The sequence below is a fragment of the Pecten maximus genome, chromosome 13 (assembly GCF_902652985.1).
Source record: "Pecten maximus chromosome 13, xPecMax1.1, whole genome shotgun sequence".
Classification (NCBI taxonomy): domain Eukaryota; kingdom Metazoa; phylum Mollusca; class Bivalvia; order Pectinida; family Pectinidae; genus Pecten; species Pecten maximus.
This window is the reverse complement of record NC_047027.1, coordinates 27,383,103-27,527,281: the sequence shown is the minus strand read 5'-3', so window position 1 is coordinate 27,527,281 and position 144,179 is coordinate 27,383,103. Positions and strand designations below refer to the sequence as shown.

The 144,179-nt window shown below is 35.3% G+C and overlaps 2 protein-coding genes and 1 long non-coding RNA gene across 3 annotated transcripts; 2 read left to right on the top strand and 1 right to left on the bottom strand.

The window, feature by feature from the left end:
• Positions 1-2,245: 2,245 nt before the first annotated feature.
• Positions 2,246-5,566, top strand: LOC117340598. The gene has a single exon (XM_033902362.1). It carries the CDS (start codon positions 2,246-2,248, stop codon positions 5,564-5,566), a length of 3,321 nt encoding a protein of 1,106 aa, XP_033758253.1.
• Positions 5,567-64,923: 59,357 nt separating this feature from the next.
• On the bottom strand, positions 64,924-113,040 carry LOC117340597 (nephrin-like). The gene is made up of 13 exons (XM_033902361.1): positions 112,896-113,040; positions 106,078-106,359; positions 104,927-105,253; positions 103,589-103,891; positions 102,871-103,008; positions 101,046-101,079; positions 76,733-76,749; positions 75,663-75,698; positions 73,487-73,696; positions 72,485-72,517; positions 67,603-67,647; positions 67,238-67,350; positions 64,924-65,194 (listed from the first exon to the last, which is right to left on the bottom strand). Exons 1-13 carry the CDS (start codon positions 113,038-113,040, stop codon positions 65,027-65,029), a joined length of 1,851 nt encoding a protein of 616 aa, XP_033758252.1. The 3' UTR covers positions 64,924-65,026.
• LOC117340317 lies at positions 82,272-87,730 on the top strand. Its single transcript, XR_004535433.1, has 2 exons — positions 82,272-82,462; positions 87,615-87,730. It is a non-coding gene; the product is annotated as an uncharacterized LOC117340317 (long non-coding RNA).
• Positions 113,041-144,179: the final 31,139 nt, after the last annotated feature.

The following is a 144,179-nucleotide window of genomic DNA, read 5'->3' as shown; positions in this document are numbered from 1 at the left end:
GCTTTTCTTTGGACATTTCTTCTGATAAGTCCTTTACATATTTCAACATAACAACTACAATGGATGCTCTTTCAATAAATACTTTGTTGCTGTTTCCTCCACAAATGAAAATAACACTTTTAGACCATGCTTCACAATATATTGTTTTTATAAAGGACAGTTATGATGGTGCATTTAAATCCTTTTCACAGTTTGAGAGCCAGTATATTTTAAGATTGCCCATATCCTTGCCCATCAATATGGATGTTTGGTATGATGATCCTGAAGCAGTGGAGTTTTTCTTTCATGAGGAAGCTAGTGACAAATTTTCAGTTTCGGAAGGTTGAGAGTACCATATATTATTGAAGTAACTGTATTCTACATATTTGTATATCAGTTTTACTTCTTGATTTGATTAACTATTTCTGTTGTCATGGAAGATCATAGCTACTGTAAACCCTTTTCTACTTTACCAAAGGTGCCATTATTAGATCATGATTATTGTTTTCAAACACATTTGGCAGACTGCACAGGACCTATATCCCACTGTGATCGTTCTGCTGCTGGTGAATATTTTGGTCTCGAAGAATATTTAGAGTTGAACATGTGTGATTTGAATGTTCATAAAGCAATTTCTCCCTTTGATGTTACATTAGAGACATGTGATAGATTTGCGCAGAACTCACTTGGAGATGGTAACTGTTACTTCAGATGCTTAAGTTTACATTTCTTCGGAATACAAGATTTCCATGCAAGTTTAAGAAACAGAGTTATGTCATTCATTGTTGAAAATGTGAATGCTTTTCATAATGATATTGTAAGTAATAATGGACATTTATCATTGAATCAGTATGTCTCTAACATGCTAAGCACTGCTGGACAAACTTCCTCGTGGGCATCTGAAATTGAAATTCAAGCTACTTGTACCATGCTACAGATCCCTATATATGTTTTGAGTAAATTTGGAAACCATGTTTGCTGGCAGAAGTTTGTTCCAAAGTTTCAACTTCCACACATGCCTTTTCATACAAGCCCATACATTACTTTATTAAACACAGGACATCATTACATGTTAGTAAGATCATCAATTTATCAGTGTAATTGTATGTGTGATCCACCGGCTTTGTCAGAGTGTCATGGGATTTCAAATAGTATTACATGTACAAGTCCTATAGAAATGAAGGACCCCATGAACAATACATCATTTGCACAGTTGTATACACCGGTTCGCAGGAATTCAACTTATACAAAGGGTCAAAAGAAGAAGAAAGATTCTGTTCAAACAATGGGCAGCAAATTTCTTAAAAATGTTACAGAGGGTCCAACAAATGTGTGTGTCTCATGTTCTAAGCTTTATTATTCAAGTAGTGTTAAACAATGTCAAATAAAAACATCTTGGTTTTCTATCTTGGAACATCTTCTTCCTAAAAATTTACAGGAAAAAATCACTCTCTGTACAAGATGTCTCAAATCTTTGAACCAAAATAAAATGCCACCACTTTGTTTGAATAATAACCTCAAGGTGCCTGATATTCCATCTGTGTTGAAAAACTTGAACATTGCTGAAAACAAAATGATATCTCTTGCACATACATATTTGAAAATGGTTGTTCTTCCTTATGGACAAAGAGCTATGAATGGCCAAGTCATTAATTTTCCCTATGATGTGCAGCAAGAAATAAGCTTTCTCACCAAGGCCTTGTACTTGTAAGAGTATCTAGCCAAAAAGAAAACACCATTCCAAAAGAATATATTGTTGATACCAACAAAGTAATTTGGGCATTGAGTTGGTTAAAGGAAAACAATACGTTGTATTCAAAAATTGAATTACCTGTGTTTACAAATTCTTTCAGTGTACCACCTGTTATATTTATTGATACCTTGCAAGAAAATGAATTGCAAGTAATATCAGGGAAAAATGAAAGTTTCATACCAGAGACATCTGTTGTTTCAAAAGATCCTGTATTGCCTAGTGTGGATTATCGTCAGTTTATTGATGACAGGAATTTGCCAGTTCATGAAATCAAAAAGATAGTATGTCCTCCAATTGATTTATACTCTGATTTGTACGTTGAACAAATGTCCTTCCCATCGTTGTTTCCCAATGGTTGTAATGGCCTACGTTCACACAGGAAACTGAAACTGGCAGTCCAATTTGTCCTATTTGTTTTGGGCTACCAATATGACAGAAAAAATTAAACTTTCTGATGGTATAAATATTGCAACACGGATAAGAGGTTCAAAGTCACAAAAAAGGAAATCAGCCATGACTGCTGGAGAAGTTCGGGGACATATTAGGAGAAACCCAGATTACCCAGAGCACTTCTATGGATTCATGAAAGGAATCAGGGGCTCTGCTGCTTACTGGAATGCTTCAAAACTAGATTTACTTGCTCTGATAAATGCTAAAGGTCCAATGACTTGGTTTTTAACATTAAGTGCAAATGACATGAACTGGGATGACTTGATGGTGGTTTTATGTCAACAGTTAAATTTGCCACATTCAAAAGAGGACATAGCTAAGTTGACTCGGCAACGGAAACGACAACTTATGGTAGAAAATCCAGTAACCACAGCAAGACACTTTTGTAGGCGGGTTCATCACATAATTCACTCTTTCATTTTGTCTGATGAACAACCATTGGGAAAAGTAACAGATTATTTTTGGAGAATAGAATTCCAAATGCGTGGATCTCCTCACTTGCATTCCCTTTGGTGGATTCAAGATGCTCCAGATTTGGACACAGATGAAGGACGACAGCAAGCACCAGCTTTTATTGATAAATATATTTCCACCAAAATTCCAGTAGATGATTTGTTGATGAAAAGAAGAGTTGATGCACTTCAGAAGCATTCTCATACCCGTTCATGTCAAAAGTATTTGAACAATAAGCAAGGATTTTGTCGTTTTGGATATCCTCAACCACTGTCAAGTCAAACAGTAATGAAAAATGCAATTGATATGAAGCGTAGCCCACATTGTTATACAATTAAGAGGCAGCCTGGTTCTGAAAACATAAACCCATACAATCCTGATTTGTTACGTGTATGGAATGCCAATATGGATATTCAACTGGTAGGAAGTGTTTATGGAGCGGCTAAGTATGTCTGTTCATATATTTGTAAGCCAGAGAGTGATGAGGTTTCAAAATGTGTGAGGGAAGCAGTTTCAAAGTTACCATCAAATTCCTCTACTATGAAGCAGCTTTCAACCATTGGAAATGTCTTTCTAACTCATCGTCAGCTCAGTGCTCAAGAGGCAGCTTTTAAAATGTGTGGTTTACCTCTTCGTGCTTCTTCAAAGTCCACTTTATTTATCAATGCTAGACCTCAGTATGAAAGAAGCAAACTTCTTAAGCCAAAAGCACGTTTGACCAATTTAGATGATGACAGTGAAGATATATTCTGTTCAAATGTATTCCATCGTTATAAGAATAGGCCTCTTAATGATGAGTTCAATAACATGACACTGGCTTCATTTGCAGCTTGGTATATTCCAACTAAAGAAAGAAAGATAAACTGCCATGAATTGCTTCATGGTTTAGGGTTCATTAAGAAAAGGGTGCACGAGTGTTTAGTCAGAACACCAAAGTTTTCTTTTGAACAAGATGGTGACAAATACTATTTTTCACTGTTGATGTTATATCTGCCATGGCGTTGTGAAGAAAACATTTTACAAGGATACTCTACAGCACAGGAAGCTTTCAAAAATTTACATTGTCTATTGCAATGCCCAAACAGCAACAGATATGCATTAGAAATTGAAAATGCTATCAAACAAATACAATCCTTGGAAGATCGTGTGATGCAAAATTACATTGCTCCTGCTGTTGCACTAAATATTGAAGCTCTTGATAATGACATACCACAGAGTGAAAACACAGTTATGGATGATCCAGATCAGGTCACTTTGTATGAAGAGCCATTGTTTACAGATGCGACTGGACACCAGGAAAATGAACAGCATTTGAATAATGTAATAACTGGTAATGCAGATGATGTTGAACTTAATCATATTGCTCTAACACGCTTGTCGGATGAGGAATACAAAGAGAAAATCAATAATTTAAATTCTCAGCAGTTTAAAGTTTTTCATATTATCTGTGATTATTTCCAAAAAGTTAAATCCTTTGATGATGGACAGGTAACAACTGCACCTGCACCTATTAGATTGTTTGTTAGTGGTTTTGGGGGGACTGGAAAATCGCATTTGATTCAACTTGTACGTGAAGCCATTGTTCGTTTTTCTCTTCACAAAGCGACAAATGATTCACCGCCTGTGATTGTTTTAGCCCCAACAGGGATGGCTGCATTCAATATTCAAGGATTAACAATTCATAATGCTTTGAATTTACCTGTACAGCATAGATCTTCTCCTAAATATATCCCTCTGAAGGGAGAACGTCTTGCTGAGATGAGGCATGCTTTCAGAAATACCACTACCGTCATCATCGATGAAATAAGTATGGTATCATACCAAACATTTCTGCATATTCACCAACGTTTGAACGATATCAAATGTGTACCAGATCATTGTTCCTTTGGAAACATGAATGTGATAACTTTAGGTGATTTTTACCAACTTCCACCAGTATCACCAGGAAAATTCGTCTTCATGGGAGAATCAGAATACATTCATAAATGGCGTGATCTGTTTACAATGGTAGAATTAACGGAAAACATGAGACAGAAAGAAGACAAACTTTATGCTGACATACTCTTTCGTATTAGAACAGCAACACATTCTGCTGAAGATGTTGAGAAACTATGTAGCAGGGTAACAACAGTCAACAGTGAAATAGATTGTCAGAGGGAGCCATTTGTAAATGCACTGCACTTGTATCCAACTCTAAAGAAGTGTGAAACTCACAATGAAAAAAGATTGAATACATTTAGTAACAAAACCACAATCTACAGGATTTCTGCTCAGCATGCAATCCATCATTCCAATCAGAATAGTTTGAAGAGATCTTTATCTATACCTGGCAATCTTATTCCTGAGGATGACAGAGAATGTGCTGGTTTATCTAAAGAAATAAGATTGTGTGTAGGTGCAACTGTTATGTTGTGTAGGAACATAAACACCAGTGATGGCATGGTAAATGGTGCGCGTGGAGTTGTGACTGGATTTGTATGGAAAAATGGAGAATTGCCGAAAAATGCTGACGATGGATTTATGCCACAAGAAGTGATGGTGAAATTCTTCGATCAAAAAGTTGGAAAGATTTCGAAAGTAGCAACAGGTAGAGAATCAATTTCAATTCAACCAATTACTGCTGAATTTTATGCAAAAGGAACCTTAAATACTATTCTGCTGAGAACTCAATTCCCATTATGTTTATCATGGGCTGCTACAATACACAAGGTTCAAGGTGTTACTTTGAAACATGCAGTTGTTGATATTGGAAGTGAAGTGTTTAGTTCTGGAATGGCATATGTTGCACTGAGTAGGGTGAAGAGTTTAAGTGGACTAGCTCTTCTTTTTCTGGATGATGACAAAATTGTATGTGACAAAAATGTTGATGATGAAATGAAAAGATTACGGATTGCATCCTTATCTTCTAACAAGGAGAAGTCAGAGGAGTAAATGTATTATTTGCACTTATTTTGCATGTGAATAGATTATCAATTATCAAGTTATATTCATCTACAATAAATCAAGCCTTCCTATAGTTGGTGTCTTGGGTTCGCCAACAATTACACATTTTATGTAGATACACAAAATAATTGATCAGGCTGAATTTGTCAACAGATGTTACCAAATGTATCCAATCAAGAAACTGTCAAATTGAAGTGTCAGTTTATAAAAATGTTTTCTATTACACCAGAAGTGCAATTTGTGACTTTGAACCTCTATTCAAATCGGTGTTACAAACAAGCATAAAGATGGTAGTTGGTGTCTTGCATATGCTTACTCCTTATATTATTAAAGTGCAGCAGATGAGTGAAGAACCACATCTACTAACACGTTTTTCTATTCAGTACTAGATACATCTTTCATGATGTTGAACCGGTTTATTCAATTGTGCATTTAATATCAAGCATTTATATCCTAGTTTGTGTCTTGTGTTCGCCAACTCCTAATATAAGTGCAGCAGATGAGTGAAGAACCACATCTACTAACACGTTTGCTATTTCAAACAAGTTTATATACACAGTGTGGGTCCTGTGTTTTCCGACTGAAAAGATAGATTTTTGTAATTTATGAATATGGAATATTTTCTTTCTGTAAATAGTTTGTTTCAGTATGATACATGTATATGGCTTATGAAACTGTATCTCTGCAGTTTCTGTAAATAGTTTTGATGGATCATTTATGCTATAACATGCACAGAAACACTTTCATGAGTAGGCCCGTGCTTATGAAAATGGATTTGCACATATGCTGTTTGGGATATATTGTTGCTAATGAAAGTTGCATTGGCTATAGCTATATATATAGTCCATTATGTAAATAGTTCTAGCTATTTGGACTTCAAGATTTCTGTATGCAAATATTGATAGTGCCATATGAAATGGATTTGTGCTGATAATTGTATATACAATATTGTTTCTTGTGGAAATTTTCTTTAATCCATTCTGTAAATAGTTATGATGGATTATACCTTATAGACTTTTTGCCAGTGGGTGTAGCTATTTGAACTTGATTTCTGTATGCAAATGGTAGTATTGCCTTATGCAATGGATTTGTGCTGATAAGTGTATATATAATATTGTTGCTAATGGAAATTAGCTTTAAACCATTCTGTGAATAGTTATGATGGATTATACCTTATAGACTTTTTTGCCAGTGGGTGTAGCTATTTGGATTTGATTTCTGTATGCAAATAGTAATATTGCCTTATGCAATGGATTTGTGCTGATAAGTGTATATATTATATTGTTGCTAATGGAAATTAGCTTTAATCCATTCTGTGAATAGTTATGATGGATTATACCTTATAGACTTTTTGCCAGTGGGTGTAGCTATTTGGATTTGATTTCTGTATGCAAATAGTAATATTGCCTTATGAAATGGATTTGTGCTGATAAGTGTATATATAATATTGTTGCTGATGGAAATTTGCTTTAATCCATTCTGTGAATAGTTATGATGGATTATACCTTATACACTTTTTGCCAGTGGGTGTAGCTATTTGGATTTGATTTCTGTATGCAAATAGTAGTATTGCCTTATGAAATGGATTTGTGCTGATAAGTGTATATATTATATTGTTGCTAATGGAAATTAGCTTTAATCCATTCTGTGAATAGTTATGATGGATTATACCTTATACACTTTTTGCCAGTAGGTGTAGCTGTTTGGATTTGATTTCTGTATCATGTATGCAGATATATAGTGATAGTGCCTTATAAAATGGATTTGTGCATATGCTGTTAAGGGATATGTAATACATGTATTGATAGATATTGTTACTAATGAAAATTTGCCTATATGCTAGTCCATTCTTAAATATATAGTTTTGCTAGTGAAAGTTTTATGATAGTAGATCTAGAAATGCATTTTCAATATTAATAGTTTTAATCAAATGGATTGATTCAATGGCTTAATGGTTGTGCTGATGACATTAGTTTGTGAGGAAAGGAGGAATTATTTATATTTACTTGCAAGAACTGCTTTCCATGAACCACAGCACCATGCAAGAATCCTTGATATTTAGTAAATGAAGGTAATACACAGTTTAGAACTTAAATACTTCTAAAGGGAGATAATTTGATGATTGACTACTTTCACTATTGATTACTTATTTTTAAAGGATAATGAATCCAATGAGAAATTTTGTATTATTTGAAATTAATATTTTTATCTTTAAACTATAATACACTTATATGCTTGCAACATTAAAAAAAATGAATACTTTGTATTTTGCAGATTCAACAAAAAAGAAAATTGACTAATTACAGGATGGACACGAAGAAGTCAGAGAATACGTGGGACACCAAAATTTGAATTGTGAATGGCATTAGTGATACATAAAACTACTAGACTACATGATTAACATGTCTTTGATTTTTTTTTTTTCTTAAGAATCTCTCCAGCAGCTTTGCTGCATTTTCTTGTTTCTTTCCATCCTAATGAAATGATCAAGAATCTTCATTGTAATATAATTTGCTGTTTATACCACTATACTAAATACTATGCAAGCCATGGCCCTGTATCATTGATTTCTTTAGTATCATGACAATTTAAGAGTAGTATTTAGTAAGTAACTACTAATCCATCATAGAAGATGGTTGTTGAAAAAGCATGAACAATGCATATCATTAAATATTTAAGCCACATTTTAAACTAAAAGCTGAATTTTGATCATTCGGAAATTTGATTAATTGTCAATGCCTATTACTGCACGCAGTACATCATAATGAAGTAAATCAATAGGTTAACATTGAAACCATGCACTTGTTTCATGGCAAGTTTTATGCAAGTAGATATCTTTAAAAAAAAAATACCCAATTCGCATACAACTGTATATAGTATAGTATACGTAATTTGTACATATTTTCAGGATGTCAGGCAGCTGTAGCCTCTGTAGATACACGGAACCAAACCCTTACTGCCCACAAGATCAAAGGTGTGACAAGTTTCAACAATATCTGTTTTGAAGATGACAGCATCAGATTTTTTAGATATTATAGAATTGGCGAGGGAAATGCAGTGCCATTAACTACTTTCCAAAACATGGGAAATTGTCAACAGGCCACCACAAGTATCCGGATAGAGGAAGATTTCAAAATACCTCAAAATTCCATGGGTAAAATTACACAACCTCAAACATCTGTACCACCTAGTACAAGCCCTTTAGTTAGTGATACATCTGAATGTGCAGCTGAGCCAGAGAACAGTAATGTGTTTTTTTTGTACTGAGCCAGGATGTGAGAAAATGTTTCAGACAACCAATGGTTTAGACAATCACCTATTTACAGGAAAACATGTATACAGTCTGCAAAAAAAGTCTACTTATGATGAAATCAGATTGAAGTGGGTTGAAAAATGCAATTCCCTTTTGAAAGATACATTACCAGCAAAGCCAGATGATGATGAACTAAAATTAAGCCTATGTCAGACAAATGAAACTATAGCAACTGTTTCAATTGGATGGGCAATGAAGAAGAACAGGAAGGCTGCTAGATATTCTGAGGCGATCAAAAAGTACCTAACAGATATATATGAGGAAGGGGAACAAACCAACATCAAGTCAAATGCTATAGATGTATCCAGAAAAATGAAATCCATTAGGGATTCCAATGGCCACTTGTTATTCAAGGCAACAGAGCGCCTACAACCTTCGCAAATTGCTGCATATTTCTCTAGGTTAACAGTACTTTCCCGGAAAAGAGGACAGGGAAAAGGCGAAAACATTGAGATAGATGATACCCAGCTGGATGCAGTTTTACAGGCATTAGAGGAGAAAGAGTTGAGAGACGAGATAGAGCACATGTAATTCATTAATACAAACGTGTGAGATGTAAGTTACACGACATGACATATGCTACCTGGTGTGAGATTATGAGATGTTAGTAATTTACATCATGTGAGATGTAAGACTTGGTTAAGTTACATGGTGTGAGATATGTTACCTGGTGTGAGATGTATGTTACATGATGCGAGATATGTTACCTGGTGTGAGATGTACATTACATGATGCGAGATATGTTACCTGGTGTGAGATGTACGTTACATGATGCGAGATATGTTACCTGGTGTGAGATGTACATTACATGATGCGAGATATGTTACCTGGTGTGAGATGTACGTTACATGATGCGAGATATGTTACCTGGTGTGAGATGTACGTTACATGATGCGAGATATGTTACCTGGTGTGAGATGTACGTTACATGATGCGAGATATGTTACCTGGTGTGAGATGTACGTTACATGATGCGAGATATGTTACCTGGTGTGAGATGTACATTACATGATGCGAGATATGTTACCTGGTGTGAGATGTACGTTACATGATGCGAGATATGTTACCTGGTGTGAGATGTACGTTACATGATGCGAGATATGTTACCTGGTGTGAGATGTACGTTACCTGGTGTGTAAATATATTAAAATACACAGCTCATTGATTTGCCTGATCATGGAACATACTCTAAAACAGCTTCTTCAAAAAGTATATTGGAGTACATTGTTTACACATGGTTGCCATAGTAACAGAGAACTAAACACCTCTCTTTCTTGTTAAATACATGCTCATGTACATAATGATAATGGTAGTGTTTGCTTTTATTTGTTGTTATGATGGTAATAGTAATTATATATATGTAACAAACATATTGCTTGAAAAGCACCATGCTTAATTTGAAAGATCATATTGAGTCAGTATTTTTCAAATGTTATATAAAATGCACATCTATGTGTTAATCATGATTAAAAATCAAGCATATATCTGAAAAATAACTAATTATTAATAAATAAGGTTAATCTGTCTCAAATACAATGACAATAAATTGATAATGGCCCTTTGATGTGATTAAACATATCAAAAAAAATTAACTATCCTTTTTATTTGTTTTATGTACCATTTACATATATATGGTTACCATAGCAACAATCACCATAAAACTCTTAGAATATTGTCTCTTGTATATCTTTAAGATTTGTATTCTGAATGGTAATCATAATCATATTATAAGCAAGGATGATTGAAAATTCTATCAAATTTTTAACATGCTATGCACTGTTGGCTTTGCCTACTAAATAACAATAGTGAAAACTCTGCCAAATGCCAATAAAAAAAATTCAAAATTTTGCAATTTTGAATGCTCTGTAAAAAATTTGTTTTTTAAAATCCCACGGGTGTTTTGCTATTTTCTTATTATTTGATATGCCCTCTTTCTAAATATATCAATAGTTTTTCTTTATTGATCTGGTTATTGATGATAAACTCATTTTAAAAAACTCTTCTTTTTTTTCATAAATGAACTTTGGAATTTTTGCATGTATTCCTATGCAGTTTCCATGGCAACCAATATTGTTTTTTTTCTAAGTTAGATATTTTGTTCAAAACTCTGTGTTGCACATATACACAAAACAATAAAATAATTGATCATATCATTACCGAAAGGAAAGAATTTTTATTTCAAATAATCACAGATTTTTGTTGCATTTTCATGCAAATTACCATGGAAATCTATATTCCATGGTTACCATGGCAACAAGCACATTTTCATAACATAAAAGGTGTTTTCTTCAATACATCTTAGTGATATACATATAGGATCTTAAAAAAAACTGAATCTGTGACATGTCATGAATCACCCCCTGCATGATTCTTAGGCAGACTGCTACTTAACTGTTCAACCCACTCACATTTTCTGTGACATCATTAATGCCTTCAGTCTCGTAAATGTTATAAATGAACCAACACGGTCTGGGCGGACAAGAAATACTCTACTTGACCCTATACTTTTATCTGATTCTCTTTCCAGTTCTATTTCTTCAACTGTTGCTATCGATAGGAATATTAGTGACCATGATGGCTGTATGACTAGCATCAAAGCACCCGGAATTATTTTTCCGAGTTACATACGTAAAGTTTGGATTTATAGAAGAGAAGACTTTTATCGTTTTAATAATCTGTTATCTGAGTATAATTGGGAAAATATGATTTCAAATTGCGATTCTGTAGATTTAGCTTGTGATCGTTTTACCGATTTATTTTTACAATTTGCTAATCAATGTATCCCCTCTAAAGAAGTTTCTATTAGACTTAATGATAAACCGTGGATGAATTCGGAAATAAGGAAAAATATCAGATTCCGTGATAGGTTATATAAAAAGGCCAAAACGACAAAACGCGATCCGGATATTAGGAAATATAAAGACCAGAGAAATAAAGTTAATAACATGAAAAAAAAATGCACGCTTAATTTTTTATGAAAATGTTCATGGTCTTATTGACGAGTATTATAGTTCGGATCCTAAATCTTACTGGCGACTTGTTAAACGTCTTATGAAATCCAATATGTCAACTGAACAGATTCCAACTCTTATAGATACTGATTCTAATTCTCTAGCCACTACAGACTCCGAGACAGCTAATCTATTAAATAAATACTTTTGTGGCATTACCAGTCTTGATGACAGTGAACATGTATTACCATTTTTCCCTCTAGAACTAATAATACATTAAGTAATATAATAGTTACACAAAGTGAAGTTAAAGTTTTAAAAATACTGAAACTCGGCAAGGCATCTGGCCATGATGGAATCAGCCACCATATGTTGAAATATACTGTTGAGTCTGTTTGTATACCATTAACATTGTTATTTAACTTATCCTTAATGTGTTTATCCAGATGTATGGAAAACTGCTAATGTTATGCCTCTATTCAAGAAAAATGATAGGTATTCTGTAACTAATTATAGACCAATTTCTCTTTTATCAACAGTAGGAAAAGTGTTCGAGAGAGTTGTGTACAAACATATGCATAATTTTATGTTAGAGAATTCATTGTTTTATCAGTATCAGTCGGGTTTCATGCCAGGTCGTTCCACTGTTTTTCAGTTAATTGAACTATACCACAAAATCTGTTTGGCCCTCGAAGAAAAAAAGCACACGTGCATGATATTTTGCGACATTTCCAAAGCTTTTGATCGTGTATGGCATCGGGGACTTATTACTAAGTTAAAATCATATGGTTTTACTGGTGAACTTATAAAATGGCTTGAAAATTATCTTTCAAATCGTAAGCAGAAAGTCTTTATAAACAATTCATTTTCATCTCTTAGTACGATTAAAGCAGGGGTGCCTCAAGGCTCGATTCTAGGACCTCTACTATTTCTGATATACTTAAATGATATAGCCGATTTTCTTGAATCAGTTTCTATACTCTTTACAGATGATACTTCTCTTTTAGTTTCCTCCCACTCCTGTCAAGAGATAGAGCAAATACTTAACAGAGATCTTGAAGTATTGAACACCTGGGCTAAAACATGGTTAGTTATGTTTAACCCTAATAAAACCGAAATGATTTTCATATCTAATTCAAACGAAATTGAAGCAGACCTTGATATTGTTTTTGATGGAATTTTGTAAATTTTACCGAGACTCACCGGCATCTTGGTGTATTAATCAGTTCATCTGCTAAATGGGGAGATCATGTTAATTCTATATGTAAGTCCGCTATGAAAAAGATCAATATGTTAAGGAAATTGAAATTCATATTAAAACGAGATGCTCTACTTAGAATTTACAAAACTTTTATTTTACCTATCTTAGAATACGCATGTGAACTTTGGGACGGATGTTCAATATCAGACTCTATAAAATTAGAATTAGTCCAACGTGAGGCAGCACGAATTATCACACTGGCTTACCATCATATGTAAATATTTCAGCTTTATACTCAGAAACGAGCCTTGAGACACTCTCTGAGAGACGAAAACGCAGAAAATTAAGTCTATTCTATAAAATGGATAGGAACTTACAGTTTAACTCCACATTATCTTAATTCTCTTCTTCCTCCAAATGTCGGCGATACTAACAACTACATCTTACGAACTAACAATAATTACAGAATTCCCCACTACAGACTCTCCCTTACTACCTCCTCCTTTATACCTTCATCTCTACACATGTGGAATGACCTGGATGAATCTACTAGATCATCTCCTTCGTTGACAACTTTAAAAAAAAGTATATCCTGGTCTGATGAAGATAAATACCTAACATTTTGTAATTTTGGTGACATAAAGACAAATATTATCCATACTAAATTACGACATAGATGCAGTGCATTGAATTATGATTTGTTCCGTGTAAATCTCACAAATAGTCCAGATTGTAGTTGTGGAAATCGTTGCGAGCGTGCCTATCGTTATTTCTTTGAATGTGAGAAGTATGTAAATTGCAGAGGCATTTTATTTGACAATTTAAGAAACTTAAATATTAATATAACATTGAATGCTTTATTGTATGGTAACAATCTGTATGCCGATAATGTAAATCTAAATATTTTCAGACATGTGCATTATTTTATAAAGTCCAGCAAAAGATTTTAAGATATGCATTCGTACATATACATTGTATATACTGTACATGTATATAATGTGTTATATTTCATTAATATTGTCTAGGCCAATAAATATTATATTGTATTAAGGAGAGGGCGTCAATAAGTTGACATAACTTGTGCCTTATCCTTTTGTTCTCTTAATTGACAATAAAATATGTTTAAGTTAAGTTAAGTTATAAAGGGATTCGCAACAAGCTCATTGGCAATCGGAACTCCTCCGGTATTGCCTGAAAAGCCCGAGGTCATCCGATTGTGGCAGTGTCAAGGTGGTAGAGAATTTGTGTATCCCGAGCCGAGCCCGAGCTTTTGACTCGAGCCCGAGCTTTGGATATTTTCGTTTTTCTCCTTCATTACTGAATGGATTAAAGTGTTTTTTTCTACCAAGATTTGATTTCATGTTTTAAATCAATCCGTGTAAGTGGATTTTCATGAAATGTATTTTAACGTCCAAAATACTCATTTTTCATTTTTTTTCAGGGGGAGGATTTGTGTAGCCTGCAATCAAGCGTGACTTTTCATGTTTTTTGCTAATTATTTCCGATACATGCTTTTATTTAGATATATTACTAGATACAAACAACAAGTAAACATAGCTGGTTTCAAACATATAAATTTCAACATATATTTAATGTGACTTGGTGTCAAATTTTGACATTTTTGTTACAGCGCCGACAATCAACGAAGAATTATTTGGAAATTTTTGACGAGAGAGTTTTAAAATATTGTGAGGGATCTTTCTCAACATGACTTTTGTTAACATTGCACCATTGAATACTTTCAGTTGTTCAATATTCATCATATCTCCTGCCATAGTATAAATATCTATAATTCACATACAGTGTATCTTAAAACAACATTAACTGTTATTGTTACAGTTATTACACATGCTTACTTATTTATTGATTATTAACAGGATTATTAAAATTAGGAATTCTTTAAAGATTTAAATAATTTGAAATGCAGGTTGAAAAGACAATATCAACATTCATGTTAAAACAAGGAAATAATAATTATTTATAGAAAATAACCCTATATTGATATTGGGAAGAAATGCATGTATATGGAAAATCAAATGGAGAAGTAGATCTGTCACATTTAGTAAAATGTAGAATTTCTACAATCTGAAGACATTGTTCAGTTTACTAACATTATGGTGGTTATAGTTAATCTTCAAATTAAAAAATATTCTTAAAGATCATAATAATATGGAATCTTTTGAACATGAATTTCTGAAATGAAAACAAAATACAGTATTTCAGAATATAATTGCAGTTTAAGATTAACAGTACATGTATTTGATATATCATAAAATACCTCAAAGTTAGATTCTGCAGTCATACCAGTTTAATGAAAAACTACAAGGGCTCATTTCTCATTTTTGCCCCCCCCCCTCTAACCAACCGATTTTAACTCGAAATCACCTACCGACAAATTCTGTTGTTGTCGTCTTCAAATGTAACAATGAAATAACTGAAGTAATTTTAAGTTGACAAAAAAAAAATGTTGAAACTTAACCATAATGGGTAGGGTGGTGATGTGTGTGTGTTATTGGAAATAAACACAGAATGCGTTTCAGCACGGATAACAAAATTAGATCAGTTTAAATCATTTTTTTTAAATAACATTAGACTGAATTTGAATCAGGAATATGATTTTATTAATGTGTCATTTGAAAAGATACATCCACTTATTTAGCTTGCATTCAATCTTAACTTTGTTTCATTTTTAACTGCATATCTGCATTTTGCATTGACCGCTACATTGACCATTCACATACTTCATCTTGACCTGTAACGCCACCTGTCGCGTAATATCCGGGGCCAAAACAAAATTAGACGGCTATGCCGAATAAATGTATACTATAGTCTAATTGGTATTATATTGCTATAACTAGTATATACTGGCTTCATATTTATTAACAAAAATCCATTGTGTTTGAGATTAGAAATTTCCAGATTTTTTGAGAAAAGAACAAACTTGCAGACAAGGTAAAATAGCATAATATCCTAATGAGGAACATAATTGTCAACACAACATTTATTATGTCATTTGGATATCAGGGGTGTTAATTTCAATAGGTGTTTGAAATTGAGTAAGAAATTGTATCATTCTGGGCCAAAATCACGATATTTTGCATTTTATTTCAGGTTTTTTGATGTGGTTGTCATGGTTTTCACAGGTCTAAAAAATATCTAAATAAAGTTTCCTTATTCTTCACCAGGCCTACTGGGTTGTATAGATTACAAATATATTACTTTTTTAAGGTAATTATGCAGGGTGAACTGGCTACGTTTACATATTTAAAACATGAGCCTTATTTTTCCAAACTGGGCAATTTTACATTACACTGCTACCACAACATTCAAACACTTAAATCCCACAATACTGTTCCAACATGCTATATACATTGTCTAAAAGGAATTGAGACTGCCTCTTGCGATGTGGCCATTGTATAGATGTTGGATAAGCTGCACATGGACGGATAATCTGCCTTACTGGATCTTCAATATGATTCCTTGTGGTGGTTAACTAATGACACTGGATCAACAATGAGCCTAAAAAACATGATGAATTAATTAATGAAACACAAAAATATTATATTCATATCATCTGATGGGTAATTATCAATTAGCATACATTAATTGCCATTCTCGTAACCAATCAACAATCAAGCACACATTGTCAAAGATATTTCTTTACTATAGACTTTAGTAAACTTGTGAATATTTTTCAAGTTTCAAGCTTCAAAAGCAGACTGTTTTCAAAGCATATAAGTTTCGCAGTGAGAAGTACAGAGAACAAGATTTTTTTTCTCGTCTAATTTTTAATTTATTTTAGCTATATATTCATTTCATAAAACTGAATGTTATGACTTATGTACAAACTCGGTAAAAATTTCAAACTTAAACCATGACGGCATTGTCGGCCGATATCCCTGGAAATTCTACCTATTTATTCGACTGTTAAACAGCCTACTGGGCCTCTCAAAATTATTTTATAAGTAGTGATGCAGTGGACTAGTCTATGGAAGTTGTTATATGGGATACTAAATACATTATAATTCGCTAGCAGCAGTATAAATAAAGGGTAGGTGTTTTTCGTTAACCAACCGTACCAATAACGAAGCTACTCCAACGAAGTTAGACAATATAATTATGACGGGCGCTGTCGGTTGGCGCGGACAAGTTCGAGGAAATAATATTCTTACACTGTTCTTTTTGTGACATTCAACAGGGTATTGCTGCTATACATACCTAGAAAACCGAACACAGATTTGAATCAGTTTTATACAAGGTGCGCTCCCCATCTTGTTTCGATTTATTTACATGCAGCAACGTGGTTTCCCGCACTGAAGAGCTCCAATAAATTACCGTAAATACGCGAATCAGTGCGCGCGTTGCGATAACAATTACAATATTTTGACTTAAGTTTAGACTCAGCTACGATTATGCTTAGCACGTTTCATGGTCCACTTAAGATTTCGGTCTTAGCTAAGTAAAATCTTAAGACTTAAGTCCAAGTTTAGTCTTAGACTTAAGTCTGCTTCATGGTCCCGGGGCCAGGTCTGCCCACAGGCGCCTGACTCGTTTTATAAAATGAAAACATATAGAGTACATCTCATTTATATGTACTCTATATGTTATTATTTTATAAAACGAGTCAGACACATGTGGTCTGCCGTAACTTACTATTTGTATGACCTGTATGTAAAACTTAGATGTAATATCATTGCAGATTCAAAAGTGGACAGTTGTGTGCAGTCGACACTTTAAAGAAGAAGATTTTCGGTGGACAGTGAACAGTAAGTGCTTAAAGTCGGATGCAGTACCATCTATATTTGAATGGACTCAACCAGGGATTGTAAGAAAAGCACCTACAACAAGGATTTTCAGGCCTCTGACTGAAAAGAAAAGTATTGATAACATGACATGTTCAACTGGTGGTATAGCTGACGACGACAATGAAACTTCCATTTAAAATTCTGCATCAAATGAACAGTAAGTATAGCTGTTATAAACATGAAAGCTTGATAAAATTCAGATTCTATACTATTTGTTGTTTTTTCCTACATTTTTTCAGGGCCTACATAAGTGTCTCAGATCATCCAGAACTACATTGCATTCTAGTTGAGAAACTTCATTCTACTTTTATAGTTTTATTTTCTGCCATGATTGGATAAAATTCATATACTGTATATGCAAGTCTAGATAGATAAAGTTACAAAACCATATTTAAGTTTTTAGATTTGTTTTATTTCCATTGTCCTTGGTTGGACATGTAGACTAGTCTACAAATAACAAGATGTCACATCATATTTAACATCGTAAACATTCTTGAATGCATTAGATTCACACTCTATCCCTCTCTTCATGGCAGCAGTTTGGACCCTTCTTGTCGACTGTAATCGTTCAGCTAATTTCGAACCATCTAAAATGTGAAGAAAGAAATGTCAAAACCATGTACATTGTTTTGAAAAAGTGTATGTAACAAATTTATGTATATGGTATACTTTCAAAATCCATAACAGATGAACAAATAAATGTTATGTAGTGGTACAAATTTGCATTGTTTGTATAATCTGATCACTACAAATGTGTAACCCCAGTAAGTTCGAGCCACAAAACACTGTTCCAATAGAGATATTTTCTCTTTATCTTAATCAATTGAGCATTAGACTGATTGTGCTGGATCTGCAGAAAAGGAAATGGTTTTAATATATATTATTAAAATCATACACTTTATTACATCCATTACAAAAGTATTAATTAAGGACAGGTTACCTCCTCGTCGTGCAACTTCCCCAGCATTTGAAGCTGTGATTCTTTGACTTCTGATTTTGTGCCATCTTGCGTCACTCGACTGTAGGCGGGTGCTTTCTTCTACTTCATGGCATAGAGGATATCTAACAGTGTTTTCAGTAATACCAAATATATTTCACGAGTGGGGCTAATATTTTGATATTTTTCACGAGTGCGCAGCACGAGTGAAAAATATCAAAATATTAGCCGCACGAGTGAAATATATTTGTAATTACTGAAGACATTGTTAAATATTCTGTTTATTACATTTTTTTATCAACGAAAAACCTACCGCGTATGCTAACTATGCCTACAGCGAAAGTTTGCATACAAACAAATGTAGTTCCCCCTGTCCAGGTGCTGACATATATGTCGGTCTTTCTGATTGGTCAATTATTGTGGTATTTTCTAATCATTAATTTGATTGGTCAAATCAGCAAAATGATATTTTTCACTAGTGATGAATATGATATTCTTCACTAGTGAAAAATATAACTTTTATAGAATGAATAATTTTTGATATTTCACTGGTAAAAATGTAATAAACTCTGTTTCATTGATTTTCAGTGAGTCCAGTAACTTGGTTTTGCTTTTCATTCAAAGCAATACTAACATGATTTGACATACAGTTTTTGACTGGCAAATCTGGAAAAGTATTCATGTCAACAAAATTAACAACATACTCAGTTGCCATTTTTTGTTGGTAACTAAGGATACTGCCTTTCTGTTGCTTCCCAAATTTTGTCTGCACCATTTCTGTGGTATTTTGAACAACAGTACTCACAAGAATGTTCATCTCCTTGAAGTTAGCTAAAACAACAGCAGCATTCTGCTAAAAGTCTACAGGGAGAGGGTTATAAAATGTTGACTTTATTCCTCTTGTTGTGCGATGAGGGTTCTCACGATCATACCCCTAAACAATGACATCATCCGCCTTATTCCCATGCAACTTTTCTCCTCTAGGAATGTGCCATGTTTGTGGGAGCGAAGTTTTGGCTACATCTGTAGGAATCAGTTTGAAGTTCGCTGTTTGTGGTATGCAATCTGGTATAAAAGTGCTGCTATATGTCTGGTCAATCATGTCAATGACTCTGTTGATGTGGAAAGAGTTGATATGACCAATACAGACACTTTGACACGATTGATCAGGCTACCAGGACACTGAATATGTTTGTGTGTGTTTGTATATTCTGTGTCGGTGTATGAGGATGTGTGTATGTTTGGTATGTTTGTCATTCTATTCATGATTATGAGCATGCATGATGAAGATGATGATCTGTTGATGGAGGATGATGACGATATATGATTGTTATTGCTGAGTATGATGATGATTATGATGATGATGTTTGTTTGAAGACAATGATGAAAATGTTGTTGAAAATGATTATGATGATTGTGATTATTGATGATGATGGTGATGTTTTGTTGAAGATGATGATGATGATGATGAAAAAATGATGAGATTATGATGAGATTTTGATGATTGCATGATGATGATTACTATGATGATAATTATGATGATTTGAATGGTGATTACCATGATGATGAAACTGATGATGATATTATGACAGGATTATAATGATAAGATTGTGATGTTTAGTATGATGATGAGAATATGATGTTGATGAAGATACTATGATAATGAGATGATTATGATATTATGATTATAATGTTGATTGTGATGATGATGAGATCATGATGACTGAATGATTATGAGATAATGATGATAATTAGTAAGATGATGATATTATGAAGATATGATGATGATGATGATGATGATGATGATGATGAAAGATATAATTTGTGATGGTGAAAATGATAGTATGAAAAACATACCGATTGGAATAGATGTATGTATGTGTGTGTGTGTGTGATTATTAATGTATCTATGTATTAAAAATGCCTTAAAAATTTAAAATTTAAAAAAAAGTACTGCTATATGCCCACAAGTACCACTCAATCCTATTGTGCAGGAACAACTTGCTTCTTTAACCTCACAACCAGCAAACAAAACCTGCAAATTAAGTTATTCTATAAATATAGTGGCTAAATATGTATTAATAGGACAGTTATTCATTTTGAATCTGATTGAATCCAAAGAATAGCAAGACTACATTACATTTATATTACAAATAGAAACACATGTATTCATGTAAAATTTTAATCATTAAAAAACGAAATTAAACTAAGAAATAAAATATTTAAAATTATGGATTAAAGTTTTGATTCAAAAGAAATTCCTTCAAAAAATCATTACATGTATATATTTGACGGCGAAGATGTGGTCAGTCATGACCTAGGACAACATACAGTTTTGGGTAAAAAGTCTCTCCGCACAACCTAATTCTACTCTAATTTCTTTGTATTTTCGATTTCTTTTTTCAATATGTTGTGTGGTAAAAATGAAATATCTAGACATCCTTTGAGCAGGATTTTTATTCATAATACCTGATATGTTGATAACAATTAAAACTAACATGATGACTTTACCAAAATATCATCAAAATGGCTTTCTAAAAATTCATATCATCAAATAACTTTGAATTTCTCAAATAAATGGCAACAGAAAACAATGAAAATGTAATCAAAATGGAATTTGAATTTCTTTTTGCAAACACATTTTTATTAAAAACAGCCAATCAACAAATCCAGGAATATCTTTTTTATAAAATTGCATATGTATATCGCAAAGTTAACAGCGGAAAGATTTCTGACCCGGCAGTAAGTTTTACGTCGTACAAATGATATGGACATGTATCATTGTTTTTCATGCTTTTGATTACTATAATAAGCTACTTTAAAATCATGTGGGCACTCGTTTTTCTTCTGGGACCGGTAACACTTCCCTGTGACCCTACAACCATTATTTTCTGGCCCTGGGTAGACTGAAATTAACATCAACAAAGACTTACACACGATATTCAATCGGCATCGTAAACGGGACACGCCCCCTTCCCGAATGCTGAAGTTTGACAGTTAACGTTCACTGAGGGCCCTAGACCGTTCAATTACGTTAAAAAAACGTTCTGTTTTATACAATCGTTGATTTATGACAATCTAGTGTTGATTCTTCAAATCAGTGTTCACCCCTCCCGGTACACTGTTCATTTGATATTCTAGCGATCATTCTTCAAGTGTCACCGTTCAGTAATCAGAAAGTATCTATTTTTCACGGACAGCGTTCTCGCGTGAAGGAACCGTGTATACCTCGCGGATGCTGTTCTGTTTGCAGGTCTACCGCTGAATATTGAATTCGAGTGTTCAGTCTTACGAAATCATTCAGTTCTCGCGAACCACCGTTCAGTTTTCGGCATACTGTTCAGTTTTGGCAACACCATAGAGTTTTCATGACCCACCATTCAGTTTTTCCGTCACTGAGCAGTTTAAAGTTTTGTTAGCCTCGGGCTAATCTATCGACCAGCAACGCCAGCACAGCCAGCCATACGCGCTGCCTCCTACTTTACCTGGACAGCAGTCATGCGTGACGACCTATCTCAGATCAGCGCCGAGGGAAAAGGGGTCATCTCGGCACGCCCGCTTTTCAGTGACGCTGCCATACCACAGGTAAAAATTATAACTGGGCTATGATTCTACAACTTCTGAAAATTACTCAAAATCATTGTTGTATACTCTTCACTATCTAATCGTATGACTTCACCTTTACCGTCATATTTCATGTACATCGATATACAATTATATATACACACATTATTTTGATTGCACATTGGCAATGCATGTGTCGTTTTCAAGATAGTAAAAACTTTGCAATTATTCATATTGGTCTTCAAATGATAATGTTAAATGCAAACAATGAACCCGCGATAGAAATAGAATGCATGAAATTGAATTATATGCGTAACAATCGTCCGTCTTACAGTATTCGCGCATGAAATGACTGATACCAGGCCTAATGAAATAACAATCAAACAGATAATCACAATCAAACAGATCACTGTGTATCGCCATACTACATAAGACATATCGTTCTATTCATTATTGTTTCTTCTCTTTTACAACAATCAGATAACTAATCAAACCGGTCGCATATGTTCAAAATACCTGGTGTGTAGCGAGCCGTGAACGGCTTCACCCTTCCACACGTTGACAAATAAACAGATTATGGGATTAACTGCCTGGACTAGGAGGTTGTTAAAAGTAATCTTTTGTTTACTAATTAGGGCATTGACAGGTCAGAATGGTGCCCATTGATCACTTTCTAGCAGCTGCCGATGTCACCGCTTTTGAGAGATTGTATTTTATTTTTTATTCACTTTAAGCCTTGCGGCCCACAGTATTACAGCAAAAACAAAATAATGTCATGTGCATGTACAATAAGGATATCAAAAACATATACAAAATGTTAAGTTTAATAGGAAAAAATAATCTACATTGTACAAGACAAGAATGAATTTTTTTTTTTTTTAAGCAAGTAATAGTTCGAACTCTGGCTGTTTATTACTGACACCATTTCGGATAGTTCGAACTTGTCATATGAAGAACCAGAGATTTGTATATCAGGTATATACGTCTCTGGAAGAACGTTAAGTAAGTTTTTTTTTCCAGTAAACTCCATTGAAAGCTCGCGACGACTCGACCACGATGACCGGCCCAGAAAAAATGCCAAGATTTAAATTTGATCAACAAGCACGTTTAGGTTATTAGATTGTATGCGTGATCATTAGAATGCGTCCGTGATTTAATATATGCCACATCTTTTAGCGTTAATTCAGGTTATTTTTACATTCCAAAATACACCACTCACGAGACAGCCGATTGCAAATTTAGACCCCGGCAATGTATAAATAACATGCAATATTTGTATTCGTGCGGTATGGCAACCGAAGAAATCGTACATGTATTTTCACATATAACTAGTGTTCATGATGATTATTTAATTGTGACTTGGACATCCCATAAGTATTGCCAATCAAGGTATTACCTGAAAACCTGCGACTTCACGCTAGGTAAGCAGGCCACGCGAGGTGTCGCTTGCCGTAAAGTTGAAAGGATCGGCTGCCCGAAGTGACGTGAAGAGCATTCATATCCAAGCAATTGAACGTGTACATTTAAAATTTTGTAAATTATTACTTGGATTAAAAAACAGTACTCCAAATTACATGATATATGGGGAGTTAGGTATTACCCCACTTGCAATATCAGTTAAAACAAGATTAATATCATATTGGTCACAGTTGACACATTCTAAAGATAGTAAATATAATATAACTTTATACAAACTCCTTTGTTACTGTCATCATATTGAAAATAGACCTGTTACATATGTCAGTTTTGTTAAATCTATACTTAACGAATGTGGAATGAGCTATTTATGGAATAATGGATTAGACATGTTATTAAGCTAAGAGTAAATGACCAGTACTTACAGAACTGGGAGAGTGATATTAATAACTCATCAAAATCTATATGTTATAGAATTTTTAAAAATAATTTTAATTTTGAAGATTATTTAGATATTTTAGATGATAAAGACAGGATCACTCTTTGTAAATTTCGAACAACTAATCATAAATTTATTGTTGAAACATGTAGATGGCAACAGATTGAATATACTGATAGAAAATGTCCACATTGCATTAGTCAACAGATTGGTGATGAATTTCATTACTTACTTGAATGTACAAAGTTAGCTACAGAAAGAAATTTGTATATAGACAAGTATTTTTGGTTACGACCGAATGTAATTAAATTTAATGAACTTATGAATGCTACAAATATAAAAACACTTAAAAAATTGTGTACATTTATAAGAATAATCAATAATATGATTTGTCCTCCTTAAAACAAGTTATGTATATTATGAAAGTGCTGTATATCTACAAACGAAAACTACACGAATAATGATTCTATATAATATTGTAAATATGTTCTCTCTATGCATTATGTTTGAAAAGAGAAATAAACCAATTTGAATTTGAATATCCAGTCAAAACAATCCACAGGTGTCTCAATCAGTGATGGATAAATTTGCAGGTATCAACTATATTTGGTAGATAATACGACTGGGCATATTTAAAAGCAGACATATTAATGTTACCAACATATATCGCCTATTGTTACAGTAGTGCTTTCGTAAACGCAACAGGTTATGTAGACTACTTTTGATGCATTAAATAGACCATTTATTACAATAACATAGTTATAGTTTCTGATTCAGATAAAAAATATAACCATGCAAAAATTATACTGTACAAATGTTTAACCAGGGACATATAATTTTCAACATATAACGGGCGGTTCCATCTTACAGATTTTCAATTATAACGGGCCGTATGCATGCATCATCTACTTAATATTCTTTTATAACGTGTCAAATGAAACAAGTATTATCTTATTAATTTTCTATTATAACGGGTCGTATAACAAGTTTCCGTAATTCCGGTCCGGGCTCCGTGCCGGATGTCGTTACTAGGCTCATCTCCACACATGTAAACAAAGTGGCGGATTTGAATTTCAGGGACGTGTAAAATCTGCTGAAATAGTGCAGGTAATCTTAGACCAATGCATTTATCATTTGTATCATAGTAAGAGAACATATCCATCTACATGTTTGCTTCATGGCGACTGATAGACAGCTGTCTATGACCGACGGCTCGCCCATTTTCGTCAAAACAAATGATGCGGTACATTGTCTTGAAAACACAGGTAACAGTTATTGTGCCGGGCCCCGATAGGGGATTATTTTGGTTACAAGAGGGGTTTGTAATTTATATACATATATTATATATTTATATAATACATTTCCTGTGCTGTGTTTAATATTTAAACAACTATAGCTAGTATTGCAAACCACAGCTTCGATAATAAGCGACTTTAATTTAGGACCGGAAAATGCGTTTATAATGATGCTTCTGATTATGTGATGTTTTAAATCTGACGTCAGTACAAAACACAGTCATTCTTAAAGTTTGATTTTTTTTATCAAATTTCCCGTTATCATAACAGATAATCGGAAGTATATGACAAGTGCAGACAAAGATGCACAAGTAAATTATTTTTGATTTTTGTAAAGTGAATTGGTCATTAAGTTTCTTCTAAAAAGATGTAATACATACAAGTCTACATTTTATGTGTGACTTTGACTTATGATACACCCATGGTTGCTTACAGAATTGTTTGGCATTTATTTAAAATTATACATTTATTCATAACTCGACCTGGAAAAGATAACAATTATAAACTCCAGATGTTAAGATTTTAAGGCTGAACATATAACCATAATGAAATTTTCTAATATTATTTCCTATCGTATAATTCCTTCTGGTTTTTACTAGCCTTAACACAGACATATTCAGATTATATATTGAATGATGTATATCTTGTGTTGACAAACTAGAAAGTGAAAGTACAGTTTTTGATTGAGCTGATCATGACACCCGGACGAGTTCCTTTTTTGAGAATTGTAAACTTTTTTTTTCAACAATTAAGGAATAATTAAGTTATGTGTATATTATCAATCACTTGTTGGCCTAAGATAGAAGGGCGTGAGGACTTCTACAATGAAGGGGAAACAAGACTACCTGGGGAAAACACATGTAGTTGAGCAGGTGACCCATACAATGTACCTTATCGCCTACATAAAAGTCAAAAGAGTTACCAGTGGAATTACCACAGTGTTGTCCAACCATCCAACAAGTTTATCAATATAACTACCTGGGTAACAGAAAAAAATAAAATTAGGAAAGGTTTCAGCTTACCGCAACACATACTATAAGACATTTTAGGGAACAAATGTCAGGGGTCTCATATCAGACACTTAAAATGCTGAAAATCTGGTGCTAGGACTTGGGGGGAAAAAGAAGAAGAAAAAAGAAAAAAGAAACAAACAAAAAAAAAAAAAAAAAAAAAAGATTTGGGGGAGGGGGGGGGGGGGGTATATTTTTACTTTTCATTTGATGGACTTGAAATATCTTTTGATGTCTATAGTTTTTACACTCATTTAAAGTCTTAATTTACTTTAATACTGAGTAATAAAAATGTATTATTTATTAACGGAGGGTTTGAAAAAAAATTTACATTTTCTTTAGAATTTAATCTATGGTATTGATTGTGTGATGACAAATACAAAAAGGTAAACTTTAATAACTTGACTTTCAATAATATCCAATATTTACAGTTTGTTGACTTTTTTTAGTTTTCTTTATGGGCTATTTCACTTATATTATAGGGATTAAATCCTTGTGGTGAGGTTCAAAATATATTAATCACACCTACATTGATGTACAGTACTGTATATGACTTGCAAGACAAACTTTCATGAAAGTACAGAAAAGTTGAGACTCACTCGTGCGGAATAAAGAATTGAAGTGCAAGTGGAAATAACATGCATATAACTGCCATTTACATGTATTTCGAATGCAGGTCTACAACATCCTTGATTAGTCTACTCGAACAACATTCAGTTTTTCACAAAACACATCTTCAAAATCAAGGAACCATATGTACCATTTGTCTACTGCTGGTATCTTTGTTAGCACACCTGGACCGAAGGTCCGATGAGCTTATGCCACGGCGTCCGTCCGTCGTCTGTCTGTCAACATTTGCTTCAAATCGCTACTAGTTAAAAAGTTTTTATTGGATTTTGACCAAATTTGGCCAGAAACATCCTTGGCAAAATGGGAACAGATTTTGCATAAATGGTGACTCTGACCCCTGAGGGGCCAAAGGGGCGGGGCTCAATAAGGGAAATAGAGGTATTTCCTTTAAATCGCTACTAGTCATAAAGTTATGAATGGATTTGAACCCAATTTGGTCAGAGATACCTGAGGGGGAAGAGGAACAGATTTTGCATAAATGGTGACTCTCGCCCTAAAGGGGCCAAAGGGGTGGGGCCCAATAGGGGAAATAAATGTAATTCATTTAAATCGCTACTTGTCATAAAGTTAAGTCAGAATCTATAAACAGTAACTGTAATGTCACATGCTTGTAATTTAGATATGCACTTACCAAAGGGTTTAACATTGCACTACAAATAAACACCCACATTTTTATCCCTCTACTGTTTTTCAAGTAATGTTCAGGTAACATTTATTGTTCTCCAGAACATACGCATGTTGATACAAATATATATATTTTTAGCTCACCTGGTCCGAAGGACATAGCTGGGCTTATGCGATACCGTGGGCCTGTGGGGTCCGTTGTACGCCCGTCGTCCGTTCGTCAACAATTGACTTATTTGACTTCTTCTTGATAACCGCTGATCAGAATTTCACCAAATTTGGTCAGAAGCATCCCTATGTATAAATGATGGGGCTCATATTTGCCAGGTAGCATCACTATGGGGTGGGGATTCAAAATTGTACAAATGATGGGGCCGGCCCCTGGGGACCTCTGCGGTGGGGCCAAATGAGGTCAATCGGGCTATATTGATATTAACGACTTCTTCTCTGAAACCAAGTAATTGATATCGCTCATATTTGCCTGGGAGCATCACTATGTGGTGGGGATTCAAAATTTTACAAATGATTGAGCCAAAAGGGATCAATTTGACTAAATTGACATTTTAAGAATTACAATAAAACCAATGTTCATGTACGTCCATATAAATGCTGACGATATATTGACATAGCAATACCAGTGACAATTAATATACTTAGCATAGATCTTGTTTCATATCTCATGAAACCAGGTGAGTGATACAGGCCCTCTGGACCTCTTGTTTTGATTTGAATGAATTATTGAAATCGATTATAAAATATATATTGTTAGATATATTGTTATCTAAGTTTTACATTGAAGCAGATATAGTGTATGATATATGCTTGATGGTACCAAGCAGTGTGGTATGTTAAACATGGTAAGAGTTAATTGTTGTTTGTCTTTTCGAGAGCAAAATGACTTTTTTCACTATTTGATCACATTAGAAATTATTGTCGGTCCAGCCTGACAGAACACAATTACTTTAGCCAGTGAGACAAATCCAAGCAAGAGGCGGAGTCAGTTAGGAGGTAGACCAGTAACTAACCAACTAGCTGTAGAGAGTATACATGTACACACTGGATATGTATCTGTTAAACACAAATTCACCTAGAATTATTTCTACAATAAATAATTAAAACTCTAGTGCAGTACATTGATAAACAATGTGTCTGGGTAACCATGAGAAGTGCTTTAGCTCCATCAATTTTGCATTAAAATAGCAGGAGAGGAAAAATACATGGACCATACTCGGGCTCGAACCCTGGACCTTCAAACTCTGGACGGACTCTCCAACTGTTTGAGCTACCTAGCCACCGGCGTTTAGCCTACATGTGTTGTTCCTCTGCAAATTATGATTTTTACCTGGGAGGTCCCAGGTTTCAAATAGAAAGAAGATGCACTGAAATAAATTTAATATAAGAAACTCTGTTACAGTTAAAATACACATTTGGTATAACTGAAATACAAAAACACAATTTGTCTACATTGTTCATGAAGAAATATGGAAACTGTTTGTCAACACCAGAGTACAAGTCAAACCTGCATGTAGATATTAATTTTACAAAAATGAAACTATTCCAAAAAAAGTTCAATAGCTCAATTAATTTAACACTGTGAGGTCATCACTTTTGGTAGCTATCTGGAACAGGCTGCCAGACAACCAATATCTCGGCAAAGACAAAATAATTATCTGTCCTATGCTAATTAGGCCTATATAAACGTCTTCATCTCTCCAAGCGCACAGTCCAGACACGAGCTACCAGCCTTGGCAGGAATGGTATAACATTTGGCGTAAATGATGTTCTATATTCGGCTATCATATGTCGTACGACCCGAGACATCAGAAAAAAATGTCTTTATTTTGTTGTCCGTGTGAAGGGATGTAGTAGAACCAATAACGTCAATACATCAACCAATGTCTCAATATTTATCGACTTCTGATACCTCTCCTGCGACGATCAGCGTGGATGTCATCAGCATAGCCACCACCTCGATTTTCAAGAGCGCAGGCTGTATTACCTGCAATTTTTATTTCATTATTATCCTCAAAGTCCAGCTCAAACCTTCCTATGGTAAATTCGATATGATTGATGTCTTTATTTCAGGTTCCAGACCCTTTTATTTCACCTAATGCAGTGTCGACATGGAGACGCAAAAATTCGCCCCATATTGTTTACAAAATGCAAGTTCAATTTACGTACAACCTGTAAAAGCATATCTTCAGAACATTTTTTGATGTGAACTAACCGCGTCGACTCACAAGCAATTTATTGGCGCGTGTCGATTAGAACCCCAGAAATCACAGACATCTGTGGTGCAGTGACATGTATGACGAGTCTGTGGACTGGTAATTGTTTATCCGTATACTAACCCACTAAGAGTTGAGTTTACTATATTATTTAAAGTTTTCCTTCAAGAGAAGACATGACTTGCAACGTAGTACACGGCAGAACAGAAAATTCATAAGGATCTCAATCATTGCAAGATAATTAAATAACACAATTACAAAAAAAAAAAAAAAAATCATCATTGCAAGTTTAATAAGTTTTTGTATTAATTAAAATTAGTCAGTGAACTAAATAACATGTTTTTTTTCATTATTAAAATAACAGCTAAAATTATGGTTTTAATAAGTACCTATGCTATGTCAATAAACTATCAATAAGGCCATACCAATTTGATAAATTGTTCTTGGATTTTTACATTTTAAAATTGGAGTGAGCGAGCAAATTTTTTTTTATTTAAACAAAAAATTGAAATCCTAACATTTTGGAGCGAGCACGTAATTTTCACAGACGCAATATTAGAACAATGTCTTTTCCTCTTTAAATACAGCAACAACAAATGTTTAAATCATTCAAACTAGTTATTTGATGTTGTTGAATAATAACTACATATATGGATCTGCTCAGGAGAAAAGGGTGAATAGAAGAACATCAACAACAGAAGTTACAAACAATGTAATGTACATGTAGTAGAAAAGTTGTCAAAAATACCCAAAGTCAATGATTGGTCACTCCATGAATGATGAAATGCTTAAGCTTGAATTCAAAAACTGTATGCAATGCATGTTCTTTTATGGATACCAATAAAAAAAATATCCCAAAGAAATATTTTGGCTAGTCAGTGCATCTATAAAAAATAAAAATCCAAATATCAAGGGATGACCATTACAAAACAAACACATTGCTCAAACAAAATCAACAGTGTTTTATTAAATATTAAGTTTAAACATTGATAGTATTTGAACTTAGATAAAATTAACAAAGGCATCTTTGATTGGCATTTAAAAGTATCAAACAACAGGTCTCAAAATGACTAGAATCTGAAACCAATAAACTACAATATTTTGGAAAGAGAACAAAAACATGGTCCCCTCCCTTATCTCAAACTAATAAACTCCAAAAAATGGTAGCATGGACTATTAAATCTAACAATATTTATTAATGAGAATAAAAGCATGGTCCCAACCATTAGGAAATGAAAACTAAAGTTTACCATTGAAAACCCAATACAGTTTTTGAGGATCGCAAGTTTGGCGGAGGTTAGGATGGAAGAGAAAGCGTTTTTTTGGGATTCCATTAGCACAGAAAATTGCTGACATTTTAACCGTGTCACTGGTAGATTGTGTCTCTTTCTCGTGTTGGGGTTTCACTAAGAATTCAGCAAATCTCATCCCTAAACCTTGACATACCGATATGGACATTTCTGCGGACGAAATGACGATTTTATTTGCAGGGTGGCGATTGCCCCCGAGATCCGAATTTCTGATAACAAGTACTGTTTCGTTCACCCTATTATATAGGGACTCCAGTTAAAAATTAAAAAAATTACAAAAAAATATGAAAACTGCTTATATAGATAAAGAAAGTCATCCAAAGTCAACAATAAATATTTTCTTGGATTGTTTGACTGTAGATTAATTACAATTTGCAATTTAATCAATGTGTTATTAACTGGGTCACGATCAACAAGGGGGATAACTCAAATATAACAAGAAGCTTTCATAGAGTATTCGTAACGGAAGGGAAATAACTCCTACAGTATAGTCTGTTTCTCTGGTGTTGAACAAATAAATTCAAAACTGTTTTTTATCGTTACTTAAGTGTTAAAAGTAAGGTCAATACAGTACATGAGGCAGCATAATATGATCAGATATGTTCGTATACCATGAGTTGTTTGTTATAAATACTTCACGCCAATTTACAACAAAAACGTTTATGTAAATACATTTTTCTGGAAAAGGCTATACCACAAAGGGAGGTAACAGTTAGTGTGATTTTATTAAAATATTAATCGCCTTTCTCCGCTGCCATTTAGAGGCTTGAAAAATTCACTTAAAATACCTTGATATATGAGCTTTCATTTAGCATATAGACTTTTATCGACCACAAATATTTTCTTGTTCAAAAAAAACAAAAACTCAAACGAACATACCACTCTCAGGTACGGGATATTGGCGATCAATACGTTTTACGGATGAAAGAACAAGTATTTCACTTAACCTGAGAAACGAGAAAATACCTTATAAGTCATAGATAACTGGTGACCTCCTTCCTTACTGTGACACTAAGCATCAAGGCTTATTTCAGATATACTTCAAATAACATGTGCTCGGACCAACTGTCATGGCGAATTTAGACATTACAGTTACCTCCCTTTTCACACCATCTAGCGATAACTGAAGTCCCTATATTATACAAATCAAGGAACGATAAATCGCCTTCAAGCTCCATTGCCGTAGTGTCCAATACATTATGACGACATGACTCTGTAATGACAGATACGACAAAATACCCATTTTGACACATTGAAATTGATGTAAATACCTCGTGGTTTCTTCGTGATCTGACAGAAATGTCTATCTCAAACAAACGCTTGAAATATCTGTCTTAACACGTTTAAAGCTTTCGTTTCAAACGCTCAATTGATCCGGAAAGGGACTCTCTAAATTTTAACTTCGCGGAATAAATTTCCGGATTCGTCATTTTTTGTCGACGCGAAAATAGGAGCGGTAAATTTTTAATTTTATTTTAATTTCAATTTTTTAAAACACGAACAAATCAAATTGGTATGGCCTAATGTTATAATTTTTGCGAAGCACCTCTACATAGCTTCACTGACAAAGATCGTAAATACAGGATAGCTTCACTGACAATGATCGTACAGTGCAACTTCCGAAAACCGAACACCTCTCAATCTAATTAAAATTTAGATGGCCATTCTCAGTAGTGAGAATGACCATCTCAATTTTAATTAGGTTGAACACCTCTGAATACCTAGCGAATTGTCATTGTACAGAATTGGTCCTTCTTTATTATAGTAATAAAAACCTGCCAAATACCAATACATTAATATTTTATTTGATTGTCACACATCATTTAAAAATGTACAATGAAGATAATGATAAAAGCTTGTTAAAAATGTACAAGATGACTTTTATCTATATACACCATAGCCTACAATGTATGTCGACGTTCTGATTTATCGCAAGATATAAAACTCCAATTTACTGTGATTTACTGTAGCAATATCAGGTACACATATTAAAAAACACTCCCTGTTCAGTCTGGGGTAAGTTTCAAGTGTTGAATTTTGTTTCATACGTAAAAAATTCGAACGTCTATGCTTCATAAAATATATAGATTTAGATTAAAGATATTGAGGATTATATTTTGCAGAATATATACAAACCTGTCTCTGGCATTTAAAGAATAAAAATCGTTACATAGTGTACTAGATTGTTGATTCACATAGGAAATGTATTTCAATTTCAACAGCGTTCATACAAAATGAACATAATCGCTGGTCCTCCGTTAACATCTGTATGTCCGAAGTTTGTTTCCCTGGTTTCGTCGGTTTCTCCATATATTTTTGAACCACGTATATTCATTAGACACGATGAGCGCATTGCTAATGTCAGAGACATGTATATATATATGTTATGCATTTTTACTCTAATTGTAGTGCTACTGTTAAGTATTGTAACATATAAAAGTTACACGCGAGTTTCTTCACACGCGTTACCCACGCATTGCCTCTTCTAGATGATCATGAATGTACTTTATATAAAATCATGTGTGTTTCTAAGTTTTGAAGTCAGGAATACATCCTGAAAATTTCCTTACGCTGTTTTGATAAACAAGATGACCAGCCCGTATCTCCATGAGATCCGATATTTGATGCAGTGCTTCCCTCTGAATTCCAAACACCGGGCCGATTTTGAGTCCGGGACCTGATAATATACCAAAAATTACTTGTGAAAAACCGGCCTTACCTGAGCGATTATGACACGAGGTCATGCCAGTAAACCTTGAAACAACACCTGGTATTGTGTGAAGCATTATTGTCTCGGAACCTCCGTATACACATGCAGGTGATTTGTACAGGTATCCAATAATGCCCCAAGGGGGCATTATGACGGTAGGTCAATTATATAATCAACACGACAATTAAGAAACAATGCCACGCTTCATTGAAGCGCGTCGATTTTTGCATCTTCTCAAAACAAGTAGAGCTAGAAGCCCGATCGCGAGTTTCGCATCTACTTTAAATGAGGTCCAAAAAGGGGTGTTTTTATATGGTTTTTTTTCTTGTAACACTTGGTTAATGAAAGAACTCTTCAAATAAAGATTCACCGGATGTAACAAAATGCATGTCGATCGTAAAGTGCAGCAGTACATGTAAAAATACTGTTTATAACTGCAGTTATAATCATTTCTTTTTCTTGTATAATCTGCAACATATACATTGATTAACGTTCATAATATTCATATTATTCAGACAAACCAAATTGGCTACTTAGTACGTGCCGGTTTGTAATCGGGTACATTCTAACAAAACATCATCCTAACCAATTATGTCCGCAATTCGACCGGCCATTTTCGATAAAACTTCTCCAAAAAGAACCCTCTGTAAACTGAACAAATATCCTTGTCCCGTGCATGTTCGGTTATAGAGGTTCCACTGTATATATCTTTCTCAAGCATTTAATCGTTTGTAATCCATGTGACCATGACTTGTTAAAATACAAGGGAAAGGTTCCAACACTGGTTTTCATACGGGAGAGATTTAGTCTATTTTCGATTATGATGAAACTATATATTATTTTTTTTAATAAATTAAGTGGCCTTCATGACTAAAAGCTGGTTTCGTATAGAATATAATGCATAAGTTTAATGTACGTGTGTATCGTCTCGTCTCATAAACCAGATTATCCAGAACTGTTGGTATGCTTATTTGAATATTAATATGTTAATAAAATGGCACATTTCTTTATAAATAAAGTGTTGTAAGTGTTATAAGTAATGCTTAATGTACGTATGTATCGTCTTGTCTCATAAACCAGATTATTCCGAACTGTTGGTATATTTATTTTGAATATTAATATGTGAATAAAATGCCACGTTCTTTTATAAATAAAGTGATGATGTCGAGTTCCTTTTAATAGTAATGAGTAAGAAATGGTAAACACATTACTAATATACATTTATTGGTGATTGACTGATTATTGCCAATGTACAATCAATATGATACATTGTATATATATATTTGCATATTGATGTACATAGTAATGACGGTATAGGTTAAGTCATATGAAATAACAATCTTAAATTCTTACTTTGCGCGTTTTAATCATATAAGGATAAAACCAAACCACATGTGATTGGTCGTAATGATGGGATAAATTAACGTTAATTAGTGGTCTTTGCAACTGTCCAAAGTGGTCGATATACAAAACAGCGGGATGATCATGGACATGCAATTTTTATGAGTCGTGCCCCGACGGGGTCTCAAACTTGTGATCTCGTTATAACCGGAACAAGGACGTTTAGTCCGTTAATCAAACTAATAACACATGCTATGCATTGCACATGGGTTTTTTTTACGTAATGTATTGTAAAAATGAACTGAATAAAATCGAACGAGCATCGACTTTGTCATCTGTTTATTTCATTTAAAACAAAATATTATCAAGTAATACATGTATATACACTTACATAAAGATATAGTTAAATTGCTTAACATTTACTGGTCCTTTCCAAGAAATCTGGTTATCTGATTGTAGTAAAAGAAAAGAAACAATGAGGAATAGAAAGATATGTATTATATAGTATTGTGATAAAGCGATTTTATTGTTATTTCATTAGGCCGGTATCAGTCATTTCATGCGCGTATACTGCGAGACGGAACAATTTTTATGCTTTCTATTTCTATCACGCGTTCATTGTTTGCAATTTACATTGTCATTTGAAGACCAATATGAATAATTACAAAGTTTGTACTATCGTGAAAACGACACATTTTATTATATTACCACTTCCGCATTGCCAATGTGCAATCAAACTAATGTGTATATATATAATTGTATATCGATGTACATGAAATATGACGGTATAGGTGAAGTCATACGATTAGATAGTGAAGAGTATACAACAATGATTTTGAGTAATTTCCAGAAGTTCTATAATCATAGCCCAGTTATAATTGTAACTGTGGTGAGGCAGCGTCACTGAAAAGCTGTATATACATGTAGCATCTTACTAATTTTCTATTATAACGAGCCGTATACAACATGTAAACAAAGGACTACAAACGAAAACCCGGCACATGCTGGCTTGTTACGAAAGACTGGATGTTTATTTTATCTTCCGTTCAGTGCGAAGAGATTAACAGCTATTCTACTTACCTGTCGCTACATTGGTCAGTAGTTAAACAAAAGATCGATAATTACGTATATACACGCCAATGGCCAGTTTGACACGCATTACCGTAAGCTTTTCACGGCTCGCTACACACCAGGTAAATTTTTAGACACGACCAACTGGTCGTAATTGTGGGGGTACTTAACGTTAATTAGTGGTCGTTGGGACTTCCCAAGGTGGTCGTAATACGGAATAGCGGGGTAGTTGTAATAGTGAAGCGACCAATACAAAGATATATAGAGAAAATATCGGGACTGAAAAAAAAGTGCCCGTAATAGCGGGGGTGGTCGTAATTTTGAGGTGGTCGTGAGGTGAGGTTTCACTGTATCTATATTATGTCGCTCTGATACATGATCGTATAACCAACTAAAATGAACTTATGTTTAGATAAAACGCTTGATATGCCGCGGAAAGCTACTCATGGCTCGTTGCACACCAGATAAATTTGACCATTTGTGAATGGTCGTAATGATGAGGTAAATTAACGTTAATTAGTTGTCTTTGGGACTGTCCAAAGTGGTCGATATTCAGAATAGCGGGGTGATCATGTAACATAGTTTTTATGAGTCGTGCCCCGACAGGGTCTCAAACGCATGATCTCGTTATAACCGGAACAGAGACGTTTAACCCCATCAGTCAAACTAATAATTCATGCTTTGCTTATATTACACATGTTTCTTTATACGTAATGTAATGCAAAGAGGAGAAACATTTTGGAATAAAAAGATATGTATTACGGTATGTAGTATTGCGATGCATAGTGATCTGTTTCATTGTTATTTCATTACCGGGTATTAGTCATTTCATGCGCGAATACTGCGAGACGGAACAATTGTTACGCATAGAATTCCATGCATTCTATTTCAATCACGGGTGCATTGTTGTTTGCATTGATAAGACCAATATGAAAAAAACGACTCATTTTTATTACCACTTTACATTGCCAATGTGCAATCAATATGATGTATATATGACAGCATAGGTTTAGTCGTTTGATTAGTATAGTGAAGAGTATACAACAATGATTTTGAGCAATTTAATCATAATCCAGTTATAATTTGTTACCTGTGGTAAGGTAGGTGTCACTGTAAGGTTCGCATGCCGAGATGACCCCTTTCCCCTGGCCGCTGATCTGAGATAGGTCGTCACGCATGACTGCTGTCCAGGTAAAGTAGGAGGCAATGCGTATGGCTGGCTGTGCTGGCGTTGCTGGTCGATAGATTAGCCCGAGGCTAACAAAACTATAAATTGCTCAGTGACTTAAAAACTGAATGGTGGGTCATGAAAACTCTATGGTGTTGCCAAAACTGAACAGTATGCCCAAAACTGAACGGTGGGTCGCGAGAACTGAATGATTTCGTAAGACTGAACACTCGAATTCAAAATTCAGCGGTAGACCTGCAAACAGAACAGCATCCGCGAGGTATACACGGTTCCTTCACGCGAGAACGCTGTCCGTGAAAAATAGATACTTTCTGATTACTGAACGGTGACACTTGAAGAATGATCGCTAGAATATTAAATGAACAGTGTAGCGGGAGGGGTGAACACTGATTTGAAGAATCAACACTAGATTGTCATAAATCAACGATTGTATATAACAGAACGTTTTTTTAACGTAATTGAACGGTCTAGGGCCCTCAGTGGTTACGTACACTCGCGATCGGCACTTATGATTATGAAATTCGTCAATTGAAACTGAAAACATATTGCAATAAATGAAGTAAGCAAGTAATAAATAGCATCTCTTCTGCCAATACATCGAAGCCAATACATTATTTCTCTATAAAACATGACCAATCTAATTTGACAGTCTACTTTCGCTTCGATTCTACAACTCACCACACACGGAACTGATGTATTGTTCACAATAGTATTTAAGCCCTTGCTCATTTGCTCCTTTCCTGTACAGCAATCCCGTTTCTTGATAAACTCTTCAACGAAGCCAAATGAAATATCAGGAACACTCGTTAGATCTTTTGCCGAACTCGAAATCGAAGCACCGGCGGTAGCCATGTTTATTACACTTCAGCCTCTGATAGCCTCGTTTTCGATGTATTATGAATATTCATGAGCATCTCATTTAGAACCGTTTTGCTGGAGATTTCACTCCATGGGGAGCTCTCTACAAGGTTCGAGCAGTTTTATAAATAGATCAAAACAAAAACGGACGACGAATTGACATACTATGATTAATATGTTTTGATATCAAAGGTTTATTTTTTTTCATCAGCAATCAAACAATACATGTAACACACAACAAATTTTTTTATGCATATATATATTTTATTCATTAGTAAATGTACCATGAGTATGACACCACATGTACATGTAATTTATAAATTTCTTCTATAAACATTTTTGATAATATTCTGCTGAAGTTGTTTTTTGTATGTTAATATTTTATCATTAAAGGCTCAAGAACTTGATATCAAATTGATACAAAAAAAAAGAAAAATAATTCTTTGAGGTCATGCAATCATTGTTAGGCCCCTTTCCCGACCTACCCTAGTTTTTTTTCTGCCGACCCTAAAACAATGTTTTGATATTTTGAGTTGTAAATCCTAAATCACAGATGATCTGTAAATAATTGCCAGTCAAAGTCACATCTTCTGGTCCAGATATTTGGACACTTGCTTGTTTGTGGTACATAAAGGAGATTTGAAGATCCCACACCACCTGTTATAAATCACTACACTGAGTTTTGGTGGTGAGGGGTGTCTGTTCCACATGTCCATGGTATCTTCGGCAAAACTGTATGGAGGTGAGCTACCAGTCTTCTGTGCCAAAATCTGTGGTTCATTTGATATTGTCAATATATTTTGTGAACACCACTAAATTACTAGTAAAACACACTCGATACAACTGTCAGTGGATTGATTTGCTCACATATTTTCAGGCTTAAGTAGTAGTAGTCTAAACATTGAATTTTATTTCATCAAAAGTGTTTTTTACATGGAATTTAATGTAACAGTTATGAATAAACAAAGAGTTGAATGTTAATGCTATTTACGTAGTCATTATTATATCATAGATCAAGATATGGATTTCCTTCAAATAAAAAATAAATGTTTTGATTGGGAAAGGACATTTTTTTTAAAATTTAAATAAATAGGTTTTTAGCTCACCTCGTCCGAAGGACCAAGGTGAGCTTATGCCATACCGTGGCGTCCGCCGTCCGTCCGTCCGTCAACAATTGGCTTCTTCTTCATAACCACTGATCAGAATTTGACCAAATTCTGCCAGAAGCATTCCTATGGGATGTGGACTCAAAATTGTACAAATGGTGGGGCTGACCCCCCAGAGATCTAAGGGGCGGGGCCAAAAGGGGCCAATTTGGCTCTATTAATATAAACGACTTCTTCTCTGAAACCATGCAAAGGATATCGCTCCTATTTGCCTGGTAGCATCACTATGGGGTGAGGATTCAAAATTGTGCAAATGGTGGGGCTGACCCCCTGGGGGCCTGGCCAAAATGGGTCAATATACCTATATTGATATTAACGACTTCTCTGAAACTGAGCAATGGGTATTGCTCATATTTGCCTGGTACCATCACTATTGGGTGGGGATTCAAAATTTTACAAAATATTGGACTGATCCCCCAGGGGCCTGATGGGCGGGGCCAGATGTGGTTAATTGGGCTATATTGATATAAACGACTTCTTCTCTGAAACCGAGCAATGGATATTGCTCATATTTGCCTGGTAGTGTCACAAAGGATTTTATGACATTTGTGTTATTAGCGGACATTGATTTAACATTCGAATTTCACACATTTGTAAATCAGATGTTTCAACTGAATAATCATTTAAGTTTCTATCTACAAACTTTTGCTATTTGATCTTGCTCTGTGAAGTTATATATTTTAATTACATCTATTTATCCTTTGACTTTGACATATTATATTCCTTTTAGCCATTAATCGGATTAACTCAGTTGCAATATCATTTAATACGCGTGCCCATTTAGCCTTTGAAGTTAGGTTACTGGTCTGACCAGGTATGACACGTAAGTCTCGGAACAAATGTGAGCTAATTATCTCACCGTCTGTTCTGACAAACAATGTTTTGACTAATATCTAATTTATTGTAACAATTGTAATTTAAGACTATGTATGAAATATTTGTGAGACAGATAGAATCTGGAGCTCGGACTGTACAGGTTGGTTTTCGGATACTCCGGAAATCGCCTGCCGATTCTTTGAACGTTCGACTTATTAAATCTTACATTTGGACTACTATTTACAATCTTTGGATTTTATATTTTTTCACAACAAAAACCTTGTGAAAATAGCATCACTATTAGGTGGGGATTCGAAATTGTACAAATGGTGAGGTTGACCTCACGGGGCCTGAGGGGCGGGGTCAAGAGGGGTCAATTTGGCTGAATTGATAGGAACAACTTCTCTTCTGAAACCAAGCAGTAGTCATATTTGACTGTGAGCATACCTTTGGGGTCGGGATTCAAAATTGTACAAATAGTGGGGCCGACCTCCCTTGGGGCTGAGAGGCGGGGCTAAAAGGGGTCATTTTAGCAGATTTGACATAAACAACTTTTTCTCTGAAACTAAGCAATGGATATCTCTTATATTTGACTGGTAACATTCTCTTGGGTTAAGGATTAAAAATTAAACGAATGACGGGGCCAACCCCCCTGGGGCTGAGGGCGGGGCCAAAAGGGGTCAATTTGGTTAAATTGCAACTTCTCTGAAACTAATCAATGGATATCACACACATTTGTATGGTAGCATGGTTATGGGGTGGGGATTCAAAATTGTACAAAGTGGTAGGGTTGACCCCACCAGGGGGCTGAGGGCTGGGGCCAAAAGGGGTCAATTTGGCTAAATTGATATGAACAACTTCTTCTCTGAAACAGCTCATATTTGACAGGTAGCATTTGTGTGGTGGCGTCCCTAAGGGGTTGTGCCAAAAGTCATTTTTTAACATAAAAACCTCACGTACCCATATAAAATGCCTATGATATATTGACATAGCAATACCAGTGACAAATATACTTAATCATCATTCTTGTTTCATATATCATAAAATGCAGGTGAGCGATACAGGCCCTCTGGGCCTCTTGTTCCTACCTACGTACCTAATTTTATTCGCAGCCGAAATGGGAAACACAACTATAATTTTATATGGCCGTATGTGCGCCGACACTCTAAGCTAGTTTAAATGAAAATAAAATGCAGAAGTTAAACCCTGTTTACCCGTTAAATGGCAAATAAATGCCCTTAAAATCCAGAACAATGACATTAACCTCGCTGGTTATTTTAGATTGATAGCTACTTCAATGTAAACAGTTGACCTATAACTCGCGCGGACAGGTACTGGAATGATACAGTATAATAATAAGAGCGCAGCTCATCGCGCCCGAAGGGCGCGAGAGCAAAGCTCTCTTTAAGACAACACGTGTATAAGCTATATTTCCAATCAAATCTATACCCCTTCAACTTTGAAATCGTGTCCCGCGGGAAAAGTCGCGCGCCTCCAGTAGAGGCAGCCATGTTTGAAATCTCATTCCCTACACGACGAGATCTGACTAATTTCTCTCTCGTCGAAACAAATAACTGAAAGTTAGTTCAAATTACTTAATTCTTGAAATATATACACAACCCATGTCAAAGGTCTGATTCATTTAAAAATTACCAATGTATTTTGCGAATTTGATTGGCTTAAGATATTTCGTTGGTTACCTCAATCGGAACCCTCCCTGTTTCGGTGCTGATCAAATTGGATGCGAGAGTAAAATACGAGGTTATTTTGCCGCATATGTTCGTTACATAGAAAAGTTTTTAATTGCATTATCTTTAGATAACAGCATTGTTAGCACAACTTTCCATGTTACAATCGAAAACCCTGAAATATTACTGACTTGAACACCCCATTCAGAATGGTACTGTATTGTCGTCAAGCGTGACGTCATAAAAATTCAACGTCAAAGATTTTGCCACTGATTCCCGCGCTTTCTCAGCGCATTTATTTTAAAAGTTTCGTCTTCCAGATGTCTGTGACATAATTGATAATTCAAGGGAAACAATTCAATATCTTCTGTATTTTTTAAGTGGACATAGACTGTATTAACTGCAGTAACTGTTTCATTTTACTTATCCTAAAATAAATCAAAACTTGTATTTTATTAATAAAACTTCATAATTAAAAAAAAGCTTACTGTGTCGACCTCTTTACACCCTGACCTTAAATTACTAGAAACGTTATACATGAATTATGATTAACAAGGTATCGCCGAGTGAAAAATAAAGTAAACATATCTTTGAATGAGGAAATTCCATTCTGTTTGCGTAAGTCTAACTTTCCAAAATCTATGTGATGTTCTATTACAAACTTCCACGTTATAGTTCTCATTGTCTTAGCATACAGTGAGGACGTTAAGTATACCAAAATTCCCAGGAGAAAATAGACTTAGTCATTTGTTTCTTTGTGTGGAAAATGAAGCCTTTTTTTCACAACTTGTCCAGTACACACTCAATTCATATCAAAAACCTCGATGCATGTTTATATCATATCTGAAATAATAGTCTAAGTGAGTGATTTTGCTTCTTGTTACTTCTACCACGGACTTAGATATACATACTAACATATGTCCGTGCTTCAAAAACTTAAACAAAAACAAAACCCAAACCCATAACATATAAGTTAAATAGTTTATATATTGATACGATTGCCTTCTAGCCCTTTGCTCAGTCTGTAAAGCGGCTGACCAGCAAAACCGGGGGTCGCGGGTTCGATCCAGGTGGAAACACACTACTTGCTTTTCTGTTACTGAAGCTATAGGAAAATGAGAGGCTTCGTTGGGGATAAAACCTCGTTTAATGTGTGTTCGGGGCAGGTTTTAATTGTAAATTAGTGTACATAGTAATACGATATATTTTTGTTGTTGTTTATTTATTTATTTATTCATTTTGAATCGGGGATGTATAATTAAGAGTCTATATGTATTGGTTTAGGACCTAATATTGGCCTAGCTTGTACATAGCATACTTTGCAGACGCGTTGTGTTATTATTTTAAATAAATAAACACCCCCCTCCCCCTCCCCCAAAAAAATTATATATATATATATCTGAAAATGTGTTACATGTTCTTAGACCGTTATTCTCAGGATCCCGTGTTTCCTTCTTGATTAACGGTAAGTCAGGTGATTATAGCTGCGCTCTTCTAAGGCTTTGCCTTCATTCATATTAAGAGCGCAGCTCATCGCGAAGCTCTCTTTAAGACAACACGTATATATTTCTAATCAATTATATACCCCTTCAACTTTGAAATCATTTCCCGCGGGAAAAGTCGCGCGCCTCCAGTAGAGGCAGCCATGTTTGAAATATCGTTCCCAACACGACGAGATCTGAAACATTTCTCTCTCGTCGAAACAAATAACTGAAAGTTATTTCAAATTACTTAATTCTTGAAATATCTACACTACCCATGTCAAAGGCCTGATTCATTAAAAAAATTACCAAGGTATTTTGCGAATTTGATTGGCTTAAGATATTTCGTTGGTTACCTAAATCGGAACCCTCCCTGTTTCGGTGCTGATCAAATTGGATGCGAGAGTAGAATAAGAGGCTATTTTGCTGCATACATGTATGTGCGTTACATAGAACAGTTTTTAATTGTATTATCTTTAGATAACAGCATTGTTAGCACATCTTTCCGTGTTACAACCGAAAACCCTGAAATATTTCTGAGTTGAACGCGACCACCCCATTCAGGATGGTACTGTATTGTCTTCAAGCGTGACGTCATAAGAATCCAACGTCAAATATTTTGCCACCGATTCCCGCGCTTTCTCAGCGCATATATTTTAAGAGTTTCGTCGTCCAAATGTCTGTGAAATATGTGATAATTTAAGGAAAACAATTCAATATCTGCTGTATTTTAAGTGGATATAGACTTATTAACTGCAGTAGCTATTCCATTTTATTATTCTGAATAATAAAAACTTTATTCATAAAACTTCATAATTAAAAAAAAATTACTGTGTCGACCTCTTTACGACCTGACCTTAATTTACTAGATGCATTATCTGTGTATTATGATTAACAAGGCATCGTGAAAAATATAGTACAAGTTATCATTGTGCAGTGTGCATAAAAACATTTTTGAATGATGAGATTCCATTCTGTTTGCATAAGTCTAACTTTCCAAAATCTATGTGATGTTCTTTTACAAACTTCCACGTTGTAGTTCTCGTTGTCTTGGCATACAGTGAGGACATTAAGTATACGAAATTCCCAGGAGAAAATAGACTTAGTCATTTGTTTCTTTGTGTGGTGAAGCCTTTTTTCACAACTTGTCCAATACGCACTCACTTAAGATTAAAAACCTCGATGCATGTTTACGATATATCTCAAATAATAGTCTAAGTGAGTGATTTTGCTTCTTGTTATTTCAACCACGGACTTAGATATACATACTTATATATGCCCGTACTTCAAAAAAAAACAAAAAACAAAACCCAAACCATAACATGCATAAACAAAAGATATTACACATACAAGTCGCAAGTTTTAATTGTAAATAGTTTATATAGTGATACGGTTGCCTTCTAGCACTTTTGCTCAGTTTGTAAAGCGGCTGACTAGTAAAACTGGGGGTCGCGGGTTCGATCCAGGTAGAAACACACTACTTGCTTTTCTGTTACTGAAGCTATAGGAAAATGAGAGGCTTCGTTGGGGATAAAAATTCGGTTAATGTGTGTTCGGGGCAGGTTTTAATTGTAAATAGTGTACATAGTGATACGATATATCTTTGTTGTTGTTTATTCATTTTTCAGATATACAGTTAAAAACGAAACAAAGTTCTAGTTCTAGTTCTTTATTGACTTTGATTCTTCCGACTCATAAAGAAAAGATTGAATGCAAGCTGAAGAAATGGTGTATTTTTCAAATGATACATTGATAAAACTATATTCGTGATTCAAATGCAGTCTTATTATCACCAAACATGATTCAAACTGATTTTTTATCATTGCTGAAACACATTAGTTCGTTAATTTATTTCACCAGCAGTTTTACATTATAACCACCAACATTAAAACTATGTCGTTTATCTTTTTAAAAGATATTTCTTGTTTTGTTTTGAATCGTGGATGTATAATTAACGGTCTATATGTATTGGTTTAGGACCTAATATTGGCCTAGCTTGTAGCATACTTCGCAGACGCGTTGTGTCATTATTTCAAATTAACATCCTCCCCCCCCCCCCCCCCCCCCCCCCCCCATAAAAAAAAATAAAATAAAAATATATAAATAGATCTGAAAATGTGGTACATGTTCTTAGACTGTTATTCTCAGGTCCCTGTGTTCCCTTCTTGATTAACGATAACCCAGGTGATTATAGCTGCGCTCTTCTAAGGCTTTGCCTTCATTCATATTATCGTTTCAGCTAGGTACGGTAAATCCGAAACAAATGCAGTCTACAACTAATATCAATCACGTAATGACAGTAAGCGCGGAAGATATGAGTCTTGCATCACACGAAACATATGCAGTCTACAACTAATAAGAGCGAAGCTCTCTTTAAGACAACACGTGTAAGCTATATTTCCAATCAATACTATACCCCTTCAACTTTGAAATCGTGTCCCGCGGTAAAAGTCTCGCGCCTCCAGTAGAGGAAGCCATGTTTTAAATCTCGTTCCCTTCACAGCGAGATCCAAATGACTTCTCTATCTTCGAAAGAAATCACAAAGAGTGACTTCAAAAGTCTTAATTCTTGATATATCTGTCAAAGCCCCAACTCGCATACGGGTCGCTATTTCTTGTTATGACTGAGGAGGAAAACCTGGTCGGCGAATTTGATTGGTTAAAACTATATCGTTGGTTAGCAAAATCGGAACACGGCGCGAACGGTGTTTGAGTTTTGGACGAGTTTCATAACCTAACCCTAACCCTTTCATAACCGCAAAAATAAATTGAAAATGAACAGGAAATTTACATAATATTTAGATTTTAAGCAAATAAGTTGCATTGGATCGGAAGTATACACTATGCCGCGCACGCTTGTATTCCATTGCAATAGTTTGCAGACGACAGCAGGCAGGCCCAGCAAGCAAGCCTATATAGATAAAGTGTAAGTTCATGGTGTCTATGTGATTACAAAATTGTGCGTTGTCAATTTTATTTCAATTTCATATAACAGAAAGGTTTTGCACACAGTTTATCAAAACAAAAAAACAGTACGCCTTGAAATTAATTTTGCCATTTTAAAAGCGAATCCTTTACCGCGTGATAACTTTCTTACTTTAGTTACAGTACACTAGCTATATGTAGGCTTCAATCTATTTAGTGTTTTTTTCATGCTATCTGTGTTAGACTACAAAAATGCAACAAATCCCGATCATAATGAAAAAATACGCTCTTAAATTCAAAATCTTGTCGACATGTACTTCAAACACGTAAGCAATAAGCAATATTGACATTAAGCAAAAAACAAAAAAAAGTGAATGGTCTACATTTCGTTGCAAACATTTTTTTAGATATAGATGCATATATATTTATGAATTTTAAGTGTGTCGAATTATGTGATGCATATTTGATATCTGTATTTTTGGCATTCACTAAATCAATATGATCACCATTATGGCATTAACATAATTATTATCCCCTACAATATAGCTAGTGCTGCATGCACGCTTTCTTTATCTTACTGCTTAGAATGTACATCATGTAACAATGTCATGTTTTTAGATCACAATTTCTTTAAAAGTAAACAAAAAACACTGTCCAAAGTAACTTTCCATAATGACCACTGTTATGCAAAGCAAAAATCAAGTGTTGAATCAGCGCTACGGCGAACGCATAGAAATGGAAAAAAACAAACTATGATTTAGATAAAAGGTGTAGTGACAATCACATCGTTCAAATACAGGACATCTCGTTCATAGTTCAAAATGTTCCCGGTGATGGGAATTGCTTTTTTCATTGTCTCCATCTTGGTTTTGGATCCAATTATCACGCGCATAATTACAGACATGAAATATGCACATATGTTATTTCACACTGGGCACAGTGGAAGGATCTAGTGTTCATTTGCCATGGCACAGATATCAAATACCCGAGCCAGTACCACGAAAAGATGATAAAAAATAATGTTTGGGCAACAGCAGTCGAAGTTAAAGCTTCATCAATCTTTTTCAACACAAACATATCTGTATATCTCAAAGGTCGATGAAAAAACTGGTCAGTCTGTCACAACCTACATCAAGGATGCATTCACGGCAGATAACGGATCCAACACGATCAACATACTTCTTTTACATAACCACTACAGCTTTTTGTCAATACTCGAAGACAATGCGTTACCACGGGTTTCTCAAAGCACTCCAGTAGAAAAAACACAAGCATGCACAAATGACGAAGAAAGAGATTCTTCTCTGAATAGCGCAACCATATTATACGGGTCCCAAACGCATACCGAGAGGAAAAGGTCAGCAATCGGGAAAACGACTAAAGCATCAAAAAGAAGGCAAAAACATTTGATAACACTGGTACCAATACTCAATACAATGAAGTGGCGTATAACCCACATCGTGAAGATTTGCAGTATGAATGCAGAAAAATGGGTATACATTATGAAAACGGTACCGACTCAAAAGAAACGAACCATGCCCGGGCTTTACGTAAACAAAGGTATGCCAAACTCGTGAAGAGAACAGAAACTTGACTAGGAATAAAACACAGCGATATTCCTCACCCTCCACCACTAAATAATAATGCACATTTTAATTTGTCAATGGACGCAATAAGAGCTTTTGAATTGCAACACATGGCCTACAAATTCACACTCTGTCATATTTGTATGAAAGAAGACTGGAGATGAAGATGTCCACATCTCATGTTTGCAATCGTTGCGGAAAAGATAACAATTCAATCAAAATATTTTCAACAGAAAACAACATGGATCCTGGCCCACTTCCTCCGCAGCTTACAGGTCTTACTGTAGTAGAGCAGCAATTGATATCCAGAATATCGCCAGCTATAAATGTTCACCTTTTGAAACATGGGGGGATAGCGGCCAATGGTCACTGGTGACATTTCCTCAACAAGTAAATGAGCCATCTCAAATACTGCCAAAACTCCCATCAGAAATAAACATAATTAAAGTAAAGAAACAAGGCAATTATGGATCAGCCAAGGACTACCGCGTTCGACGCTTCACAGTCCAAAACGCTTTAGTATGGTTAAAACTTAACAATGTTGCTTATTCCGACATCATCATCAGTAATGAACGATTAAATAATCTTCCGCTGGATGGTGATATTGCCCTTCAAGACTTAGATGTATCATCCGTTTATCACAGCAATGACAAGGGTCCAGCAGACAACCAAACTAATCCGGGTCAAACTGATGGAATAAGTGATTCTTGCGTTGATCTTCCAAAACCAGCAGTAGACATTCAATCAAAAGTTGAAGAAGTCTTGCAAGAAATCATTGGTTTTGACCATAACCCAGTCAGCATCAAGAAAAATGTTGTCAACATTCCCTGGCCCAAGCCACTATCGGAATTCACCACAAAGTATTTCTTTACGCTAGCATTCCCATGTCTTTTCCCAACAGCATCTGGGGATTTTTACGTAAATCGTCCACATACATGCGAGTCCATGTCTGAATGGGCAGATCATTTAGTATGGTACAAGGATTGACGCTTTGCACAACATCAATATTTTAATTTATTGTGCATAACATAATCACGCAAAAACGCGCACTACAAAGAAGTACATATATTGTGAATCAGCAACTTGGTGATGGACACATCACAGTAGAAGAATTACGGGACAAACTTCAAAATGGAGATACTTCAATTCCACAAAAGGTTCTATACTTTGCAGCTACTCTGCGAGGCACGTCGCAATACTGGGCTCAAAGATCAAAGGAACTACGAGCCCTAATCCAATTCCAGATAAATGAAGGAAAAGGTTTGCCTGCATTTTTTTCTACCGAAAGCTGTGCCGAATTTCACTTTAAACCCTTGCGACGGCTCCTGCAGATATACTTGCTTGAAACAGTAGGCAAACAAGTTGACCTGACGGATAGAAACACTCTTTTTTCAGTGTTACAAGCAAACACTCACATCACAGCCCATTACTTTGATCTTCGGACACAGTGTTACTTTCGTGAAGTTATGGGACCAGCTTTCAATGTAGACGCCTTCTGGTACCGACAAGAATTCGCAAAGTCACGAGGAATGATACATTGGCATGGTCTATGTTGGAGAAAAGACCGACAACCTCATAACTTGATGTTTGACGCACTCCAGAGAGGACTATCCGATACTCAGTGAGCTAGTCATTTGTCCAACTGGGCAGACGCCGAGTTTAAAATGACCGCTTCCCATCCAACGGGAACAGATGAAGAAGGAAATCCAAGAAAACACATGTGGATTCCACCCGAAGGAACAGCCCCAAAATTTCCAGATGAGAAATATCCTCTCCTGAAGTTATTGATTGATGTAAGCGATTCTCAGGAGTCTTTACTGGAAGACCACTTGCTCTTGACAAACAGGGTGAATATCCATCGGTGGTCTGATTATTGTCTTCGGCAGGCGAAGTGTCATAGCAACATTCAACAACCAACATGCCGTATGGAGTATGGGCATGTTGGGTGGTCGTCAGCTTCAAATCCGGGAAAAGCATTGAGAACAGCACCAGAAATAGTTAAAGATAAGAATGGGTCACTACGCCTAGAAATGAAGAGAGACCATACTTGTTCAACATTCTCAGTTCCATACTCAGGGTTGGAGAGCCAATGGAGATATTTCAATAATCCTATCAAGAAGCAAACCAGAAAATCCATCTGTCAATGAAATAATTGCAACAGAAAAATACATTTCAGGATATGCATGCAAGGGAAACAAGCCAACTGGAGCTCTCCTAGATCTCTTTCATGACATTGCAGGCGCAGCCGATGAAACAACGAGGGCAACGACTAAGTCAGTATGTACTAAACTACTGATGAACACGGTGAAACAAGACGTATCAAGTCTCGAAGCCTGCTTTGAACTCTCTTCTCTTCCTCTTTTCAGGTGCAGTCATTCATTTCAATCTGTCAGTCTTTCGAGATCAAGGGGACTTGAAAGAACAGGATCCACCGTCACGAAACAAACACCGCTTGATATATATATCCAGCGTCCGAGTTCCTGGTACGGTTTATTTGCAAATCCGGAAAAAATCCAGTTATTTCAGGGAGTCAAATTCGAGCATCGTTGCCATTAACTGAAGACTATTCCAGAACAATGATACTTCTTCATTGGCCAAACAGGCGATCCATTGACGAGCTTAAGTCAAAAGCTGAAAGTTGGACCGAGTTGATGCACAATTTCCTGGCTTCTGACAAATGTCCAAATGTTGTCAAGGCAGATGTGGATCGGGTCAAACAACATCCTCCTGGCGAAGAACATGAATCTGATGGCGAATACATAGAAATAGCAGAGGAAGACCGGGAACAGCCAGAATGGATGACATTTTTAGCCCCAGATCCAGACTACACTGGCAATTCACTGGAATTTCAATATAATGATGGAGCGCCTTGCTACGACTGGGGTGAGGAATCGCTTCCATATCCAGATAATAAGGGTAAATGTTTTCTGCATGACGTGAACAATACGGAAGAAATAAATGATCAAGACCTTGTTCTTCCTGAGGTCAATCAGGCATCTATGAACCCTGAACAAAGGTTTGATTTCAATCTAGTCATGGATAGGCTTCTACAACTGAAAACAGATCCTTTACATGTCAAACCTTTAAAACTTGTTGTTACAGGAACAGCAGGATCAGGTAAAAGCTTCCTAATCGAATGCTTGGTCAGAAGTATCAGACAGTTGTTCAACAGCAACAAATCTGTCCAAGTACTTTGCCCGACAGGAAATAGTGCCAATCTTATTTCAGGTGTAACACTGCACAGTTTCCTAAAAATACCGTCAAAGAGGTGTCTCCTCCACAAGGAAAGACGCTTCAACTACTTCAGGCGGTTTAGTAGCCTTGCTAGTTGATGAACGATCACAGATCGGTTGCAAAGCTCTCGGTTGGATGGAGTTCATGTCCAGATATGCAATGAAAAGGGGTGTCAATTCATCAGAACCATGGGGTACTTTACCTGTCATTGTATTCCTAGGAGACGACATTCAGCTACCACCTGTTTGTGACTCGCCCGTATAAAATTGAAAGAGTACAACACCTGCAGCAATGCATGGTGCCCTAATCTGGAAAGACTTCGACACGGCTGTAACATTGACAACAATCGTGCGTCAGGATAATCATCAAAAACAATTCAAAGATGTACTGATGTCAATGAGGACGTCCTCAACTACGCATGGACATGCAATGTGGCTCCAGAAATACCAGTGGGACAATCTGAAATCCACTCATGGAGAGGATCTACTGAAAAAATGGTGGATGATGGATTATTTGTCTTTCCAACGCATGCGCAGGAATGGGATCACAACAAATCACAGCTATTGAAGGCAAATGATCGTTTTCCAATTGCCAGAATGAATGCAGTCAATCAAGGTCCACATTCAAAAATGTCCCATCACACAGCTGCAGGGCTCTTGCAAGTCATTTATCTCTGCAAAGGAGCGAAAGTTATACTTACTGTGAACATAAATGTTCCATTAGGATTATACAATGGGTCGATAGGAGAGGTCATTGATATAATATATACAAATGACAGAAAACCAGCCGATTCCCTTTCAGATGTAGTAATGGCAAAATTCGAAAAGTATACGGGACCTCCATTCATTAAAGACCACCCACACAGTGTACCAATTGTACCAGTTCAGAGGCAGCTTGATTGCAATTGTTTCACATGCAAACGGCGGCAGATACCTTTGAGGTTGGGTTGGGCATCCACGATACATCGATGCCAAGGAATGACAGTTGGAAAAGAACAGACAAATAGATACATTGTTATCCATCCAGGAACCAAGGCTTTTGAAGCTAGAAATCCTGGCGCTTTATTTGTTGCCTTATCGAGGGCAAAATCCGCAGGAGGAATCAGAGAAGATCCTGACTTTGCATGGAATCCACAGATTCTATTAAATGAGGACCGACTTCGTCAAATACTCAAAACCCCGACCACGCGGATGCGTTCTTCCGAGATTGAACGGATAATGTTGATAAGTGACAAAACAGAGTCACTTTTTGAGAACCTTAACAATATTGAGACCTTCCTATCTATCATGGAAAGTGTACAGCAATTATCGGTAGAGGAATAAACCATTAACCCTGACACTTGACACTAATTTTTTGAACCGTGCCGTGCCTGATCCACACTGATAGCACTTGATGTTTGCATTAAATTTCCTCAATATGTCATAGACAACTAATTTGATAGTTTCATTTCCACTAAAACTACAATCTTCAAACTTGCATGGTCATAGCTGTGCATGGTTACCGTGCGGGCCATTTGACTTAGCAATGATAAACATACATATGCATCAATTATTAACAAAATACACACTTAAATACAAAACCTTAAATCAGATAGAGTGATTACATAGATGTTCTATTGCTGAAAGTCCATTATCTCTTTTTGTGGTACTGTCTATAATGAGTGTAAATGATTTTACTCTGCATTCCAGGTTTCGGACAGAAATATGGATTCGTTTTCTGCAAACATCCATTGAAACAGACCAGCATGACAGGATGAGAGTTTGAGTTTACATTAGGTGTTTAGATATTGAAGAAATACTACTTTTAAAAAAACTTCCTGCGTCATCCACAGTGTACAATTGAAAAAGAGTTTTAGTCATGAGTAAACATAAATTAGACAAATTTCTTATTGAAAATGATTTACCTGGATCTAACAATACAAAAGAACTGCGTAAAGCTGTTCTTGTCTCAGATAGCAAAGGGTTTTAATCAAAACAACATTTTGAAGGGAAGGTATTTCCAATTGAGTTATGGTGCAAATCTGGGGCCAGTACCGAGACTCTGGTAAATACAATCATTTACCAACTTCCAAAAGTTTTGAGAACATCCAATTGCAAAGCCATTATTTTCTATCTCTGAAGTGGTACATGTGGCCTCACAAATAAAACTTCAAACAGTATCCATCTGACCGCCAAAGATAATTCTACTGTGATTAGCATTCTGAAACAATATCAAAGGGCAATAGACTATATAAAAGAAGAACCCAAAGGCTATATCAAATTACTAGATTGTCCACATTACTCAATCCAAATGTGGAACAAATGAAGAGGTGTGCCCTTACAGTCTGACTTTGCTGATGATATTGAACTAAGAAGACAAGTTGACTACCTCAATTTTGAAATGTCATGCCTGAATGACAAAATGTTGGAAAATTCAGTTCCTCTAAATGATTACATTAGAAGAAGCAGAGGTGGTAAAAAGAAACTTACATCTTATAGCATCAACTACCAACTTTACATTGACGGTATTCACCCTGGTAAAAAAACATAGCCAAGTCTGGACAAAAGCCATCAGAAAAGACATAAACCAACACTGTACTACAAACCCTGATGATGTACTAAGCCTACTAGCAGAAGATGAGAAATTCTAGCTTTAGTTTATCAAGTTTAACAGTAAAAATATACATTATTGTAACTATATATATATATTCAAAATATGTATTATGCCATGCTTTTGTATATCTCACCATTGGAGTAATATAGACTTAGAGGCCCATGATTGATGGTCTTACAGGCTGTACAGTGTACTGTTTGAAAAATTTCAAGTTTCTTTTTTTTTCTTCTTCTTAACAATAAGTAAAATAGTAAATAGATATTTATGGTCAGAGCTGTGCATTGTAACTGTGCGGGCTTATGACCTTTAATCTATTGTAAACCTACAGTAGCTTACAATAACACAGGAGTCAGCACATGATTATATATGAATGCATTATACTTACAAGAAGAAAAAAAACAAACATTTTGGATTTTTTCCTTCCGATAACATATTTAGAATGTGCATTTGAAAACTATTCATGTAATATAACGATGATTCCAAATTACAGGTTATAAGTTACAGCAATATTAAAACTAAATTTAAGATATTGACAAAAATGTATAAATCAAATGTAACAATTCATAAATCAGTTCTGTATTTAGTTTTCTTTAAATCTTACTTAATACATGTCATATGTCATCACTTGACACCATGGACTTGTACCAATGCGTGTAATTACAAATGGCATCGTGGACACGCATACATCATCCCACGACATCTGCATCTGGAATCCAAATTTATTAGTTGCAAGGTAAGTACCTCAAGACCATACACTAGAAGGTGAAATTAGTCTGTAAGTTACTTGTAACGAGATGAGAACACTGGTCCTCGGCAAATCTAGTCTCGATTTACTACTGGTATTTAGTATGTAACGTTACATACAAGAGACCAACCAACCAATTGTTTTCCCATAGACGTTAGTGTTAACGTTTTGGATTATTTCATTCAAATTCTTGAATTGAATATGACGATTATGGTTTATAACAAAAGTTTAGGGTCTGATATAACACCTAATCAAAAAAAAAGTTGGGTCCTTCAGCTCAAATTTTCTCCAGGGTAGCCATTTTGAAAATAGGTGAATTTCGCAGTAAAAATTCTCAAAAATCTTAAATGTTTACCTGTTTACTATTATTACGTGAACTTTTGGGAAAAAAACCAATCGGACTTACGAAATTTATATCAACATTTCTTATTGATAGTTACCTATCAGGCTACATACAGTCGAACCCGGTTATATTGAAATGCTCGGGGAATGGAAAAATACTTCAAATTAACCGGTTTTCAATATAACCGGGATCCAGCCTTTTGCCGACATATTTCAGTACCGCGCTACGTCAAACAACACACCATTGTTCAATATAATTGATTTTAGTTAGTATTTACAATCGATATAAGCGATACATAAACAATGGTTTAGCATTGCCGGGGGCAATAATTTCCTTTCAAATAAAGCGATATTTCAAATAAACCGATTTCAAAATAACCGATGAAACAATACAAAGGCAAAGAAGGCATTTGGACGGGGATTTTATTTCACTTCAAATTAAACGATATTTCAATATATCCGATTTCAAATTAAGTGGGTTCGACTGTATCTATTTTCTTACTTCATAACATACTGGCCAATCAGTGGCTGCCAGACATTTTATCCTTGGCTCAACTTTCTGTTTCAAAAATATATTTTTTCAATTGGTTGGCTGTTCCCTATAACGTTATATCTCAGGCTACTGTTGGTACTGGAATTATTGGGTCATGATGCCAACAGACCTGCGAGGGTGATAGCTGCGCTCTTACAAGGCTTTGCCTTCATTCATATTATCAGTCACGTAATGACAGTAAGCGCGGAAGATATGAGTCTTGCATCACCACAAATACTACATTATCGCATAGGTTAGAACGCTCGACGCTCGATCCTCGAGCAACATATTGTTTAGCGCTGCAACGAGCAACATATTGTTTAGCACTGTTCTGGCATTCTAAAAATAGCAATAATTTGTTATCCGCCCGAATAATCTTCTCCTTTTTAACAATTATGAATGATATTGCTCATACTGATAATATGAATAGGATATAAACTTCTTTTTATGCTTATGATGAATATTATCGGGGAAAGATAAAATCTACCAAAATCCTTAAAAGAATGTTTCAGCTTTTAATTAATACGTATCTGTATGTGGCCCTGGTAGAAAAATGAATGTGGTGACGTATGTTTTTATGTGCTTTTTGTGATAAGAGCATACTAAAAATTGAAATAAAAATAAAATTAGGGAGATCTATCAGAGGAAACCCGAAGGGTCGGTCTACGTTAATGGAAAAGATTGACAGTGTTTACGGAGTCGTGGAATCCCATGAGGCACTGCTGGAAACGTTCTGTGGGGCATCATAAAAAGATTATGAAGATGCCGCCACATGGGCTTTTCGTATTGAAGAGTAAGGCTACTGAGAATAGCGCGAGGCGTGTAACACGTACTGTATACAACGAGGTGTTGACTTCAAAGTTTTGGATTTACGTGACATTTCAGATCATAAGTTTGACACTTTGAAGGATTTTGATCAACTTCGTGTTGCTTTCCGACAGTTGGAACATGAAAATGGATGTCCCGGGATGAAGAAGAAGACAGCTACTGTTAAGATAGCTGTGATGCAAGAAGAAAATTCAAAGATCAAAGAGATCAAGAGTATGATTCAACAGTTGTCAGCAAATGTTGCTAGGTTAGAAGGTCAACATAAAGAGTCTCAGCAATTCAACAAAGATAGAGCATGGCAGGGCTCATTTGGTAATTATAGAAACTACTCTAGATCTAAGCAAGATAAATATGTACAGAATGACCGGAAGGATGATGATAATTCTGTTGGGGGTCCGGTATGTTGGCGTTGTGGTCAGCAAGGACATTTCGAATTGGAAGTCGGGTCATCATCGACCATTCTCAGGGGGTTTTAAACGCAAAGCAGTCTATGAAGACGGGCCAGTCTTAGGCTGGAAGAAGTTGAGGCCCAGAAATTTTTCCCATATGTCTAAACAGAAGTCGATTGTGGAATAAGTTGGAGCAGGTAACGAGGCAAGTATTTCAGTTGAAGGACGAAATATATCAGCCCTACTGGACACTGGCTCCACAGTCTCAACTGTGAGAGAGTCATATTATTTTAACAATTTGCCACATATTCCATTAAATTCGCTGACGGAAAGAAATGCGTGGTTTATTTCTTGTTGTGCCCGATAGTTATTGCAACAAGTCTGTGCCTTTTCTTATCGAAACAAATATATTAGCGCCTATATTTAAATCTGGTCAGGAAGATTTTAGGGAGAGATTTCTACAACCAATGGATATGGAGGCAAGGCGGTATTTAAACAATCATTCTGATTGGTTATCGAAATGTGTTTAACCAATCAGAATGCGTGTTTAAATTTACTGCGGCTGGCACAACATGGCTAATCAAGTGGAAAATCTGCTATCAGTATGCATAAAAAGTCCCGGGGCCGTCGACAGGGTGCTCGTATACATCAAGTAAGTGTATGTACTAGTTTTATAAGGTGATCTGATGAAGCGTACCACTTGATTAACTCATTGACTTCGTATTTTAGTTTTATGCACTCTTCGTGTGGGGTGACGTGTTTTGACACTGAATAGGGAGATTCCCTTAAGGCTAGATTCTGTTGAGGAGAACAAACAGCAGAGGTTAACTTTCGATGTTTATTTCTCGGTGGTCAAGCTTCAAGTGATATACAATTTGATACAATTTCACATATAATTTAATATTTGACATGCCAAATGTTGAGAATAAAATGTTTACATCTGTTCGAAAGATTGTACAGAGTTTGAACTATAATTTAAACTTCTAATTACTTCAATATACAATCATCAGTTATAATCACAACTACCAAAACATGTACATAAAATCTAAATAACCATTTAGTGTAGATACACATACATTGTACTTCAGATTAAAAATAATACAACATCTGATATTCCTGCAACCACAGAATATAAACACAAAACAAAGTGATTAAAAATAAAATTAAATCTAGTTCCAAAACATTTACTTTAGAATATACTATTTAATATTCCTACTACCCAATCACTTAAAATAACTGTTTACTAATAGATTCGGTAATATATATATTTTACACTATTAACTAGACTGTGACCCGACTGGTTTGACAGCTAGCACGTGTTACTGTTTACAGTTAAAACCACTTCCGGTTTATGACAGGGAGTGATGAGAGGGGCGTGGCCTATTTCCGCCCAACCTTATGAACACCTGAATTATTCTAGTTAGATAAATCAAAGTTATGTGGAACTGCAAATCAAACAAACAAGAATGGAACAACACTAAACTATTCACACAAGAAAAATATACAATCATATACTGAAATTAATACTTCCTCACAATACAGTCTGTCTGCTATACTAGCAATGTACGCGCGTCTGACAAAACTCGATAATTTACAATAACTAAACGCATATCCGATCTATAGCGTTCTTCTACAATATTTGAATAGCTGAATAACTTACGATTCATGATCTAGTCTCGATTGAGCTTGAATCATCGTTATCTTATCAGAATTGAGGCAACTTGACAGGAGAAGTTGAGTGTGTATTTTAGACAACTTTACAGAAAACACAAGGGAGATAACTCGTATTTAAATATTTAACTTTGTCTGATAATTCACAATATAATAATTCCCTTTTAATTTACCAATAATATCTGGAGGTTATGAACAATGACTGTGAATGTAGCACTTTGGAAGATTAATATTAACTAATTAATTATAAGGCATTGTATCACTAAAAGTATGTACTGTACTCAAAAGGCCTATAGATTAAGGTTTACAATTAATTTACAATTGAAAATCTATTTACAACAGTTCAATTTCTCAAAAATACTCAAATAGAAATACAAAGAAAATGTCATAAACCTTGCAAATAAAGTTTCAATAAAGGCTTGTAATGATTAACGAATATACATGGACATTTCATACTGAATTAAGAACTTCAAACATTTTAGAACTTTTTAAAGTGACTTAAATGAAATTGTCTTACCTGTTGAGGAGAACAAACAGCAGAGGTTAACTTTCGATGTTTATTTCTCGGTGGTCAAGCTTCAAGTGACTTGACCACGCTAACCTCGCTGTCCGTCGCTCCCAGGGGTCGAAACGCGCATGCTCAGCGTACCTAACACCTTAAAATACAAGTCTACAAATATGGCTGGTGAGCCCCGGGGTTGTCAACACCTTAACCCCTATTGTGTCTCACTGTGGCCTAATAGACTACCTAATGGATGTTTTGTTACCAAACATCTGCTCCAGATTTGTTTGTAACCAAATTTGTACGTAACCGAATTAACGTCTAAAAATAGGTATACATCAATTGAGGTCATTGTTAGGGAATTAAGAATCTTATCTTTTTATTTACATTGTACCTATCTGGAATGCCATTCAAGTGTCTACATGTATATTATTACTACAAAATCAAATTTAAGCAAACTTTATCAGAAATAAGAATATTTCTGTGAAATATAGAAAATGAAAAACATTGATATTTACAAAATAAATTCTCAATTATGTAGTTTTACATAATTGTACCATTTTCAATCTCAGTGCCATTTCTGGCATAACATTTTAATGTCCAATAGAGTCGAAGTGTCAACTTGTCCGAGTAAACAAAATCGAGAGAATTTTGAAGTCTCACGCCCAAATTCGTGTACTAATATCGGGAAATCGACAACATGTTATTGCTTATTGTAAAGATTGGCGATTTTTCTTCAATTTAAGACCACCAAGTGCAATCGAAGCTACGGAACTTAGAAATGAATACATCAGATTTCAAGCCTGAGGGAGTTCAGAACATTTCTCATTCATATGTACTCTTATATATTATTAATTTATAAAAGGAGTCAGGTACCTGTGCGCTAATGTCTTGCAACGATTTTTTTTATGACATGATATATTTTATAACTCGAATAAACATACTATGCCGAATATCATAATTGTTATCAATTAACTTTTTCCCTGAGATCTATATATAACATTCACACGTTGGTAAGAAATGAAATTCGCCTTCAATTTGGCACTGTTACAAACATGTATACATTTTCTTTATATTACGGTGATTCCAATCTATACGTTCCGATAATGCAATGTTCTTATTTTCTTAAAATGTTACTCCATTTATTCATGAATTAGGAATTAGATTCATCAGTTTGGTATGTATCTAAACAGAAAATGAATATTGAATTCCTTTGTCAAGCAAAGAGTACAGTAGCCGTGCATGGGTGATTTGACCGCTGATATCAGCTCACTACCTAAAATAGGCTGAGTTAGTGAAGTCAGCTGTCAAATGCTCTTTATAGTCTAATTCTGTTTGTGTACAAAACAATCTTGTTATATATCCTATGCATGTATGTTTTAAGAAATACTCAGCAAACAAGCAGCCTGAATGATGAGTTTAATTCTAAATTCTATGTTATTTTGCAACAGACAAACCCTCGGCACTTTAGATGATTAATTTGATAAGGGATATGCCGGTGTTTGGATTTGACAGGTCCGATTTAGCAAAGGCGTAGTGTATCACTACATTATTTTCGTTTTTGAAGTATTTCCTTATTGCCATGTAGATGTTTACATATTTAATATTGTCGTCCCCTGTACACGCCATTCATTTGCCGACGTTCTTTTCCAGAAAAACAGTCATGGATACATCATCATCACAATCGTGTATTTTTCCAACTAGACACTTTCATTTTAAATCACTTCTCTAATGGATATATATATATCATACAGGGTGTGTGTAAATGTTTGAAAGTATGCAAATGAGATGCTTATATAAGATCATGCAAGTAGGATATTAATATGTCATGCATGACGTGTATACCCATTTGCAATTATGGAAATAGGAAATCTATATCATATAATGTGTGTAAATGTATGCGACATGCAAAGAACATATGTGTGTGAATTTTATATAATGTTTCTGTATTACATGTATGTGGGAGAATGCAAATGGGATTTACAAATATGGTTTAGAGTTTAGGGTTAGTGACTCTATCTCGAAAGGTATTAAGGGGAGTATGCCCTGTTAGATATGCAGCACAGGTTGTAACATCATTAAGTGCACGTTTCACGGAAATAATGCGCTGCACGCGTCTGTTCTAAGGAATTTCAACCTGATGCTTGTGTAAATGTTGCATTACACAGTAGTGGTATATTTTGAAGGTAAGGTAACTCTTACTTTATCAAATATGTGTTTTCTATGAACCACATTAATTTTACGCAACATACTATTATGCCAATATATATTTATGATAAACCACTTTTGGGGACTTTTTATACACTGAAACAATGCAGTTTGTTTAACATGTCACTACAGCCATTTGGTGTACATCTTGGATTCTGTATTTATATTTGCCACAACGTATAAGGTTTTCTTAATTGAAAGGGATTATTCATACTGTGAATAAAAACTACCATCTCCAAAAAGATAGCACGGAGCTGTTTTATACTAGCTTTTGCATAACTCACTTCTTCAAATACAAATTACATGTATATTATACTCTTTGAAATAGTATTCATCTGTCTATTGTTGTGGTTGTTAAGGCCTACTTTAGGTATCTGTTATTGCTTTACTAATACAGCTATAGATATTCCAATTGGTTTGGTTTTGGTTTTGCATTGCTAAACGTCTTATCAGCATTAATACATTTTATATATGGCTTGAAAACAACAATCCCTAGTAATAGGCCATACTTCAACAGTGCTAAAAGCTTTCAATTAACAGTCGGTGTTCTCCATTAGCATAACATATTTTAAGTAAAAAAGTAAAGTTGCCGATATTTGTGTATGGTTAGCTAGCTGTCTTGTTTGAATGACCCCTAAAATAAATTGTGGTACGTTTCCAACACTATCTGTGTAGCTTTGGAGGAGGATTTATTTGCTTGCAAAAAAGGATAAATTTTATCAATGAAACCATCCTAACCAATCTACCGGGACGACACACACAAAGAATGCCTTCTATGCATTTAGTTTTTATCAGTTTATCTGTTTTAGACTGGCTAAAGATTATTGTACTATTACGAACTGATGCTTAATCATAGTATTTCTGTGAAACACTGAGACATATCAACTAAAACAGAAGCAGTATGTATATATGAAGAGACAACCAATGCAATTTTTTTTATTATCTTTTTATTTTTTTTCCTTTATAATAGTCAAATTCACATCGATAAAATGACTTGATTCAACACCATGATTTTGAAGCACATGATGACTGCAACTATGAAAAATGTAAGGAGTGAATAGATCTGAAAAAAAATAAACGAAGTTGAAACTAAATTACAAACTTTCAAATTTTCATGCAAACAATCAAAATTATGATATGTGATAAACACTTATAATTCTAATACATAAATCTAAACTGAAAAAAACCTACATTTTTTCATCTTTGAATACTCATAATAGAAAATTCGCATCGATAAAATCATTTTATTCAACATCGTGATTCAACATCAATATCTAAATCATAATCAATTGAGAACAGGTTTTTTTAAATCACTATTTAACATTGTTTGTGCATTTTAAAGTTTGGTTACTATGGTACTGCTTTAAATGCAAAATAAATGTTTCGACATAAAATCTTGTTATGTCACCTTAAGTAGTTCCAATATATATATTGACTGTTTACTAAAACCTTACAAATTTAATACAAATACAAACTGCTTAGGTAGCACACTACAGTAGGACAGCCTGGCCATGGGCGATTTTTTTGTTAAGCAAATAACTCCTGTATTATGATATGCTAAAAAAATGAAAAAATGTACACTATAAATTTCAGGATTTTCCGAAAGTGTGTTTATACAGAAAGTTTAGTTTTGCTTACATCGAAAAATGGAAGCCCACCGAACAGGTAGGTTAGCAGGAAAACGTAATTTACAACATATGTCAAAACAAGATTAATTTTGTATTTGGAATAGAGATATTCAATTTCAAACAGGTTTCAGAAAACAAAAATGTGTAGAGAATTGTATCATTTTGGGTCAAATATCATAATATGTTGCAATTATTTGAGCATTTTTTATGCTGTTACCATGGTATTCACAGTTCTAAAAATCACAGAAAATATAAGTTTACTTATCCTTCAGAGCTGTATTCAAATTGCAAATGTTGTGCAGATTACAAATATATATACTTTATTAGAGTTTATATGTAGGGTTAACTGGCAATGTTTACATATCTAAAACATGTGCTATATTTTTCAGAATTGGACATTTTTACTGTACACTGCTACCTTAAAATGGAGGATATAGTTTGATGTAGCTGTTTAGTTTTAATCAGTTTCAATGACAATAATCTCAAATAAATTGAAAATATAATATTTAATGAGGCCCTTTTTTATGAGTCAATAATTGATGAAATATAGTATGGTTAGCGCGAAAGCACGATTTTTTTTACATCTTTCTCAAGTTTCTATATATATATATAGCTTAGAAACGCAACTATCTATTTATTAGCACAATGTATCATATACACTATATATATATATAAATGTCAAGTAGGGGTCGAATGATTTACCCCAAAACACCCAAAAACACCTCACAGCATCAACACATTACATGGAAACACCGTTCGAAATTGATATGTATATATAAACATATCAAATACAGCTATTGATAGCTAAATGAACACGTGAATTGACAAACTACGTTAGATAATCATCAAAAATCCGTATTCGGTAAATTGTCCTGCCGGTTTTATTGTATGACTGTTTGTAAGAGTTATCTCCCTCGCCGTCAAAACCCTACTCGCCGATAAGTCAACAAAAGAAGCTATCAATAGCTGTATTTGATATGTTAACATATAGGCCTACATATCAATTAGTATTAATAGTAGTAATAACGACAGTACAGACAAGTAAATTAAAATTAAAAAACAATAACAAAAACATTCACGACATAGCACGCGCTGCCATCACATCGAATCAACCCGCGATGTTATTTGGTTGAACCTTTAAGTTATATTATTTATTTATTTATTTATTTATTTATTCATGTACTTTTAGCATCTGTACACTACCTAATTAAGATGTTTCCTAATTAATCATAATAGGCCCTCGGCGAATAAAGTATCGGCCGAGGGGGATCGTTTTTACAACATTACGATATTTGTTGTTGTTTATACCTACTAAATTTGTGTAACTGTTCCATGTTCTATGTCTATATGTGATCGTATGTAATTTACCTGTGTCTTGATAAAGGGGCAGATTGCCTCGAAAATTCGACAATTTACTTGTCTGTACTGTCGTTATTACTACTTGACAAAATTATCTATTTCTAGTAATACGCATCCAACATTTGTTTGTTAGGATCCAGTACCTATATTGGTTTAAACTGTCGTTATTACTTACTAGACCCTATATATATATATATATATATACCAGCAATCACGATGAACCAAATTTTCTTCAGTTCCATTTAAAGGTTTTCACAAACGGACTACGATATCCGACACACATCCTTTCATTCAGTGTTTCTTTGTATATTCGTCCATTGCGTAAGATGTTTGTAGTTTCCCATAGTAAGGAAACCTTTCTGGTATACAAATAGTTTCAATGCATACCACGCCATAGCAAATGAGATAAAATATAGATTTTTACGAACTCTTAGGCTAACGATTATTGTTTAACTTTAACCATATTAAAGGTTTCACTGTTTGTTTGTTGTTTTGTGTGTGTGCGTGTTTTTTTTGTTTTTTTCCCTACGTTATTCAAGGCTATGCATATACTAATATTATTTGATTGATTATGATTTAAAGCTTTAATGACATTACTGCAGTATATAATTATGAATATGTCCCGTCACTTTAACACTAGCCCTCCACCTCTGGGTTTGCGAGTTCGAAACCTACGTGGGGCAGTTGCCAGGTACTGACTGTAGGCCGGTGGTTTTTCTCCTGGTACTCCTCTACCTCTAGACCTGGCACGTCCTTAAATGACCCTGGCTGTTAATAGGAAGTTGAACAAAAACAAACCAAACAAACCAAATATGATTATGAAACAGTGTACAAAATCACAGTTTAGTGAATTATGTTCAATTGTCATGGCTGTTTGGGATCCTCGCTGTCAGGCGGTAGTGGATCTGCCCGTTTCGTGAAGTCTACATCCGCATAATCAGTTCTGTTTTCAATACCGTGTATCACATAATTTCTGCCGTTTTCCTTCTCCTCTTTAAATTCGACATCCAGGTAGATAAGACCATCTTGATTCTATCAGAAAATAAATGAATACTTTATTCAAATAGTGATTAATTATAGTTAACGGCCCGTCGACGGCTATGGTTATTATGGGCAAAACAGCGATAAGCTGCGTATATGATTTGTTTTGTGCACGGAATTTAAAAAAAATAGTTGGAGCTAAAAAGGCACATGGTCAAGGCTTCTTTGTACACTGAAATAGATTATTCGAAAATACAGATAAAGAAATCAATTCAATTAACAAACGTTTAATCGGAATTATTAAATGATTACGGTATGTAAAAAATAAGGATATGTAAGTGAGATATAGAATTTATCAAACTGATAATACTTATTTTCACTGCAGAGATGAACAGCGAAAATATAAGATTTTTCAATAAAAATATAGGATTTTGCAGTGAAAATGTATAATTATTTGACTAATCAGCGCAAATTTTGTATTCTTCTTATTGAAATTTGCCGATTTCTCCAATCGAAGTGAAGAGAAAGGTAGATGGGTTATTTTGCTGAGTTTCTGAGACGTGGAGTAACGTCACAAAAAGAAGACGTCATGAATTATGTTACTGATTTCCGAAATTTTTGACACTAAGAATCTTTCGGCGTTTCTTATTTTTGTTTAAGTATAAAAATGCAATAAAAAGAAAATGAAATGGCTTCCCGTTGAAAATAACATATATTTCACGAGTATAACAGAACATATAAATATTTTTCACTCGCGCTTTGCATTCGTGAAAATACCGATGCTCTGTCTTATTCGTTAATATTGAATGATTTCGCGTTGAACATGACATACAGTTCACGAGTATGACAAAACATATCGATATGTTTCACTCCTGCTTCGCACTCGTTAAAATATCCATTCAATATCCTCTACACATTTCCTTAAAATACCAATCTCATTCAAATAGTCGAATATCCTATCCAATACCATAGTGGAAAACAAAGTAAATTGATAAATCAACTGCAGACACGGAAATGGGAAATGTTTTGAAAGGTCAAGGTGCAAGATGTAGTCCTTTTTTGTGAATTGGATCTAAAATCTTTAAGTAGGACTTGCGCATTAATCCATAAATCATGGGATCATGTTTTGATCGGATTAGCGATTGATATCGACACAAATGGTAATTCGCAGTCTTTAACCAAATCTGTATGGGACACACGTCGCAAAATCTTAAGCGCCTTTGAAATATAACCTTTAGGTGTTTGAGGTGCGGTATTGATATACGTTTTTAGTCAAACATCAGTCAAAGGAATAGGGTTTGCTCAGAAAATGTATTGGATTACCATTCAGATTGAGAGGTTTTTTATTTTGAAAAACTGAAATCGTTTTCATCTGCCCACGTCTGAAGGTAATTTAAGCACTGCTGCGTACGTAGCTGCTGTTCAATTGTATACATATGCTAAAATCCGTAGTAATTCGGGAAATTGTTAAGGAATAATAATCCCTCCGTAGAGGGCCCCAAGCCATTGGATTATGCTGTAGGTTTCTAGACAGAACATTGTAACTGACATAATGCCTCCTCTCGAGACACACATCTCCTGTTGTATTGAATCAGATATAGTTGAGCCTATTAGTTCATATTTCTGCTGGATAAATAGCTCGAAATATAAATTGTGTATCTTTTTACAATGATACAAGATAGGAAAATTTCCAATTGTTGTTGAAGAGTATGTATTTCTATTTTATCTGTATTGTCATTATGTAACCTTACCAAATGAAATAGTAAAATCTTAACCAAATACTCACATAATTCTCGTGGGTTGTATAGATATAAAAAAATTATAACCTTGACGTCGTTTTGATGTCACAAGCAATCTGTACTGCCGGATTAAGAAAACTGGTAGAATACATGTGATATACACTGAAGTAAGACAGGTATTGATATGAAGAAGACAGATGAGTAAATCTTCTTTCCATCGCCAGGGAGATAGAATTGTTCTGTTACCAACATGCCTGTATTTTAATGGAAAATATTCCAAAAGATTCACTACCTACATGTTTGATAAAACGGAAGTAACGAGAATTATGAAACGCTTCAGGTTATACAAACGTACCCTTTTGCGGGTCGGTCCTTTGTACAACGCAAGTGTGGCTCCATCCTGACAATTGGCGTAGATATTACCCGATGCTCCGTCAATATCTTCAACTTTTTCATAAACGTTCTCAGCTGAAAAAAAATTAAATGGATAGAAAATTAAGGATATGCTTGTTTTTTAAGAAGTATAACAAAATTAAGCTGATTTCTTAATACAGTTTTCTCGTTATAAAATAAGGTATTTCTCATAATCAACCTTGCGATGCTGTCGTATTTTAAAATGATGCTATCTGTAGCAAACTTGTATATCTTGAGTCTTAAATTCATTGTTTCACATTTTGATACAGCGCTTAAGTTTGTTTAGAAAATGGAGAAATAATTTACCGTTTGCAACTGGTTTTTTTCTGATTTTCGTCTCCTCACCGCTGCCTTTAAAATGATCATAGACATATGGCTTACAACATAATTTTAAAAAGACAAAATGTTCTATCTTATATATGCAAAATATATGCACAATTCAGAAGCATGTTGAGCTATGCAAAGCACGAGAGTTTTATAATGTCTTTCTTGATTTCTAAACGATAAATAATTTCGTACTGATTGTCTTGACTAGTATTGCTTATTTGTTATCAATGATACAACTTTGCGAATACAAATTAATAAAAATGACAACACCAGGCAAATATTAGAACAAAATATAGTCGGTCATGGAAACCCTTGAAGAAGTTGCAAGTTTAATTAGAGGATTCATTTTACAGCCCGGGATGACGTCAAACCCAGAATTAAGTAATTACCAACCAGGGTTCGTTGACATCCTCAATGTATCACTAATATTAGGATTAGATTGGTCGATGTTTAAAATTAATTACAATGTATCAGCTGGAACGCTCTCTGGACCTCTGGCTTACTAAGTAAAGCTCTATCTAGCCGAATGCTATATTTGAGATTCTACTAAAACTGATATTTATCTTCAGAGTATCATCAGATGAAGCATGGATTGTATGGTACAGAATATTTGTAAGTATCATTAAGCCGTCATATCTTAACCCCCCCAGCTGTAGTTGGTGTAGCTGATTGCTTCTTATTCCACAATATACTCATAGCAATGTCAGTTAATTCAAAAACTGCTCAACATCAAGGAAAATTCATAAATAGCAAATGATTTTCATTGGGGAGATGTCTTGTTTTGCTCTAGAGTTTGATTTTAAGCAAAGGACACGTTTGTGATCACACCTGATGCTAGTTGTAAAGCACTGTAATGGTGGGGAAGAACCATGTTAAACTGTTAAGTATTTGTGATATAACTACGTATACAGAGCATGGGCAATTTTATTTATTTAAGATATTCCACTGACAGAAAGCTGTGATACAGATTTTGCATCATGTTTCGAGTCAAGTTCTAGCTTGTATTCCAATCATCATATAACCCTTCCTTTCTCAGAATGGAACTGAGCTTATTCCAAAAATTCCAGTAGCTGGAAGGGTAAGACGACACCGTTTCAACACCCATTCAAGGTTGTTCAGGAAATTGGACTTGCTGTCAGAAAAGCGGCAAGTGGTTGAGGAAGCAGTCAAGGAAATACAGTCTTTTCTGCTTGAAGGCTATAATTGAGGAAAAGCAACGAGAGTAATGTGGTCTCACTTGTGCCCTGAACATTTTCAACGTTTAACGGCAAAATGTATGGAGGATATGCACCTTCGAAAAGGCATATGCCTGGATGTCATTCTCATATTTGCATAACCTTTCGAACAACTTGTCGATAGGTTTGAGGCTTACATTCCAGACTCTTACAACATGGTTTAAAATTGAAACCATCTAAATGTGAGTTTTTTACAAATCATGTGTTATCCCGGCTATAGGTTGGTCTGAAAGGTCAACGAAAAAATGAAATTTGGAAATATGATATCTTTCTGGTAGTTCAGCAACCATATAGTGATATTTCTGTATGATATCAAGGGTGCACTTGAAACTGGAAAGAGGAATAAACTTTTCAGTGTAAATGCAACTTATCTACTATCATATGGGAGGAACCAGAAACCACATCGCCATCTTCTGCCTAAAAACTAAAAAATCGGTTTCTCTCGGATGTATCTCCATGGATTAAACACCCCAACTGACAACAACCAGATCAGTTTTTAGAGTCAATGGCCACCATTAGGTGAATCTTGCCTAGCGAGGTTGTCCTTATGCAGGAATCTGTTTGATCAATTGAAGGAAACTTAATATATTACTCGTGCGAGCAAACAGAAGATTCTGTCCATGAGCAAGACACCATTATATATACATCTGTCCCGGAGAGAATGATCACAGTATGTTACTTCGATAGTTTGTCCGAGATCAAAAACAGAGCCTGGACAGATTGATGTGTTCAGCAGTAGGACTCATAATTTCCCTGCATATCGATAACATCAACAACATCGTCGTCGTCCTATTTCACTACTATTGTGTTGATTTATGTTACTCAGACAGGCACGGGAATTATAATCTCTGTATAATTGAAGGAGCTATATCTCCAGAATTAATACTTATAACCATGATATCAGTTATGCTGTTCGATTTCGAACGGCAATGGCTTGAGAACTGAGCAATACCCATTAAGTTAGAATACTGTCTTGACATATTGTGAAATGTCAATAATCATTATATAAAGGTTGGGGCGTTGCTAGGTTTAATAAACAGGTGTGATTACAATACCTTCCACGCACATCGTAAATAAATGCCTCACGGACTTTCACTAGTCATATTTAGTATTCAATGTGTAATGTAATATACACGTGTGTCTTGTGACATGCCACATGCCTTCTGTGCCTTCATCGTTCTAAGGAGCTTTACTTTTGCAAACAGCATTGTTATCTCATCGAGAACGAGTTATTTCTAGGCTTGTGTAGAGTATATAACCGCAACTGTGTCGTCCCTTCTTGGGTATAGAAATGTTCTCTTTAGCTCGCAGGAGCAAAAGGTTAGTAAGCCAGTGGTTCGATCTCGAGCTGACAAATTACGATTGCTGTTATTAAAATTATCCTCTATTTAAAAAAAATGATATTGTTTAAACAAAAATATATTTGTACTACTGTATTTTAAATTCTGCATAAGTTGTGTGATGTTTTGTGTGTGTACCACCTGGTAAACTATATTTGTTAAAAGAGTTGCAGTTCTAAAACTAGAGTTGCTGTTATTCAGGCATATTCATGATCTTCAGCATTTTATTTACTTTCAATTATAATTTTATCAGATAATATTCATTATGATTTTGATAGTCCTTTATCAATCCGTATTCATTTATATGTGTTCAATCAAAGAAATATTAGTATTTAGAAGCATGGAATCAGCTGACACAACAGGCAATATCAATATAAAAAAATAGCAATTCTCAAAATAGACAAAATGAAAGCGAAATACGAATGGAAACTAGAGATACAATGGTAACGCTAGTGTAGAGGGATAATAAAGAATGGAGTGTAGTAAGGGGCGATAACTGTTATCGTTCCTTGCGGAGCGTAATGAAAGTATGGGCTAATTCGCCCATTTTGCCGACTATTGTAGCGATTTGAGGGTGGAAAAAATGGCACATACAATCTTTATGGTTTTTTGAACCATTGTCAAACTCGACTCGATCTAGGTCTGGATGTGTGTGGTATCCCTGTAGAAATTGTTATTTATGAGATATTTTTGGTCAAACATGCCAAAATCGTCATTTTGACCGGTAGCTTCTGTTTAACCGGTCCTTAAAAATCAGCGTTTAAATCCAAAAATATGAAGCTCCAAACATAGCAAGTAGAGATATTTCTGAAGAAAAGGGTAGTTTTTCTATATCTTTCAAAGAACGGCCACAATAGGGTTTTGAAAAAGGGTCGTATTTTTCGAGAGATTACGGATGAATGTGTGGAATGTAGTGTGGTGAGGGACGGTAATTGAAAAACGACTCTATACATTTTGATAAAACTTCCCACACTTGTAAAACTCGGTGTGATCTAGTCCTGGCATGTCCCGTATATCTGTGAATAATGTAATTATGGAGATGTTTTGAGTACAAACACACCAAAATCGATACTTTGACTGCTGGTTTCTGCACATACTTTATTGATTTTAAAGACATGAACAACACATTAGAAGTCCTGATTTTGACATCATATGATATGTATGACATTTTTTTTATCTTTGATGGTATATGTCACTATTTATCGATTAGAATACCGCGAGTACATCTGTTACTAAGATGAACTTAGGTTTGTTTGTTTGCTTGTTTTATCACCACGTGTATACATTGCAACCAGGATCGTTTTGAGGCGGGGTCTCCTTATAGTAGTGGGTGACTACCTCACTGAACAACACACAAGAGGCCCTCGTATGCTTGGATATATGCCAATTGATGTCTCATAATCAATTAATGTGTCATATTCCAGAAACCTGAAGAATTGTGAAAATTATAACAGTGGTAACCCCCAAACTTTCAATTTCCTCGCGCCAGTATTAATATCTAAACGTAATTGAGAGTTTTAAATGTCGCGCGAATAAATTAGGTGCAAGTGAGGAAATTAAGTGCAAGAGAAGGTAATAATGCTAAAAGGAACGGAAATAAAGGTTTTGGGGGTTACCAGTGTTATAAGATAACCAATACTTTATTAATTTCCCCACTTACAAAAACTTGACACAAGTGTTCTTCAAGGTCATGGGGTGTGCAACTGACCCTTTATTTTCCGATCGGTCAACAAAGATGACCGCCACAGACTTACTTGCCTCTGACTGGTGAAAATTAAGATATTGTTTGATTTCGATTACAATTGGTATATGGTATATAGGGGTATTAGGGGACTGCAAATTCCATTGCACGGGTATCATTGCCATATCAAGGCTTCTGAATGGTCGAAGTTTAGATATTGTATTTGGATGCAAAATGGTAAATAAGGGAATTCGAATTCAACCACATAGAATTCGTTGCCATAGCACCCACATGGAGGAATTCAATTGGTCAAATTTTAGATGCAAATTCAACCTCACGGGTTCTCTTGCCATAGAACCATGCTGAGGCTTCTAATTGGTCGAAATATTGACATTGAACGAGTTTGATGTAAACCAGGACTCGTGCATGGAACCTCTGAACTCAAGACGGACATTTCTATATCATCTTCAGCATTTATTTTTATCTGTCTTTCGTGCTCAAGCAGAGTTATCGTCCCTCACTACACTTCATTCTTTCTGTGACACTCCTTTAGGTGTCACCCCACTAGTAAGGAAGAATAAGTAGATGATTAATGCTACACATACCTTTTGTTTTCTTTCCTCCCTTCTTGCGTTTATCTATTAAATACACATACAACAAAATAATACATGCTAGGTTACTTCTATACTTTTGTTCAAACTTATCTCTAAACACTTACTATCATCCAGAAGTTAAGCATAGATCTATTTTGTTTGGCATACAGTTTACCAATATAAACAAACTGTTGTAGAACCGCATTGCTCGTCTCTGAAATGTTTCTCAATAAATAATCAAAATATGTAAATTTGTATTGTTTTGCATATTGGATAAATAAGAGTTATATTGTGTACTTGACAGAATATATTTGTGATACTCAACCCTAATTGACATAATTCATGAATAGATGAAGAATATCTGATATCTTCAAAACTGCAAAAAATGTCCAAAACATGTCATACAGTAGGTTTGCTCTCCGGAAATTCCTTTGTTTGACTCCGGGAGTGAATAGCCAAACCCCACAGGGACCCTAATGTAAATTATCTGTACCCTGGTACATTTATAACGTGGCGTGTAAATGAGTTTCAAAACTTGAACCAACAACCTAAAGTTTTTGACTAAGTCCAAAACATCTCAAAAAAGAAGTTCGACTAAGGAGAGGACAGTATAACCCACAGGGAAAATGAAATATCACTACCCTAGTATAATTATAAAGTGATATGTTAATGCATTTCAACACTTGCACCAAAAACATAAAGTTTTTGTTTAAGTTCAAAATACGTCAAAAAGCAGTTTTTTCGCAAAAAATATTTAAGTTCGACTCTAGGAGAGGATAGTATAACCTCATAGGGAGCTTAAACTCAAATATCAGCACCTAAGTACAATTACAAAGTGATATTTTAATAATACTATTCAGCGCTTGCACCAAATACTTAAAGTTGGAAAACCAACGCCGACGCCGGGGTGACAACATTAGCTCTCTCTCCTCTTCGAAGAGACGAGCTAAAAAGGAATGCAAGTGTGGTAATAACGACTATTAATTTTTATCAAAAAGGAAAATGAATATTCACCTTTTCCACCTTTTCCAGCAGGTTTTACTACTTCTGCGTATACATCATTTGTTGGTTTTGAGGTTTCTTTTTTTGTTTTGTCAACTACAGCATATTCAGCATCTGGTGATACAGGCTTTGATTTCGATTTCTTTTGAACTACAGCATACTCTGATGAGGTTCCTGGTTGTGGATCCGATGTCTCGTACAAAATGTTAGCCTTGAGCCCATCTTGATATATTTTAGGAGCATATCGATTAATTACACACAGACTCATATCTATATAAATATATATTACATATATAAATACATATATATATATAACATAGTAATACAACTGACGAAGGAAGACAACTTCATGACTCGTGCCCTGACCGGGCCTCGAACTCACAATCTACGGCACCCACTCGCCTAGCCAGAAATACCCGCAGCGTATACCACTGTGCCACATTGGCGTGTTTTAGGTCAGGACACGAGTCATAAAGTTGTCTTCATTCGTTAGTTGTATTACTGTTTTTTATCAAATGATTAGAGCACAATGTATCATATGTACTTTCTGCACTATGGACAAACAGTACTAGAAATACAATCAGATAGAGCAAGCGCAATCTATATGGAAGTTGAAAAACATTTTTATTTTTTTATTTTTACCATCTGTATATCTTCGTTTTCTAATCAATCATACAAAATGTTATAGGCCTTCGGGGAATTAATTATCAACCGAAGGGATCGATTTCATAAGCATAACGATATTTTTCGTTATTAACCTACTAAATTTGTGTAACTGTTCCATGTTCCATATATATATGTCATCGTTTGTAATTTAATTATGTCTTGATAAAGGGTCGGACTGCTTAGTAAATTCTACAATTTGCTTACCTTTACTGTCGTTGGCACTACTTGTCCGTATTGTCGTTTTTACTACATGATCAATTATATAATATATATATATATATATATATAATTGCTTGGTCATGTAGTAATAACGACAATACGGACAAGGCAATCTGTCCCTTTATTAAATATATTTACACCACAATACGTTGTGTTATTCCAAGCTCAGGCCATTGTGCTGACTGTTGAATATATATGTTATATTCCAGTAGCAGAATTTAAACTTAGAACTGCAACTGATATTAACGCCATCAATAAGCAATATGCATACGCGAAATTAGACTTGGCCACTACGTTCTCTTTGAAAAGTCACAAAAGATTTTCGCTAAAGCCCGTGTTTTTCGTAACTTTAAAAAATAACTTGAGTGCAATAAATTCCAGATCCAACGATCACTCGTTGTGTAACTTCTGTATATGTATGCAGAAATGCATGTTTGGATGCATTATCCACTACCTGAATACAATTAAGTAAATTTAATATGTTATTCTTCCAACAATCCATAGAATGGAACACACTGGGGTCACCATAGTAAATTTGCGTATTTCTTCGCATTGATGAGTATATAAATTCATTTCAATTATTTATGATTATATATGTCACTGACAGGAGAAATAGTATCAATTATTTCGAAACAGACTCTTAGGCCAACTCTACGGTATGTTTGCAGAAAAATTGAAACTTCCAAGTCGGGCATTATACATGATAAGTGTGATATCAAATTATGCGCCGTTTAATTTCTTGGTCAAATATCCAAAATTTCTGACGCTATCCCTGATTGGTAGAATCCTATCTAGAGGCAATTCACGTTCTGTTTTATTTAACAAGAAGAAAATGGAGGATACCTGGCATGACAACACATCAGGGTTTAAGGCAAAATGGCCACCAAATTCGGGGTTATCATGGATCAATATGTACTTCAGTTTCTTTGGTGTAGTCAGGTGCTTCGAAAACAATTACGATGCCTGTTTTGTGCGAAAACAAAAACTACTGCCATTACCTGGCCGCTGATAGGTAAATAAATTATTGTCCAATTATGACGATATTGTATATGTAGTTAAATCATAGGGTCGCAGTAACATCTGTTACATTTCCTGATTTTTAACGATTTAGATATTGTCCGATTTTAGCGAAAATTGATGAATTGTGGTATGACACGGCAAACATGATGTTGTAAAAATGGGACTTGTTGAATGGTCGGGGCGATTTCTATTTGTGTTTGTGTTTTTATTCTTGAAGAATACTATTCTATATATCTACCACCATTTTATAAGTTTCAGCGAAAAATGTTTATAAACCACTTACCAGATGACTCATACAAGATGTTACGTTTCAGTCCGTCTGAAATACAGATTTTGTTTTGATTATTCAATGAATTGCCATAATATGATTTAGCAAAATTAAGCACTTACAAGTACTTCTTAATATTAATGATCATGTTCCCAGTATCATCCAACAGGTTAGACTTTGTTGGACGATACATTTGTAATTTTTAGTAGTTATTAACATATAATTTGTATCTTTCTTCTTCTCGAAGGCAATGTTTTGATTTATCAAGTAATAAACCAAAATAATATTACATAGAATCGCTGATTTGTCGTCATGTGACATGATAATATTTCAATTTAGAAGAACTTACAATAAACAAGCATACTGAACACTGCTAAAGGAATACTTATGATAATAATACAAGAAATGGTAATCTTAATTCTTTTAATTAGGTTAGATAAAACTGATCTTTTCTAAACATAGTAACCATGAATTTGACCAGTCAACACTTTTTTTTGTCTAAGATATTTGTAATTGTGTAACGTTTTATTAAAATGCTCCAAGGGATGAAGTCGCTAGACCGTTGACAATGATATTCCGAAACAAACAAAAACAAAAACAAAAAAACGGTGACCTTGATCCAACAAATCTTAGCTATCATAGTCTTTTGTAATTTGGTGAAATTTGATCCAAATTCCTCAAGGAATGAAGCTGCTAGAATGCTGACAAATCTTGGTGTAACAATTATAGTATCCCTTCTCTTTTTCACCAGTAGGTGATTAAACGTAAGCATGAATGTTATAAAATTTGTTGAAAAATTATATATATATTTATACCGAAAGACTTGTAATGTTGGAATTGCACTTCAATGAGACGTTACAACAGAGATATTTGCTAAAGGCAAATGGATAGGTCTTATAGGTTTATGCTATCTTCTTATACAACAACATATATGTCAATACTACAAGACCAAATATTATAACACCAGATATTAGAAAAATACTAATTAAAATATACCTAATGCAGCAATTTAATTAATGATCTTACAAAACACATTTTAGTGATATTTCATAGAAATCCATCTGGATAAATAAATATTGTATTACCTGAACTACCACCAGGACTGAAACAAGACAAACATAATTGAGTAAAGCAGACTTATAATGTATATTATAGGAGTCGATATTCATTATTTACTTAAAATTAAAGGGTATTTGAATTAATCTTCTTTCGTTCAATGTATTTTATATCGGTAACCACTGGCTGTGTAGACTGTAGTAAAGACAAAAGAGCAACAAATATGAATGTTTTGCGTATTATAACACAAATGACGAGGAATTTGTTGACCAGTACCTCGATCCGGCCACTGTGAAACGCTATGGGGATTGGTTTTACAATATCTTGCAGAGAACCCAACCCCCTCAGTAAAGTGAAGTAATCAATGTGTAAATACATGTGCCAGTTTTAGCAAAATATACTAGATTACCAGTATTTCGTGTTATTATGATGACGATATTAAGGTTTACTACATATGCTTGATGGGTAGATAGGTTTAGGTGTGTCTGGGTGGTTAAACAATTTAAAGCTCTGTATAAGTTGTGAAAAAGTACGTGAAACAGCAACTTTATTATTGTTTAGCAATTCATAATTTCACAAAACTATGAATGGAACCATGAACATACTTTGTGTTTCAGGAGCAGAAATTACCTAAGATTTCTTGTAGTGTCAGCTTGTATAAATATTGATACTGTTGCTTTGTTTCTTCATTGTAGCTAGCAGATGCTGCTGTAGTGAACAGCCTAAACATCACTCTAACCATATACTGTAGTAATATATTATGCTGTGTATTGGTACGAGGTTGGAGAGTGTGTGTACGTAAGTATATTTGAGTAATGTGTTTGTTTTTTTGTTACAGATCTTTGTACTGCATATTAATAAAACTTTTGAAACGGAAGAACCCCGATTACCTATCTATATAGCAACCCCGTACGACAATGGCGTCCAACGCAGTTTTTCTCATAAGCCCCAAGCCTAAAACCGATCCTGCCAAATGGATTTGGAGAGAAGAGCAGCAGTTAGCCTTTGATACGATCAAAGAAAAACTTGTTGAACCACCAGTTTTAAGTTATTCTAACTACTCCCTCCCGTTTGAGTTACACACTGATGCATATAAGGATTGGCAATTTACCGGCTTGTCCGGTGTAGCATGTACTTTGCAAGTACCGTGAGAGTTGCAAGCGCGCATGTGCAATACAAATTGTCATTTCCGTCGTTACAAGTTATCAGATCGTCATAGAAGTAAAAGATAATAAGCAAACATTCGAAAACACCATAATTAACATCTAGGAATCACACTCTTATGTTAAATAGATCGTAAAAAACCGCTGATACTACGTTAACATCAGTAACATCAGTAAACTGTGTCAGTTGTAGTTGGCGTATAACTCGTTTGCATATCAAAATGAAAACAAAGATTCAACGTAGAAAATATAGAATGGTCGGAAAAGCAGATGTACTAAAATCAAAGGTAAGTGTGGCAGAAATGTACCAAATTCAATTTTAAACTTTTGTTTCTTTTGACCGATATCAATCTTCAGCATCTACTGGCAGTCACAGGTAGACTACAAGTGTTTGAAATTCCGCTTGTGGACCAATTTACAGATTAAGTACATGCAGATCGAGTGTAACATTGTTGAGAACAGAACTTGACTGAGATGAATGAATGCCAGGCATTGGTCAGGTAGCTCTAATGGTTGGACGCCCGTCTATAAATCGGAGGTCGCAGGTCTGAGTCCTGGTATCGATGTTGCATTTGTCATCTCATGTTACATAATTTGGGCCCAACTATCAATCAAAGTTGTCGTAGGTCTTGTGTACGTCCTCGGGGTTGAAGACTTTGTTGAAGAGGGGCGAAGTTAGCAGAGCTGGACGTAATTAATTTCCTAATGAAATGTGTAAATGTCAGAAAAATGGATTGATGAAGGTTTGGCACTCATGATAAACTAGCAATTCTGGTATAAACATTATCAGTAAGTACTATAAAACTTGGGTAAAGAAACGAATCATTGGTTATTTAAATTAAAATCAGTTGCCGTCATACAGCTCATACAGTACAAAATACAAATATTTCATTATTGTCAACAGTTGTGGAATCCGTCAGTTATTAATATATAATGTGTCTACCCAGTACTTCAATTTCAACAATCTCATAATGGTATGGTTGGCAAAGGCGCAGTGTCATTTTCCAGTATTTACAATATACATATAGTTAAGCGAAGTTTTATTTAAAAAAAAAAACAAGACAACATTCCATTATTCAATGAGCAATATCCATCTAAACATTCCATATAATCATATATTTTGTGTATCTAATACGATATATCGTAAAATAAGTAACCCTGGTGAATATAATGCCAGGCTGTAGATAATTTCTCCGTGATAAATTAACGTTATATTTTTTAATGCTTCCACAACGGATCAGACTAGGAACCTCGGCATGACTTGATAGTTTTATTGCAGTGTATTTTGGGAAAGTCCAATCGACCGAATTGGAAATAGTTTACATGTAGATTATATTGCAAATTTTCATAGATAATTTGCTAATAACTGTTTCATGTGTATCACGCTTACTAGATTTTTATAATGCAATGTAACTTCTAGCTGTATATATCATTGCACACACCAATTTTGGCCATTGACCGTCTTTTTATCTGATCAACTGTTTTGTGTTAATCATTTGCAATTTTCTTTTTTTCTGCGCTTTTCGGAAGTTTTAATCTATTGACATAATTGGGAATTTCTAATTTCTTTTTTGGGGGGAGGGGGATAAGGCTAATCACATTGGGAATATTACTATATGATCATTACATACATTGTACTCCCTTTCCAGGAAAGACCTTATCCTTGAGTTTTCATCAGCCATAGAGATGGTTTTGAATGTTATGCTTTTCAATGTTACCGCGTCCATACATGGGAACCATGACAGAGAGCTATGGATCAAACGCAGGACCTCTGGCTTACTATATGTAACTAATTAAATTAAACCAATTTAGCTTATATATACTTTTCTGATTATGGTACGCTTGTACCATGTAAAACATTATCTTGTAATAAGCCTTGCTGGCCAACACAAGCATTGACTTGAAGTATAGCCAAAGAAAGCTAATGGCAGGTCAATCAAATGGTGTCTGTAAGTATTTTCATTGAACTAGTAATAATTTGATTGTGTTTAAAGAAACCAAGTCCTTCGGGGTGGGGTAGACAATAGGCCTATTGTAACATTAGGATTGTTTTTATTCCTTGATGTCCAGCAATGCTATATATGGCAATGGTTTCAAAATCAAGAAACTACTGGCAAGTCCTTAGATGTGGAAAAAGGCACCAGGGCCTATTTTTTATAAGGATTATGTTGATCTCTTGATGACCTACAATGCTATATATGATTATGGGTTGGGAATCGCAACGGTTTCAAAGATATAACCAAGAAACTAAACCTCCAGGGGTGGACTAGACCTCAGGGACTATTTTCAAGACTTTAAGCTTTAAAAATAATCTTTAAGAGGTTGGTGACATACAATATTTATAAACAGCACACAAACTTTCTAATAGAAATTTATTTGGGATATTCATTTTAGACTTTATTCAAATCAACTTTAGTAGTACCAGATGATTTGATTAAATTCCTAGAAACAAATTATCTACATGTACAATGTATATTATTATGTATATAGTTTTAGTTTTTAGTCTTAATTGACCTCGTATTTTTAGAAAAGTTTTCAGAAACCTTCCTTGGCCGCAGGTTAACCTTGACATTGTATGCTTACTGTGCGAGATAGGGCTTTCATATTTAACATACATGTCCTTGTGCCCAAACATTCCTATTGCATGGTACTGCATCAACAGACCTACTGACCTTGATCGTGACCTTAGACCCTTGTTTAAAAAAAAATATTCTGAATTTCAGCGCACTCGGAGAGCTTTATGCTGTCTTCTGACAACTCTTGTTTTACACATTTCAATACCATTAACTGAGTGGCAATGCCTAAATGCAAAACTCTACATTATGGTTCACCATGACATCAGCGAATCAGATCAACTATATCAGAGATAGTGTAAACCATTTCCTGAACACCATTAAACAAATTGAACACATGAAAATAGCAATTTGCCATTTTCCCCTCTATAACCATGTACGTGATTCAAGCCCCCTTGTTCTCTTAGGGTTGTCTGAGACAGACCCAGTTGCCCTACAATAATGTTGTTGTCTTTTGTCTATCAATGTGCACTGTCCATATGTAAACAGTTTACACTTTCTCTGCCTTTCAAAAAAAAACCTTTATCAATTTCAAGGAAATTGACCCGAATTTTAGAAAGACTTACTTTATCTTATCAAATAAATGTTTTATGTATTGAAAAAATTGGTCATTATATATTATCTTGTTTAATCATTTTCTATGCAAACATTTCCTCTACATTCCATTAAATTCAACTCTACACCAATGGTCGGGGACTTTAATCAGCTATTGTAAATACATATGTTCATAGCATGGTAAATTAACTGGTAGAAAAATGAGACAACGATTATTAGCTACTGGTTCACGCTGGAGGAGATTGATCCATAATGCAACCATTCCTCTAGTCTAGAAAGGCAATACCTTCCAATACACCATACAGGTATAGTGTTTTATACACTTAGGACATTATCATGGCCGACTATTAATTCCTTTCAAATAATTACATTGATTTTTATTATTATCATTATTTTACAACCTAATAAAAATAGTTTTATTGTTATATCTTTTTGTGAGTGGTCAGGTGGGGTAGAGGCAGCCTGTTTGATAAATAAAGAATGAAGTGTATAGTGAGGGGCGATAACTCATTAGAGTTATCGTTCCTTACGGAACGTAATGATAATACGAGCTAATTCGCCTATTTTGCCGGATATAATAGCGATTTGAGGACAGAAAAATTGACAAATACAATTCGGTTGATACTTTGAGCCATTGTACAACTCGGCTCGATCTAGGTCTGGGTGTATCTGGTATCCCTGTGGAAAATCGTTTTTGTGAGATATTTTGGGTCAAACATGCCAAAATCGACATTTTGACCGAGAGGTTCTGTTTAAATCGCCCTCAAAATTCAGAAAAAAATCCACAGATATATACAACGGTCATACTAAGAGATAAATGTTTCCTGAAGAAAACAGTCTGTTTAGTTTTTCGATATCTTTAGCAGAACGGACACAATATTGTTTTGAAAATGGCCTATTTTTTCGACCTTCTCAGTATTTTTCCACTCGACTGGGGTAATTTCCTATAAATACGCTGCCTGTTTTGATGACGCAAGGCCAGGTGTTTCCTTTCCGTTTAGCACGGTTGAACAGATGGACCGGAACGGCATACATAGTTATAAGCATTAAAATCATTACAGATCAACTGGTTTTATATTTGTTTTGCGCGAGTCATCTTGATGATGTCTTTTAAAGCCTGCAGTAACATCAACAGGTCCGTAAAAATTGCCGTATGAAGTTTATACGGAATAGAAATTATAAACGCACTTGGTTTGGTCGTCTTGTCCGCATAAATAAAGGAAAACTATAGAATAACGCCATCCTGAACTCATCGGGTATTATCACTGAACAATCGGAACACCTCGCCTCCGTCTGCGAACGTAGGCTCGGAGGTAAGTGTATGAATACACATGAAAATGATGGGTCCAGGTGATTCGCCGGACGATGACCAAATTACCGCGAACTATAGCTGTCGATAGGGTAAACAACATGGCTGCACCCAGTCTATTCCATGCGGTTTTTAAGTATTTCACTGTATATGTGAAGAGTAAGCGTTATATAAATGTTATTGACATGTTTTTCATTTTAGTTTTGTGTTATATTTATGATCCAACCGTATTTGTAAAGATTACAGAACTACTGTGTGTGTACCGGTACATATAACATCTACAGCCAGGTTATTGTTTTTATTAGATCCATTATTTTTTTATCGACAGCGATGCATTCCTTATATCAACAAAATTATCCCAAAAAAGTCCTATTGTCTGCCAAATGTCATAAATGTTAGTTAACTCACCCAGAATACACATTAATAATAGCTAGACTGATTTAATTCGGGTAGATGCTTGAGTCAAAAAAATAAGTGTCATGAGTATGATTATCATAAGAATGAAATAAAATCTTAAACATTAGACATTACATCATTGAGTCATCAAATACCGTATTTGAAATGCATTTTATATATGATTTTAAATTTTACATTAATTCACAGGTAGCAACCTTGATTCTGAAACCTATATACATATATAACTCTATAAAAAAATACCTTTTAGTGAAGTGGATGTTTTAAAAATAATATTACAGAAATTTTCCCGAACCCATGCACTTGTGTATAATTTCAGTGGTGTTTTATCATGTAATGGTATATTCTTTCTGAAAAGTACTACTGGCAAAAGCCATCAATGTTTAAATTAATACAGTTATTAAGTGTCAATAATACCAAAGAATTGTGTAACCTGGGTAAATTCATATTCGAAGCAAATAAGATTCGATCTTTACATATGTAACCCGTTCTCCACAATGTATTGCATTGCTGTTTCATTGTCATTTTCATGTATTGTGTATTTGTATTATGTACTTATGGGCCACAAGGCCTACGGTCAATAAAGAAATTGAAAATTGAAATTGAGTTACAATTTCTATGGTGTATTGTCAATTCTCATTTTTTTCCTGGCAGTTTTTATGTTTGATTTGTTCATGGCACTTGTATGTTTCTGTAGAGCTTGATATGAAATCTGTTGGCAATTAACAACTGTTGTGATTGGTAAGTTGAACCATTTACTTTGAAGATTGTGATTAATTCCTTTCAAATAATTACATTGATTTTTATTATTATCATTATTTTACAACCTAATAAAAATAGTTTTATTGTTATATCTTTTTGTGAGTGGTCAGGTGGGGTAGAGGCAGCCTGTTTGATTTTATTGTTATATCTTTTTGTGAGTGGTCAGGTGGGGTAGAGGCAGCCTGTTTGATAAATAAAGAATGAAGTGTATAGTGAGGGGCGATAACTCATTAGAGTTATCGTTCCTTACGGAACGTAATGATAATACGAGCTAATTCGCCTATTTTGCCGGATATAATAGCGATTTGAGGACAGAAAAATTGACAAATACAATTCGGTTGATACTTTGAGCCATTGTACAACTCGGCTCGATCTAGGTCTGGGTGTATCTGGTATCCCTGTGGAAAATCGTTTTTGTGAGATATTTTGGGTCAAACATGCCAAAATCGACATTTTGACCGAGAGGTTCTGTTTAAATCGCCCTCAAAATTCAGAAAAAAAATCCACAGATATATACAACGGTCATACTAAGAGATAAATGTTTCCTGAAGAAAACAGTCTGTTTAGTTTTTCGATATCTTTAGCAGAACGGACACAATATTGTTTTGAAAATTGCCTATTTTTTCGACCTTCTCAGTATTTTTCCACTCGACTGGGGTAATTTCCTATAAATACGCTGCCTGTTTTGATGACGCAAGGCCAGGTGTTTCCTTTCCGTTTAGCACGGTTGAACAGATGGACCGGAACGGCATACATAGTTATAAGCATTAAAATCATTACAGATCAACTGGTTTTATATTTGTTTTGCGCGAGTCATCTTGATGATGTCTTTTAAAGCCTGCAGTAACATCAACAGGTCCGTAAAAATTGCCGTATGAAGTTTATACGGAATAGAAATTATAAACGCACTTGGTTTGGTCGTCTTGTCCGCATAAATAAAGGAAAACTATAGAATAACGCCATCCTGAACTCATCGGGTATTATCACTGAACAATCGGAACACCTCGCCTCCGTCTGCGAACGTAGGCTCGGAGGTAAGTGTATGAATACACATGAAAATGATGGGTCCAGGTGATTCGCCGGACGATGACCAAATTACCGCGAACTATAGCTGTCGATAGGGTAAACAACATGGCTGCGCCCAGTCTATTCCATGCGGTTTTTAAGTATTTCACTGTATATGTGAAGAGTAAGCGTTATATAAATGTTATTGACATGTTTTTCATTTTAGTTTTGTGTTATATTTATGATCCAACCGTATTTGTAAAGATTACAGAACTACTGTGTGTGTACCGGTACATATAACATCTACAGCCAGGTTATTGTTTTTATTAGATCCATTATTTTTTTATCGACAGCGATGCATTCCTTATATCAACAAAATTATCCCAAAAAAGTCCTATTGTCTGCCAAATGTCATAAATGTTAGTTAACTCACCCAGAATACACATTAATAATAGCTAGACTGATTTAATTCGGGTAGATGCTTGAGTCAAAAAAATAAGTGTCATGAGTATGATTATCATAAGAATGAAATAAAATCTTAAACATTAGACATTACATCATTGAGTCATCAAATACCGTATTTGAAATGCATTTTATATATGATTTTAAATTTTACATTAATTCACAGGTAGCAACCTTGATTCTGAAACCTATATACATATATAACTCTATAAAAAAATACCTTTTAGTGAAGTGGATGTTTTAAAAATAATATTACAGAAATTTTCCCGAACCCATGCACTTGTGTATAATTTCAGTGGTGTTTTATCATGTAATGGTATATTCTTTCTGAAAAGTACTACTGGCAAAAGCCATCAATGTTTAAATTAATACAGTTATTAAGTGTCAATAATACCAAAGAATTGTGTAACCTGGGTAAATTCATATTCGAAGCAAATAAGATTCGATCTTTACATATGTAACCCGTTCTCCACAATGTATTGCATTGCTGTTTCATTGTCATTTTCATGTATTGTGTATTTGTATTATGTACTTATGGGCCACAAGGCCTACGGTCAATAAAGAAATTGAAAATTGAAATTGAGTTACAATTTCTATGGTGTATTGTCAATTCTCATTTTTTTCCTGGCAGTTTTTATGTTTGATTTGTTCATGGCACTTGTATGTTTCTGTAGAGCTTGATATGAAATCTGTTGGCAATTAACAACTGTTGTGATTGGTAAGTTGAACCATTTACTTTGAAGATTGTGAGGTTATCTAAGAGATTCAACAATAATAGCTTGGATCTAATTTGTACTTTTCACTCATTAGTCAATATGCTTGGGTGTAGTGAGGGGCGATAACTCTGGTGGAACAGGAAAGATGGATAAAAATAAATTCCTTTCCTTTAACATTAATACCTTGCACTTAATTTCCTCATTTTCACTTACTAATAATACCACACATGCACTTCATTCACTCGTGCAACATTTAAATCCTCAATTATGTTTAAAAATTAACACTGGCACGAGGAAATTGAAAAGTTTGGGGTTACCAGTGTGATTGTTCTCACAGTTTTCTGGAATATGACACTTTAATTGATTATGAGACATCAATTGACATCTATCCAAGCATATGTTCAGGGTCTCCTGTGTGTTATTCAGTGAGGTAGTCACCCACTACTACAAGGAGACCCAGCCTCAAAATGATCCTGCATGACTGAACCATATGTGTGGTGATGAAACTAGCAAACAAACCAACCTAAGTTCAACTTAGGAACAAATGCACTTGCAGTACATGTATTCTAATGGATGAAAGTGACATGCCATTTAATTTATCAAGCAAAGTTTTTAATTGAATAAGACATCAGCTGACCAGAGATTTATTACTTGTACATGTATATACAAGTGTAATTTATTCTTTTTTTTTCATTTTCATGTACAAGATATATCAACACAACTGTTGTCAAATTATAATGTATCATCTCACTCTCAAATGTACAACCAACAATCTCATCATCATCATCATCATCATCATGTGAATGTACTATCCTGATATATACTGTTAGATACCTGATTGTTACATCCTCACCCTCATCATCAGCCTCTTTAACACTGTTTTTCATTACAAGCTGAATATTGACATAAAAACAACATGTCATTGCATATTCATCAAAATACCCATCAGAATTTTTTTTTTACCATGCATATATGGCATACATATATTGAACTTCCAATCCAATCACCAAACAAAAATGGAAGGGGGGGGGGGGGGGGGGGGGGGGGAGGGCATTCACATATGAACTAATGAATTGCCTATTTTATATCAAAATGGTATTCCTAATTTATTAATTATGATAAATATTTCACTTTATTGTCAAGATGGACAGGAAAGTGTGAAAGAGAGAAGAAGTTAGGAAAGATAGTGGAAAAAAAGACAAAAAAATACTAGTATGTTTGGCTTTGTCAAGGGCTGGGAGTAAGTACAAAGGGTGCTTCTGGTGAAGTGTAAAAATGATATCAATAATAGTTGTAATAGTAATAGTTTAATCATACTTGGCAATTCAAACCAAATACCCAACTTATGAATTAACTACTGTAACTTTTTTTACCATTTACTCCATTGTACTTCAAACTTTTCGTTAACAGTCACTCCTACCAGAAGCAATAGATTGTTGAACTTTATAATAAATGTCCTTTTTTGTGTTGATTAAAGAGTTTATAGGTATTGAGTTGTGAAAACACCTCATTTGGTATAGATACTGCTCAATAATAATGATAATTTCATTATCAATCCTATTTATAGGTGAATAATTAACAGAAATCTTTAAGTACAGTAAGTGTAGTTTGGAACAATCTTCTAATTCAATTTAATTTTAATTAAAAAGTAAATAAGACTAGAATTCAACTTCTTCAGAATATATTTCGCTTGGATTGTGGAGTGAAATAAAAAGGTGATTAAACTGTGATATCATCAGTGATTTAATTACATATGATATCTGTCAACAACAGTTAATGACCTTCTACTCCAGGTTTTAATGAATTATTTAAGTTTATTTTTTTAACAAAATTCCGTCTTGGTTCAGCTGACCAGAGATAATTATCACTGTGTCAACAGTCAATGTCACTGTTAAAATGTCAAGTCACTTTTAGCTGGTGTTTTTTTTACACTGGTACACATTTTGTTTTAGCTGTAGCATGAAGCAACAAAAGTTGACTTGTCAATGTTCCGGTTTTCATAAAGGGCTATTCCAAGCTTTCCTTCACCGGCCTAGGAGGCAATTTTCCATCACATCAATATTTTTTCTGGTATGTACAGTGTATATGGATGTAATCATATAGAAAAATCAAATCCGTGAACTTTAAACAAAAAGAAACACAACAAGATAAGAAAAAACACATTTCTGGAGACATATATGTGGAGACATGCATGATAGAAGAAAAGTTGGAGAACCGGATAATGATTTTACCATTAGTAAACTTTATCCTCTATCATAATATATTAATAGAATCATACCAAATTGATATGCTTCAGGGTTAACTATGTATTTTTATACCTCATAAACATAAACATATTTTATTTCACCATTCTTTAACGGGTTTTGTATTATTTGAAATAATGTTCTTATAGGAATTTTATTTGCTTTTTGGAAAAAAAAACTCCATGTTAACCACTTTCCTAAAGAAAACATCCTGGTTCAATTGCCTTTGTGGATGACACATGGTTGTGTTCTGTATAATGCTGATGAAAATAATATAATAGTATATACATATATATATAATATTTGCAAAGATTTGTTAATATTGAAAAAAAAATAGACTTTATCAAAGTGCAGGTATGATCATTATACCCTGTATATAATGTATGAGTGCATAATCCAGCTGTGGGAGAACAGTACAGATATTCTGGGTCTGGTGTAATATAAATCAGACTATAATCCAGCTGTGGGAGAACAGCACAGATATTCTGGGTCTGGTATAATATAAATCAGACTATAATCCAGCTTTGGAGGAACAGTACAGATATTCTGGGTTTGGTGTAATATGAATCAGACTAGACCTATATCTGCTGTCACTTCTATTTTTATGATTTTCAAGTTAGAGAAAGGAGAACACATCTTTCATGAAAACTTATCTCGGCCGTGTTTACAAGTTTTCTGTATTTTACTTTTGTCTAGATTTCATATTATAATTTATATGCATTTATAACATAAACATTCCTGCATACATGTAATTAAGATATTGTAGAAGTCTTTTTATGCTTGTGATAATTTGGATGTATATCAATAAGAAATACAATTGTACTTGAAATATCATAATCATAACATTCAAGTATGCTAATTCCTCCAAATTATGAGTCTTAAATTTCAGTGTTTTTACATATAAATATATCTACAAAAATATCATATTTGAAGGTGATCATGATGTTCTGCAAATCTTGCAATTGGTAAAAATGTGGCTGTCATAATGAGATGGCAGGAATGATGATGTTTATAGATATCTTGGCATATACAAATGTATACATTGTATTGTATATTGATGTACATATATATTATATCAGACCTGTCATGACAAATATATAGATATATATCTTAAAAGATAAAAGAATCCAGGGTGAGATCTGTCGAAATCATTTAAGAAAATTAGAGAACTAATATGTATTGAGTAACAGAAATACCCTACTTAACACTCGAACACTCGCTGACAAAACAAAACATTACCATTTGAGACTGTTAGACAAATATTTACTTGGAGGTAAATCAGCGACTTCCTAATGATCGAAATATGAGAAATATAACGACATACTACAATCGTGATGAGGAAAACTTTTGACATCCCATTAACTACCGTTTTCACATGTCGATTTATGATGATCGCTGAATCTCGCCGTTTAATGAAACATGGGCGCCGCCATTTTTTGTGTCATGTGATCGAAAGTAGTCCAAAATGGTTACTACTTTGGTCCGAGTCTAGTTTCGGAGAAAATGACGAGGGGTTCCGATTGATCACTGAAATGATTCCCCGATGAGTTCCGGATGGAATAACACCGGGGACTTCACGCCGCTTACTCGTTCAACTCCAGGCTTTAGCTGCATTCTAAGTGAGTTGTATTACATTTTCCCGTCAGGACCAGGACTTTTTAATATCATGTTATATTAAAAGTGACATTGGAGGTTACAGTTGTTCTATTATGACCATAATTAATGCTTTCCAGGATCAGTATTCATCGTCAACCCAGACCAGCGTTCAATTCTTTTCGATAACAAATTTAAACTCGTACGGAGTCGTAGGCTTCCAGTAGGCCTAGTGTAAATGTTACTTGCTTATTAACGTTTTTGAGACAGGTGACGTTTAAATATGTAATATTTAATTTCTTAACTGTTTGTTTGTTTGATGAAATTACTGTGTCGTTAGTTGATGTTTTGATGTCTTGATCAGCTGATATTTGTTTATGTTGAGGAGCAACGACGTTTCGAGAATAATATCTCGTACATATTAGCTTACGATGACACGAACTTTCAAGGAACTACTGTGTATTTACTTAAGTACACACTAGCAGTATATTGAACAATTCTTTTTCAGTAATAGAAGTTTTTTTTTCAAATTTTTAATGAAATATTTATATTCTAAGTAATGCTTTAAATTTTTAAATTAAAGTCTCTGACCTGCCCTTGGCCTTTATAATTAAGTTTATTGGGATGGTCCCTAGGACAGTGTCAAATTATATCATCTTTTGCATTATTAAATAAATGAAAAAAGTTTTCAAATATATTTAAACCCTTCACTTTTATGCACCAAAGAAAACTGTTATGCACCAAAGAAAACAATATGCAAGAAAGCAGTTCTGATAAATTTAAGCTAAAATATTGTCAATTATTATGTTGCATTAAGTAAAATTATGTTGCTTTGGGCAGAGACTTGTATATATATATATATATATATGTTAGATGTCTCTGCTTTGGGTGTGTAGGAAGATGTCATGTATTTTTTTATCTTTTGAAATTAAATTAATTTCAACTTATTACAAAATAGGTATGAGATGGAAAATTATTTGCCAAGATCAAAGAGCTACCAGGTTTTAGCTATCACAATTAAATTTTACAAAATAGTTCCCTTTGGAATTTATTGAATTAGTAAATTTTCAGATATCTATAAGTTGCTTTATTATCAATTCCACATCAACATATTTCAGCTCTTTGCTTACATGTGCCAAAGAAAACCAAGTGCGAGAAACCTGTTCTGACAAATTTTACTAAAATTATGTCAATTGTTATATCACATTGAGTTAATTAACTAATTTATCTTTTGAATTTTTAATCTGTTTCAACTTATTACACCGTATTATGGGAAACTACTTGTCAAAATTAAAGAATTACCAATATTTTATTATCACTATTTTTACAAAATAGTTTTTCTCCAAAATTTCATCTGCACACAGGTTGCAATAAGTAAATTTTGAAATGTCATATTTCAACCTTTCGCTTACATACAATCGTCATTTTGACTAAGAGTTTCTGTTTAAACCGCCCTCAAAATTCGAAAAAAAAATCCAGAAACATATACAATGCACATATAAGTAGATAAATGTTTCCTGGAGAAAATCGTCTGTTTAGTTTTTCGATATCTTTATCAGTACGGTCACAATATTGTTTTGAAAATGCCCTATTTTTTCGACCTTCTCAGTATTTTTCCACTCGACAGGGGTATTTTGCTACAGCAGACGATCGCATGTTTTGATGACGTAACGCCCAACCTGAACTCGTCACGAAAGTGTGTTGTGAAAGCGCCGGTTGATTGAAGTGCTCGGTGAGCTGGGTTCAGTTGTATTTTACTGTCACTGCCAGTTTATATTGCTATTTTTCAATATCAAAGGCAATGCTCCAGAATATAGATGCTTTGTCATGATCATTGTATGTCGCTTTTCACAAACATGCATTGCATGCGAAAAATCAACCCGGCGTTCAGAATGTCAAGCAAATTCCCGAAGCCTCGTAGGCCTAACGCTGACGGTAAGTAAACTTGTTTGTTAACGTTGATGTAAACAGACGACGCTAAATATGCACGAAGAATAGTTCCTGTTTATTTGATATTTACTGTAGTGATAGGCCTGCTGTGTGTCCGAATTTTATTGATTGATATTTCGATAGTCTGTGTATTTGTTTGTGACTAGCTTCGACTCTGTGATTGTTTACGTCTAAAAATAACAACGGGAATCTCCAGATTGAGGTGACAAATGTACACGGAACCGTGTTCTCTCGGACACTATCTCGTGAACGAACACCCACACAAGACTACTACTTTGCAACTTCTCTGATATATGAATTACGTTGTGAAAGGAGAAATGAAATAAATTTTAATTTTTACCGATCATATTCTGACATAGACTTACTAGAGTCCCGCGGTTCAATGGACATTATAAAAATCATTACAAGCATATGTAGAACGCGGGCGACTTAAATATGGCTAAGATTTCATTTAATTTTGTAGAACTATTTAAATTGAACCACCTACACTGCGAGCTGGAAACTTCCTCACTACACTACAGCAGGCCTACATCATATGATAGACAAAGATATTGTCAATTATTATGATTGCATTAACTGATTAAGTTAAATTTAGTTAATTTTGGGTGGGAAAACATGTTATGTACAGTAGCTTTTTTAATATCTTGACTGAAAGTTCATTGCAACTTATTAGAAAAGGCATTATAAAAAATTATTTGACAATATCAGTGTTACCAGAATTCAGCTCTCACAATTTTGCAAAATATTCTTCGAAATGTCACCTGCACACACAAAAATGAGTGGATTTTCAAATATCTTTGCCTCAAATACCATACCAACATATTTAAACCTTTCGCTCGCATACACCGAAGAAAACAATGTGCGAGAAAGCTGTTCTGACAAATTTATGCTAAAATATTGTCAATTATTATGTCGAATTAAGTTAAATTAAGTTAATTTTGGTGTGAAAACATGTTATGTTATTTTTTTTGTAATATTTTGATTTAAAATTCATTTCAACCTATTATAAATGGTATTATAGAAAATTATTTGACAAAATCAGAGTAACCAGAATTCAACCATTACAATTTTACAAAATTGTCTTCGAAATGTCATCTGCACACAGGAAAATTATTGGATTTTCAAATATCTTTGCCTCAAATACCATACCAACATATTTAAACCTTTCGCTCGCATGCACCGAGGAAAACAATGTGCAAGAAATCTGTTCTGACAAATTGATGCTAAAATATTGTCAATTACTATATGTCGCATTAAGTTAAATTAAAGTAATTTTGGGTGTGGAATCATGTCATGTAATTTTTTGGTAATATTTTGATTTAAAACTCATTTCAACTTATTACAAAAGGTATTATAGAAAATTATCTGACAAAATCAGAGTTACTAGAATTCAACTATCACAATTTTACAAAATAGTCTTCAAAATGTCATCTGAACACAGGTAGAAATTAGTGAATTTTCAAATATCTTTGCCTCAAATACCATACCAACATATTTAAACCTTTCGCTCGCATGCACCGAAGAAAACAATGTGCGAGAAATCTGCTCTGACAAATTTATGCTAAAATATTGTGAATTATTATGTTGCATTAAGTTAAACTCATTACTCTGGGTATGGAAACATGTATTGTAATGTGTTTTTTTTTCTCTTTTGAATTAAAATCAATTTCAACTTAATGCAAAAGGTATTATAGAATATTACTTGACAAAATAAAAGAATTACCAATATTTATTTATCAATATTTTACAAAATATTCTTCAAAATGTCCGGTAAACACGGGTAAATATGAGTAAATACAGGTAAACATGAGTAAATTTTCGAATATTTTTACCTCTAATACCATACCAACATATTTCAACTTTTTGCTTACATGTGAAAACAATATGCTCTTGATGGCATAAAAGAGGTAGTCACCAACTACTACATGGAGACCCCACCTCAAAATGACCCTGGCTGTTCACGGGGTGATATTCCCAGCAAACAACAAAACAAACATAGTTAAGAGTAAGACATGTCATTTATTTTCAGTGCTATTTTTGTTGTGTCCTGGATGGCATGCGACAGGCCTCCTGCATATTGTTCAGTGATGTAGTCACCAACTACTACAAAATGACACTGATCATGACTTTGAACTTCAGGGAAATTCTCAAAATAACATCTTATTGAAATAATTCAGGCAAAAAGAAAACCAAACAATTTTCCTTTTCTCATTTGTATTTTTGTTCCACTGGCAAACACCAAAAATTGGGATTTTCCTCACGCAAGTATGAATTATTAACTTTTCCTCCAAGATTGAAATTGGCGTGAGCTAATTCCTGTAAAATCATGAAAATTTACATCTGATTGAGTTAATCCTTATATTGTGAGGAAATTGATTTAATCCCTATATTGTGAGGAAATTGAGTTAATCCCTATATTGTGAGGAAATTGTTCCAAATTAAGATATTGTCCTGTTTTAATGATTTTTATACGCCCGACCCGACGTACATTATAATGTTATCATGTTGGCGGGTGGGCGGGCACATATGGTGTCCGGACCATAACTCTCGACCCAGGCTCTCCATACTTGACAGAAATACACATCTTAATGAGCCGGAGTGTCGCATACCAAAATCATGCCCCTTACCCCCCGCCCCGTATTTGTGGAGTTATTCCCCTTTGAGGATTTTACTTGTCCGGACCATAACACCAATACTACTCGACCCAGGCTCTCCATACTTGACACAAATATACATCTTGATGACTCGGAGTGTGGCATACCAAAATCATACCCCTTTCCTCCATATTTGCGGAGTTATTCCCCTTTGATGATTTTACTTGTCCGGACCATAACTCCAATACTACTTTACCCAGGCTCTCCATACTTGACACAAATATACCTCTTGATGACTCGGAGTGTCGCATACCAAAATCATGCCCCCTTTCCCCCGTATTTGCGGAGTTATTCCCCTTTGATGATTTTACTTGTCCGGACCATAACTCCAATACTACTTTACCCAGGCTCTCCATACTTGACACAAATATACCTCTTGATGACTCGGAGTGTCGCATACCAAAATCATGCCCCCTTTCCCCCATATTTGCGGAGTTATTCCCCTTTGATGATTTTACTTGTCTGGACCATAACTCCAATACTACTTTACCCAGGCTAAATATTGCGCGGGCGTATGTTACGGCCCTCCAACGGGCCCTTGTTTATTTGTATGTACATCATGGGAAATCAGTCACTTTCGTAACCTGATTTTCTCTTTTTAACAAAATCGCCGCCATCAACTGAGCTCTGCTTGGTTCCAATTTAGATATTGTCCGATTTTGATGAAATTTGATATGTAGGAACATCATTGAACACCGGTCGCTCTCGTAGCCTCACTTTCACATTTAAACAAAACGGTCGCCAATTCCTGGCCTCTGATTGGTCAATATGTAGATAATGTTCAATTTCAATTAGATTTGATATATGGGGGTATTAAGGGGACTGCAAATTCAACTTGATTGGTTTTGTTGCCTTTACGAACAAGTCTTTTTATTGGTCGAAACTTAGATATTGAGCGATTTTGACAAAACATGCTCACACAGAGTTATCGCCCCTTACTACACTTCATTCCATCTGTGACATCCTTCAGGTGTCACCCTCTAGTAAAGAATGAAGTGTAGTAAGGGACGATAACTCGTTATCGTTCCTTACGGAACGTAATGATAGTATGAGCTAATTCGCGATTTTTGCCGGCTATTGTAGCGATTTGGGTGTGGAAAAAATGACACATACAATTTTGATAGGGTTTTGAACCATTGTAAAACTCGGCTCGATCTAGGTCTGGATGTATCTGGTATCCCTGTGGAAATTCGTATTTATGAGATATTTTGGGTCAAACATGCCAAAATCGTCACTTTGACCGGTAGCTTCTGTTTAACCGGTCCTTAAAAATCAGCGATTCAATCCAAAAATTTGAAACTCCAAACGTAACAAGAAGAGATAGTTCTGAAGAAAAGCGTATCTTTAGTTTTTCTATATCTTTCATAGAACGGCCACAATAGGGTTTTGAAAAAGGGTCGTATTTTATCGAGCGGTGGCGGATGTTACGTCACCAGTCACCTAAATATCCAATCAGTAGGCCCGGATGCATTCACCTTCCTATTAAATCTTCTGCCCAAACGGGAAAAACTCACAATCTATTTTTGATTTTGTTCTATGGTCCCTAGAAGCCCTGATTTTGACATCATAATGATATGCATGACATTTGTTTTTATCTTTGATCGTATATGTAATTATTTATCGATTAGAATACCGCGAGTACATCTGTTACTAAGATGAACTTAGGGTTGATTGTTTGGTTGTTTTATCACCATGTGTATATATTGCAATGAGGATCGTTTTGAGGCTGGGTCTCCTTATAGTAGTGGGTGACTGCCTCACTGAACAACAACACACGAGAGACCCTAACGTATGCTTGCATAGATGCCAATCGATGTCTCATAATCAATTAATGTGTCATATTCCAGAAAACTGAAGAATTATGAAAATTATTACAGTGGTAACCCCCAAACCTTCAATTTCCTCTCGCCAGTATTAATATTTAAACGTATTTGAGAGTTTTAAATGTCGCGCGAATAAATTAAGTGCAGGTGAGAAAATTAAGTGAAAGTGAGGAAATTAAGAGCAAGTGAAGGTATTTATGCTAAAGGAAAGGAAATAAAGGTTTTTGGGGTTACCAGTGTTATAAGATAACCAATAATCTATTTAGTGTCCCACTTAAAAAAAAATGACAAAAATGTTCTTCAAGGTCATGGGGTTTGCAACTGATCTTTTATTTTCCGATCGGTCAGCCAAGATGGCCGCCGCAGACTTATTTGCCTCTACCTGGTGAAAATTTAGATATTCTTTGATTTCGATTACCATTGGTATATGGTATATATTGGTATTAGGGGACTGCAAATTCCATTGCATGGGTATCATTGCCAAGGCTTCCGATTGGTCGAAGTTTAGACAATGGATTTGGATGCAAAATGGTACATTTTTGTAAATAGGGGAATTCGAATTCAACCACATGGGTTTCATTGCCATATAACCACGCTGATGCTTCTTATTGGTCGAAATATTGACATTGAACGATTTTGATGTAAATCAGGACTCGTGCATGGAACCTCTGAACTCAAGACGGACATTTCTGTATCACCCTCAGCATTTATTTTTTTTCTGTCTTTCGTGCTCATCCAGAGTTATCTTCCCTAACTACACTTCATTCTTTCTGTGACACTCCTTTAGGTGTCACCCCACTAGTTTGAAATGAAGTTTAATTTGAGTATATTTTTTGGCTGTTGTTTATCAGTTATTCCAACAAAAGAAATCTCTATTTGAACAGATTTTTTCAACTAAACAAGTTAAACCCAAATGGCTTGCACTAGAATATATCCATGGTATGAGCGTTTAATGCGGTTTATTATTTTCAAACAAGCTATAACCCTATATGTTTAGTAAGCTAGTGGTGAATATCAGTAATTGTAACTATAGCTAATTATATTTATGAGAGTTATTACCAAAATAGCTACTGGTTATTATCTTGAGTTATGCGAGTATATTAAATGCTTTACGTACAGACCATATACATCTATTTACATCTACCGGAGAGAAGGATATGCAAAATTGAACAAGCAAATCTGAACAAATCAAATTTAAGTTACTTTATTTTAACTCAAGAAACAATTATTTTTTAATCTTTTCCATTTTTATTTAAAGATAATTTACGCTTGGGTAAATTATCTTGTTCACAAAAATTTCTTTGATTTTTATTAACAATTCCAACAAGAAAATTTACAGTGACACACTCGGTAGTCCGATTCTTGTGGTCAGTGATCCTGCTGTTCACTCCCCGGTAGTCTTCTAATGGAAAACAGCAGGTAGAATATATAATTATATCACTGTAATATTACATGTCAAGCCTGATTCCACTAAGGCGTATTTTAGAGTACACATTCAGATCACATATGCATGCATGTAGCCTACAGTATATTTTATACCTGCATTCTAAAAACGCACTGATTCGCCGCCGACATTGTAACTCGGTCATTTTAACTGTGAAATATCGGTACACGTGTTTAATAACGTAAAACACACAACCCATGACCTATTTCAATGAAACACTGTGCTGGCTTGTAACTTTCATAGTTTTTGCAACTTTCGTGGCGATCAGTGTCCTATCCGTGTAACTTCCAAGTACAGGTACCAACATTTTCACGCTCCAGCGGATATAATAGCGATTTGGGAGCCGAAAAAATGGCACATAGGATTTGACTAATTTTTGCACCATTGTAAAAAATGGCTCGGTCTACGTCACGATGTATTCGGTATCCTAGCAGAATTTCTTTTTATAAGAAATTTTGATTAGACAAGGCAAAATCGTCATTTGGACCGATAACTACTGTTTAAATCGCCCTCAAAATTCAACGTGTACACCTTAAAATATATATTACACATATAAATAGATCAATGCTTCCTAAAGATGTCATTTTTGTTATTCGATATCTTTTATAAAACGCTCACAAGAAAATGAGTAAGTTTTTGGAAAGCTTGTAAGTCCAAAAGTATACACCTCATGCCCTTCCAAATCGGCTTACTGTAAACGTGGCTATTTTCGCGGGTTGAAATTTTCGCTTAGTCAGCCTCCAAACTGTTCGCGGTGTGGATATTTTCGCGCTGTCAGTCATGATGAAAATATATTTTCGCGCTGCGATGTCATTGGCCATGTACATAAAGTAAGATCATTGTCGGCAAACTCCATTGAAAGCTCGCGAGCATCAGTCCAGTGAATATACCAAACTTTGATCAACAGACACGTTTAGGTTAGTTGGTTGTAAGTGTTATTATTGCATTACGTCTTTGTGACAGAAAAAAATGTATACCATATATTTTAGCGGTGAACAAAATACACCATGTACGAGAAACCTGATTGCAACTTTAGGCCCCGATTATGTATAAATAACATGCGTTATCAGTATTCGTACTGTATGGTAAATTAAGAAATCACCCGTGTACTGTTGAATGCAATGTTAACTAAGTATTTTGATTATTTAATTGCGACCGAACACCTCTTTATTATTTCTAGTCAAACTATTACATGGAAACCTGCTCCCTAAAGCTAGGTAGACAGGCCACGCGAGGCGTCACTCGAGGTCATGTTGAAAGGATCGGACGTCCGGTCATGCCGAGTGACGTGATAAGCATTCAAGTCTAGTCAAAACAACCACAGTTGTCTCAATTAGCGATAGTTAATTTTGCAGTTATCAAATAAGTTTGGTAGTAATTAAATACGACTTGGCCATGTAAAAGCAGATATATTGATGTTCTTGACCTAATTTTACAAACATATATAGACCGTTTTCTACAGTAGCCGTTTCGTATTTTCAATATATTAAACAGACCATTCATTACATTTCAGTATCGATAGTGTCTGATTTAGATAAAACGTATAACCACGCGGAGACTCAACATTTCTAATACCAGCAAGTTCATCTTGTAGTTACAAATGAAACGTGTGCTGTTTTGGGATTATACCTACAAAATGGCCGACCAACTTTGCGATTGATATGAACAGTAACGTAGAAACGATCGTAATTATCACGAAATGAAGAAAGTTTAATAATCAATCAACATTAAATCAGATGAAATAATATTATTTTACTAATAACTCAAATTGGTATAGCCATGTCTCAGACAAACGACCGACCATGGCAACGTTTACACATCAAGGACGACATGGTTTACTACCAGGAACTTGCGTCTTGGATATTAGTGTTTTTAGTTTATTTGGTTGAAATATTTGCGTGTTATTATATACGCGTGTGGATATTTTTGCGGAGATTTAATGATCGCGAAATAAGCGAAAATTTCCACGCCGCGAACATTTCCACTTTTACAGTATACATTCATTAGAGGTCTAGGAGTGATGTTATGGCAAAATCATGCAGAAAAAAATGTGATTTTTTCGCATTATACCATTTTTTGGACTTAACTTTTTTGGCACTAAAACTCACTTTAAAGTTTTGGGGGTAAGTCGAAAAGTATACACCTATCACCCTTCTAATTTGGTATATATATTCATTGAAGACCCAGGAGTGATGCTGTGGAAAAATCATGCAGAAAAAAAAATTGTGATTTTTTTTTTTCTTTTTTGGAATTTTACCATTTAGGGAACTTACTTTTTTGACACAAAAACCCACTTTAAAGATTTTGGGGGTTAGTTTTGGAAAGCTTGCAAGTCCACACCCTTCTTATTGGTTTATACATCCATTAGAGGTCTAGGAGCGATATTATGTGACATACAATTTCCAAGTGACATGCTTATACATACATAAAAAATAAATGAAAATTGTGATTGCTGCCGCCGGTGAGCTTTCGCAATAATTGATTGCACATGTATTGGTTTCGGGCGAGTCATGATGATGTCTTTCAAAGTCTGCATCAGCAGGTCCGTTAAGGTTGAGGTGAAATTCATAGCAATAAAGAATATTGATACCAGTTTGGCCGATCGCATAAAGAAATATATATAAGAAATAAACAGTATAGAATAACGCCATGACCTTGACCTTTGGAAATTAAAGTCATTGTTTAATTCTGAAAACATTGTTTCATCATAACAAAATATTTATTATTGAAAAGATGCGAAATATGTCCTTGACATTTGTGGATGAATGAACAGACGACTCACAGACAGATAGACAGACATACATAGTTATTACTTAAGAGTACCCGTATCTCCTATACGGCGGCAAAATGAATATACAATTAAGCATATGTGTGATTACGAGATTAAATGATTTCCAAAGTAAGATATTTCAATAGCATACAGTAAGAGTAAGATATCTATGATGAAGTTTTTTCCCTTTTCAATTAAGTTATAATGCGGCACCACGTATTATGACGACATGAAAATTTTACCAATGAGGGATATAGGCTGTTAACCCTTGAAAGGCGTGTCCAAGCTGTTAGCGGTTTGAGATTTCTTTACCTATCCCTGTAGAAAAAATGATCCCTATTCACAGTTTTTGTATGACAGAAAGGCAAAAATACAATTCAATATTAGATTACGTCAGCAATGACTTGTAGGGAGATAAAGTCAACATTGCATATATATTTCTTGACTATCAGGATAACAAAAGAAAAGATAGGATTTACCTTGGGGTACGACAAGGGAACTTTTATTCCTTTTGGTAGAATGCTTAGCTCTCCATGAGTCGATAAGTCTCGTGTTGAAATCCCCCATCAGACCTCTAAGTGATTATTCTTATACCAATGAGTGTTTTACATGAGACTCGTTTATCTTCCATCTGCATTTGTCTATCGATATTTTGATAACCTTTTATAATCGATATCTTTTTATCGATAACCTTGATTTGCTACAAGAGCGTATTAAGTTTTGCACAAAGTCAATAAGGACAAAATCTACACGATAGCCTTCAAGAAAAGAATAAGGACAAAATCTACACGATAGCCTTCAAGAAAAGGTCAGTCCAGGAAAGAAATTTATTACAATTCATGCCATATGTCAATTCTTCGATAACGGTATAGAAAGTGGATTTTCTTTATACAACCGTAATCTTACCTTATTTCTTCAGGGATCATTTCGATATCATCATCTGAAAAAATCGGGATCAATTAAAAGAACATTCAAAATATATAAAGCATTTGTATTTCAAAAATAGAAAAAAGTATTTTGTCGATGACATGAACCTCAAGAATTTATCAAGCTAATACGTTTCTGTCAGCAGATATAACATATCAAATGGGTTTTACATTTAGCAAATCCTTATCATTATCTTTAATGTACAGATATATATATATATATGTATCAAAATATAGATAGTTTAAGAAAGGTATGACATACGATGTAATTCATTGTTTAGATGCTACAATTTTTACTGTTCAATAGCTACAATGATTCTGCTAAGTTCATACTAGAAAATGGAATTAAAAAACGACTTTCATATGTGAAAACCAACATTAACAAGTACTTAAGTTCTCAAAAACGCCCCTCATAGTCCCAAAGACACAAATGTTATGGCTATGGCAAAGATACCAACGCGGTTGAATGCACAGTCCTCTAAAATTCATTTCAAATTTTCACAGAAATCGAACTATATCTAATTTACGACCATATTGTTCCTATTACAACAAAACCCATGCAGTTGAATTCGCAGTCTTCTAATACCCCTACATACAAAATTTCACCAAAATCGGACATGAAGGCTACATTTGGTATTTTGTCAGTTTTTTGTTAGTTTTTGATGTTTGCATTTATAAGATATATTACAGCAACATCAAATAATGCAAGCTGTGATTATAGTTTAACGGAAAACGACAAATTACGCGTAAGAATTATACTTTCACTTTGTCACCGCATTCCTGATCGAAGCCGGGATCGACTGCCATGGCAACGAGAGATACCTTAGTTTTAACACAATATCAAATTTACCAACTTGTACATATAACTGAAAACGTTCTACATAATACAGAATGTCTTTGAAAATTATCTTCAAATAGTGAATTTAATATGATTACGATTCGTTTCATTCATGTAGTAGTTTTTGTTCGTTTCTATGCCGCCTTTCGATACTTAAAACACGGACGACTTTCAATATCGGGACATGAATATCGATCATATATTTTCCAAATGTTCACACTTGTATCAAACTTTAAAAAATATTAAAGGAGACTTTTTGGACAGGAAATCAACTTATTTATGTAGATTTTGTTATACATCTGAATGATTTCCGCGACAAATAGGGGAAAGTTCGATAATAAACCAAAAACGTTATAGTTAGGTCTTTCACTGACAATAATTTAGAGTTTGTAATTCATCAGATGCATATGCCTTTTCAGATTAATATTGATATACCCCTTCCACTGATTCCAGATGCCTCGTTGAAATAAGTGATAAAAAGGTTGCACATTGCAAAAATCTATAACGGTGTTAATGTTGCTGCATTTACCAGTCACGTGATCTTACTTAATATGCGAGTGACCTAAAAGGGCCGCCGTTATACAGAGGGCAATATGTACTTTCATTTTAAATGCTTATTGAGCACGTAAAACAATGAAACAGGGAAATAAAGACAATGAAAAATTGTGTCAAAGTTAAGGTGCATATAAAATGGATGCAAAATTAACAGTGATGCATAACGAAAAAACATTAGATAGAACAACACACTGTAGTGAACCTTAATTGCTGAGTGACCTGAATGAAAATGTGAAGCTTCATTTACCGCATAACTTTTAGTCTTTAAATCATGTCTTATAAAAGAATAACATAATTTGAATATATCTATGATAACATAATCTGTAAGAAATATGTGATTATCGATAATCATCACCATTAAAACATCATATAGATATATTATTCTGTTGAAACCAGTTTAACTTATCACTACCTCTTTTGTTTTTTCCGGACTTTCGTTTCTTTGTTACCACAATGATAACTACAATAATCACGACAATGACTGCTGCAGCGGAACCACCGGCTGCTCCTAGTATTGGACCTAGGGGGGAGGCTTCAGGGACAGGCAAAGCTGAGGGTGAAAACAAGACAGCACGGTTATATCGAAGTAACATATTTATACGCTAGTTGAACGACGCCAAGTTATATATTCATATATTGTATATACAAGACATTGTGAATAACAGGTAGTTCACATTTTAACTTTCGAATGTGCAAACTTTAGTTAATAATATCAATTGTATTTATCAATTAGATGATTATCAAAAAAGCTAAATCTCTACTTGAGATTGCGTATATTAAGTTGCTATTGTAATTGCAGCTTTCGAAATATATATATTTTTGTATTTTTTTTTCTTTATGAGTGTGTTTGTTTTTTTAAGAAATAACGAAAACAACATCAAATGTCAAAATAAAAATGGCAGCTTGCAGCTTTGTTACGGCATTTACAAAAAAAATCATTATTAAATAAATCATTAAAAATCAAGATAGTATCTACAGAAGTATTTGTGATTCACTTAATATTTTGAAAGTTGAATGGCAATTCATGCTTCTTAGCATGTCAACAGTTCATTAAGACACTGGAAAAAACGGAATCATGAATTATACGAATACTGCAGATGTCTTAGGGGAAATGCAATTTGATTCATTACATTTTGTTGTGCAGTTGACTTCACGTTCAATCGACGAGTTTCCAAATCTATTCACAGCAAACACCACAAAGAAATGCTGTGTTCCAGCAGCTAGACCAGATATAGAAATGTTGGCAGTTCGGTGTTGTCCTGGGTCGGGGGTATCAAGTATTCTGTCTATAACAAAGATGTCCTGTGTTTGGCTTTTTTTCCCGACAGCAAATGTTTGGGTGGATCCTCCATCAAATGCCGATTTCCAGCTAAGGATGGCTTGGTCTGGGCCGGGACAAATAACTGCTCCTTCGTATGGAGGGTTAGGTTTTCCTAAAAAAAAAATGTTGCCACAAAATGAAAAAAGATCCAACATTAAAACATACAATGTCTTAACTGGCTATTCGAACATATACCATTGCAATTAAATCAGGTTGTTAAATAAATAAAATTTTATAAAAAATGATAAAATTTTACATGTATCTTTTCCATGGACAGCGATATTTCAACCGGAAAATTTGGCTGACCAGCATGAAGCTTGCAGAGACGGTGGTTAACCGGAGTATCGTTTTAGATGTAAAGATTTACCACTCCCGAGCTTGGAAGTAAATAAGAGACGACAAACAATCGTATTATTCAGATAAGATCAAATTTTCTTGAAAATTCCCATTGGATATGTTCATCATGCAGTAAAACATTGGTAAAAATACAATTTTTACAAATTTGCTCACAACTCACAGATATACGTAATGCTTTTTAAATAGACTGAATGTTAGCACAGTCTACAAATATGAGTACAATTACTTGCATGACAATAAGAATTTGTGGCCATCCCTCTTCGACTTACAGAACTTGGTTTTTATCTCTAAATGATTGTTCACAAGGCAGAATGGTTTTCTTATGATTATTTGTATGACGTCATTTTCTGTTCAAACGTACACTCTACGGTAAGATTTAAATTGTTGTCGTAAGTTACGACAGGACGTAAGTAACGGAGGTTCGCAAGGATTATGAAAAGCTTAGTAATTTGTAAATCTGACTTACGCAAATGTAAGTTTTGTGAAACGGTACCCAGACCAATATTTGACATCGTTCTCTCATGTTTACAAATCATTGAATTCAAACAGAAATAAACATCAATTGATCTCATTCGCCAGATACCTAAACACTAGGTCTGAGACAGGGGAATCACCATTCACAAAAAAATGTATGAAGTAATGGAAACAACTCAATAACGTCATGTCGATAATTCCTGATTACTAAGTGATAGTTTGTTCCAACTGTCCAACCTTAGCCTCTGTGCGTTATATCTTCTCGGACAAATAGAAGAGCCCACTATCTATGCTATGAGTGATTGTGCAATATTACCCTGTGCTTCCACTATAAAGCTGATCCTTCCACTTCCCTGACTGTTTGTGGCCGTGACGGTATATGTTCCGTACCAGTGTTCCTGCATGTTTGTACGTATCCCTACCGACACTGCAGATAGGTTCGTCATAAAATAGAAATTGTGTGTTCCAAAGTTGTGTGCACCGCTTACAAGCTCTTCTGTCTTCTCACTAGATGCGTTTTGAAACGACCAAGTGAATGATGGCATAGGATTGGTCAGAAACTTAGCAGTAACAGTTAAGTTTTCTGAGAGAGCCAAACCAAAATTATGATTACCAATCACCCTAGAGTCTTCTCGTGGTTTACCTATAACAAATTATATAAAATTTCAGCCACATATCTAAAATGATATTCTGCACAAATTGCAAATTTCTTGTTGATCTGATTTTTTAAGAACTAATCCTTATGATATTGGAAGATATTGTAATCATCAATAAATCTTACCTTTGATCAATTAGGTAAACCAATACAATGACAATATAGATATATACATCACATCGGGGATTCTGGAACTGAATACTCATCAGATCATAAATTGTCTGCAAGGTACTGACTAAATGCACAAGTACGTATGCTATTCACTTAAAATTCCTGCTGGTATGCCAATTGTATTGCTTCTTTAGGTTAATAACTTATGCCAATAGTTCGTACACAGGCAATATTCCTTCACGTGAAATTTTTCACGTGAATTGCACGTGAAAAGAGCAAAAAAGTGAAATTCACGTGAAATTCAAAAAAATCACATGAAATTCACGTGAAGAAATATTGCCTGTGTACAGCTCGGTGTAAACACCGCAACTTGCTATTAAGCATTCAGTACCACGCGGAACGTTTGTAAATTGATATAGCTTGATCTAAAGAGTTTCCGCAATCTAGACATCATATGTTTATTTAGATTGTACGATAATGCGCGTGCTGTCCACAAGAAGTTGTGATAAGTATCCCGTCAATATGTGAAGAGAAGAATAACTAATTAAGGTATTATAAACATGAACATTTTTAAAAATAATTTCTTGCAAATAATGTCAATATTCCGATTTTATCCATGCATCATTGTACTTCATCACCGGAGAAATAGCCTAATTTAAATCCCGCATTGCCTTGTAAATTTAAAGCGTGTTGCTTCTTACAGAGAACGTTGATCGGTATATCCCTGGTGACCGCTGTGGTAGAGACACTATTTCTGACAGAACAGGTGTAGAGTCCGGTGTCCAGACAGTCAGCGTTAGTCAGGGTGTAGGTACTCTCCAGGACATCTGGGGTGGTCAGTAGAACTGTGTTGTTGGCTTTATAGAACCACTGTATTTTGGCCGGAGGGAAACTCTCCACCGAACAGACCAGAGATATACTGCTTCCCTCTGTCAGATTACCGTTTTCGGTTTTAGAGATAAGATCTAGTATGGTTGGAGGAACTGAAAAACAAAAGACAAAACATAATAGGGATGATCGTTTAGAAACTACATATACCTGCTGCTTGTATTATAAGTGTTCTACAGCCAAAACAAAATATCGAAAAACAAATAAAAAAACATTAGTTTGTTGTTTATGTTTAATGTAGCTGTCAATTATATATAACCATTGTTATGATCAATGTTCAACAATATCCATAAATCATTTTATAAGATCGAGATTACAGCAATCTGAAATGAAGGTAATTTTGGTGACATCTACAAACGATTATAAAGTTTACGCGTGTGACCTAAATTCAAAGAAAATGGTCAATTTAATCTACTATGAACCCTTTTATTTTCTATCATTCCTGGATCATCAGTAGCGAAGAACAAATTATTATTACACAATTTCAGTCGTAACCATTGAAACGATCAAACTACTCGATAGGACGACGTAATTTACTATAGGTGTTTTTGGTTTTTGTTTTATTAATTTTGATGACACTCTGTCTTATACGACTGTATAGATACCATTACATAAAGTTATCGTTGGTCTTCTTCAAATTATCTAATGCCAGGCAACAAACATGTATGATTTGTATTCTAAATTCGAATTCCGACTTTTTTCTGATCATTTTCATGACAGTAGATTAAAGCTGTCTATACCACAATTTTCTGCAGGTTATAGTTAAACTATTAAACTAAAAAGTTAAAATTTATTTTATTACACCCCGACTCTTTATGTTACATAATTAGTACAGATACATTTTTTTAACTTGTATCGATTTAGACAATATTTCTGCTTCTTCAATTACTGTTCTTTGATATATGCGTACTGTTGATTGTATGGAATTTTTATTTAGTTATCTTCAATGGTCGTCCCAGTAAATGTTAAGAGTTAAATACCTTATTTTCGAGATTTATATATATTATGTTGTATATAAAATATATGAAAAACTCCTTTTCTCTGATATATACTTCTCTATATAAACTCCGAAAACCGAACTTATTTTGAATTTTGTCACCAACCGCACATACATTTTTTAGAACATCTAGTGAAAATTTATTCTGCAGTAGTTTTCTTATAGATTTAAACTTAGAAATACCTATGGTGTGTCTTTTAACAATAAAACATTATTTGAAAGCATGCTTTCAGGAATGTTCAGGAATTTCAGTTGTGTTTTTGAAACAAGAGGCCCATGGGGCCTATATCGCTCACCTGGTTGAATTTGACCAAACGTCAAAATAATGTTCATGTTCAATTTGTTAATACATATACTCTCTAAGGGACTGAAAGACCCTACGGATTATTTTTACAACATAATTGTGTTTAAAGAAACTAATTACCTTAGGGTGGGGAAAGACCCTTGGGCCTATTTTTACATTGAATTGTGTTTATTCCTTAATGTCCAGCGATGCTATACATAGTTATGGGATGGAGGGTTACAGTAACCATTTATGCAAAATCTGTTCCCCTTTCACCAAGGATGTTTCTGACCAAATTGGGTTCAAATCCATTTAAATCTTTGACTAGTAACAATTTAAAAAGGAATCTCTATTTCCCCTATTTGGCCCCACCCTTAGGCCCCTGAAGGGTCCGAGTCAATATTTATACAAACTCTTTCCCCCTTCCCCAAGGATGTTTCTGACCAAATTTAGTTAAAATCTATTTGTAACTTTATGATTAATAGCGATTTAAAGACTAATCTCTATTTCCCCTATTTGGCCCCGCCCCTCAGGCCCCTGAGGTTCAGATTAAACATTTATACAAACTCTGTTCCCCTTCTCTCCAAGGATGTTCCTGACCAAATTTAGTGAAAATCCATTAAAAACTTTATGACAAGTAGAAATTTAAAGACTAATCTCTATTTCCCCTATTTGGCCCCGCCCCTATGGCCCCTGAGGGGCCAGACCAACCGTTTATACAAAATTGGTTCCCCTTCACCCAAGGATGTTTCAGACCAAATATGGATCAAATCCCTTTATTCCTATAGAAGAAGAAGGATTTCAAAGAATTTGCTATATTTCCCTATTGGGCCCCGCCCCTCAGGCCCCTGGGAGGCCTGACCCACCGTTTATACAAAATTGGTTCCCCTTCACCCAAGGATGTTTCAGACCAAACATGGATCAAATACCTGTATTCCTGCAGAAGAAGAAAGATTTTAAAGAATACGCTATATTCTCCTATTGGGCCCCACCCTCCAGGCCCCTGGGGGGCCAGACCCACCATTTATACAAAATTGGTTCCCCTTTACCCAAGGATGCTTCAGACCAACTATGAATCAAATCCCTTCATTTCTACATAAGAAGGATTTTAAAGAATTTGCTATATTTCCCCTATTGGGCCCGCCGCTTAGGCCACTGGGGGGCCAGACCCACCGTTTATACAAAATTGGTTCCCTTTCACCCAAGGATGCTTCAGACCAAATATGAATCAAATCCCTTCATTTCTACAGAGGAAGAAGGATTTTAAAGAATTTGCTATATTTCCCATATTTGGCCCCACCCCTAAGGTCACTGGGGGGCCAGACCCACCGTTTATACAAAATGGTTCCCCTTCACCCATGGATACTTCAGACAAAATTTGGTCAAAATCAACTTAGTAGTTTAGGACAAGTAGCGATTTAAAGGAAAAGTTGACGGACGAACGGACGACGGACAACGGACGCCGCGCCATGCTATAAGCTCACCGGCCCTTTGGGCCAGGTGAGCTAAAAACAACATTACCCTACTAAGATAAGTTTGAATGGAATAAAGAAAGCAAAGGAAAAGGAACCTTTTACTTCCCATGTCGCAAGCCGAAAGTACAGACATTTTACCCTTTGTTTCTACTCACAATCCAAACAATTTTGATATTTTTCCAATCATTAGAAGTTGTGAGGATTTGCTTAAGAATAGTGACAAGATGAAAAAGGTATTAGACAGAAATAAAATCACAAATTGTAAGCGACAACCAAGAAATTTGAAATGTTTATTATGCCGTTCAAAATTTGACTCTGAACAGCAAATTCCATGTATTTCTAAATGTGGTAGTCCTAGATCTGGTACATGTAAAAGTATGATAGAATATTCCAATGTTACGTTAAAAACCTGATTTAAATTTCAAATCAAAGCAAATATGAATTGTATATCTAAACATGGTATATATGCTATGATTTGCAAAAAGTGTTCAGAATTTTACATTGGCCAGACGGTCAACGAAATTAGAAAACGTATGACAATACATAGACAGCAAATAAGAACAGACAATCTAAGATTTTCAACAGTTAGTAAACATATGTACCAATGTTCAAAAAGTGAATTTTATGTTTTACCTATATACCAAATGTCTAGCTCAGATGCTATAAAAGGGGAATCAAAAGAACATTTGTCTATTTATCTATTAAAACCAAGTCTTAATTCATGTAGTTCTGAGTAATTCCAAATCAATATTACTGTAAAAACAATTGTTTTCCTTTATACAATTTTTAATTGTGTATCTTTTTATTTTGACGTCATCAATTTTGTATTTATGTGTACTTTTGGTCATTGTCTTTTATTACGTCATCAATCTCTGTTGTTTTGACGTAACCATAGCACACAGTGATGACGACACAAACAAACCCTTTCATTACACCTGACAAGCTTGATCTCAAAGCATGTGAAAGCGCTTGTGATTTTCTGGTTTGTGTTTTGTATTATTATCACTATTATATATATATTTATCATATACCTCCTACTTAATACTACAATCCCGCCCTGTGTAATACTGCTAAATTAACATGGCCCATATCACACCGCCGGTCGGAAAATGCATATCACGATTTTCGGAACCCCTCTTTAGGACTCACACGACTAGATAATTTACTATATGTTATTACTAGTGACCCCATCCCGTTATTCGCTCGTTTGAAGTTAAAATGATGTGAAATTTATATCAAATTAACACATTTTCCTCATGGACTTGGTTCGGGTGAAACACCAGGCGATTGGCTGATTTAGTTGTGCGAGTCCTCTAAACTGTTTAAGTTCGGAACGCCTCTAGGATGTAGCACGCAGCATACGACGTGTTTACATTAGAGACGCGCACAGCTCAGCTGTCAGCTGTCATTATGTCATTAAGTTACAGCAACCTGTATTCAGCAGTTCTCCTGAAATAGCAGATTGTCTCCCATGATGTGCTGGCACATCTGACCTTGACTGTGTCAAGAGTAACAATGACCTCGCCTATGTTGATGCCCTCGATTACCTATCAGTTTTAAACATTATTTTTTTCTAAATTGGTGCACTTGTGATATACATATGTGCCTTTAATAAACTAATGATTTGAAACTTATAAACGAATTCAATGCAGTTTTATCAACTTTTAAATAATAATATAACAAATACCTGAAAATTAATTTAAAAAACCAAGATTTTTAAAAAAAAATGTAAGAGGCTAGAGGCACTGGGAGTCTGTCTTGTACTGGTGAAGAGTATGCTTATATGATATAAATAAACATTGGTAACCAGATTTAATCTGGGAATCAAACATAGCCATTCTGCTCCCTCAGGTGGGGTGTCTGAGCGATCTGTCAGAATGGGGTGTGGGGACAATTAAGCTGCTATAATGACGCTTGACTGGCCTGACAGACGTCATTTTCCTTTAATCTCCTTAGCAGAGATACTCTACCATATGTATATAACACCCACTGAAATTAATTCTCATTGCATTCTGAGAAAATTCACCGAAAGTACAGTAAGCTTTCTAAATCTTTAAAGATTTCCAATGGGGAATCACACATCACTGGTCAACACAAAAATGAAATATACTTGTGTATTTGAATCAAGAATCATGTCTGAAAACAAAGATGTTCCAACTTGTTGTCATATCCAGAATTCCGACCAATATGAAAATACTAAGGCCAAAAGACAAACTGTAGGCAATACCTACAAATGAGCTCAAACACATAATACAAGAAATTCAGACAGCTAAATTAGTAAGTTGTACTGGTCTTTACTAATATCAAGAGACTACGAAACGGACTAGTTAGAAAACCTCACAAAAAAGTCTTACTATGACAAGTTTTTGTCTGATGTGAAATTTATATCAAATTAAAGTTTGAAGTCTTTTCTATCGAATAAATGTTGTTATTGTATAGGGTTAATGGCATATTAGAGCACACGGGTACTCGAAAGACAGTAACCCTAACATTAACAGTACACTGGGGAATTCCCGCCTTTTTACACCTCGAATCCTACGCCATTCCATTTAAAGTAGGTGTGTATATTTTTGATTTTCAAAATCTCAAGACCCTACACTTTATTCTCGTGTATAGAAAGTACCCATTTCATATGTTATTTACTCAGGAAAACAGCTACAAACCTAAGAAACACATTTTCCTCGGGGACTTGGTTCAAGTGAAACACCAGCTGATTGGCTGATTTAGTTGTGTGAGTCCTCTAAGCTGTTTAAGTTCGGAACGCCTCTAGGATGTAGCACGCAGCATACGACGTGTTTACATTAGAGACACGCGCACAACTCAGCTGTCAGCTGTCATTATGTCGACCAGAGAAAGTGAGGGGAAAAAAGGTCCTTAACTCACATGCAGATCTCATAAAGGAACTTGATTATTTAATATATAAACGGAACCAGTCCAGTGAAGCTACAAATGAACCGAATGACAGATCGTCGGAGAAGTTTCCTCGTACTTGTGTTGATGAGTCGGAGGAGTCAACTCGTCAATTTGTAAAACAGATGAGGAACCCAAACACCGTGAGAAAAACTGGAAATGAAGAAAGACAGATCGAAGAACTAGAGTCAAAAGAACTTGACAGATATCTAGCAATATTTTCCATGAATGCCCAGAAATCAAACGGGGAAGAATACGAGCCGGACACATTGAAATCCATTCAATTGAGTAGCAATCGCTACCTGAAAGAGAAAGGTGTTGCCGTGGATATGTTTAACAACAAATATGTTCAGTTGAACTTTTGGTGTTGACGTAATTACTTTCAGTATTTAAGTATATGAAAAACAGAATAAAACATGGTAAAATCCATATCACAAGCCATATCAGCCCTCGACCAATATCAGACCTCGGTCTAAAGCCCTCGGCCTGATATTGGGTCTTCGGGATGATATGGCATGTGGTATGTATTTTACCATGTAACATTCTCTATTTATCTTTCTCAAGCATTTAATCGACGGTAAGCCACGAGACCATGCCAGGTAAAAAAAAACTGCATCTATCTAAGAGAGTTGTCGGGGCCAACACTGGTTTCCATACGTGAGAGATGTAGTCTTTTGTAGATCACGATGAATCTATATAATATATTACATTTTTACTTTTTGAATGTAGTGTCTTCATGACTAAAAGCGGGTTTCGTATAGAATGCATTGCATATGTTTACTGTACGTGTGTATCGTCTCACAAACCAGTGTATCCAGAACTGTTGTATTGTTGGTATGGTTATTTGAATATTAGTTTGCGAATGAAATGGCACATTATTTTATAAAAAAAAATGTTCGTGATTGATCGATTATTAGATCGTGCATAAATTGTATGTCCCTGATATAACACATCAGTCTGTGTTACCCAAGCGGTCATTTTCAGAGTCCAATTCACTAAGATTTAATTTTCTTAAAGGCTCAAACTGATATTGTTGGAATCCATCTTCTTGTCGGCAATATTCGCTAAAGTCATCAACCACAAAACTCATGTCTAGATCGTATTCAGACATGTCTGTGTTGCTACTGTTCACACTGTCATACTGCTGACCACCATTTCAGTTACTCCTGTGATGTCATAGACCGAAGAGTTCCAAAGCAGCGTGACTGACCGATACGCTGATTAGCAGTCGACCGACAGGTGCAAATCGCATACATCAATGTGCGATATCTCGGTACTCGGCCAACCGATTTTGATGCGGTTTGCGACATTCTTTTTTGGTGGTTACATAGAGAATATTTGAATATAGTTTTTTGTTCCGGGTACACTTTAAAAAACAAAAGTAAAGTTATATGCATGATGCAAGAAACAAAAAGAATAAGCTGATTTATTTCTGTTGCGATATTTGGCTGATAGTTTCTCAATGTTCGTCAATCTAGAAACCAAACGCAATATGTTTATATCAGTTTGAAGAGCTCATCACATTTTCAGAAAAAAACTGTCACTTAAACATCTAATAATCTTTTTAAAAGGAGAAGATTCTAGAACAAACTTTTCATAATACACTATTCAAATGGAGAAAAAAAATCATTTAATGACAATGGGCCTGAAGAATACTATCCTAGACCTCGTACCACAATGGCGCCGATACTAGAAATGGAAAAGATACAATTCCATAGTTTCCTGGTACGGGTGTTGGTTAATGTTGAGCCCCATTATTTTGCTCATTACTGTATTCATGTAAAATATACATCGCTGTACATTATTTCATTCCATTGACGTCACATTGTTTACACTTTCGTCGCTGTTCCGCACTGTTTGATACCTAGGCTGCATTTTGTGTTTTTTAATGCTTATGTTGACTTTGATATGTTTTATTGATGAGACATATTTAGAAACATAAACAAATCTTTGTTTGAATACAGATTAATAAAAAAGGCAAGTTACGCATAAGAATTTCATTTTCATTTTGTCAGTGTATTCGTGGTCGCGGCTAGAAGCAGATGTCATGACAACAATAAGGACGGTGGTTTTACCAATATAGGATCTACAAACATGTACGAATAATTAAAAGCAACACGATATATGATACGTTCCCTTTCATCCGTGTATCAGCGCTTGTTCTTTTTGTTGTTGTTTTTTTAATGCTAAAAAAGAACACCATGTTTATATACACAATGAAATGCCGTAAAGGGGTCGTAATGGGCAGTCAAGTGTTAATGTCAGCCCTCTTGCCGGTCACGTGACTACATATAGGTAAGTAGTAACTAGTGCAAGTAAGAGAAAATATACCTTGGGTACCAAACAACCGAATTCACATGGAAAACATATGCATAACTAACAGTGGGAAAAGATTATTTCAGTTTTTTTAATATAGGAGCCTGAGTTCCTAGTTCTATTTTATACTAAAACGGAACCTGGAACTTTTAATATACAGTGATTTTGGTGGTTTTCAAATATAAGGGCAAAATTAACTTACATACGTAAGTGTTTAGGTAACGCTTGGCCCCGGGGTTTGAATAGAAACGTTAAGTATTATAAACTTCAGCACAATTGTAACAAATTGTGATCTAAATTCAGCAACATCAACATCCCGTTAACATGTCAAACATTAATCATGTATCTTGTAACTTGGGTAAAGGGCAGACTATACCAACAACACAACTGCAAACTAACATGTTGTCGTGATTTATATTATATTCAGATATGTCAATATAACTATTCCTTATTATATTTCTCACATACTTACACTGTACAGTAACACTGGTCATTATAATCGACTCCCCGACAACATTCCTAGCAGTACACCTGTACGTCACGTGTTCTGATCTGTCCAGTTGTCCCAGTGACAACACAGGTGAGACAGTAAAGTTGTTGTTGTCCGGTCGTGTCCAGACAAAGGTACAGCCAGGTCTACAGTCCGCTGTACAGGTGATGTCCGGTAACGTGTCCCCCTCTGTCCTGGTGTAGGTAGTGTCGGACGGGGACAGAGCTATGGAGGTACCGGGGCCGTCTAAAATAAATACAAAGAATATAAATTTGCAACAAATACTTATATATTTATAAACAAGCAACCACAGAGCTATAAATCAGCTAAAAATATAGATTGTATTTTTCAACAACATTGTATTACCCTACACCGAAAGGACAACATTCAGGAGGTCAATCGAATTTGTCAAAAGAGACGTTCTATAGTAAAGTTAATATTGATTTGTTATTAAACATGATAAAAAGGACAATGGCGACATCAGCAGGATACTAAAACATACAGCAAATTTTGTGCGCTCGTGCAGTTCTGTTTATTTCCTGAAATCTACAAGGCTATTAAGCATGGCCGACTTATTATCAATTCTTTCGGCCAAAATTAATATGGTCTCCCTCTTAACAAATATCCCAAACGAGAACGGAATATTAGCTTGTCATGCAGCTTGAAACAAATATTTATGGGGAATCTCGAGTCTAGGCTACTTGCAGCACCCATCGAAACTACTGGCTGGCATATATTTATTGATAACATAGAGATAGATTTGACTCGCCAAAGCACGTTTGTTTTAATAACTTTTGACACATAAACTATTTCGAGCGGAACAATTAGCATATCCGACAATCTCTCGATGTGCTTATGAATACCTCTTTCATACCTTTGTGCAGACGCCCTATTCGGAAGGAGTATTGCAACATACTTATTTTGTAAATGTCGATACAGTGGATTCGACGTTTAACTAAGATGTTAGAAAATCATCATATAAAGAACAACGCTTGTCGACATATTTGTAGGGTTTTATAAAGTGCTTTAAAGTTTGTATTCGGGTGAATTTTAGATGAGGAGAATCCTGTGATCAATAAAGGGATTAAAGTCTGGAAATCACCTAAATGTGTGTTATACAACTGTAATAGGAAGTCATATCAATAGTATTGGCTAGTTTTCAAATTAATTTATATACATATATGTCTAAATTTCTACCGAGTTCCTCAGAAATGATCAGAAGATTGCTGATAAAAATTAAGATCGCTATTTGAGACAGCCCCTAAATTTGTAAACACATGTCAAGGCACGACACGGATCAAGATGACTGCCTAGCAGCTTCAATTGTTTAACCATAACTTTTGTTCTTTTTGGTGTTTTACGATGAAAATTGGTGAAAGGTATGTTTATCAGATGGAATGAAAAAGTAAACATTTCCTACAAAATTCCTACAAGAAAGAGATTTCTTGTATGTCAAAACTGATACGTTGTAAGATTTCGATGTAATATCGAGTTAAGGTCTGTATTATGACATAAACATTAATATTTTGACTTCTGTTAGCTTCACAAGCGACTTTGAGTGTAGTTTGAATACTAATATAAATATATATGTATATGACAGCCCCGATATTTGTTTATATTATATTAGTAACAAGAGGACCATGGGCCTTACCGGTCACCTGGAATTTGAAATATTTCAGTTAATCTAACTGACCCTTTTTTGCCCTATCCATCAGTCCGCGTAATCAGTCAGGACTAACATGTGGTCATTAGGCTGTCATTCCATGCTGATAATTTTAAGAAAGTTAGAATGAATTCCAATACAAATCTAACAAATAATAGTCAAAAATATTATTTCCCTATATAAACTTAAGTAAAGATTACCCCCAGCCCAGGGGCAAACGTGAGACCCAAGGGTCATGCAATTCACAATTTTGTTAAAGCACCACATTTCTTCACTGTCAGTATCGATGGAAGGGTCTGATTCTACAATATATGAGAGTAGAGAAGAAGATTTTTGAAAATTTGTCATTTTTACTCTTTTTTGCCCAACCACTCAGGCCCTGGGGGGGGGGGGGGGGGGGGGGGGGGGGGGCATATTATTTACAATGTTGGTTGACCTCCAACATTGGAAGATTTCTGCAAATTACATTGAATTTGCTTTAGCGGTTTTTAAGAAGCAGGCGAAAGTGTAAATTGTTTACGGACGGACAACGGAGATGACGCACGACGGACGACGCACGACGGACGACGCACGACGACGGGTAAAAGGCGATTAGAAAAGGTCACTTGAAACATCGTCTCAGATGACCTAAAAATCAATAATGGGCAGTCGAAAATCTATTTCTATCAATACAGAATATACATTTTTGTCTTATATGTTTGGAACTACACAAATAGACCATGTTTCACGGTTCCTTTGTACTATTCTCCGTATCTGAAATATGTTCCAGGTAAACCTACTATACTTACATTGCACGGAAACATTGGCTGCTACTGTCGACTCCCCGACAACATTCCTAGCAGTACACATATACTTCCCGTGTTCTGATCTGTCCAGTTGTCCCAGTGACAACACAGGTGAGACAGTAAAGTTGTTGTTGTCCGGTCGTGTCCAGACAAAGGTACAGCCAGGTCTACAGTCCGCTGTACAGTTGATGTCCGGTAACGTGTCCCCTTCTGTCCTGGTGTAGGTAGTGTCGGACGGGGACAGGGATGTGGAGGTACCGGGGGCGTCTAAAACATATACGCTGAATATGAATTTGCAACTAATGCTTATATATCATAAACCAGAAGCGGCAGCCATAGACGTCATTTTAAAACATGCAATGATTCAGTGTTGGCCTCCGCTGACTAAAACTTATATTCACTGACAATTCTTTTCGTTCGTTAACGTTGTCGCATTTAGTAGTTACATTCACAGAGGGTACCGCAACAATTTGGTTATCTTATTAGCGGAGCTTCTCCATAAAAGCATGGTTAACATAGCAGTGAAAATCCAATCACTATTTTTTACACTTACGCGACTTTCTGTTATTTTGTTTTATGTAAATCAATCCTCATTTGTAAATGACATCGCGATTATGTAAGACTCGGTTACTTGTGTGAGGAATTACAATAGTTAGTCGATGAGGCTCTCCAATTTAAGTTGAAACTTTCTTACGCGGTGACAAATAGTTTTTCACATGTGAAATAACCATAAGTAACACTAACATTTTCAAGCATTATTACATTTAATCTGATAAAACGTATTATTTTGTTTCTACTTAGTATTTGGTAAAAGTAGTTCCTTTACTGTAACATTGTGTAAATATAAATCAATGTTTACATAGATATGACAACGATATTCAATGCTCAATCAACAACAATGACACACCATGCATTTCAAGTTAATTGCGAGTTGATTTATATACAGTGAATATATGACCAAACGAAAAAATAACAATTACATTGTACATTAACATCGGTAGTGATACTTGACGTTCCCCCAACATTCCAAGCACTACACATGTATGTCCCGTGTTCTGATCTGTCCAGTTGTCCCAGTGACAACCGTTGCGATCACACAACATTGGCAACATTCCTCTAGAGCAACCGACGCCACCAGAATAAACAAACAGACCAAAATGTTCTTACTTACACTGAACATTAACACTGGTTATTATAGTTGACTCCCCGACAACATTCCTAGCAGTACAACTGTACGTCCCGTGTTCTGATCTGTCCAGTTGTCCCAGTGACAACACAGGTGAGACAGTAAAGTTGGTGTTGTCCGGTCCTGTCCAGACGAAAGTACAGCCAGGTGTACAGTCCGCTGTACAGGTGATGTCCGGTAACGTGTCCCCCTCTGTCCTGGTGTAGGTAGTGTCGGACGGGGACAGAGCTTCGGAGGTTCCGGGACCGTCTGCAACCATTTGATGTTATGAAAATAGTTCAATTTCTATTCAGGACATGACGCTTATCGAGCAAACACATGCATTTGGAAAGGCTTTTACCATTGATTTATACAGACTTATTGACAAATGATATTTTATATATCTGTATAGTGAATGCTATATTCATCAGGACAAGTCTGTAGTCTTTGATTTTATTTGAAAATAGGCAAGTCTTACAAGAGTGTAACTTTTTCTTATTGATAGCTTGGAAAATTTACATTTACCTTTGAAAAGTTACATAACTTTTTTCTTTTTTTCTTTTAATATATACGTAATGCTTTGTTCGGGCGGCCTTCCATCTTGATAATCGAACAGCAAACTATTTATTATATATATATAAGGTCTAGTAAGTAATAACGACAGTATGGTCAAATATATGTACTGGATCAAAACAACAGATGTTCGCTGGATGCATATGCCTAGAATACATATAAACGGCCACGTCGTAACAACGACAGTACAGAAAAGTAAATTGAGTCGACTATTCGAGGCGTTCCTCCCTTTTATCAAAACACAAATGAATACCAAACGATCATATATAGATATGACATTGAGTAGTACAATATTATTATGCTTGTGTTCTTGATAATACGTTTTTATATATTATATGGTTATAGATGATCCGAACCCTTCGGATCGATGACCATAAAACTAATAAAACTATATCAAATTACTAACACGTGAGATAGGGCTCCAGCAGCAATGTATCTGTCATTTTATCTAAGCCTACTAGACTGTTACATTGATGTTTGTATGCTCCAAATATTACATTGTACCCTTTATACCAATGTGTATCACCCAATGATATGTCTGGAAGTTTAGCGTTTGTGACGGTTGAAGAGCTTTTGACAGTATATTCCGAGTTGTATTTTCGTTACAACGACCTTGATATTGACATTAGGATTAAAACCTATCGCAGATCCTTATTTAGGACGTTGTATGCCATTGGGCAGCAAGAAGGTAGGTGAGTTGAGCACATACTCATTTCACAGTGAAAAACTTTGCAAAGTTTCAGATGATTTGGTCTTCTGGATTCTGAGATTATCAGAGATTATCAACGGAACTAAAATGTTGTATATCGACAGTATCTTTCCAGTTCTATTTTTGGCTCTCTGTCAGGGCCTAGATGACGGTAACACATTCGTAAGTAGTGGCGACCTTGACTTTGACATCACAATCTTTGTAATATCCTAATGCCAATCTTAATTTCACACTGTAAAACCATGTGAAGTATTTTAAGATTTGTAAAAGTGATGACAGATGGACGGATTGACACCATGGTTATTATAGTGGACCTGGCTGACGTCACTGTCGCTCCAATTATGAAACTGCTTCCTTTCTTTTCTTTTTTTCTCTTGTGAAATAACTCAGTTCAAAGCAAACAAGAAACATCTTTAAAAAGATAAACGGCATAGTTTTAATTCTGGTGTTTATAATGTCAAACTGCTGGTGAAATAAATTAACGAACTAATTAATAAATGCGCAGTTTCAGCACGGATAGCAAAATCATATCAGTTTGAAACATTTTTGGTGATAATAAGACTGCATTTGAATCAGGAATATGATTTTATTAACGTGTCATTTGAATAGATACATCCACTTATTCAGCTTGCATTCAATCTTAGTTTTGTTTCGTTTTAAACTGCATGTCCGCATGTTGCATTTACCGCTACATTGACCAATCACATACTTCATCTTGATTAGTAACGCCACCTGTCGCGTCATATCCGGGAACAAAAGAAAATTATACGGCTATGCCGAAAAGATAAACGGCATAGTTTTAATGCTGGTGGTTATAATGTAAAACTACTGGTGAAATAAATTAACGAACTAATTAATAAATGCGTTTCAGCAAGGATAACAAAATTATATCAGTTTGAATCATTTTTTTTTGTGTGATAATAAGACTGCATTTGAATCAGAAATATGATTTAATTAACGTGTCATTTGAATAGATCATACATCCTCTTATTCAGCTTGGATTCAATCTTAATTTTGTTTCGTTTTTAGCTGCATATCTGCATTTTGCATTTACCGCTATATTGACCAATAACATAATTCATCTTGACCAGTAACGTCACCTGTCGCGTCATATCCGGGAACAAAAGAAACTTATACGGCTATGCCGAAAAAGAAATTATAAATATGTGTTCATATACGTACAATAAACGTTGATATCAATGCCAGTAGCTGTTGCATTCCCGTGCCCATTACTGGCCGTACACCTGTACCCGCCACCCTGACCACGCTGTATGTTGGTGAGTTGGAGACTTGACCCTGTCGTATAGGACTGTCCATCCTTTGTCCAGCTGTAGGTACAGGCCGGGTTACAGTCAGCAGAACACGTGATGGTGGAGATAGTCTGTCCCTCTGTAGGAGTGTAGGTCACAGTTGGTGGAGTCAGACTTACGGTTGACGGTCCGTCTGGAATGAATGAACTTTTAAGAGCCACAAAAAGAAACAAAAAAGGCACCATTTTCTGCATGGGACAATTTGATGTGTATTTTAATACCTTTTAACAATAACCTTAGAGTGCTTTAATATCTGCTTAAAGCATTTCTTTTATTTTTTTAGATCATTGTCTGTATTTCTGTGATTTCTGAAGTTGTTTCAAATGTCCGGTCTGCGACAGGATTTGAAATCTTAATGTTATATAACTTTTTTTTTCTAATTTTACGCCTCAATTACCATTTAAACAACGGTTTGCTATCAGGTCTGATTCAAACTACTACTGAAGGATTACATTCGCGGGCTATTTCTTAATATTAAGATTTAAACATCAGCCGGGGTAAGGGTTGCACAAAACACATTCCAGTCAGTTACCTCTAGCATATTTTGAAAAAATAAAATCTTTATAGCATGCTATTTTTCGTTTACTTTTCTAATAATTCTTACCCTATTGACAGTTTAACACATGTCGCTTGATGATATTAAAATGTACCGGTTTGTAACGTTAAAATCAGCCTAAATGTGTGTGCACGCGTCCAATATCCAATTGCATTAAAGCTGACAGTGAAAGTTAAAAAGCATCCATTGATATTTAAAAAAAAATACATGTACAGATTTCCAAAAATCTTTCCCGAGATATCCCCCAGTTATTGTAGTGTCGTATCTAAGGACGGGCAGACATTTTTCTTTTTTGTTATGCGTGGATACAACCAAGCCGCCGCTGCTATAAAAAGAACGTGCTTTGTTACTCTCGCATTCACTCTAACCTCAGGTACTCACTATGGAACTTCAGAGTTGTCTTATGTGATCAAATATGATTATATTCGGTGGTTATGTCTTTATATGATGTAGTTATACCATTATATGCGGTGCTTTTTCTTTATATTTGGTGGTTATGTCTTTATATGAAGTAGACACATCCTTATATTCGGTAGATACGTCTTTATATTTGGTAGACATAACCTTATATTCGGTAGATATTTCCTTATATTCAGAAGATATGTCCTGATATGCGGTGCGTTTCCCTTTATATTCGGTAGTTAAAATGAAACTTTATATTCGGTGCAAACTTTCTTATATGCGGTGCAAACTTCCTTATATGCTGTGCAAACTTCTTTATACTATGTGCAAACGTCTGTATGATGATGACCAAACCCGGAACTTTTTGTGTGGATGAATCCTACAACGCCACCGTACAAGGAGCGTCAAAGCAACCCATACTCCAGAAACTCCAAACAAAATCTTGCTTGAAGATTTGAAACATGCCGAAAAGATAAACGGCATAGTTTTAATGCTGGTGGTTATAATGTAAAACTGCTGGTGAAATAAATTAACGAACTAATTAATAAATGCGTTTCAGCACAGATAACAACCTTGTATCAGTTTGAATCATTTTTGTTGATAATAAGACTGCATTTGAATCAGGACTGAAAATTCTGTTTTACCATTCTGGGATAACTTGAGAGTATCTATATATGACGCCTTCGACATTTCATCAAATTTGATCATCACAGGTGACTTAAACGTTGACTTGTTAACTGTTGCACCGAATCATGTTTTCCTTGACATCATTAATTCTTTTAGTTTATCTAATGTTATACGGGAACCTACACGGATAGGTCAAACTAGATCATCTTTGCTTGATCCAATATTGTTGAGTGATTCTGTATATTGATGCGTCAGTCTTAAATATTGATAGATCTATAAGTGACCATGAAGGTTGTGTAGTTAGTGTTAAATTGCCATGTACCTTTAAATCAGTGTTCAAACGTAAGATTTGGTTGTATAAAAGAGCTGATTTTATAAAGTTAAATACTCTTATATCTCAATATGATTGGGAAGGTTCCTTACATAATGCTGATTCAGTACATATCGCATGTGAGATTTTTACCAAACTTTTTATTGATTTTGCAACTCAGTGTATACCTACTAAAGAGGTTATAATCAGGCCAAATGACAAACCATGGATGACGTCAGAGTTAAGAAAACATATCAGAATTCGAGATCGATTACACAAAGTATCAAGAACATCTAATCATCCTCGTGATATACAAAAATTAAAAAGTCAGCGCAATAAGGTCAATAATATGAAAAAGTATAGTCGTCAAAATTTTTATGACAATGTCCATGGCATCATCGATAATTATTTTTCTTCTGATCCGAAGGCTTATTGAAGATTGATAAAAAGGCTTATGACATCCAGTGGTACTTCACAGACCATCCCTTCCCTCATTGATCCTGCGAGTGAAAATTTAGTTAATAGTGATGAAGATAAATCCAATTTGTTGAATGATTATTTTTGTAGTATAACTCGTATTGATGATAGTAACACCCCTCTTCCCGAAGTACCACCCAAAACCAATACAAATCTTAATTTTGTCAGATTAGATTATAGTGAAAGTAAAGATGTGTTAAAAACTTTGAAACTCGGCAAGGTCTCGGGTCATGATGAAATAAGTCACCATATGTTAAAAAAATGTTTGTAACACTATTTGTAAACCACTTGAAATATTATTTAATATGTCACTAACTACGGGTGTTTATCCCAGGGCATGGAAACTAGCAAAAGTTATGCCTTTATTTAAGAAAGGTGATAGGCATTCTCCATCTAACTATCGTCCAATCTCTCTATTATCCACTGTTGGTAAAGTTTTTGAGCGTGTTATTTTTAAACATATCTATAACTATTTTCTAGAGAACTCATTGTTTTATAAATACCAGTCTGGTTTTCTACCTGGCCATTCCACCGTATATCAATTGATAGAAATGTATCATAATATTTGTTTATCGCTTGAAGAGAAAAAACATACCTGTATTGTATTTTGTGTTATTTCCAAAGCCTTTGATCGTGTCTGGCATGAAGGTCTATTAGTAAAATTAAAATCATATGGAATAGGAGGAGAACTGATCGTTTGGTTAAAGGATTACATACATCAAAGGCAGCAAATGGTATGTATTAATGAGTCCGTCTCAAAATCGAGCTCAATTGATGCCGGGGTTCCGCAAGGTTCGATCTTAGGGCCTCTATTATTTTTGATATACATTAACGATATAGCAGATATTTTTGATTCAGCTTCTCGTCTTTTCGCTGATGACACCTCTCTTCAATATTCCTCCTCTTCTTGTATTCAAATTCAAACTATTCTTAATAGAGATCTGGAATCTCTTAATACTTGGGCCAAAACCTGGCTGGTCACTTTTAATCCTGATAAAACCGATGTACTTTTTATCACGAATAGAAATGAAATAGATGAAATATTAGAGCTTGAATTTGACGGAAACATTTTAGACTTTACAGATAGCCATAAGCATTTGGGTGTTACTTTAAACTCTAGTGTAAAATGGGGGGATCATGTAGAAGCTATATACACTTCTGTTATGAAGAAAATAAATGCTCTGAGAAAATTGAAATTTATACTTAGACGAGACGCTCTATTGAGAATTTACCTAACTTTTATTTTACCAATCTTAGAGTATGCTTGTGAATTGTGGGATGGACGTACTAATTTAGAATCTGAAAAGTTAGAAAAAGCCCAACGCGAAGCGGCAAGAATTATCACGGGTCTTCCATCATATGCAAGTGTTTACGCCTTACAATTTGAAACTGGTTTAGAAACTTTGTCTGCTAGAAGAAAGAGGAGAAAACTTCAACTTTTGTATAAGATGCATAACAATCAAACTCAAAATCAAAAGGAGTATATTCCTTCTTTACTTCCCTCTACTGTTCAAGATAATGTTAGGTATCCATTGAGAAATGTAAATGATTATAGAATCCCATATTGCAGACTATCGTCAACTTCCTCTTCATTCTTACCGTCTACGCTTCGTTGTTGGAACTCCCTTGAAAATTCTGTCAGATCGTCGGCTTCTCTTAGCATTTTCAAAAATTCTTTGAAACCTAGAAATCTGTTTTCTCCTCCTCCCTTCTTTGGTATCGGTGACCGCAAAATTAACATTAGTCACACGAAGCTTAGGCACCAGTGTAGTTCTTTAAATTATGATTTATTTCGAGTGAACCTTGCGGAAACTCCGAGATGCTCGTGTGGACATTTGTGTGAGAATGCTTATCACTTCTTCTTTGAATGTGGCCGTTACATTATTCAAAGAAACATTCTCTTTCAGAAATTAACTGATTTAAATTTACATGTACCCTAAGATTTAGACTTTCTGTTATATGGTAATCAAGAAATGTCTATAATGGATTAATTCTGAAGTATTCTTATGTGTTCAACATTTCATAAAGGACAGTTACAGGTTTTAAGAGGTCAATCGATTTATATTTTAAAGCAAAACGTGTTATACGTTATTGAATGTATACCATTGTTGCTTGTGTTATTTTGTACATTTTTTTTTATTGCACATCCACTAATTATCTCTCTCTCCCTCTCCCTCCCCCCTCTCTCTCTCTCTCTCTCTCCCTCTCCCTCCCCCCCTCTCTCTCTCTCTCTCTCTCTCTCTCTCTCTCTATAAAAATATATATCTATTATTCAATACTTAATATGTATTTTATAGCATTTTGTAATTATTTATATGTCATTGTGTTAGGAGAGGGCGTTTATAAGTTGTAATAACTTGTGCCCAATCCTGTTGTAAATTTGTTACAATAAAATACGTTTAAACTCAACTCAATTTGAATCAAGACTGTATTTTTTTAATAATGTGTCATTTGAATAGATACATCCACTTATTCAGCTTGCATTCAATCTTAATTCTGTTTCGTCTTTAACTGCATATCTGCATTTTGCATTTACCTCTACATTGACCAATCACATTCTTCATTTTGACCTGTAACGCCACCTTTCGCGTCATATCCAGAGCCAAAAGAAAATTAGATGGCTATGCCGAAAAAAACCCAACAACATGTAAACACAATGTATTACATCTGTACGTATATCGGCTGAAATTCTTATTGTTTGTCCTGATGTGACAAGCATTGTCTTCACTTTGCATTGTCGGATTCCAGATGATCACATATATCATATCCGTGATGACATGTGCACTGCATAATGGCATCATTATTCTACTGCCACATTTTATATGCTACTAACAACGTAAAAGTGCGGAGGGATCGAACCCGCGACCCTTGCTCACTGGTCCGCCGCTCTACCGACTTAGCTAAAGGGACATTCCCCCATCACCGACACTAGAAGCAAGGCGGCCGTATCACTATGTACACTATTTACAATTAAAACCTGCCCCGAACACAAATCAACCCAGGTTTTATCCCAAAAGAAGCCTCTCATTTCCTATAGCTTTTTTCACTTTGAGTGGTCAACAGCACCGAATGTAACAGAACAGCAAGTAGTGTACCTCCACCGGGATCGAACCCACGACACTTGGTTTAAGTAGTCAGCCGGTTCAGACAGAACTAAAAGGCTATAAGGCAACCGTATTACTATATAAACTATTTACAATTAAAACTTGCGACGTTTATGTATATTATCTTTTGTTTTATGCATGTTTTTGGTTTTGTTTTTGTTTTGTTTTTGAAGCACGGACACATATTAGTATGTACATTGTCCGTGGTTGAAATAACAAGAAGCAAAATCACTCACTTATAGACTATTATTTGAGATACATGTATATTATAAACATCGAGGTTTTTAATCTGAAGTGTATGGTGTTCTGTTAGGGCCAAATTTCCAATATCGCTCCTTCGCTCCTCCGACCTAAACGCGAAGGAGCGAAAACACGATGGTGAAGCAGCGAAGGAGCGTAAAAACGATGGCGAAGGAGCGAAAAAACGATGGCGAAGGAGCGAAAACACGATGGCGAAGGAGCGAAGTTCCACCGTTCCTTCGCCATCGTGTTTTCGCTCCTTCGCCATCGTGTTTTCGCTCCTTCGCGTTTAGGTCGAAGGAGCGAAGGAGCGATATTGGTAATTTGGCCCTAACGGAATACCATAGAAGTGAGTGCTTAATGGACAAGTTATGAAAAACAGGGGTTTTTTTCCACACAAAGAAACAAACTAGAAAGTCTGTTTTCTAGTGGAAAAGTTTTGCATACTTAACATCCTCACTCTGTGCTTAGACAATTTAATCATGCTTGTTAATATAATTTTTATTGACTTAGAAAGAGGTATGGTCGTTTTCTGATTATTCTGACCTAGGCCACGTATGTACAGCGATAGTCCGGGCTAAAAATACAGGTAAAATATCACCTGACCCCAGTGATTCCCTCAGTTCATTCAGATTTTACTTTGAATGATACTGAGTAAATAGGTTATGATTTCACTCTTTTTTATCAAAGTGCAAATTTTCTATCCCAACATTTCTATCTTTATACTAAATACTTCATATCAAATATGTATTTAAAGCTGACAGTGCAAGTTAAAAAGCATCCAATTGAAATTAAAAAAAAAAATACATGTACAGATTTCCAAAAATCGTTTCCGAGACAATCCCCAGTTATTGTAGTGTCGTATCTAAGGACGGGCAGACATTTTTCTTTTTTGTTATGCGTGGATACAACCAAGCCGCCGCTGCTACAAAAAGAACGTGCTTCGTCACACTTGCATTCACTCCAACCTCAGGTGTTCACGGTGACACACCTGTATCTTCTACACTATATCTGTACACCACGTGACCTACAACTGTATTCGCGAACGACACCAAACAGAAGCACTTACATTGTACCTGTAACCTGAGCAGAAAGATTGTAAGTGTCTCTCAATTATCTTTCAAATCTTGTTGAAAATAAAGTCTCCAAATAAATGCTTGAAAATGCATAACGAATTCATCCCAAATACTCTATCCATCTGCTCACGTGTTTTTCGTGGGTACAGCCATTTTCATAACAAGTAAACAGTCCGAGGAGTTCCGATTTTTACTCGTATCCTACACTAGCACTCCTCGGATGTTTTCCTATTGTCTACACTACACTAGGGCTGTTGTGCGGTTTTATCACGTTTTAATTGCGTTATGGCACGTGCACAAATAATACGAAGACACGGAAAATATTGCGATGGAAACTATGGATATAATGATGCAACAGTTGTAAAGTTGTTCTCGCTGCACACCCACTGGAAAGACTCAGGTAGGAAGTTACTGTTTATGATTTTATTAGGTGCATGTTTTGTTGAAGCCCAAATATTTTGTATTGTCAATATTTTCTTTTCTTTTATCGTGAAATAAAATATATATGTATATATAAAGTTACTTCTTCAAATTTCATATTCAAGTTCCACAATTGCGTACAATGTGACAAAACCCATTGGCGTGTGTATTGAGAACGTATACTATTTATAATGGAGAGGTGTGTCGCTATGCACGTGTATCGATAGACTGATACTTGTCTCAATGAACGCACGCGCTTTTATAGCGGCTCGTATCAACGCATAACAAAAAAAAAAGAAAAATGTCTGCCCGTCCTTAGATACGACACTACCATAATTGGGGGATGTCTCGGAACCAATTTTTGTAAATCTGTACATGTATTTTTTTTTTTTTTTTTTTTTTAAATCTCAATTGGATGTTTTTTAACTTGCACTGTCAGCTTTAATGAAGTGGAAATGATTCATAATATTAGTCAGAGCGTGGTTATGGTCTACCGCTGGAAAGTCGATATCTATATCACAAACTATTACAGGGAGTGCACACGTTTTTAGTTGGCGAACAGAATGGAATGAAAACGGAATAAACATTAAACGATATCGGTTTAAATGTAACGGAATGAAATATATTCTCGTCATACGGAACGAAACGGAATTCAATCGCCGCATTCGTACTGAAACTGAACGAAATATTATAGCTTGACTTCATTCATTGATGTGAAGTGTATCGATTGAGTTCACATTGATAATACATATAGAAATCAGCAATATGAAAAGATCGTGACAATTTGCAGATTGTGAATTTTTAGATAACTTCAATTTTTCGGAGAAGTTCTGTCGACTCCCAGATCACTTTAAAATCAATCATAAACGGAATCCCGGCAAATACGATCTCAAAGCGTCATACCTAACTAATGAAATACATCAAATATATTTTTTTTAAATGTCACATAATTCAGGGACATAAATGGGGGGTCAGAGGTTCAAATAATTTAGAGACTGACAGGGCGTGCGCGTTTGCATTTGTGCACTGAGCCGTGACGGCGTGACTTCCATTATATCACGTCTACTATATTAGGAACATTAGGTTCATTTGGGTAGATATTTGATCAAAGATCTGGTAATTGATGTAAAATAAAGTTTACTTTTTCACATTTTCAAAATCCTTCGCTATTAAACTTGATCACTAGCAAAGTAAATGTATTCAGCTTTCAATTGTTTCAATAATGAAAAGAACTCGAATGAATACTTTTGGAGAAAACTTGTTTAAAATAAAATATATTTGATTCAAAAGTTTAATAACTTCATAAAAAAACATGTTTCAAAAACTAAATCAGTGTACGTATAATTTGTTCATCTTTTTACTAATCTAAAAATGAAAAGGTTGGACGAATGTTTTTGGAGAAATGTGGGTCACATTGAGGTAGTAAAGTTCGATAGTATTTGAAATTTATTATGAACAGTAAGCGGCCATTACATAAAAACTTATTATATTTGAAAAATCTGAGCAACTTGCGCAAAATAATTTGCTAGTCATATTTAATCAGTGCATTTGGAATTCATTCAGCTTTTTTACAGATTCTAAAATTGAAACGATTGGACGAGAATATTTGGAGAATAGTGATTCACAATAAGGTAGGATAGTTAACTCGATGTCATCTCGCTACGCCGTTATTAACAAAGACATAGAGTTTCCAATCCCTGTATGTATGACCCTGCTTAATAATAATGTTGTGGTCGATTTGGTGTTTTAATGTTATGCATGTTTATATCGTTATCCGATTAATTAGATACATAATTTGATATCCCTGTAACGTAAGTAAACGTTCTACGTTTGGCAGAAACGTATATACAACTAGTTCGCCCGGAACTATATAACTTAAAACTAAAAAACCAAAGCAGAAAACGTCTAAGAGTAATCAGCCCAAATAACTCAAAATATAGTTCATTTTATAAACTTTGTTTGTTTGTTTGTTTTTGTTTAACGTCCTATCAACAGCCAGGGTCATTTAAGGACGTGCCAGGTTTGGAGGTGGAGGAAAGCCGGAGTACCCGGAGAAAAACCACCGGCCTACGGTCAGTACCTGGCAACTGCCCCACGTAGGTTTCGAACTCGCAACCCAGAGGTGGAAGGCTAGTGTTAAAGTGTCGGGACACCTTAACCACTTGGCCACCGCGGCCCCTTTTATAAACTTATTATCTACATTCATATAGTAACAATAGAGACCTACGCTCGGCTCTGGGTAGTTATTAAAAGTTGGCACTTTCTTTGAAGGAACCCTGGAAAAAGTCTGGTAAATCGGTAAATCTTCAACGGTAAATCTTTCAAAAATTTAGATACAATTGATAGGTCACTTATAGATTGCCAATTGTAGAATATTTTCAATAATTTAATTAATACTTCACAGGAGGAGATAGTGTGCTGTTAGTTTTCTTTCGTTGTTTCTTTTTTTATTTCATAGTGACGGGTTATTTTGTGGCCCCCTTCAAAAACCCCTCGGGAATTTTCGTAGAAATATAAGCCAGTTGATTCCCCCAGGAGTTCCGAATAAATTTGTCGGCGATGATTGCACCTAAGACTTCAAACTATCTAGGCAAGATTAAATCCGAAGCATATGCTAGTTTTACAACAACATACACTATACATTAACTCATTTCATAAGGAAATCTACATGAAAGATATGTTATTTTCAAATAAAACATGATGCTAACAAAGGTATGAGACAATATATCATTATCGATTTTCGCCAAAAACAAAGATGAGATAATTCCTAATTGGTCCCTTTTATGCCAGATTAAACAATGATAAATACTCACACCATAATCTAATGTGTGTACTTGTAGTCGACTCTCCATCTACATTCCTAGCAGTACACCTGTACGTCCCGTGTTCTGATCTGTCCAGTTGTCCCAGTGTCAACACAGGTGAGACAGTAAAGTTAGTGTTGTTCGGTCGTGTCCAGACGAAGGTACAGCCAGGTCTACAGTCCGCTGTACAGGTGATGTCCGGTAACGTGTCCCCCTCTGTCCTGGTGTAGGTAGTGTCCGGCGGGGACAGGGATGTGGAGGTACCGGGACCGTCTGCCATACAAATTTCCGTAAATGAGTTTTCATTTCATAAGAGATTTTTTTATAAAACATGTCTTCAAGATATGAAATGAAAACAAATTAAAGATACAGTACTTTGTTATCACAAAATTCAGTGAATCTACATTTTGACAGGTTTTAAAATTAAAATATAAAGGACAAATAAAACGAATTAAATATTTTGTTGCGTCATCCTCAAATCACGACGTAACGCAATTGCCCATAGTATGACACAGCCATTACAGAAGTGTGGGTATAAGAAAGAGAATATTATGGTTATTGTTTTCTTTCAAATAAAATGGATATAATTATAAAACATCAGGTAACAAAACACATTTCGATTTTTTTTTAACTATTATGCGTGTCTAATACGAAACAGTAACCAAGGACACGAATATTTGTAAAGGTAGCGTAAATATATTAATACACAAAGGGTAAATGGAGCAGTTTAGTTGTGAAGAACCTATACACAACACCGTTGCGATCACACAACATTGGCAACATTCCTCTAGAGCAACCAACGCCACCAGAATAAACAAACAGACCAAAATGTTCTTACTTACACTGAACATTAACACTGGTTATTATAGTCGACTCCCCGACATCATTCCTAGCAGTACATCTGTACGTCCCGTGTTCTGATCTGTACAGTTGTCCCAGTGACAACACAGGTGAGACAGTAAAGTTGGTGTTGTCCGGTCGTGTCCAGACAAAGGTACAGCCAGGTCTACAGTCCGCTGTACATGTGATGTCCGGTAACGTGTCATCCTCTGTCCTGGTGTAGGTAGTGTCCGACGGGGACAGAGCTATAGAGGAACCGGGACCGTCTACAAAATGTAGTTGCGTAAAAACTTCTTATTGAAGAGATATTATTATTTATATTTTGGAACATTTTCTTCAGGATGATAAAGTAAATATGATAGAAGTTTTATGACACAAGCAATATGATATTAAATAGTGTAACGTTTCGATGACTACACTGTCACCTTCACCAGACTAATGATCAATGTGATTCGTACTGGCACTGTCTTATGCAGTTTACGAGATGGTTAAAGATTTTGATGTACTCTGAAGAATGTTTCGTCTTTATAACTATTGACACAAAGTTCGAAAATATTGTGACGAGATGGTAAAAATATGATAGACTCAAACAAGTGTACGAGATGATATGATGTACTGAAGTCGAATCGGCTACGCTTTATTTAACATTTGGTCATATATGTGTGCGAGTATAGTACTGGACCGCTGCAGCGAATCCAGATGGCCTCCTGGCCATCTGTTTGGACAGGTTTTTTCTCTGTCGACAATTTTGGAATCCCCCCCAGTCAATTATGTGTTTTACTGCACAGAATGGTCTGTAAGTGCCGTTTGGTTGAGCTGGGAATAAGATTGTTTTCTTTCTGGTCTGGTGATTTTTTGCTTGCCTTCTTGGAATTCCCTTCTTTATGGTGTTTTTTAAGTCGAACGCCAAGTCTTCTGTCCGTTTCTCCGATAAATGATGCGTCGCAGTTTTTGAATTCTATTTTGTATATACACTTGGCGACGTTTTCTTTAAGTGTTTTAACCAAATCTATGACCAAGTGTTAAACAAAGCGTAGCCGATTCGATTACAGGACATCATACCATCTCGTACACTTGTTTTATTTTTTTACGATATCTACACACTATTTTTGAACTTGGTGTCCATAGGATCATCATAAAGATGAAACTTTCTTCAGAGTTGATCAAATCTTATACCATCTCGGACACTACATAAGGCAGTGCTTGTTAGCTTCACATTGGTCATTAGTATGATGAAGGTGACAGTGTAGTCATGGAAACGTCACACTCTATAGCACTCCCTGCTCATCGAAAATAAAACTACAAGTTTGATTGTTGAACACAATTTCATTATTTGTATAGTTTTGCCAAAACAATTTTTTTTTAATTATTTTAAAATGTTACTTGGTATTTGATACGTACAGTAGACGGTGATACTGACGTCATCACCCCTCGCACTCCCGTATCCGTGACTGGCCGTACACCTGTACACGCCCCCCTGACCACGCTGTATGTTGGTGAGTTGGAGACCTGACCCTGTTATATAAGACTGTCCATCCTTTGTCCAGCTGTAGGTACAGGCCGGGTTACAGTCAGCAGAACACGTGATGGTGGGGATAGTCTGTCCCTCTGTAGGAGTGTAGGACGCAGTTGTTGGAGTCAGACTAACAGAGGATGGTCCATCTGGAAAACAGTTTCTTATCAGATGGTTCATCATACAAGAATACGATATTTCAATTTAAGGATGGATTGTTGTGATATAAGTATGTCACTTTGAAACATTGTTCTACTATGGAAAATAATTGATAATAAAAAGTATTTATGCAATAACCTGAATGTTTATGTGAATGATCGTAGCGACTAAACAGCAACTATGCTCAAAATTGAGACATGTATTTAAATCGGAAATCATCACCGGAAGTTACGTTAGTCAACTAAACTCGGATACGAGGCTGGTAGAAATCGTATGACTATCCGGAACGGTACAATACAGATCATGGATATACATTGGGGAAATAATCGTATACACTACTCAACACATGTATCATCAAAAATGATTAATATTGGAATATTTGAACACAAAAAGACATTTAACACAGATCATGGATGTACATTACCGTAGTATTAATAGATCCTACAACTCTACACTTTTTTCATGCGAATTTTTTTTTATTGTTACAGTATATGAACACAGAAATACATTTAACATACATTTACTATGCTTTTCCTGTTAACACATACAATTTTCAAGTAAGTATAATTATCATCTATGCATTTGGCTTAGAATTTGTCTTACCTTTTGAATACATATTGATAAAATTTGTTTTCTTGCCGAAATATACGTAATTAAATTTGTATCCTAACCGCCTGATGTCTTCAGGTCGCCATCTCTGCATTTTAAATAGTCTGTAATGCAAAGCTTCTAAACGATCTTGTGATAAAAAATGTTAAGATTACAATAGAAACGAAAAGTGAATTTTAAGATATTTTGATTTTAATTAGTTTGCTTCAGGTGAGCGAATCATAGAAATTGTTCACAATGCAACTTTAATTTTGTACTCAATACTGGTCACAATGTTTTATTTTATACATTTTTTATTTCTTTCATTTCATTTCATTTAAAAGATTAAATTATATTCGCGGGAAATGACATTTGGTGACGTTACCGGAAGCCTACATGCTATTAGAACGTGACCTGGAAATAATGTTCACCCATTTTTCGAGATACCAATGTGCTAGAATACTACGGGAGGTAATAATAATTTGGTTCTTGGTTATCGTTTCAAGAAGAACGAACTGTAATTGCGAAAATAGAAGTATTTGCTTCACCTTGTTGGGCTAGACCTTAATTTCGTATTACGGTTTACGCAAATTGTGACATCATGGTTAAAAAAATACATCATCTTCTCAACCATAGTCGATCTAAATGCTTACTCGCAGGATTTTTCTATTTAGAATATTTGTTCTTCTCTTGTACAGTGCATCTTTGTTTAAAATTGACTGATCTTATCTAGATTCTGACTATAAATGGCCACAGGGCCACGTTACTATCATACCTTTTGTAAACACTTGGTATGTCTGTTTACCCTATAACTCGATCTCATAACCTGTCTTTTTACTCTATGACTTATAACCTGTCACAGGTTTACTGGTTATGACTTACCGGGTAAACAGACATGCACGTATCAAGTGTGTCACAGGTTATAAGTCATAGGTAAACAGACATGTAACAGAAGAAAGAGAAAACCAAGTAGCCAGACTACATTTCGAGCCGAGGACCCTCCGAATTCTAGACGGACACTCTACCACTGAGCTACTTGGTCGCCGATGATCGACCCAATCCAGTTCCGCTACATTCCGCCCTCCTTTTTTTCAAATCTTCGCCCCCAAATAAGCTGTCCCAGAAGTTCGGATATCCCTATGATAAGCTTACCCCAATGCTTTAAAGAAAGTTGGCAAATTCGCAAAATATGTAAAAGGAGAAAGAGAAAATGTAGAAGCCACACCGGTGTTCGAACCCGGGACCGTCCAAATTCTAGACGGACACTCTAACACTGAGCTACCTGGTCTCCGATGATTGACCTAATCCAGTTCCGCTAAAAACTTATCAAGTGTTTACCAAATAATAGCGATGTGACCCTGTGCCTGACTGACATTGCTCAGGCACTGAACGAAGGGATGCATTCTTGTCAATAACAATTTTTCTTTATTGGGAAATACAGTTTTGGTTAATTGCAATTATTGTATTGCCTTGACAAGGCTAAGAATATATTCCAGATCAGCCGACAAAAGCATCGAAATGCATATAGCATCACTTCACGACAATCCATGGGTAACTGAAAGCATACACTGATTCATAAAGTGTATTCTTCAATCTTGGCGAAGTTACGTATCATTGGTCAAAAAGTATATTCATTTTCATGAAATTATCCAAAATAATAAGCTTAAAGGATGTGAAAATGTATTTCAATGCCTCCACTACGGATCGAACCTGGGAACTCTGGATAACTACTTTGCTCAACCAACACACATATACTCGATATCAAAATAAATGTTTGGTTATCAATTTTAAACTTCTCAACAGGGATCATTTATAATTTTGGACATCTTTCCCTGATAGTGGCATGCATGTGTGTGGTAAATATGTGCATAAATACATGTTTCAGGAGACTGCGGTATGTTCATGTCTGTCTCTTTGTGGCATTAAAATGGAAAACTATTTTTCAATTTTTAAGATTGTTCCAGCACTGGCCACCTACGTCTTTCCCTTGATTGTCATTTAAATTAAGAATATTGTCAATTTAAACTATCTTATTTGATATAAAAACAGAGACTATTCCCCGAAGTGTAATCGCTTAAGACAAACCTTGTATTACTGACTAGGATTATTGTTTAAACGGGAATGGACTACACAATCTTAACAAATATTTGAATTGCAGGGGAAAAACCTAAATATTGAGAGAAAATTAATGGTCAGTCGGGTTACTACAAAGTTTCTATTGTATTTTGCATATTTAAGGCTATGTCATGAAAATGTGAAATTAAAAACAACACAAATCAAACAAAAAACGAAAAAAAATGGTTATTTGAGTTTAGAGAAACAACAGCTTTAACATATATTGAATGGGGTTTTCAGTCAGTTCTGATGGACAGTGTAAACACATTTTGAAGATGTAAAATTAAGTTAATTTTTACACAAATAACCATATTTTATTGTCTTCCTTTTAAAATCTAGTTCATTTGTGTAAAAAAAATTGTCTTTTATTTTTTTGTTTTGTTTTGTTTTATAAATCCTCGCAACAACTTTTTAAGTCAAACATATATATATAAGAATATGATTCTTGACAACTTGACTACAGTAAGAATTACATCATCCATGCGCTCCACATATTGTTGGTTGACATGTTCTGTGACAATTAGTACATTTAAGCATTGAACGGCTTTCAGTTGGCATTCATATTGACTATGAATGCCAACTGAAAGCCGTTCAATGCTTATATTTACCATCTGCGATTTTTTATTTGTCGTACGATTTTTTTTTGAAATTTTCAAATTCAAATTTCAGTTGGCAGTTCATAAGCTGGTGAACTCGCAACTGAATTGGTAGGGTTATATAGTGGCAGTGCCATACAATGGTAAATATTTCTTTATTAGAATACTGTGTTAAAATCTCTTGGATCCACTCGAACAGAGACATATTTCCTTTATTTCCCAAATCTGTAATTAAAATGATTGTGGAACATATGTTCGCAGAGCAATGTTGATCCAGTATTTACCAAATCATATAAGATATCTTATATGTTTATGAGATATATTATATGTTTATGAAATATCTCATTTGTTTATATGATATCTACTATGTTTATAAGATATCTACTATGTTTATAAGTTATCTTTTATAATATACGACTTATATATTATATAAGATAAGATATCTTATATAATATATAAGATATCTCATGAAAGATATTAGATATCTTATATCTTTTATAAGACAAAATTTGTCTATAAGCGAACGACGTTTTTGGCGTTTCTTACAATTTGTTTTTCCCAAAATTGTTATCCTAGGGAGCTGTTCTTGCCTCACATTTTCAATGTGTACATCATTTATTAAGACAGATAGTTGTTCTGTTTGTCAACATTTCTTTTTTATGTTCCAATTAACATAACTTAAGTTTCGTCTGCGTTGATAAACTTTTTGTGTACATCACACCAATTTTGAATGGGAATTTTCCATGGGTGTAAGAGGCTGTGTCATCGGCATACATGTTTTTTTGTTTATTTTGAGTAATCAAAGGTAAATCGTTCAAATACAAAATTAACATGAGAGATCCGAGTATTGAGCCCTGCGGGACACTATCTCTGAGAGGTTTGGAATATTTGAACTAAACTGTTTGAAAACGATCATTGGTGCAACTTTACATTGCATACTTACATTCTACGTTAACGCTGATAGTGATATAAGTCGTCCCAACAACGTTCCTAGCAGTACACCTGTACGTCCCGTGTTCTGATCTGTCCAGTTGTCCCAGTGACAACACAGGTGAGACAGTAAAGTTGGTGTTGTCCGGTCGTGTCCAGACAAAGGTACAGCCAGGTCTACAGTCCGCTGTACAGGTGATGTCCGGTAACGTGTCCCCCTCTGTCCTGGTGTAGGTAGTGTCTGGCGGGGTCAGCGCTATGGGGGTACCTGGGCCGTCTGAACAGATAAAGTATGTGCAAGATATAAGTAAACAAATACCAGATGGTTCAGTTATAATATGATTTTACCTGCAAAAAGAATTAATTTTTCGACAGCCAGATCAATGATTGTTTTTCGAGATACATTCATGTTCATCCATTATTAAGGTTTTAAAATAGAAATCATGTAACATGTCAAATACATTATTGCCGATTGCGATTCGCAATTGATTTCCCAAATGCCTTGAAACTTCCACACATTTTATTAGGGTAAAGTAACTACTCCTATAAGTACAGATATCGTGTTGTTGTTTGTTTGTTGTTGTTTTTTTTTTTTTTTTTTTTACTTTTTCTTTGAATTTTGTCAATATTATGAATGAAACTTTCGGTTTTAGCAACACAACACTGTTAGTAGGCTATTCAAATTGCTCCTAGTCTATGGTTTGTCGTCAGTCTGGTTTTTTGTCAGTCCATAAACTACCCTGGTTATAACTATTTCTTCATAAGTACTCAGGAGGGTTTTTCGCTCAAACTTCATTTGAATATTCTTCTTGGTCCTTCGTTGAGCCCATTTTATATTTATTCTATATCTGAAAACAACATGACTGGCAGGTAGCCATCTTGGACGTTGACAATTGAAGTTTGTTATCGCTATTTCCTGAGAAGTACTGAAATGTTATTTCTCAATATTGACATGTATATTGTAAGATACAAGATTGCACCTTTTTAAATAGCTTGGAACTCTTCGGTGTTAAGTATCGAAAGGCGGGATAGAAACGCACAAACATTGATACAGGAATGCAACGAATTGAAATTATTCAAATTAGTTATTTGGATATAATCGCTAAGGACAGTGCATCGTTTAGAACGTTTTAAGCTATCGCGACTGCCATCAGGTATGCGACGACAAAGTGAATGTCATATGCTTTACTTGGCTATTTTTCGTAAAACCACTTCTTAGACCTCGTATTGTTTGATATTGTTTTACTATGTCCTATCAATAAAAACTCGCAAAAATAATAAAATTACTGAAAAACACTGAGTGTATCTTTCGTGTCATTGAGTGAAGACACAACGCGGAAATGGTACATCACCGTGACATAAAATTTACACAATGAGTGCTTGTTCTTTCACTCCCATTGGTTATTTTTCAAAAGTCACAAAACACACGAGTTTCAGCCACGAGTTTGTGAGGCTTATTTCTGCAAAAATTAAAAAATATATCGAGGATATTTAATGGTTTCCCGTTTAATATAACAGATATTTCACGAGTATGACAGAATATCGATATTTTCACGAGTGCAAAGCAAAGGAATTGTCTTGGGTAGTAGATGGGATGTTGTGTACCTCTCCTTTGTACTATAAAGCAAGAAAATGGTGATGTAAAATTTGAACCAAATCAGTAGCTCTGACTGGACTGGCAAAAGAGGAAGAAAAAGAGGTAACTAAAGACTGATGGAACCAGGAGAGTCACATATAATGACTGATGATAATCATAATGCTTCCTGACCTACAAGATTGAAAATACATTTAAAGTGAAAGGATGTCTCCTGAAACCTATTTTTATGTCTCATGAGCAGAATGTGTGTATGAAGAGTATAGTGTATGTCACAAGCATGGTGTATGTGGTAAGTATGGTGTATGTGTCAAAAGTTAGGTACGTTTGATGTTTGTGGTTAGTATGGTGTATGTGTCATACGTATGGTAAGTATGATGTATGTGCCACAAGTATGTTAACGTTGCATCCATGTGAAAATTAGTGTTCATGGATCTGGTTATTGTTCTCTGTACTAACACTCTTTTACTGAAATAGATTTGTCTACAGATTTTATTAGAATATATTTGCCGCGGTTAAATAACTAGTACAAAAAACTATTATTGTGACTTGATTTCGTCTTTGTTATAACGTTGATGTATGATTTCCCTGGCTGTATCATGTAGCCATACAGCCAAATAACAACAATGAGAGTATGGAGTTAAGTAATTTTAAGTACTAGTACATTAAGTTCCAACCATAAAAATATGATAAGTTCTAGAGTTCTCCTAGCATTAATTTACATCTACACAATGTCATAACGCATAGGGGAGGGGATACAACTTCATAGCGTCGGGGGGGGGGGGGGGGGGGGGGGGGGGGGGGTAGGTTTCCTCCCCGTCTGTCTGTCTTATTTTTTTAAGTTTTCACAGTCATGCTTCAAGGTATCTTCATGAAGTTCGGTATGTAACTTTAGTATGAGTAGGTACATATCAAATTTGAGTTTCAGATTTTATGTATTATAATGTACTCGAAACAACATCACCTATCCGTATCCGTGCACGAGTATGTGCGAGTAATTTGAAATCGTCATCATATGAAATACATTAGTGGATATATTGCAAAAATCACCATCATCATCATTATCTGTGGTGAGCATATTTAATCACAGCATCACCATCATCATCTTTGGTGACAGGGCTTTTTTTTAGATATGCTGGTTAAACATATTATATATAATAAATGTAAGCTGGAGATAGATGTGTTGGATAAACATATAATAATGAATATTAATCAAGTTACAGCTATAAATTATAATAGCTATGTATCATTGATGTATACATAGAGTTATAAAAGATACGTCATTATACAATGTATTTAATGTAATACTTATTAATTGTTATGCAATGTGTATACGGGTCTAGAGTTACTGAGTACATTGCTTAATTTGATGTACATATATACATATATGTAGGTCAGTACCTTGTATAATAATTCGGTCCAGTTCATCTGTCACCAACTATGGCGTTGTGTAAACCTTTACAGTGGCGTAGGGAGCGGGGGGGGGCCCACTTTTTGACGACTTCCTACGCCACTGCTCTATGTTTTCATTTCGACTAGGTCGATTCCAGAATGTGTGTGATCGGATTCAAATATTTAAGCAATAAACTGCCTAGATGCGGCAGACCTACTGGTATAACTGCCACATGTGTCACAGACAAACTGAATGGTGCGCGCTAGCGCACCATGATTGTTTGTCTGTGACACATGTGGCAGTTATACCAGTAGGTCTGCCGCATCTAGGCAGTTTATCGCTTATATTTACGTTCTATTAATGAATCGCAAAAATAAAAAAAAAAAATTGTGCAAGTGAGATATTCATACGCCCTCAGGGCAACTTCAGTTATACTCTCATAGATGAAGCTGCTTTTGGTAGGGATTTACTAGTAATATATAAGGGCATTGCCACACCAAATGTAAATATTAGTAATTGTGTGACACCTCTGGTCATTTCGGGTCATCCATCAAATTCCACGGAATTCCACCAACACGTGAGCATTGTGTACAAATACCGAAGGGCTACAATACCCGGAACTTCTGTCAGAACCGTCAGAGTGGATAGGCTGCCAGTCTAGTAGACCGTTAGTCGAACAGGCATGGGGTTACCACATGGGACATCAGGAAGTACTCACGTTTAGTGGCTTCACATTAACATTGCGGGGTTCAGGATCAAAGCGATCGCTCTCAGACACTCCGCAGGATTAAAAACTAGCTTACGTGGGGAATGAGTTCCAACCAAGGGAGATATTTCCCCCGATTTTCATTACACTCTTCCCTGTTTTATGAAGGCTCACTCCTGGACTCTGTACACTCCCTGGGAAGAATTGGTGGGTGTCCTAGCATTCATGGATCAAATGGCATAGAGGGCTCCAGATTCCGGGGTTGATGATCTTTCGAGGGACGACGCCTCCTTAAGCTAGATCTAATCACATATCTGTTACTCCCATGACTGTAAACGGTACACTTTATCAGGGGAGGTTCTCTCAGGGAGGCTATATACCTGATAATGAACACTCATGGTAGGAGCCCGCGGTGACCTCGAGAACTTTTGGTGGAGGTATAGAACCTCACACCTTATCAATCTGTGGGTGTTGTGGCAGCGTGAACACCTCCAGAGGCTCTCCGGTCCACAAATCGAGGAGATCGCGTATGGGGTCTACCGGCATATTTTTAAGAAGCTCTGATCCACCTCCTCGGTTCGGATCAGCTTCCACGACACACCTCTTTCAGAATGGGCTTCTCCTTGGGGCTCAATGTGTTGTTCCTTGACTGGAAGGGGCATACGGAGCTCCAGTGTCTCTAGTCTCCCCACGGCCTTCTCCCTTTTAATTTTGAAGAAGTCATTGACCACCTTCATAATGACATGATCCGCCCCAGAGGATACTAATGTGTTGTCAAGTAATGGCCCTACCAGACTGGGTTGTGCTGGGCCATGGCCGGTTGTCGGGTAGTCTCGTTCCAGCTGCCATCACAAAATCCTATCGAGCTTGAGGGAATAGTTGTTGTCTATGTAGTGGACACAATTGTTGGTTTCTGTTGGTTCTCCCTGTAGGGTTTGAAAAGGATTACTTGATATTCCATTAGGAGCCTCTCGGAGTTCATGTCCAAGATGCAGTTGCAATCTACGCCCAGCAGCATGTCGTCTGTGATTGGAACTTTACACACAGTCCAGGGTGACGCCGTGGTTCCTACCCCGATGAGTAGATCTTTTATTTCCCACGCATTCTCCACGTTTCCAGTGAAACCTTCGAGTCAGACCCTTTTGCCTAGTACTAGTGGTCCATTCAGTTGATCCAACAATCCTCTCCAGATCAACGTCATGGTGGCAGCGTGCCAACAATAGCTCTTATAGGTGTATCATTTAGTGTCACTAGCATAGTAAGACTGCTGCGCTCTATAACTTCCAGCTTTACCTCTCTAGGCGGGGATGAATCCTTGTTGCCCATGCTTGAGGGTGACGGAGAGCGGATTGTTCACCTGGACGAGACTATTTTCGGTGCTGCCCTGGCCCTTTCTATTACCCCATCCTGGTGGCGTAGAGCTGCGTACTTGGTCCATGTCTTCCGGTAAGCAGTTTGGGAATTAGTTTGGTCCCTGGGGGAACTGTCTACCCCCATACACGACTCGAACATTTTCCCGGCGACTGCTATGAATATTGCGGGGATCCCCCATGCCTTGGACAATAAGGTCTCCTGATCGGGTTTTTTTGTTTCATTCTAAGTACGGAGGGAGCCAATGTGGGCCCCCTGTGACCGGATTATACAGTGTGTGTGTGTGTATATCCACCTTCTCCGTTGGTGTTGTACAGAGGTAGGAGATGTGGCTGATATGGTGTGCCAGTTGTTTCACCACACGATAGCGACTGTTTGAGGTCTTTTTAATTCATCTCATATCATTTCAATAATTTCCTGCTATGATTTCCTATCTCCAGCTTTGGTGCCCTCGGCGAACTCCACTTGCCTGCTAGGAAAATGGAACGAGCGCGACCCAAAGAAAGCTTTTATATACTTAAGAGCCTTACGAACTATTTTAGGGTTTTTCTCCATAGCCTTTTGGGCTGCCACCTTTCCTGGTAACCTTTCAAGAAGGACTCCGTCGCGATTTGGTCCTGGGTGGTTTCGTCCGCATAAGCATACCCGTCATTGGTAAGCATTTGAATACGCTGCGCGTATTCGGCCAAGCTCTCCTTTTCCTCTTGTTTAGCATACTGGAGCTCGCGCCTAACTTCTACCGGTACATCGCTAAACCTTTCCTTCATCATCTTTTTGAGACGATGAAAGGAGAGTGTGCCTGGTAGCTTATTGGCGTACTCTAACGCGTCCCCACTTAGACAGTCAAAAACGGTTATTGTATTTATGTTCCAACCAAGCGTTGTCCGCTACAATACGGTCGAATTTAAGGATAAAGGGCTCCTACCTATCCTTACCAGCATTTTGAGGCGCTGCGGGCTTTTGCTGCGGTGTCGGTGGTGACGATGACCGACTCACCTATGCCGTTTAGAGTTATCACTGGAGGACTACACATTAGTGTCCTCCTAACTCGAGAGATCAAGGACAGAGGGCTCACTCTCCGACGAATGGGTACGACGGTTTTTCATTCGGGCACGACGCGGATTGCGGGCACGCCGGGTGCCAACGGTCCCTCGATCAGTTGTGCCGTGCGGAGAACCGCGGTCATCTCGATTATGCCTTTTATATGTGTTATATGAAATAACACCAAACAGACATATACATACATTTCTAACCTAAGCTATCCTAACAACTAGTTCCTATCAATAAAAATAATTTCCCGAACACTAACTGAACTAAACTAAGTACGTTCGATTGCAACACACCACCTTTGTAACGCCGCCAAAATACAAAGGGCGGCCCACACCACAGGAGCGAAAACGTATAAAGATACCTATCTA

Coding starts and splice junctions, on each gene's coding strand:
- LOC117340598 (XM_033902362.1), top strand. CDS start 2,246: ATGACTGCTGGAGAAGTTCGGGGACATATTAGGAGAAACCCAGATTAC.
- LOC117340597 (XM_033902361.1), bottom strand. CDS start 113,040: ATGTCTGAATACGATCTAGACATGAGTTTTGTGGTTGATGACTTTAGC. Junction 105,254..106,077: donor TATACCGATCAACGTTCTCT/GTAAGAAGCAAC, acceptor AATTTGTTATAG/GTAAACCACGAGAAGACTCT. Junction 72,518..73,486: donor TGCTGGAAAAGGTGGAAAAG/GTGAATATTCAT, acceptor TGTATTTAATAG/ATAAACGCAAGAAGGGAGGA.